Below are 136,543 nucleotides of genomic sequence, written 5' to 3' on the forward strand. Positions count from 1 at the left end.
TCCGAGTGCTATTACTATAATAATGCCGCTAAGAGAGATACGTACGAATACTAGTAAGCCGCTAGTACGATTAGACGACGAGATAAATAACTCTACGCTAAAGAAGAAGGTAATCCGCACTCTCGAGAAGACTATTAGTCTACTACTAATAAAAAGGAATACTAATACGGCTTAGTAGGCAAAGGGTAGCTCGAAGAGTAGGTCTTCTAGCGGTAAGAAGAGCAAAGCGACTGCCGACCTAATTATTAATCTACTAAGTAAGGAGACCGTAGCGGCGCCGGTAGAGGAGACTAGCGGTATAGAACTACTAAAATCGGCTATTTCTTCCTCCGCTTCGACCTCTATATCCTTCTCTTTTAATACTATGTAGGAGGCGGCTACTACTACTAGTAGCTAAGCCGCTCTCGCTATAGGCGCCGCTCCTATTACTTAACCTAGCTCTTTCTCGGACGAGACCTTCTATTATAAAAGCTAGTAGACGCTATTTAATACGATAAAGAAGGGTACGGCGCGGACTATAGGAACGAAGCTAGTAAAGTTCTTATCGGCTAACAAGTAAGAAGCATAGAACGGACACGCGTAGGCGGCGAAGATAGCGAAGTTAAATAGTCTCTCGGCGGCGTTTAATTAAGTCGTTATCTATACTAGAGCCGACGGTTAGAAGATAGCTTTTACTAGCGATTAGTATTAAGCTAGAGATAATATTAATAGCGATAAGGTCTATAGTAATACTTTATAAGCTAGCAAAGAATTAGTGCTTGCCTCGCGGAAGAATGTCTTTATTAATATCGACTTCTTAATAAAGCCTAAACTAGTAGCAGCTAGACCTTTAAGTATTAAGAAGTTAGGTAAACCGGCTTCTAATCTAACCTTAATTTAGCTTACTAACGCCGGCGTTGTAATAGCTAAATTAGAGGTATAGAACCGGTAGGACTATTATATTCTAAGAGACCTTCTTTATAGCTATAAAGATTGTCTAAATTATTATAAGGCTAGTAAGTATACTTGCTAGCGTAATAAAGCACTAAAGGACTATAGTAAGAACTACTTTCCGTTCTTTAACGCTACTATAATTGAGGGCTATAAGGCTATCGCTTCTAGCGAGTAGAAACGAGATCTAGTAACTAATAAGCTCGAGAATAGGATACTAGTACGTCTAGAGATAATAGTAATTAAGAGGAAGATCTAGTTAGAGTTTTAGAAGGGTAAGGCTCGAAGAATGCGAGGCCGCCGAAGTAGTAAGTCCGAGTCGCTACGTAAAGCCGTTCCTACTACTAGAAGTTAGCCTATTATTCTTAACAACTTTAGTAAGGACTTCGGTCGTATTCTAGATAGTAAATTGCGCGGAAGTAGTATTATACCTAGTATACTAAGTAAGACACCTACTCGGGCTCTTATAAAGACTAGTCTACGTAATATTATACTACTACGGAATATCGTTTAGTACGAGAAGCTAACGGTAGAATTCTTCGACTAGGTTGCCTTATAGCGCGAATTCTAGGATTACGACTATCTACGGCCTTATATCGCCTATTTCGTCGGTATAGGCTAGACGCTAGAGACTATCTGCAATTTAACAAAGGACGACTAGCCGGCGGCACTTACTAAAGTAGATAGAATAAGGTTAAGATTGAAGAAAGCTATCGTCGAGTTTATAAGGAAGAAATAGGATAAGATTATAGCGGCGGAAGCAGCCGTAGCGGAGGAAGGAGAGAATTTCTAGGAATCCGGGCTTTCTTTAGGCATCGATCTTTATATAACTATAATATATCTAAACTTGTAATAAGCGGGAGATTCTTGCGGTAATAGCACTTATTTAGCCTATATATAATTAATTAATACAATGCGTTAGTTATAGAACACTAAGAGCGATAGGCAAAGCTAGCGTTCGAATATATTTATTCGAATCTCTAACTCGGAGCTTTCCGCGCGCTAGTAGCGACTAGTTACATTACTCGAAATCTTCGAAGTCTACCTCTTATTCGCTATCTTCCTCGTTATCTTCCTTAAATATACCCTTACCGTTATAATATACTTCTAATACGTCGTTAATTATCGACGGTAAGGTATTCTAAGCCTATTCTATCTATTAGGACTCTTCCGAGTCTAGCGCTATTATATTCTAAGCCGCGCCGGCGGTATGTTCGAATTCGGCTAGATCGTACGGAATATCGATACTATCGACGTTATATCTAGCAAACTTAAACAACTCTCTCGATCTACGACCCCTATACTTATATAGGTACTAAAGCAAGTAGTCCTAGAAGCCGACAAATCTTAGAAGGTCGTCTCGGTATTTTTTAATAACTTTCTTTAGTAGATTAAAGCTACCCTCGATCGGGTTTAAATCCGGCGAATACGGCGGTAGAAATTCGAGGTAATAGCCGGTATCTAGTATCGCCTACTTAACTCTCGCACTATAGTAGATACTAGCATTATCTATAACAAATTCTATCGGCGGACCATCCTCGAGGCAAGGCAGGACTTGCTTAGTTAGCTAGAGATAGAAACGATTAGAATTAATCGATCCTTAGTATACGTAAGTATACGGAAGATAGCCGTATAGCGTAAACGCAGGCAATACTAACTATCTAACTTCTCGCCTTATATAGGCAATATTAACGCAAGTTAGACCTCTTACCGACTATCTATACTTCCGCTAACTAGTCTTCTAATTAGATATAGTCTTATCGATAAATACGAGTCGATCTACCGGCTATTTAGCGCACCTAATCGTCTATAAAGCCCTTAAGAACGGATTACGCTCCTTCGCTTTACGTTTAACCTACTTACGAGTTATACCTATCTCCTGCTTTAGGACCTTCGATAGTATAGGCGCCTTTACCTAAATACCCTCTCCGCTATTACTTATCGGTCGTAGCCGTAGAAACTCGTCCTTAAGAGCTTAGATTATCTCTGTAAGAAAATAGGTATATAGCAACGTATAGAACACCCTCTACTAATCGCTATAGTAGAAAGTAGAACTAAACCGTGCCTTTCTTAGAATAGGGCAGAGCGACTACTATTAACTAGGCCTAGTACGGATAGCATATCTGCCGTGCCGGATACCGAGTATGTCCGTACGAGTAATCGAGCATTACGCGTATACGCTAAGCAAGCTTATCGCTAGCGCGGCTGCATCGTACTACACGTAATAACATTATATAATTGTTATATAGGCTTGCTAAGGCAGGATAGGAGACTTTACTTGCTTAGGTTCTTATAATTATCTCCTTCCCCCGGTATAGCTATCCTAGCTATAGGGCAATATAGTAAATTATACTATTTCTTATACTCTACGCTGTATATGCGTACCTTATACGCATCTATTGCTGCGCTATAGTTGCTAGGTACGTTACGATCTGCCTCGTAGTTGCTTGTTTGTTTATAGATTTAAAGCGCAGCTACTTCTAGCACTAACTAGAAGTTACCTAAATTTCTAAGAACGCGGTAGCTACGCGAGAACGTAAGCTGTCCGAAAGCGAGGCGAGTATTTAAAGCATTCGAAGCCCGCTTAAAAACTTCTTCTTTTTCTAAGCGCTCCGAATACTACCTGCCTACCCTCCGCCTACTCCCCTCCTACGCCCCCCTAGTATTACTTAAAGATTTTTCTTTTTTAAATATCTATCTAAAAAAACATTACTAGTATAGCTACTCCTTCGCGTGCCTTAGGCAAGCGCGCCGTAGGCGCTCCGCCCTCGATACCTACTACGCCTACCTAGCGCCCCCTAAAAGTCCTAGAGAGCTATACTTATTGCTTTAGGTATATAACGGCTAATAGTACGTTTTCTCGCCCCTTGCTACGTATACGCGCTTCGTAACTAACTCGCTTTAGATAACTTATCTAAGCTCTACGTAGGCGGCAATATAGACCCTACTACTAAGTGTAACTACGATCGCTACCGTAGCAGCTACTATACCTATACGCCTATTACGGCACGCGCGCTAGTGTCGCTACTAGCCCGCATCCGCGCCGCGCGCGCTACGCGCGACCTTTACGATCTAGACGGCTACGACTCCCTCGAGGAGTTTAACGAGGCCTTAGAGGCACTCTAGGCTAATCTAGACGCCGTCGTCGCTCGTAGGTTTCTTATACGCTCCGCTTGCGCTTCGCATACTAACCTCGTTATTAGTTATCCTATCTACACTCGATGCCTTTTATATTAATAAGAATAAGGTAACCCTAGGCGGCAAAGCCCTAGCCCGTAAGGGGGCCGCTAGCGGGTCCCTTACGGATGTTAACCTACTTAGTGCCCTCGAGAATATCGGCACTAACCTAGCTAGTTTAGTAGAGATTGGTCGTTAGGTATAGTTTTTCCTATAGCCTCGTTTTACTTACGCTTCGTATGCTAACTATACTAGAACCTCGCTTAGCGCGTCGGCGCTAACGCCGTCGCCGCTGTCGATGCCGCTATAGGCATCGAGTAGGAGGAGTCCGAGGAGGAGTCTAAGTATAGGCCTTTTTTAGTAGCGAAACGAGCACGTGTCTACTATTTCTCTTAAGTTTCATTTTCTTTTGTTTTAATTACTGCCTACGCTTACGCTTCGCTTAAGCTTCGAACTCGTCTAACGCTATAGAATCTTTAATATAAACAGCTAGCTCCTAAGTATTGTATTCTTTAGGCTAACCTCGCTACTTAACAAGGTAGTACGCCTTCCGCTTCTTTATCTTCTTTGCTACGATTGTTTCTACCTGCTATTTATCGCCTTTAGCGACGGGTATGCTTACCTTATGCTCCTCGCTATCGCGCCTATACTAAGGCTCGAGGAGGGAAATATAGAAAACATTGTAGATCTTCGTGCTTAACGGTAGTACTAGGCGGTACGCCTACGCTCTAACTGCGTTAATAATGCGGAAAGGCCCTATATACTTCGGGCTAAGTTTCTTCTTTAGAATATCTAAGCTAATATTCTTTATCGATAGTAAGACTAGGTCGCCTATACTGTATATCTTAGCAGTATAGTATACATTGTATTACTTAGCCTAGTATTCTGCTGCTTTCTGCTAGCGTTCTATAAGCGTTTTATACGCTTTCCGTAGTCGCTCCGTAGCGTCGATAGCTGCTAGTGCCCTTCCCTTAGTTAGCTCGTCCCGAGCTAGTAGCTTATTTGCGCTTAGCATTAAATTAGGATTGAAGCCGTAGAGTATACTAAAAGGGCTTATACGTAACGTAGGATAAACGCTATTGTTATAGGCAAACTCTACCTAGGGCAATAGTTTAGCCTAATTATCCTAGTTCTCGGAGCAATAGTATCGTAGATATTGCTCGAGGGTCTAGTTTGCGCGTTCGGTCTGCCTATTAGTCTAAGGATAGAAGGCTATACTAAGCCTACGCTTTATATACGCTTCGAAGTAGAAGTCGCTCTAAAACTAGCTAGTAAATAGCGATCTACGATCGCTAACAATATCTAATAGTACTCTAAAACGCCTAATTACCTCCCTTTAAAGGATATCCGCGAGTTCTACTACTATATACTTCTTTGTCGTTAGGATAAAGAGGCTTATCTTCGTATAGCGGTCGACTATTACGAGGATCGTAGTATATACGTAGGCACCGAGCTTGCTCGGCGGGAGATCGGTAATAAAGTCTATCGTTAATTCTTGCTAAGGTCGGGTCGGTATAGGTAGAGTAGCGAGCTCGCTATATAGACGATAGCGCTTCGCCTTCGACTGTTAACAAATTCTATAGGTACGGACATAGGCCGTAATATCCTCGGCTATCTTCGGCTAGAAGTACTTTCGGCGTATTAGGTCTATAGTCTTAGCTATACTAAAGTGTCTAGCTAAAGGGTCGTCGTAGTGCATGCGTATTAGTTACGTACGCAATGCGTAGTCCTTAGGGACATATAGCGCATCGCTATAATAAATAAGGTTACTACGGCGTAAATAGCTAGGCGTAAGGTTAGAACTACTTAACGAGGCTAAGCTACCCGACGGTAAGCTTATCTCGTATAAGCCTCCTCCTCTCGCTTACTCTAACTATTATAGAGTGCGTACGAAACTAAGGATTATATTAGGCGTCTCGTAGTAGGGCCCGTTATTCCTAACAATAGTAGCCGCTACTCTTGCGGGACTGCTAATAAAACTCTTGCGTTCCGCTAGCGCTATACTAGCGTCTCGTATCCCTATACATATAATAGAGATGCGTTTTATAATTAGCTCGATATCCTCGGGCAGATTTAACTATAGAGCTAGTTTCGACTATAATATAGGGAGAAGGTTGTTTACCGCCTACGACTCGCTCTCGTAGTCGCTACGTCGTAAAGGCGTATCGGCTAGGTTTCGCTTACTAGCCCGATGTTTAATAGTAAAGTTAAAAGGTATAAGGAAGGTTGCCTATCTTGCCTGCCTTCCGACGAGCTGCTTTATCTTTATAAAGCCCTTAAGATTAGCGTAGTCGACAACTACGCGGGTCGTATACTAGGCGCCGTCGAGGTACGGGCGCTAATGCTTAAAGGATTCGATAACCGCTAGGAGCTCCTAGTTATAGGTCTTATAATTCGTCTCGGCTAGGACTATTTTTCGTAACTAGAAGGCAATAGGGTACTAATTCCTATCTTCGCTCTATTATAATATAATTCCTACTAAGGCAAACGTAGAGGCATCGGTCTCGATACGTAGGGGCTTCGTAGGATTATAGTATCGCAATATCGAGGCTAAGCTAAAAGTAGCCTTTAGCTAGCGGAACGCTTGCTCCTCGCTTTCGCCCTACGGGACCTACCCTAGCTTCTAGCTATTTACGGCACCTTTCGATAGGGCGGTTAGCGGTATAACGATTCGGGAGTAATTTAGAATAAACCTCCGGTAGAAGTTGTAGAATCCAAGGAAGGATTAAACCTCCTTTAGCGTTAATAGGCGAGGCTATTCGGTAATAGCGTTTACCCTACGCTAATCTATCGACACGCCTTCGGTACTAACGATAAACCCGAGAAATTCGACTTCTTTCTTCTAGAAGGAACATTTCTTTCTGTTCGTATATAAGGCGAACTTCCGGAGCCGCGTAAGGATAGCGCGTACGTCTCGTACGTAGTCCTCTCGCGTTTTGCTATAGATAAGAATATCGTTAAGGTAAACGATATAGCAAATATCAACTAGGCTAGCTAACGCCCTATTAATATATCCTTAAAACGTAGTAGGAGCATTAGTAAGCCTAAAAGGCATTACCTTGTACTCGAAGTACCCGTACCGCGTACGGAACGTAGTCTTCTACTCGTCGCCTCGCTTAATACGGATACGGTAATATGCATCCTAAAGGTCTAAGGACGTATACTATTTGGCGTCCTTAAGCCTATTAAGCGTTTCGCTAATAAGAGGCAGGGGGTAACGATTTTTAATAGTAATCTCGTTTAGCCCCCTATAATCGACGTAGAGTCTTAGACTACTATCCTTCTTTAGTACGAATAGGATCGGAGCACCCGCCTCGCTTATACTAAGCTAGATCTAATTATTATCTAAGGCCGAGCTTAGGTAATTACGAAGGTCGCTAAGCTCTCTTCTTAAAGAATAGTAGAGAGGTTTGTATAGCGGCTTCGTTCCGGGGATTAGGTCGATCGTATACTCTACGTCTTCGGGGAGCTTGCGTCTCGCTTTAGGCGTTATTATAAAGACGTCTTCGAAGTCTTTAAATTCTTCTAGCAAGGATAAACTTTTAGCGATGTCGCGGAGCTAGCGAACGCTAATCGTATATACGTATAGGGCGTTACGTATATCCTTCTAGAATTCCTATAGTTCCTATATACGTATCGAACGGCGAACGCGCTACGGCTTCGTTCCTATAGGTCTAGGCATCCGTCGAACTATCGACGATTACCTTTTAATCGCGCCTCTAAGGCCTACTAAGAATAATATTAGGGAGGGGTATCTCGAAAGCGTAGAACACTCCGGTAGTAATGCGTTCTTAGCCTATAGAGTCGGCGATCCGTAAGCGTAGATAATGCGCTCTATAGTAGTATCCTCGGTCGCCTTAGAAACTGTCGGCACTAGGCAGCACGGTATTAATAATCCGCTAAGGCTAGTATCGTAGAACGAATTCTTAAGATACTATATTAATATTAGTAGCATTATCTAATAAGCATTCGACGGACACTTCCCCTTCTTACGTAACGATTGCTCCGCGTACGCGTCCCGTAGGTACTACTACTACTAAGCTACTCGGTTGAGATTCCGCACCTATCCCTAGCTCTTAGGAGGTACCTTATCTTTTCCCTTAGCCTTTAAGTCGTTCTTCTTCTCTTTAGCGTTAGCGGCTACCTTACGTACCGTAGGGTTGTCGTCTTTCTAGAGATAGCGGTTTAGGTACGCGTTCTTATAATAGCCTTTCTAGCGATAGCTATAACATTCGACCTTACTAATATTATACCCGCCTTATAAGTTATCGCCCTTCGTATGCTTTCCGCCTACGCTACGGTCGCGATTTAACTACTGCTTACAGGCCTAACTATTAGATCGACGCTTCTTGCCTTTACTACCTCCGGTTTTATCGTAGTTACGATCCTTGCGTTTACTAGACGGCTTGTTAGGGGTCTCGATACGCGTCGCAAGCTCTACGAGTTCGTAACGCGTCGTTAGTACCGTATAGTATTTAATAATCGCGCTACGAATCGCCGGCTAGAGTTTAACGAGGAGATAGCGGATCCTATACTCCTCGCTATAGTCGCTAAGTTAATCTTCAAGCACTGCGAGCTTAAGGGCAAAGCTTTAGACTAACTGTCCCTTACGCTAACGGGCCGCCTTATACTCGAGGGTTACGTCTAGCATACGGTTTATAGGGTCCCTAACGCAGTCCCGACAGAAGGTTTTAAAGTCCTAGTAAGTGTAATTTTATAGGTCCTTAAGGCTATTTTTATTATACTATCGCTCCTACGCATCGCCTACGAGGTATATAATACTATAAAGCACCTTGCTTTCGTCCGTATAATAGGTAGCCCCGGATAGTATAAAGGTAATAGAAAGTTCTCTAAGGAATCGCCTCGACTCCTTAATCGTATCGCCTTTAAAGGGCTTAAGTTCCTTTAGGCGAGGCTTAATAGCCGCAAGACTAGCGACTACGTAGCTTATACTAGGTATAGTAGCTACGCTTAGCGCATTTCCGGAAAGAGGTAGTCGATACGAGACAGATTTAGCTTTCTAAGATTTAGGCCTCTAAATCGACTCGTTAGCTAATTCTTCCTCGTCCTCGTCCTCGTCTAGAGGTAAGGTCCTCGTAGGACCCTCGCTAGCAGTACCGCTACTCGGAGCTAGCGCATCGCCTACGTCCCTAAGGGTACGAAGACGCGCATTCTCTCGCTTAGCTTCTTAAGCCTAGACTTCTAGCCTAAGTACTTCTTGCTTAGCTAGAAATCGTTCGAGCTATAGGTAGATCGCTTCCCGGCGCACCTAATATTCGGCCTCGTATTATTGTGTCGCCGCGTCGTTTTCTAATACTATCGGCGCTCCTAGGGTATTATTCTACGCGTTTCCCGCGCCCGGCGCGTTCGGATCGCTTACGTTTATCTTTTAGGGTTCTATAGGCCGCTATAAAGGGTAGACGGTTTAGAACTATAAGAAAATAGGTATATAGCAACGTATAGAATACCCTCTACTAATCGCCGTAGTAGAAAGTAGAACTAAACCGTACCTTTCTTAGAATAGGGCAGAGCGACTACTATTAACTAGGCCTAGTACGGATAGTATATCTACTATACCGGATACCGAGTATATCCGTACGAGTAATCGAGCATTACGCGTATACGCTAAGCAAGCTTATCGCTAGCGCGGCTGCATCGTACTGCACGTAATAATATTATATAATTATTATATAGGCTTACTAAGGTAGGACAGGAGACTTTACTTGCTTAGGTTCTTACAATCTCTATAAAATAGGCGTTAGGCCGGTCTTTAAGGAAGCCGCGTAAGAAGTCACGTTCTTACTAAAAAAGGATAGCCTTATTACTACGCTTTAGTCCGCTAGTATACTTAGTATATAACGCTCCGAAGATACGGTATTTCTCTTAATATCTATATACCGATCTAATAGTTATTAGTAACTTTATAAAGGTATAAACCTGCTTAGTAGTCCAACCCTTTGTAAATAGGTTTATTAGCTAGCCTTGCTAGTCGAGGTTTATACGAGCGGACTTAACTATTGCGGCGTAGCGGTAGTAATAATAACAATAATACCTCGGAAGGGTCTATACTACTAAAATACCGACGATACGATATCTACGATATACTAGAGGATTCTACACATCAGAAGGAGGAGAAATAATTGAAAAACCACCAAAATAGCGGTATGGTTCCTCTCTCGGAGGTGCAGGGTTCTCCCCGCACCGGTACTGACAGGTTTTAGGTAAACGATAGTATCGCCAGGCTTCGGCCGATTGAGAGATGTTGAACTTCGCATTGAGCTCCGATTGAGCATTGCACCTTCATAACATGGCTTTTGCGCCGCTGCTACGGCAGGTCAGTATGTCCAGTCAAATCATATCGTACATCACTGACTGGATGTAGCATGTTCTGCCCCTAGCTGGCCTCACAACCGCCCTCGTCGTCCTGCCGAAACGCAATGCCTATGCAGAAGAGCCCATTTCAGACCCTCTCAAGGACATTGTATGCGCGCATGTGCTCTGCGTATTGTAAGACTCTTTACTGATTCTCCTCAGCGACGAAAGCCAATCTACGAATCGCCCTCAGAAGAGCTCGCGCGCAAAGTAGCCATTACTACACCTCCCCCAGCCTCCGGCATAACCGAAAAGCCCCAAGAAGAGAAAGAGCAACGACGAAGAGGCCCGACACCAACGGATAGACTCGCTGAGCAGATCAAAGGCTCGCGATTAGCTCTCCATGGATATGCTGTCAAGGCAGAGGATGCGGTCAACAAGGGCATGAACCGCTTCATGGATGCCGAGCACTCCTTTACCCAGACTATCGCCTCGCTCGCGCCTCCGAAAGAGAGCAACGAAAAACTCCTCCCCGGCGGCATTTACGTTCTCGTCGCAGCCATGGCAGGATCGATAATCAGCAGAAACCGAAATATCCTTCTCAGATTTTCGACGCCCTTAATCACCGGCGTAGTCGCAGCCCATTACGTGATACCCCGAACAACAGAAAATGTCGGAAACCTCATTTGGCACTACGAGAAGAAGTTCCCAGTTGTAGCAGACAACCACACCAGAGTACGGGATGGCATCAAGCATTTCATTGAGACTGGCAAGGCGCATAGCCAGATGGGATTGGCCATGGCACAGGACAAGGTGCAGGAGGCGAGAGAAAGCGTGCAGGACTGGGTGAAGAAGGGCAAATGAATGTATAGATGAGCGAAGATGCATGCGGTGCTAGCCTTCGTGAGTGCAGAAGCTGTCGTAATTCAGCCTCACGCATAGAAAGCTCCCAGCTCCCAGCTCCCAGCTCCCAGCTCCCTAAATTGCTAAGCTGAATGACGTAAGCGCACTGCCATTGCAGAAGGGCGCGAGCTTCTCACGTCGATATAGACAATACATGTACTGCTTGCCGGACATGCATTAAGAGCTTGCAAGCACATACTGACGCCTTCCTCAACCGCAGCTCGCAGGCAAGTGAAGGAAGATCAAAACTTCAAGGCAACGCCGGAGGCCTTTAACGAGCGACGCAATCAAGATGCCGAAGATCAAAGCAGTTCTGTTCGACTTCGTGGGTACTTGCCTTGATTGGTAAGTACGATATGAGCTGATCTGAAAAGTCGTAGTCGCACCGAGTCAGTTCGTGGACTCCGATTCAAATTAGAGAGTGCCATTAACACTGACGGGTGTTTGCTGAGAGTTGCTGAAAGTTGACATTTGAGTAGGCATGCCACGATCGTCGAAGCCATGCCTCAATCAATACCACATGAGACGGGAAGTCAGCTTGCTCTGGACTGGCGTCACACATATTTCAAGTACAACGAAGAACGACGACAGAAAGGCTTACCTCCCGAGGATATCGATACTAGTCATCGAAACACCTTACCTCTTGCAATCAACAACGGCACTTTCGAAGCGGCCCAACTCAACAAGGCTCTGGCTCCTGCTGCCATCGATCGACTGATCCAAGCCTGGCACGAACAGAAAGCATGGCCAGACACAAAGCCTGCGATCGAAGCTCTCAAGCAGAAAGGCTATGAAGTCTTCGTCCATGCAAATGGAACGACAAGACTACAGCTAGGTCATTCTCCCTCCCTTCAGCAAAGTCACGCATCCTACTCACATGTCCTCCAGACCTCTGCCGCGCCTCCTCCCTCCAATTCCACAACCTCTTCTCCTCGCAACTTCTCGGCTACATAAAACCCGATCCCAAGAGCTACTACCGACTTCTCGAACTCCTCAAATTAGAGCCTGAGGAATGTGCTATGGTTGCCGCACATGGGTATGATACTCGCGGTGCTAAGGAAGTTGGGATGAAGACGATTTATATTGATCGTGTTACTGATGATGTTGATCAAGATAAGGAGGGATTTAGGCAGGAGTTTGATTTGTATTTGGAGGGGATGAGCGGGTTGGTCGAGGGGGTTGAGGGGATGGGATAGGTGAGCTTACAAGAATGCTCTGACGACCGTCTCGGCTTTCTACGTGCTTTGCGCAGCACAAGGGCTGGGCCCTGAGCCGCTTAGGCCGGATGTCGAAGTTTGAAGGGATGTTGTCAGCACAAAGGTGAGTTTGTCGGCCTGATGAGCTCTTTGACGCATCACATCTACCAGCTTCAATGGTACTGACGTTTCCCCGTGAAGCAAACTTGCATACCGCGACGACAGCAACTATTAAAGCCGTGGAGCTGCGGTCTCGCCTACTTTTCTTCCCGCTTCACATCATTCTGACCTAACGGAAGCTGAAAAGTATCTCCATCCGGACTGCATACTGGGACTTCATAACTCAGCAACTGGGACCGGTACCATCTTGATGTCGAAGAGAGGCGAGCATTACGTCTCGGGCCCAGGCACTCTCACGGTGTGCGGTACGTGGGTGAACAGCGAGATATCTATACCAGAGGAAGATCAGACCAACGACTCGGAACTCACCGCTGGGACTGCAAAAGCGGATTCAGTTGAGGCATCTCGTGAATACGTGACAGATGCTACCTTCACAATCTACTCAGTTATCACATGCAACCAAAATTCGAAAAGCATGTGCAAAAGATCCATTCGCAGGCCCTGAGTCATGTGAGTGAAGCTGGAAGTGCTTGTGCTATACGGATCCGGACATCATGTGCTATTGCGGCTATTTGAGGTATACATCTACACAATCTTGTTATATTCTTCTTAAACCATCAATTATTGCAATCACCAACTAACATAACCACCTACTAACAACCAAAATGTCTATATACCGCCGCCGCCTCCTAGCTTTAATAGCCGCCCTCGACCTCGATATCGAAGACTATACTAATACTATAGTCACAGAAATTATTAGCTAACCATCCGAAGACTTCTACCGCTGCTTCGTCTCCTTCGGCTCGCCGTATAAAAACTGGCGCGGCTTCATTAATATCCTAGTCAGCAAGTTTCCTACTACCATCCCCTAGCAATGGGCTAAAATACAGGAAGAAGACACTAACGATGAGCCCAAAGCACTCGAACTCGAGCGACCAAGACTAAAGGGTAACGCTACATTTGGAAATCGGATCTCGAGGGAGGTGAGGGAGGATTATATCGTAGCTCTGACTGTGAAGATCAAGGGGGAGGGTTGTCATAGTGACGTTAGGATTCCGAAGGGGGATGGGAAGTAGGAGAAAATTTTGAAGGAGGCGAGGGAGAATGTGGCGCCGGAGTGCGGTTAGTGGGGATAGGGATGGAGGCTTGGGTTGATTTCATAGATAGAAGAGAGTGCGGAGGAGTTGAAGAGCCTTGAGGCTATAGAGGTCTTGCGAACTCATCGAGGCCTTGGTTCTGTATGTGCATTTAGATGGGACAAAGGAATTTTGGGTGATGTTTCCAATAGAAGTGTAGTATCACTTGCCTATCTCTATAGGTTATAAGGTTGCGAGGTGCTAATTATCCGACCGTAATAGCTTATAGGTTGAGTAAGGTTGGAAAGCTAGGAGAACAAAGGCGACGATGTCAAGGAGTTTTGGGTTATGTTTCTTATAGAATTATAGTATCACTTGCCTATCTCTATAGGTTGTAAGGTTGCGAGGTGCTAAGCATCCGACAGTAACAGCCTGTATATGGATCAAGTTTGGAAAAGCTGGGAGAACAAAGGCGACGATGTCAAGGAATTTCGGGTAATGTTTCTTATAGCATTATGGTATCACTTGCCCATCTCTTTAGGTTATGAGGTTGTGAGGTGCTAAGTATCCGTCCGTAACAGTTTGTACGTAGATCAGGTCTGCTGGGAGAACAAAGGCGACTATGTAAGCGTTCCTTTCAGTCTGCTTTGTTCACCTGTTTCTATCAGTCTCCACAGCACTGAGATGTCTCAGGTAGCACATCGAGCTACTCCTACATCCATAAATATTTCAGCATCGGAGTCACGAATCTATCTTCTACTCACGCTAAACTTCAACTCTATACCTTCCTCTAAAACTGTATATACTCAGCTACGCAAGCGAAATTCAGCATAAAGCATTGTCTCGCGATGAAGTTCGTGATGCAAGTGAAGGGCTGCCCTTCACGAGATAATTCACGAGATGGTGACATTCACGAGCTGGGAAAGTGAACGTTGCGAACACGATTCTGTTTATAAGACTTTTTTTTCTTTTCTCATGATGACTTCCATCTCTCACCACTGCTCATTCGCACTCGAGTCGACGAACAGTACCCAAGAAAGCGTTCCGCGATCGAACAGCCTATACCATCAGCGACCCAAGAGCCCACCTACAACAAGGTCAAGATGTTCACAACCAGGAAAGGCTCGGAGAACTGGAAATGGCAATCGAAAGAGGAGCAAAACCAGCGCGAGGCGAATTTTCTGAAGGACAGAGAGCCCAAGCTGACAAAACGCCGCTCTTTGTACCGCCAGGAGTCGGACATCAAACCCATCGCATCTGAGCAGCAAACACCACAAACTGATGATGAGGATGTCGAGGCACGTCCGAAGGCCGTCATCCGTATTCCAAGTCGGAGATCGCGAGAAGCTCCAGCCGCGAAGAGCGAGAGACAGGAGATGCGTCCTCGCTTCGTCGAACACACCCAGAATGAGCCAAATGGAGACGTCGAAATGACGGACAATAATGGCCCTTCGAACCAGGACTTGTACATCCAGTCTCTCCTCCACGAGCTGAGAACCCGTGACGAAGAAGTCAAGCAGCTTCAGCAAGAGCACGAGCAACAAAAGCAGGCAATCCAGGAGCTCACCACATCAAACGCCCAGCGCTCCATGAACGCCAGCGCTGACGTTCAAAATCGCAACATCATCCTCAAGGCGAAAAACGCAGATCTTCAGAAGAGACTCCAGACCTCAGAGAAGCGTAACATGGAGCTCGAAGAAGAGAATCTAGGCCTTCGCGCAGCTTACGATGCGCTTCTCACCTCTGTTCCTAGTCGAGGCGGAGTCCCGAATCATGAAGCGATGCTGGAAGCGGTCCATGCCACGACATCTGCTCAGAATGCGCCTAACCCGCAGCCTCGCAAATGCCAAGGTTTTCAAGGCATTGTTAAACACACCGAGACATACGTCTGCCAAAACCCTAAGCATCCAGCGACCTACGACAGCGTCTCATGCACGGCATGTACCAATATGGCTGTCACGATCGGTAATGCTAAAGGCAGAGAGGTCGCACGGAGCGGCGGTGTCGTTGTGACGATCTGTCAGCGCTGCTGCTGGGAGAATGGAGAGCACTTGAAAGAGGAGTGCGAGTGTCTCTCTAGCAAGCGCTGCATTCTGTGCATGACCGATCTCTTGAATAAGATGGCGGAGGATGCAAATGATATGGAAGGTATGGACTTGGAGAAATGCTCGCACTGCCGTAAGCAGGGTATGGCTCAGGAGGATAGAGTCAAGATTTGTGTGACTTGTCGTGGGCGACGGGAGTAATGGTTGAAGTGGCGACAGGATTGGGATCGCGGCGGACTCAGCAGAAGAGATGCTGAGTGACCGGATATGAGCATTGACTTCGAAAGGCGCAGGTCAACGGGCTTCTCGGGTAGCAGAGCTGAGATTTAGTCTCGCTTCGCTTAATAGATTCGAGTAACCGCTGGATAGAATCAGCCATAAGAAAATGCATACCACGAGTTGCTAACGCTCCGAACCTGACCTGAGTACTTGTCGGGTGATATTTCGTGCATCGATCCTGATCAAGCCGCCATCAAAGACTTCTTCAGCGGTGCTACGACTTGAATCGTCGTCTCTCTCACTCCGCTTCCCAGAAAGCCATCTTCTCTTCCGGTTGTGGCATCTTCGTCTCTTGGCCGGTCACGCGCCTCCCACCCCTTCAAGACTTCACGGCATCTAATGAGTTTAACATGCTCATCTCCGAATAAATCGCTGTTCGCCCATGAGATCGATCGCAGGCCGTTTATGCACCGTTTCCCACAACTTTCGGGCCAGATAGTACATCGCATCCAAAGAGAACGGATGCTCTTCTCCCACCCAAGTCTGCCAACACTCCTTCAAAACTTCTGTGTGAATCTCTTCAGCTCAATCATCACGTTTCATATGCCAGTATATGACGGTGAGTGCATCGAGGGTCTTCAGATTGTCCAGATGATCTTCTGCGAAATGCTGGCAACACCGCTTAAAGCCTTCTGTCTGCAGCTTCTCGGCCTCCTCATACCGACCCATATTCACATACAGCACACCTGTAAGGTGCCCCATCGATATCAAAGCACTCCGATTATTTCCTCCCAGTGTATGTCGAAGTTCTTTGAAAGCCTCCACCCAATCTTTCTGCGTCTTCGTAGCGGCCCGGTCGTAAATAGATGGACCAATCCGGTGTAGCTTTCACTACGTGCTCGGTGCCATAGTTGTTGTGCACAGCATCAGGGTAGACATTGCCGATATGTTGGCGAGCACTTCCCTGCGCTACAGTATGTTCCATTGGAAGCTTCCATTCTTCCTCCTTCCACGAACCCGGACCTCCTGAATGGTTCAGACACTCTTCATCATGCAGTTTTACCCGTCGCAGGTGGTCGCAACGGCCACGTTGAGAGACATGGAAGTACGACATCTTGATACACTAATGCTAGCTGAAATGTCCAATCGCGATGTGGTTGAAGGAGTCCCATCGCGCTGACTCAGCCAAAGACATGGTCGGCTTGGCAGTGGTATGCTTGGCAGGCAGCGATGGGAAGGACCTGACTATCAAGTTCACCACAACATGGATAGGCAACAAATTCCCGTTGTTGGTGTAGTTCCAGGCATATCTTCACACGAGTGTGACACTGACACTCTTCATCTCTCTACACAACACCTTGACCCTTCCGAATACTCTTCGCCAGCTCACTCTGCGCACGATCCTCAGCATACCTCTGATAAATAGGCAAATAATACTCCCTCTCCGACGTCGTATCACGAATACTCGGCCTATTCTCCAGCGCCTAAAACAAACAAGAAAAGCGCCAGCAACCCCCATCTCACATTATATCGTATCCAATCCACACTTACCATCTTCCACCTCCTCAACCTCTCCCAAACAACCTCATCCCTACCCCCCTTTCCCTCCCCAGGAATCCCCAAACCCCCCTTGAACTGATCGGAACCCCACAACCTCACAATCCAAGGCGCAACCGCAAAATCAATCAACGTCGGCTCCTCCCCTCTCTAAAACCACACCCTATCCTACCTCCATTTAGAGGCCCCGCTTTGTAGGCTTATATAGACCTTCTACCTAAATTTAGCACCTTCTACCTTCTACCTTCTACCTTCTACCTTCTACCTTCTACTCTGTCTCTATATCCTTATATTATCTCTCCGCTAAGTATACTAATATATATCTAGCTTAGCGGTCTATACTAAGCCTATAGCGAAGCGCCTAAAAGAAAACCGTACGGCTCCTATATAACCGTCCGGTATATAAACGAGAATTCGAATTTATAGAAGTATAACTATATATTAGATAGATAAACCTAAAAAAGCTGTTCTACGTAATAATACGATCTTTTAAAATAGCTATATAAAGTATATATTAAAGTGTTAAATTAAAGCTATAGATACGATCTTCTAAGATAGGTCTTCCGGTAACTGCGTTTGTTCTACCCTCCTTTATATTACTTATATATAAACGGTATATAAAACGCTAAGTAAATTACGAGCGGACTCTTAGATTAACCGCCGCTCGTACCTCCGACTCTTAGAATACCTATATTCTTAACCCTTTGCCTTTATCTTGCTACCGAGGGCTATACTATATTACTAGCTTATATATACCTTTACTAGTAGTAATTCCTTTATCTAGCACGTTCTTAGACTCGAATAGGCCTAACGAAGGGTCTAGAGAGCCCTTTAGATACCTGTTTGCCTTATCGTACCTCGCTATCGCACCTCGCTATCGTACCTCGCTATCGCCTACTAATAATATCGCGGCCTACTAAAACATACGATAGTAATAGCGCTACCTCCGAGGGGCACTCGCAAGTAGCGTAATAGGGAGAAGAAGGATAGGGCTAAGAAGCGTAAGACTAATAGATAGCAGAATAAATCCGAGTAGCACTTTCTAATAGCACTTCTAGGTCGCGCCGCCGTAACTTGAGAGCGCCCGGATTTTAGTTACTTGCTACCGGTCTAGTAGCCTAAGAATAAGCGAGATTATAAAGCATAGTTCTAGACTCGTTACGATCGTATTAACGCCGCTAATAACCTGTTATCGTAGGACTAAGTTAAGCAACTCGTATATAATGCCGTAGCTTCTCTAGAGGCTAAGAATATCTATCGTAATATCGTTACCGCTAGCCTTATTAAGCTATTAGATCGCCTTTACCTAGGAAAAGGATATTAGCCGAAGGACGTCTAGATCGATCTAGTCTTCGCGCTAATCTTCGGCGGCAGCGATATTCTATAGATCTCGAAGACAGGCGAGGGCAAGAGCTTAGTATTTATAGCCTTTACGTATTTAACTAGCTATATTACCCTCTAGTTTACACCGCTAAATCGCCTTAGCGAGGAGTAGGCTAAGGTCGTCGAGAACTGGTATTAATAGCTATAGTTAGATACTAGTAGCTAGTTAGATAGCTAGTTAGATAGCTAGTTAGATAGCTAGTTAGATAGCTAGCCGATCGAGCGAGATAGTATCGTTAACGCTATTAATATTACCTCCGAAACTATAAGCCTCTATCCTAAGCTATACGACTATATTACTAATAGTAGATATTATTATATTATCCTAAGTCTAGAAACCGGTGCTAGTCTAGCCTTTAGGAAGCTACTATAGGACCCTAAGGTTCGTGCCCGTATCGGTCTCGTAGTAATCGATAAAGTCTATTTTATTAATAAGTAGCGTAACTTTCGGAAGGAATATGTATAGATCTTCGCTCTACGTAAGTTGCTCCGTAATAATACAGTTTAGCTCGGCTGTTCTACGACAATGTCCGAGGATATAGAGGACTTTATACTTAAATATAGTAGATTTCGTCTAGTTAGTAATTAGCTATTCTAGACTAAGATTATTCGTAGTAGTGTCGATCGTCTAAAACTACGTATATCCTACGTACTATTCTAAGGAATTAGCTCCGCTTATACGAGTACCTATATTTCGCTATCGATAGTATATTCGACCTAGAGACTAAGGAAGCTACGCCGATAAATATTAAGAAGGCCCTCTTATTTATTAATAGTCGTAAGTATGTCTAGGATCTAGCTAATATTATTCGGTATTAGCTAGTCGCAACGACTGCTAAGTATAGGGACTAGAAGAAACGATATATATAGGACAATAAAGGTATTAATATATATACTATAGTAATATTCTATACTAGCAGTGTCGCTAAGCGAGACTAGAAGCGCCGGTATAACCGCTTTTATAAGACTATAGAGTATCTAGATAGGCTATCGGAACACCGGATTATAGTTGCTACTACTGCTTTTAGTATTAGCCTAAATGTACTAGACATTAAGCTTATTTACTAGACTAGGTTTACTCTTACGCGCGATATCGAGGATGTTGTCTAACGTCTTAGCTATACCGGTCGTACTATTCTACGTAGTTTAGCCTTTATCTTCCTACTATACTATATCGATAATCGTCTTAAGTAGCCGCGGCTAGAATCTAACTATACGGCAATTAAGCCTCGCCGACGTAGATCGTATAGAGCATTCCGGCTATTAGGGCTCCGCTAGTCTAAGCTTCTAGGGGAAGATACTAATACGCTAGGTACTCGAGAAGCCGCTAATAATAATAATAATAATAATAGCGATAGAAACTACTAGACTAATAAAGGACGGAAACTAACACTACTACTACTACTTATAGCAATAGTATAGGCTACCGAGGGTAATATAACCTATAGCAATATAGGCAGCTATGTTTAGCAAGATAGGATAACGAGACTGTCGCTTAGGCTAATAACTAGAGCCCTACAACATAGGCATTATAGAAGTGTGATATAAACAATGTGCTATACGAGGTTGATGCTCTATCTATAATATAGAAGGAGGCCTCTTATATAGGCTCAAAACTAGCCTATAGGTATAGGGCCGGTTACTAGCTAATATCCCTCCCTTTCTTCGTGTCTGACTAGACACGCTTTATATTGCGCTTAAAACAAACATATATACATCCTTAGCGTTCTTAGCTAAGGCTATTTTCAGAACTCCGCAATAATACCCCCGGGGTAGCATTAATCCTAGATACTATAATTATACAAAAACAACTTCCTAAGCAATACTATACAGACCTACTGTTGCTTTAACGCGCCGTAATCCTTACTAGCAATAACCTTATCTGCTAGTCGGTTCTCGAAATCTCCTCCGTATATATTAAAGCTATTAGTACCGAAGTACTATCCCTCGTAGAAAGCTTAATTAACGAGGAGGTTAGTAGCCTTTTCCTTCGTAGCATTCTCTTAATCGTGCAGATATTCCTTAAGTCCCTCGTTATTAAGCTAGAGGATCTGTTTAACTTCGTTCTAAACAACGTAACTTAACTAAGGAATCCTACTAACTAGGGCGTCGGAGATGCAACTAAGGCCTTCGACTAAGATAGTAGTAGGGAAAGGGAACGGCACGAAGGTATTCGAACCTAGAAGGGCGGTTAGATTGCGGTGCGCCTTAGTAACCTCGGCGACGGTTAAGTTGTCGTAACCCTTAATCTTAGTACCGTCGATAACGCGAGAGTAGCCTAGGTTAATTAATATACGGTTGCTCTTAGTCTTTAGATTACTATATAGTAGGTATAGCATCTAAATAGAGACTTCGTACTCCTTTAGAGGGTTAAGGATCTACTCCGCCTTACGCCCCTTACTATTAGGCTAACTATCGAACATATAGTCGAGGTCGTCGTCGGTAAGGTGCTTATTAGTAAGCTTACTAATCTTGCTTAGCGGGACTAGGCTACGAGCCTAGAGCTTCTTAACCTAGTTCGCAAAGACCTCGGGCTAATATATACCTTCGATAATAGTAGAGCAGCTAGTCTTATCCTTAGATATAAGACAGACCTTAATACGCAGGTAACTAGCACCCTCGCTAGCTGCGAGCTTAACTATATCTTATCCGAGACGAGCAGACTCCTTAGAAGGACAGTTTTTATAAGTACCGCTAACCTTGAAGAATTTAGTAGGCTTAGGGACAGAGATAAGCTCGTATACGTAATTAGGTCGAAGGGCGACAGCTAAGAGCTATAGGGTAGGGTGCTAGCGGACGATTTAGTTGCTTATACTATAAGTTTAAAGGGTATTACGGCCTTCCTACTTAGACTTAGGCATCGCACGCATATACTAAAGGTACATTTTAAACTCCTCCTATATTAGGTCGATAAGGAAAGGAAGATATGCTCTACGAGGCTCTTATAACTAGCTAAAGACTTAAGGGAAGATAGTATTACTAGTCTAGCGAAAGCGGTCGAAGGAAGTGCCTTAGCTAAGAATGCTAGTAACGAACTTGCTCTAGCGATCCGTTAGCGTAAGGGCGCGAGTAATAGTACTAGTAGGGTTAAACGCGTAGAGTCCTAGAGATATCGGGGCGGCAATAGGGCGTCTAGGAAACTAGTTAGTATAGGCCTAATTAGCCTTAAGGGTAGCGAAGGCGTCTTAATTAGGAATCTCGCGACTAATCTTTAATAGGCGGCCGACGAGGACAATCGCCTTAGCACTAGCATAGAGACTATAGACCTTAGCGGCCTTCTTAATATAGTTAGTATATATAGAGAACGGCTCTTCTCCTAGCTTACTAAGGTCGTCGAGCTATTAATAGATAGATAGGGCGGTAGGAGCTTTGCCTATATCGGCTTTAGGAACTATATCAATCTTAGTAATAAGGTACGTAATAGAGTCGCCCTTGTAAGAACTATAGATGTTCTTAGTTAATAGGATCGGCGAGAGCCCTCTATCTCTATGCTTACTAAAGGAGCCTTCGGAGGAGATATCTTCTAGTAGTGCATCTAGCATATTAATATCCGAATCACTATAGTTAGTACTATAGTTAGCCCTAGAAGGGGCGCTATACTTCTTAGTAGCCTTGCGGAGGGCCTAGCGAGTATGTAATACCTTCTTACGCGCTGCTTCGGCCTTAGCGCGCTCGTCCTTAACTTCCTAAGGGACCTTATAGTTACGGGTCGAGCGACGGTCTTAAGCCTATATCTCCGTAGCGAGCGCGAGACTAGTAGCCGTATCGGCCTCTGTTTCTAGGCGAAGAGCCTTACGTTTAAGGACATTAACGATAGGAGCCTCTTAACCTTTAATAATAAAACCTGCACTATTAATGCGATAGCCCTTCTCTTTTAGTAGATCCTTAGTTATCTATATATTAAGATCGATCTAGACAATTGCATCGTAGTACCGCTTCTAGTAGGATATCGTAAAGTCGTTAAGCGTAAAGGACAAGTTAAGTAACTGCTTGCCTACCTTCTTGCTAGCGGTAGATATACGATAGATTATAGTACGAGAAAGGTGCTTAGCGCCTTAACGACGGACCTTATACTTGTTAACGAACGAAGAGACCTGCTTTATACGCTCTTATCTACTGTAGGCGAAGTTAATAAGGCTCTTAGGAAGACTACTTAGTCCTCCCTAATATTCGAAGGCCTAGTCGAGGGTCTTAAAGCGCAAGCGAATCTAGGTACCGGCCGTCTCGAGGCTATAGACGATAGGAAAGGCTTGTTCGATATCTATATCGTTAAGGACCTCGCGCTTAAAGACACGCTTACCGATAGACTAACGCAAGTTGTTTATACCGTACGCAACTAAGATAGTAGCCTTCTTAATATTCCTATTAATAACGCGTAGTAGGGTGCGAGCGTTCTAGATCTTCTCTTAAGGGTCTTTAAGGGCGGTAACGATCTAGAAGCAGTACTCGAGGCTAGTTATAGCAGCTAAGGCGCTATCGGAGGGGGCTTCGATCGGAACTAGTGCGCCTAAGTTTAGGGCTAGTAGGTTACTACTGCTGCTAGCGCCTAGCGGATTTAGGGCGCCGGAAGATATCTTAGTCGACCGGAGCGGAAAGGAGTTAGTAACGAGTTTGCAAAAAACGTTCGTAGCTTGTTAATAATAATTAAAGGGTTTAGATAGAAGAGGGGGGGGGTAGGCGGTAGTAAGTTAGTTAGTACTCGAGTAGAAGAAAGAGCTTAGAAGGCTCGCCTTAAATAGGGTACGAAGGTAGCGTAGTCCGTATGTTCCGGTAAAGCAAACGGATAACGATTACATATAGACCCTGAAAAGTGAAGCTATATACGAGACTCCTTTATTAGTAGAGCGGCTAAAGTTTAATAATCGATCTAGCTAATTGCTAGTAGCGACTACGCGCCTTTGTTAACCTCTAGCTTTCGTAGATTCCCGCGCACTCGAAATGTAACTAGTTAGTTCGAGTACCTAGTAGTAATCTATAGTAGTAAGGCTAGCGGGACTAATAACACCCCCGGGGTAGTATTAGCTTTTCTCTAGAGATGCTCGGCAACTAGGAGCAAATCGCCTAGGCCTAGCGTAGCTTATATTAGCCTACAGCACTATCGTTGTAGATATAGCATTACCTTTTATAGTAGCAGGCATATAAACGTAGCCTGTGCGTTCTTCTTTCTTTTAGATACTAAGCTTAGCGGCCTAAGGTCCCTATTCTTAGAGGCTATAGGCCTAGGTTGCTATATCTATCTAAGAGCTAGGAAGGGAGAGGGATCCTCCCTTTCTTAGTATCCTATATAGCTAGTGCTAATTAGGGTAGGAACATCCTCTAGTAGAGTATCTTATTATCGTTGTTACTTAAGGAAGGTTGCTAGAGTCTAGGAATCTAGAGGGAAGTAGTCCTAGAAGGGTAGAGGGTTAGGTTCGGCTATTTTCCTAATACTACCCCCGGGGTATTATTAGGAAAACACGCCTCGTACAGTTCTATCTAAGGAAACAAGAGCAAAGGAATAAAGTTATAGCAACATTAATCGAAAGCAAAGGCAAAGCAAAGGACAACAATAAGATAAACTAAAAGCAACAAACGAGAGTATAAATATTAGTAGGAACGGATAGTAGGTAAGGACTAAAGGTATAGGGCGGTACTGCATTAATAGCGCGGAGAACGATTAATAGAGGCAAGGAAACAACGTAGTAGGGGCAGGCAGAGGCAAGGAAGAGTAAGCAATTATTTAGTCTCGGGATCTAGCTATAATTCTAGGCGGTCTTCGTCGCTAGACTAGTTAGGTTCCTCGGAGTTAGAGTTAGATAGCTAGAAGTCTAGTTTACTATTAGAATCGGAATCAATATCGGAAACGCTCTATATATAGTTAATCCGTATATAACCCTCCCTTTGTTCTTAAGTTATTCCTAATAGCTTACTAAGACGAATCTAGGGATAGGTATAGTTCTTAGGTAGAATAGGATCTATAATAGCGGTAGGATCCTCCTCCCGATAGGTATCTAAGGACGGTAGAGGGTCTATAGAGGCACTAACTTCCTCCTCGGTCGGCGGAGGGCAGGTAGGCTCGCGTAACTTAACGATCTTCTTTAGATTAGCCCGAGGGTAAGAGTGCTTTAAGGTAGTACTATCTAGCTCCTAAAGAAGGTATACGGAACCCGAGTAAAGGACCTCCTTTACTCTATAAGGACCCTTCTACTTAAAGGCTAGCTTATAGGAGTAACTATACTCTAGTCCGGACCGGTATAGAAGGACTATATCGCTAACCTTTAGAGGCTCCTAATTAACAGCATTATAGTTATTAAAATACTGCTTAGCTTCCTCCCGAAGGCGACGTTGTCGAGTAAGACCCTCTTAAGAAGTCGTAGTTATATCCTTAAGAGCCTTAGCCCGTAGGGTAAGAAGATCTGCCCTAGTACAAATAGACCCCTAATCGTAAACGCCGTACGTGCGATAGGACAATTCAATAGGAAGAACGGCGTCCCTCCTAACTATAAGTTCCGCTAGTATAAGTCCGGTCGTATCGATAATAGTAGTTCGGTCCGCCTAGAGAAGGGCTAGGACGCGGGTAGAAATAGGAACTAATCTGTCGCTACTATTAGTTATCTTAGATAGGGCGTTAATTAACGACCGATAGCCGCGCTTAACGATAGCATTCGACTAGGGATAGTACGGGGAGATACGAACGTTCTTCGCCCCGTACGAAATAAGTAGCGCTTAAACCTCCTTAGCTATATTGTTCGTAGCGTTGTCTAAGATAACCTCGTAAGGTGTTCCCTAGCGGCAAAATAGATCCTTAAATAGGAAAGTAGCTATATTACGGGCATTAATAGCACCGCAACCTTTATAGAAATAGTAGGCCTCCGGCTATCGAGAAAGACCCTCTCGAATAATATATAGGCTATTATTGCGGCTAAGATAGACCCTATCGCTATACTACCGCTCCCTAACTAACTAGGCAGTAGGGATACGTAGCTCCCCTAAACGCCGGTAGCTGTTCCTAAAGTTGCACTTAGGACAGCTCTTATAGTAGCGGGAGACGTTAGCCTATACGCCGTCCTACTAGTAGCGTCGACGAAGGATATCGAAGGTACCCTCGGCCGCCCGGTAGCCGAGCTTATCGTAAACGGAACGAAGGATTTCTTATCGGGCTGCAGGATCGTTAATAATACGCTAGAGCGGTATATTAACTATAGCCTGTCGCTAAAGGATGCGATCCTTAATAAGGAACCTCCGAGAATAGCGAATAATACGACGGTATTAACTCTTTAATAGACTAGGAGCTCTCTTCGTATAGGTAAGGAAGTAGGCGATATTATAGGAGTTATCGGAGTAGACTCTATTAAGGATATTATCCCTACCTAGTTCGCCTACCTTAGTATCGTCCTAGTCCTCGCCGTTAGTAGTAGAGTCTTCGTTAGGCTAGTTACTAGGTTAGTCGTCGGCAGTAGACCTAGTAATTACCGGTATAGCGTTAATATAGAAGGCAGTAAAGAAGGTGCGGTTAATAACCGCGTCGATATCCTTTTCTTCTATTATCTCGGCGATGTCTTCTCCTATAGCAGGCCTTCTAGAAAGGCTATCCGGTCTAGTGTACTTCTTACTAGGAATATAGAAGACGTCGAAATCAAACAAATAGATCTAGGCAACCTACCGAGCTATCGTAGAGTTAGGCAGGTTAGAGGCTGTATAGCTAAGTTAGTAGACTAGCGTCTAAGCGTCGACTTCTAGGCGAAAGAACACTCTAAAGAGCTAAGGTCGGAACTTCTTAAGAGCCTTATAGATACTAAGGCACTCTCGCTTGCTAGTATCGTATCGGGCCTCGATAGGTTTCTATAGACCGGACTCGTACTAGATAGGGTAACGTAAGGAGGGCTCCTTACGATTATACTATATTAGTATCTCGCCGTAGCCTTCCCCGCTCGAGTCGATAGCAATAATTAGTAGACCTACGCCTTCCGAGTAGTTAATAGAGGTAAGCGTAGGCGCGCTAATAAGTGCCTTAGTAACCTTATCCTTAGCGGCTTAGTAAACGGAGGTCTGTTTAGGCTCTGTATCCTTCTTAAGCAAGGCGTGTAGAGGCTTGTGTACTAACGCAAAATTTTCGACCTAGATACGGAAGTAGGAGACTACTCTAAGCTAGATCCGGACATCTTTCTAGTAGGTAGGGTCGGGCTAGGATACAATCTTTAGGACCCGTACATTGTTAGGATAGCGGCCGTTCTTATTAGTTGCAAACCCGACAATGTTTGTTCGTTTATATAGGAGCTGAAGCTTCTCCCTATATACCGTTAGGTTAGCTCGCTCTAGGTCGCAGAGGACACTATCGAGGTTCTGAATGTGTTCGAGAAAGAACCTGCGGATGCTAGGCTCTACTTCTTTATTATCGTACCTAGTTTTAGGGCCCTTAATGCCGATATCGTTAAGGAAAGGCATCGCTATATAGGAGATATAGGCCGCGAGGACTTGGTTTATAATACGAACGAACTAGGCTACGGAGTTGGTTGCCCTTTAGGGAAGGGTAGTTTGTCGGTGTAGTCTAAGAGGCGTTTCGAAACTAGTAAGATCCCGGCTGTTAGGGTAGAGAGGTATCTAGTCGTAGCCCGAGAACACATTAACTAGCGAGGCTACTATACAGTTAGTAAAGGCTTCTAAGAACCTATTAGTCTCCGGAGGAAGATTAGCATCTCTAATCGTAACTACGTTAAACTTCTAGGCAGCGTTAATTAGCCGATACTTCTTTAGCTCCTTAGGAGCTGTCTTCTTCTAAACTAGGAAGTATAGATTGCGATACGAGGTATAGGAAGGCTCTAAGGTACTAGCCTTTATACGCTACCGTATTATGTCCTTAACTATACCTCTTAGGCTTAGGTTTAGCTTAAACCCTAGGTAAGCCTAAGGCTTATACTCGATCGTTCGGATCCTCTATAGAGGGGCAACCTCCGGGTTAATCCTACCTAGATGCGTAAAGTTATATACTAATACGGCTTCGCGGTTATATAGAAGCTCGTATAGCAAATCCAGTTTAAGATCCGAAAGCTCGATGCTAGGTTTAATGTTCGCTAGTCTCTCCGGCGTTAGCCTCAATCCCCTAGGAATAGCGGAGAACTTTTTAGTAATATACCTCTAGTCGTATAGACTATCCCTAGGTATTAATATCGCTTCGCGGTTAAGGCACTTTTGTCGCTAGTTAGGATTTCCGCTAGGATTAGACCTATCGGTTATATATACGCTGCCTTTTACGGGCTTAATCTTATTAGCTACCCTCTTATATAGGGTATATACGCTAACCGCTCGTAATACCCGAGCCCTCTCTCTTTAACGTTAGGCCCGGAGATTAGCGTAGTAGAACAGCGCGTAAACTTTATTAGAAGTCTCCTTAAGTCGGTAGGTGTACAGCTAGTAATCCTGATTTATAATTCCGGCGAAAACGTTAGATTCCTAATAATACCCCTAGGGTAGCATTAGCTCGGCGCTCTAATTAGTTAGTTCGGATTCGGGCTCGGGTAGATCCGCTTCCGGCGGCGATGCCTACGTTAGTATTATTACCGAGATTCGTACACTAGGTGATCGTTATACTATTATGCTCGCTATCGCTTCGAGCATTCGTCTCCTTAGTATAGAGCCTAGAAACTAGCCTTGTCGTACGGAGCGGCGTACCTCTAGATATAACCTATTCAAGCTACATTAACTTATAGCGCAGATTGCCAGTCTTACAACCGCGCTATAGCGTTTCCCGAAGAGCGCCCAGAAGCAGCAAGGATATCCTCGTAGGACCTGTAGCTAGTGTTTCCAATATAACTAGTAAATACGACTCGGTTGCCCTTCTAGTTAGCGATAGTTCCTTCCTAGGAGCTATCGTCGCAGTTGCGCTAGACACCCCGGGTTATGCGAGACTATAGTCGACCTAGAATAATTAGCGTATTCGGGTTAGCGGCAATCTAGAAGGTAAAGGAAAAGCATATGCCGAAAGCGTCTACTATAACATTATAGCAGGTACCTACTAGCGCAACCTCCCTATTTACTCCCTATATACTAAGGGAAATATCTCTATTTATTAGCAGTCGGAGCTGTTTAGCCTAGCGCTTACTTATAATAAGTAACTCTAAACCGTTATTAAGCATTGCTAGCAACTACTAACTATAGCTTCCGATAGTAACTTAAATATAGATAGCGGGAACGACGGTAAAGGAACGGGTAACTGCGGAAAGGTCTACATTATTAGAAATAGAGTAAAGTTCCTTAGGTCGAGGAGGTCCTACTCGACCGATTTGTTAGCTAGTAAATCGGATAGCCTTAATAGAAACTAAAACCGAAGTAGAGTCGGCATTATTATTATCCCCTCGGCCTATCTCCTTAATCCCCTCTTCGTTAGCATTATCGATAGTCTCCTAGCTCTCGTAGGTTACTAATTCGCCTTCTACTAACTCCTAGGCCCCTAAAAATTTAGGAAGGAACTATAGGGAAGAGACGTCGATATAGTCCTCTCGCCCCTATTTACGTCGGAGGGCTGCAAGGTCTTTTATAAAGGTTGCATCGTTAGGAATCCGGCTCTAGAACAGGTTAGTAGGCAAACCGTATACTAGAAGCTCCCCTATAGACACGTTAGACTTAAGGTCTAGGAACTATAAAGCCTAGAAGAGAGCATTTGCCTTTATATCGTAGGAGTTAGTAGGCCCGGTACTATACTTCTTTATGTACCTATCAAAGCGAAAGCTCTTTAGGTCGGCTAACTTTCGTTTGTAGGCCGGCGGGTTAGCTAGGCCTAGGGTACTACTAAGGTCGGTAGTATTATCCTCTATATCGATATCCGGAGTCTCTAGGACCTCCGGAGAGGCTATACTAGTTCGGGTTACACGGTCTTCGGCTGTCTAGAGTGTCTTAGTCTTAGCGACTAAATCTCGCTATTTCTTAGCCTTATTAGCTGCCTGCTTCTTAAGTATCCTAGTAGGGGCTGCCGCACTAGGGCGGGTAGGGTTCTACGGGCTCTTACCCTTGCCCTAGGACTAGGTTTAGGACCTTATAGCAGCGTAGACATCTATACTGTTCTTAGTAACCGCGTAAACATTAGTAACTGCGTCCGGGTCCTAAGACACAAAGTTGACTTTAATAGGTTTAGTAGTACTATTACTACTCCGCTCCTTAACCTGTTTTGCCCTAACCTTCTAAGTTTCTCGTTTAGCAATAGCGGCGAGGGTACTATTCCTAGTGTCCTTAAACTCGATCTTGCTACTATACTTCTTCTCTAGAAGACTCCTAAGTTAAGGCAGCTTCGGAGCTCTACGATCCTACTCGAAGTTAATCTTGTCGCCGGTATCGGTATAGTAGAACCGACTATTTACTTGTATAACGAGCTTCCTCTTAAGAAGCTCCTTCTAGATAGGGTAGTCTAATTAAATATGTTTGAAACCGCCGTATATCTAGCACTTGCTATCTAAGTTAGAATAGATCTTCCGTATAGTATAGACGTTAACTAAAGGGGCCTTAGGGTAGTTAGGATCGGAGACCTAGTAGACTAGTAGTATATCCTTTAGTATACTAGTATTAAGGACCTCCCTAACTCGCTATAGTGCTTTCGCATTAAGGTTGAGCTAGGCTAGGGATTTAGCTAAGTCCGTAACGTCCTAAGAATGCTTAGTAATAGTAGGAGTTACGGTACTAGGACTACTTTGCGATTTAGGAAGAAACTTAGGCCCTCTAGTTCCTAAGGCATCGTTCCTTACCTAGGCTAAGTTATTCCGGTCCTCGCTATAAATAAACTTCTTTGCGTTAGCGGAGCTGTTAATATCGTCCTTAACAGCCTCTAGGACCTCTTTGTACTTCCTAAAGGTCTCGGGATTGGCTTCGCTAAGCTTATAGCGACGGAAGACACGCTTAGCCGTAGACTACGGCAACCCTTTAAGGAGCAGCCTCGTTCTCTAAGAATTCTCGAGGTCCTACTAGTCGATACCGTCCGCTAACTTAACAAACTCGCGGACGTACTCCTTTAGGTCGTTATCTTCGGTGCGCCTCTCTATATAGAGGTTCTTAAGCTACGTACGACTGCCTTTAATACGACGGCTATCGCGATCCCGATACTCCCTTATAAAGGCCTATTTAAAGACCTCCTAGTCGGTATTAGACTTGTCGTCCTTTTCTAGGTAGCTAACTAGGGTTCTAAGGGTTCGGTAAAGCTTAGTAATAGTAGTCCTCGTAAGGGACCGGACCTTGTACTAGTCCGACTCCTCTTCGAGTCTATACTCGGCTAAGTTGTCCCTAAAGCGTTCTACGTGCGCCGTAGCGTTCTACCCTTCGAATAAAGGGTTCCTACTGCTTCCTAGCTCTAGCGGGCGACGCCTGTTCTAACGGAGAAGGTTAGTTTGCCCTTGAATTATCTTTATAACGACATTATAGAGAGCCTCGGGCGTAGAAGGCTCGATAGCCCCTAGGTCGATAGCGCTTATAATAACTAGTCGTCGCCTGATTTCTTCGTTAATAGGGTCCGGTAGGTTATTAGATTCCGAAGATTCCGCTAATTCGTAATGCTCGCTTTCGCTAGAGCTTATTCGATTATTATAAAGTAGTTAAAACGAAATAATTTGAAATATAACGCTATAGGAAAGTGTTTTTAGTATATGTTGTAGGTTTGGTTTGTTTCGATATTGCTATGCGAGAAAATAGTGTGCTAGGCTGTTTTCTTCTAATGTTACCCCTAGGGTAGCATTAGAGTTTGGCCTCCTAGGGGTCGCTTAGACACCCCTAGGAGCTTTAATTTAGTAAATTTAGACAAAAGCCGCTCGGAGGAAGGAACTACAATCTCTATTTATACCTGGATCCTAGAAACCAGCCGCTTTACTAACTATTGTTATCTCTTTTAGCTAGGCGGGGGGCGGGGACTTTCTTTTTCTAGTAGAAGGCTAAGTACTGTCCGAACGAGGCAGCGAATCCCGAAGCAATCTACCCGGTTAATAGGGGAACTGCCTAGGTATCCGACCTATAATCTAGAAATTGCTATCGTATAGATAGTCTTAGCAAACCAAGCAAGGCCGATAGGTAATTAGTCTATCTCCTCCTTAGGCAGGCGGTAGCTTATCTCGAGTAAGCGGTGCTAAATAGGTCTTCGACCCGGAGCCGAGTCCTTAGAAGCTAGCTATAGTTATAGACTAGGCCCTAAGCTGTAACAGTCCTAAGGGTTTGCAGCTTTTCGGGGTTAAAGCGATGCCCTCGTTAAGAGGTTTCTTTGCTTGTCGTAACGGCCCCTCGAGATACTTCGGTATCGTCCGTATCGTAGGCTCTTATCGTACCTTCGCTTCGGTTATAGCTATTCGTGCCTAGAGACTACCTTCAATACACCCGAACCTGTTAGATATAAAGAGATAGCCCTACCTTCGGCTCTAATAAAGGACGGAAACTAACACTACTACTACTACTTATAGTAATAGTATAGGCTACTAAGGGTAATATAACCTATAGCAATATAGGCAGCTATGTTCAGCAAGATAGGATAACGAGACTGTCGCTTAGGCTAATAACTAGAGCCCTATAATATAGGCATTGTAGAAGTATAATATAAACAATGTGCTATACGAGGTTAATGCTCTATCTATAATATAGAAGGAGGCCTCTTATATAGGCTCAAAACTAGCCTATAGGTGTAGGGCCGGTTACTAGCTAATACTAAGAAAGAGATAGAGCTTCGCTGCCTTTACGATAAGATTCCTCGGATTTAGCGGAAGTTCTAGAATAACTATCTACGCGAATAATACGGTATATATCTACGCAAAGTCGTCCTTCGCTATCTCGGTAAGGATAAGGTAGTATATACCTAGCAACTACTAGTAGTAGAAGATTGCTATAATATCTATAACCTAGAACTAGACGCTCTTTATATCGATATACCTCTAGAGGGTATTACTCCCCCGAAATTTAAGGCTCCGAGAGCCGGCACTCGTTTAGCAATTAGATTTAGTATACTAAAGGATTAGATATTAAAGCGGCCTGCCCTTTAGTATCTAGATTAGTTAAGCTATATTCGATTCGACCTTCTATCGACTAAGATTATAGACGATCCGATTCTAGCTAATATCGCTAATATCTTTACTACCGCTAACTTAGTTAATAAATAGAACGAGAGTATTACTATCGATTAGGATCTCCTTAAGTAGAAGGCGCTAGTATTTGTAGACTAGTTCGAGAAGCTTTAGTAGTACGAGCAACTATTCGCTATCTTTTAGCTAATCGATACTCTAAAAAGCCTTAGTCTAGAGGTATTAACTAAGTAGCGTACTATTTATAATGCGAGGAAGAAGGCCGAAGAAGATAGACAAAAGAAGGCCGAGGAAGAGGCTACTCGAGAAGCGGCTCGTAGCGCCCTAAACACACGTCTATCGGACACTATACTACTACCTATAATGCCCTTTACTCTATAGTAGCGCGCTACTGCTCTAAATAAGTTAAGAAGCGGTATTATAGGCTCTACTAGCGTATAGGCTAACCTCCTTTATAGCCGTAATACTTAGGTATTAGGAACTCGAGGCTAGGAGCGCCTAGGCTTATCTAGTAGTCTTAGTCTACGTACTTAGCGATAGCTACCTCTATAGATTGATCCGACTGCTAAATAGGCATATACTCGAGCTAAGCGGATTCTTAGTACCGTTACTCGTACTAACGAGGAGCGAGGTCGCGTATTGCGTACTAAGCGTAGACTCTCGGAAGCGGGTCGACGTATAATAGGCTCTTAAGGTAGCTCTCCTAGCAGGCGTTAATACTGCAATTAGCGGTAAAATAGCGCTAGAATAGCGGTAAAATAGCGCTAGAACAGCGCTAGAAATAGCGCTAGAAATAGCGCTAGAAATAGCGCTAGAAATAGCGCTAGAAATAGCGCTAGAAATAGCGCTAGAAATAGCGCTAGAAATAGCGCTAGAAATGGCGCTAGAAATAGCGCTAGAAATGGCGCTAGAAATAGCGCTAGAAATAGCACTAGAATAGCGCTAGAAATAGCGCTAGAAATAGTAGTAGAATAGTAGTAGAGTTAGCATTAACAAGATCCGTTATAGCTACCCTTCTATTATGTCCTTATAAGCTCGCTAAGTCCTCGTCGCCGACTACAATCTCCTCGTCCGACTCGTTATTATCTATCGGTTCGTTAGGCCTATTTAGTTCTACGAGAGGTAGCTAAGCTGCTTCTACGAGAGCTAGCCTAGTTAAGCTGCTTTTGCGAGAGTAGGCGTATAATACCTAGTTAAGCTGCTTCTACGAGAGCTAGCCTAGTTAAGCTACTTTAGCTGCTTCTGCGAGAGCTAGCGCTAGAATTAGCACTAGAATTAGCGCTAGAATTAGCTAGCCTAGTTAAGCTGCTTCTACGAGAGCTAGCGTATAATACCTAGTTAAGTTGCTTCTATAAGAGCTAGCGTATAATATATAATACCTAGTTTAGCTGCTTCTACGAGAGCTAGCGTATAATACCTAGTTAAGCTACTTCTACGAGAGCTAGCGTATAGTAGTGCCTAGTTTAGCTGCTTCTGCGAGAGCTAGCGTATAATACCTAGTTTAGCTACTTCTGCGAGAGCTAGCGTAGAATACCTAGTTTAGCTACTTCTACGAGAGCTAGCGTATAGTAGTGCCTAGTTTAGCTACTTCTACGAGAGCTAGCCTAGTTGAGTTGCTTCTACGTATAGTAGTGCCTAGTTTAGCTACTTCTGCGAGAGCTAGCGCTAGAATTAGTACTAGAGATAGCGCTAGAGATAGCATTTAATAAGGTCCTTCCTTACTACCCTTCTATTATATCCTTATAAGCTCGCTAAGCCGGCTTTTCTATTATATCCTTATAAGCTCGCTAAGCCGGCTTTTCTATTATGTCCTTATAAGCTCGCTAAGCAGGCTATCTATCGTGTCCTTTACGACGAGGGTTTACAGATAGTCGTAGGTATCGATAGTATATAAGAGCTAGGCGAGAAGCGTAAATTCGAGGAAGCGATAAGGATACCGAGTCCCGCTAAGACCCCGGATTTGGTATAGCAGAGCGCTTAATTAGTAGGATTAAACGTTATAGCTGCTTCCTTCCGCGTATTTATAATACCGACTTTCACGACTTTTATAATAGTATTACTAATATAGCGAGATACGTCGATTTAGCGCGTTTCTAGCAAATAGCGCTAACAAAAGTGTCTAATACGATAACGATAGCCGCCTTAGGCACTAAGAACCGCCTCCGAAACCCGAGAAGTTGCTAATACTAGCGATACTAGCGACACTAGCGATACTAGCGACACTAGCGATACTAGTACTATACTTATTATACCGCAGCTATTAGTACTATAATATATACGGCAAGGATAGATACGTAGGGCGATAATATATATCGAGCGCTCGTAAAAGTACCCTTCGAGAAGCTACGATAGCCCTCTTATGTTAACGCCCTCTATTGCTTAGACTCTCCCTAGAACGATTATTCCGATAACTAGTTACTATATAAGGTAGAGAAAACGAATAGTAGCGTCCGGGGATCTAATTAACTAGCAGTACTAAGCGGCTATAGAAGCATATACTCCGAAGTATACTAGTATTATATATAGCCTATATACTACGCGTAATGCGTAACAATTAACGCATTCTATTACTAACTATAGTACGTATAGCCGAAGACAAGGTATATAGGACGGGACTTATTAAGCGAAACAATAACAGCTTATTCGCTAAAGCGACACTTATTAGTACCTAGACAATAATAGAGTATAACCGCGCCCTTAGTATTAGAGACACTATAAAAAAAAGGTTATCGAGCGCGTTGTAGTCGTATAGCAATATTAATACGCTTACTAGAAGAGAAGGCGTACTATAGTCGGATAATAGTCTTAATACGTAAAGGGCTATAGTCGTATAGCAGTACTATAGTCGTATAGTAGTAAAGACTAAGACTAAGACTAAGACTAAGCGCCTTCGGGCTTAAGTATACTAGAGGCCCTTACGCACTAAGGTTATTATAACTAATAGTCCTAACGAAGGCGTTACGCCGACTTAACTAGATACGCGTATGTTATCCTATAAAGAATCCAAACGTAGGAAGCCTATAGCCGCTACTTAAGGTATACCTTACTAAAGAGTTTTTACCGAGTTAGGCCTAGCCGCTACTTAAGGTGTACCTTACTAAAGAGTTTTTACCGAGTTAGGCCTAGCCGCTACTTAAGGTATACCTTACTAAAGAGTTTTTACCGAGTTAGACCTATAGCAATACTACGAACCTATTAACCTACTTAGTCTATTAACCTACTTAGTAGGAGAGTCGCTATCGAGCCGCTACTTAAGGTATACCTTACTAAAGAGTTTTTACCGAGTTAGACCGTTAGCCGCATTATAGGTGTACCTTACTAAAGAGTTTTTACCTCCGCTAATCTATCTGAGACCTCTATAGTTTATACTAAGACTGCGATATTCTAATAAAACTATGCTCTTTCGGTTAAATGCGCAGTCGACGCCCGCTAAAGCTATAGTATATCTACTCGCTAGGAGCACCTACTCGCTAGGAGCACCTACTCGCTAGAAGAGTCGCCTTTATAACGTCTTACTCGGCAAAGCCTATTAGAGACCTTAAAAGAAGGACTAAACAAACTCTACCGATCGAGGAACCTTAACTATTAGATAAGCGGCTCTATCGGTAGTAAGCCGCAGAACTAGTAAGAAATAGTATTAATCGCTATAGAGCTACCTATATGCGACAAAGAGGTATCGATACTGTTACTATTAGAAGCCGATAGCTAGTATATTGCTAGGGGTATTAGTATGTTAGTATATTAGTATATTAGTATATATAGAAGAAGAAGAAGAAGTTAAACTAGGAAGCGTAGGTCTATATTAGCGCATCGTAGGTAAGGTTTGCCTCTACTAATAGGATTGCGCTATTTACGCTATAATAGTAAGGCAACAATAACGGCTATATATTATTGCACTTTTAACGCAATAGCCGCCGACTACTACTAGTTAAATGCCTAAGGCTAGAATTGCTAGTAGTTCTCGAAATTACTAGAGGCCTCCTTTAGTATTAGGCGCTCTAAATTCATATAGGAACTAAGTCTAAAGCGAAGCTAATAGTAGGGACCTCTACTCTAACTAAGACTCCGACTGCCGCTAGTTAGAGTAACGCTAGTTATTAAGCTATTATCGTACGCCCGCATCCCCGACGAGGTACGTACTCTAGTCTACTAGGCGTATACTCTAGTCTACCGCTACTACTTCGCTACTAGGTACGTACTCTAGTCTACCGCTACTACTTCGCCGCTAACCGCTAGTTAGAGCAACGCTAGTTATTAAGCTATTATCGTACGCCCGTATCCCCGACGAGGTACGTAATCTAGTCTACTACCGACGAGGTATATAATTTAGTCTACTACTACTACTTCGCTACTAGGCGCGCACTCTAGTCTATAGAGCTATTAGCTATTAAGCTATTATCGTACGCCTAGCCTAGCTAGCTATTAAGCTATTATCGTATGCCTAGCCTAGCTAGCTATTAAGTAATTATCGTACGCCTAGCTAAACTCTTCGACTTTATAAGCACCTCCGACGAGGTATATACTCTAGTCTACCGCTACTACTTCGCCGCTAACCGCCTAGTTAACGGGGCTATCGTTGTCGGCGGCAAGCGTACTTAGAAGATAAAGCTAGTACCTAAGAGATAAAGCTAGTAAGGAAGGCCTAGATAGTAGATATAGTAGGTTAGATTACTATAAACGAATATAAAAGCTATATTTATTTATTCCTTAGTCGCTACAACCGCTACCCTTATCTATATCTTAGTTACCGCCTATTGCATCGACTACTTTAACCTCTATATCGATAAGCTAAGTCTATCTATTAGTACGTTAGATAGTATCGACCTACTTAGAGTCGGTCTTATCGATAGTAGCACCCTATATATTGCTACGATTAGTCGTAGCCTTACGACTAGCCTTAGCAGCCTCTATATCCTCTACGACCGTATTCGTAATAGTAGAACGACCTTCGAAGTACTCCTTATTGCTTTAGTTAAATATAGCGACCTTCTCGCGGATCTAATCGCTACTAAGCTACTAGATATCGTCCGATATATACCTACCGTTAGACCCCGCAGTAGTCCGGGTTGGTTTGGTTTGGTTTGCCAAGCCGAAATTCTGGTTTGGTTTGGTTTAGTTTGCTAAGGAACCGGTGCACGGACCGGTTTGCCGGCCACGTGCCGGCTACAGACAAAAACCTAACCCAAAACACGTCTAAACAGCCCGAAATACAGATGCAATCGTATAGATAGGGCCCCCGGACCCGATCCGAGGTCGTCGCATGTCGTCGTATGTCGTCGCATATCGTCGCAGTTTAGTCGGATGTTCTCGGAAACCGGCTTAGACTAGCGGGGTAAAAAACCAAACCGGAACCAAACCGGAGGGGTACCGCTAAGAAACTAAACTATATACGTTCTATAGTTCGCAAACCGAACTACTGCGGGGTCTACCTACCGTTATTGCTATACGGAGCTATAAAGCCATCCGAGAATAGCTTCTCTACGCGGCTAAAGACGTTAATAGCTATATTCTTATAGGTATAGTAACTGCTTATCTTAATACTAGTAAAGGAGGTTATTATATTACGTAGTATACGAGCCGGCTCGCGGTTAAGTACGATCTTCTTAAAGGTTGCTAGCAGGTTATAAGTCGAGTTACTAATACGATTAATGTCTTCTAAGTACTCGTAGTTATAGATCTCGAGCTACTTATCCGCCGCTATTATATAACCTTTCTTCCTATTAGTAATAATGCTAGAAGATAGAATAGCTTCTTAGAGGATATTATTATAGCCTAGACTAAGCAGCTATCGCTTATATATTATTATCCGACTATAATTTCCCTACTTAGTACCGAGGAAACTAGGGATTAGATAGTCGACGGATCGACGGAGATAACTAATATCTACGTTATAGACCCCGAGGCATAGGGTAAGGAATATCTTAATCTCCTATATTATCCGAGCTATAGTAGTATACTAGGCATTAGGTGCCGGCTTACTAACGCGGTGCAGTAAGCTACGCTATACCTCGATAGATAGGAGCTTCTTATAGATATCCTATACTATCTCTAGGTATTGCTAAGCGGTTAGCCTAGATAGGGCCTCCTTAACTATATCTATACGGCTCTCCTTACTAGAGATTATAACGCGGCCCTGCTTAGACAACTACTTAATAGCCGTACCGATACTACGAGCCCGGAATATAGTCTTAAGAAGCCGAAGGATCTCGAAGAATTTTAGCTTCGTACTACTAACCTTATTCTCGCTATACTAGAATACAGTATCGCTCTTTGCTATCTAAGCGCTTAGAAGAGGCTTCCTATCGCTATTCTTATCCTAGTACGTACGTAGGATAGTAAATACACAGTTTATTATAGTATAGAACTAGGCTAGCGATATAAGGAGGCTGTTACGCTTGTCGTATAGGTCCTTATTCTCGATACTCTCGTTACGTACGCTATACCTACGTACGACGGTTATATTGTCGCTATTCTATATATATAGAGGTCCCTCTAGCCCGCTCGTAAAGTCCTTATCGCGGTCTAGGCCCTAGAACTTAAGCAGGATTTCGTCCTATATAGTATATATACCCTTAATAGTCGCCTCGTTGTTAAAGGAAACAGGCTACGAATATACCTCTATACGGGCCGGGTCTAACTTATCGATTACTAGCTATACTAGTCGCTTTAGATTACTACTGCTATTCTCGAAAATTGCCTTTACGGTCTCTAGAAACGTATACGCAATAGCCTTATTAATATAGAAGAGCGTAGTCTTAATACTAATATCGGAAACCTCCTCTCTATCCGGTCGTATTGCCTTATCTTTATAGATATTCTTAAAGATATTATTAGCGTTTAGCGGCTTATCGTAATAGATTATCTTCTTCTTTAGGCTACCCTTCGGAATGCGCTTATTAACGGCTATATACGAGGCATTTATAGCTACTATCTAGTTAGTATCTCTAGTAGCCTAGTCGGTACGGTTCTATATCCGATTAAAATTGTCGATAGTACTACTATACTACTTATCGGGGTAGTTATATAGCTTAGCAATTTGCGTCTCTATATAATTAGTATTCTTATCTATTAAGATCTAGATAGTCTAATATACTAGAGTAATGTTTAGGTTGTTTAAGACCTTAATCGTACGACGACTCGCACTATTGCTAACGAGGAATATTCTAAGGGCCTTTAGAAAGAATAATACCTTAATATAAGATATAGAATATAGGACTTAAGAGGTTAGTATCGTCGTACGCTTCTATATAATATTACGCTTATCCGCGAACTTAGTCTAGTACTAGTAATAATCGCGACGTACGTTAGGTAGCAGATCCTAGCCGAGCAACTAATACTGTATAGGAGCGACCTATTAGATAGTATCGTCTATATCTCTAAGGTCGATTTCGAAGATATAGAACTCCGGTTTATATATACTAAACAAATCCTTGCTAATTAGGCTCTTTAGCTTATTACGAATAATACGAGCACTAAATAGGCGATCTTCTAGAAAGGCATTAATAATAGCCTAGAGGTTCTTCTCGTATTGCTTAGAGCGCTTAGTAGTCTTGCGAGTTTTAGTAGACGTAGATGCTTTATCGCCCGGCTTATCGACTAGATACTTAACGAAGTAGGTTATACTAACCTTATTCTTTACTATAGTATCCTTTAGCTCCTTATAATACTTATCGAGAAGCCGCTTAAGCGCAACGTCTTTACTAGCACGGCGTGCTATTTCTAGGGCCTCTTTATCTTTATCTTTATCTTTATCTTTATCGAATATATTGTCTTTATCGTAAGTATCTAACTCCTCGTTACTACTAAGATCTTCGTCTTCTTTGCTAAGGTCTTTATCTATAGTCTCCGATTCTAACTGCTTATCTTCGAAGTTGCTAACCCTAGCTATATTCGCTAGTCGTACGATAGTCTCTAGTATATCGCTTAGGAAGCCGCTTATAGAGTGCATCGGTAATACTACTATCTATCTAGGAAGAGGTAGACCGACTAGAGCATACTAATAACCTAGCTAGCCTAGAAGTAGCGTATTATCTAAATCCTAGTCTATTAGATCGCCGCTATCGTCTTACTACTAAGGCGGAAGGATTAGATTGCCTTTATTGTCGTAATTACATACCGTTATCTTACTAGAAGGTTCTTTAGATATCTTAAAGAACTCGAGGCCTAGTAGCTATAGTAGTAGCTATAGTGCTAGCGGTCTGCGAGCGGTCTGCTAGCGGTCTGCTAGCGGTAGTAGCAGCGGTAGTGCTAGCAGTCTACTAGCTATAGTAGTAGCGGTAGTAGCAGCTATAGTAGTAGCTATAGTAGCAGCTATAGTGCTAGCGGTCTGCTAGCGGTAGTAGTAGCAGTAGTGCTAGCGGTCTGCTAGCGGTAGTAGTAGCGGTAGTACTAGCGGTCTACTAGCGGTAGTAGTAGCGGTAGTACTAGCGGTCTGCTAGCAGTAGTAGCAGCGGTAGTAGTAGCTATAGTAGCAGCTATAGTAGTAGCTATAGTAGTAGCGGTCTACTAGCGGTAGTAGTAGCGGTAGTACTAGCGGTCTGCTAGCGGTAGTAGTAGCGGTGCTAGCAGTAGTAGTAGCAGCAGTAGCAGTAGCGGTAGTAGCAGCTATAGTAGCAGTGCTAGTAGCGACTTTTAGGTATTTTAACCTTAGCTTTAGAGTCGCGTCTGCTATATAGTAGTAACTTAATAACTATACCTCGAATAGACTTATACTATATATAAAAGGTATTTAGAAATAGTCTACGAAGGACCTCGAAGTATCGAGTCGGCTATAGGAAGGTTATCGATTGCCCTCGAAGGCTATAGAGCGGTTAGTAGATATTAGATAGAATTTTCGCCTACCTAAATAATAATTACTAGCATTAGGAGAAGGATCTCTAAGTATTAGCTAGGCGATATAGTATATTATATGTTAAGGTATTTCTAGCAGTATAGCTAGCCGCCTAGTAGTCTAGATAGCTATAGTCGAGTCGGCTTAGTAGAATAGCGAAAACTTAACGCGCTAATATCGTATAGACTTTTTTAATAGGTAGAATAAAGCGCAATTAGTAGGGCTATAACCTCCGCTATTTAGAATGTCTTATATACGTTATAGTATTATATTAGTATTTAGTAGGCTAGTTTCGTACGGGTTTATATTAGGCTCGTAGGCGAAGAATTAGGTAGAGTGCTCGTAATTGGTTGTCGGTAAGTTCGGAAGCTAGCCCTAATTACTAATCTATTACGTACACTCGGTCGCAATATAATCCCTATTCACCTTCACGTAACTCAATTCTTCATGCCTACGAGCCTGAATGGAGGTAGACCCCATCCTCATCCCTAGCTTTTACCAAAACCTTCAAAATCCCTAAAACTCCTCCCTACCCGCCGCAATCGCTTCCTCTCCTTGCGCCTACAAGAAGAAAAGAAAAGTTTAGTCCGTCAACCCTCTACAAACCATGCATGCAGTTACTTAATAGTAAGCTTACTTACCTGCAAAAATCGATGAAAAGCCGGAACAAGGCTCCTCGAAAAGAACTCAATCCAAAGCCTAGTCTTCGCTCGCAAATACACATCTTCAGGCAAGAATTTCGGCGTGGATTCCGGGTAGGCATCCTCCAAAAATTCGCAAATGACGGTAGATTCGAAGAGGGGTTTGTCAGAGAATTGGAGGGTGGGCACGAGCCCGCGAGGGTTGAGGGAGAGGAGGGATTGCGATTTGTTCTAGGGTTTGACGTGTGTACAACAGAAGGAGGGAGGTTAATCGAACTACATGCGTGGAGGGTGGTGGACAAGGGGGATTGATGTATGTATCTTACTTCGATGTATTGGTATGGGATTTTCTTTTCTTCGAAAATGGACCAGACTCTTTGGACGAAAGGGCAGAACCAGCCTGAGTAGAGTTTCAAGGGTTCTTCTTTCTGGTGGGCGTCGACGATGGATTTTGCCGGGCCTGTGGCGACGGGGTGAAGGTCGGCGTCTGGATGGGAGGCCATTGTATGCTACTGTACTGTGTAATATTGAGAGACTGGCAGATTCTTGTCAATACATCAAGTAGTACTTGCAGTCCATTTATGATTAACTGTTACAGATCATCGTCACACTACGTAACAAGTCCTCCATGTGCCGTCTTCGGCGGGGTATCGAAACTCATCGCAAGCCAAAAACCTCCCGAGAGCTCAAGCTCTCAACCGGGTCTACTCCCGGGTATGCTATGCAAAACGCCGGAAACAATGCAAACACATGCCGCTTCTCTTCGATCTCTTCGGCCGTGATTCTCATTTCATGAGTAGTCTCCCTGTATGCGTGGCTTGCTGCCGTATTCACATCGTCGAACATGCTGGTTTTACAAACTCTTCTCCATAATCGCGAACGAGTTGTGCCTTCTCGTTCTCCTTTTGTCTCTTGCGTACTTCCATAGGGAAGTACTTTTCTAGGAAGTCCATGGTGTCGAAGTCGAGGTTGGTGCCATTGGCTTGCATGACCGTTGGCGCGTTGCACATGGGGCATTTCGGCTTGTTGGTATCTTGTAGTTGTATCACACATCGGATGCAGAAAACTGCTTTGCAGCATCCAAGGTTCACTGGACGCCATGCCATGCCGTAGCACACCGGGCAGACCCAGTCATCGATTTGCGGGACGACGGAAAGAACTTTTGATCCAATCTCGGCATGCAGATCACGAGCAATGGAGTTTGCGAAACCGCCAGCACCGCTCTTGCCAGTCATGAGAGCGGGATACTTGATCTCCAAACTATGGATGAATGGCTTGCCTTCTAAATGCGTCCGCTTGTTGAACTTCTTCAGAATCTTGGTCATTGCTCGTGCGTTCATCTCTTGGAAGTGCATGATGTTGAGAATGTTCACGTTCAGGTCCAAGAATGCCTTTGCTGCAGCCTTGGCTTGAGGAGTCTTCATCTTGCCGAGGAGTCCAGTCTCGCGCAATTGCTTGTCATATTCTTCGAGATTGCTCCTGGCTTCCTTGTAAGTGATTGCTCCCCGTCGTCTTTCAGTTTCGGTGTAGAAGATGGGTTTCTCAAGGTATAATCGGAACATCTCACGCCAGAAGTACAGGTCTCGGTAGCTCATTCCGCGCTTAGCTTCGAAGCCTTCCCGTACGGGCTGGACGACATCCTCGACTGCGCCGCCCAAGTCTAGTATTTCGTCCTCCAGATTGCGAGTCTCCTCAGTTCGCAACTCGTCCAACTCCATCATCTTGGGCTCCAACATCTCGAAGAAATCCTGTGCAGAGGCGAGTGGTACTTGTATCCATCGCGCGTCTGGTGACTGCGAATTGAGCGAGTTTGAACATGTCGTGTCTGGGTCATCGCTCGGTGGGTCCTGAACGGCATGTAGTTGTAGATGTTCACCCAGGTTCTCTCTACGCCCTGCAATTACCATTTCATGTTTGGCGAGCTTCTGCAGCGACTCTCGAGTCTCTGGCGCGAGTTTGGCTTCCAGTGGAGTTCCTGTGTGGCTGTCCACCAATATTCGCAGTTGAGGTGTAAACTCTTCTGGTATGCTTTCCAAGCCTGGGCGTGTGCCAGCATAGTAGTCATGCACCTTCTGCTCCTTATGCTCTTGTGGCCCTCCAATCAATTCGCCCATAGAGTCGAGTGTTGCTGCATCCAAGCCCAGGCTCTCCAATTCCTTGCGCACCTTTTTGATACATTTCTTCAAATGCTTGTACTCGATCGCCTTCTGTACCCATTCTGCTGGGAAGCCTTCATTGGCCAAGGCCGTCTCATACTCGTGGCCGAACTTCATCGTCGGTGGGTGGTTAATATCATGTGATAGGGTGGGAATGGAGCAGTGTTTGTTGGCTGCCCGACCGCAGTAGTGGTTCTAGTGGGTGGCGGTGGCGGTGGGGTAGCGCGGAGGCGGATGAGTGGGTCTACATTACACCACGCGCGACAGGGCCGGCTGCCTCTCTATATACATGTCGAGAGGCGAAGGCGGAGGCGGAGGCAGAGGCAGAGGCAGAGGCGTGAAGTCTCTGTCTAGACCGCATTCGCCGCGCCTTGAGAATAGCGTCACAAGCGCCATTTGGCCTGCGGAGAGGTCCGGCTGGCCGACCAGCTAGTCAAGCACAACCATTTTCACCTCCCGTTCCGGCAGGAGGTCTCGTGGGTTCCAGCTTCACATGATGGTGATGGTGATGGTGATGCAGCATTGGAGGCGTGTGGTTGGTGGTGGTGGAGGTGTCAGCTACAGCTGCAGAACATCTTCTATATCACACATCTAGCGACCACGAGTTCGCCTGACGCTGTGCGCAGGCCTTTTGATTCGACAGCGGCGCAAACAGACTTCTCGGAGGAGCAGGCGGCACCTCGGAAGGCGCCGCTAGGGACCGTCGATCAACGTCATCGCATCATCCACGTGGGTGCATGTGGGCGTCAAGCATTGCTTGGCAGCGCATGGTCCCGGTCTTCTCGCCGGCTTGTTCAAGCTTCCCAACCCGCATGCCATCAAGACAACAACTCCATCAAGGTCGAATCGTGTCATACCAGATGCCACTTCGGCACACCCAAGCCGGCCATCTTTACGCTTGAACGCACACTTTGCACGGGAGGTCCGAGAGGCAGCAGGCCAAGCCTTCGAATCATCTCGCCATGCTCCGTTGGCGACAAGCCGATGAAAGGGAGGTAGGTCGATCAATAATGAACGTTAGCACGAGCGAACATAGCAGAGATTCCGCCATTGGATTGCGCAATTCATGGCATTGATCATCCTACAACGACTACCGGCAAAGTGTGCCGCTCTGATCTGTCGTCAGCGAATCCGCGGTCATATTCTAGGAGCTCTGAGAGCTTTTCTATGGCGTGCTCATTCCCGTGCATGCGGCCCACTTATGTCAGGATAAGGTGGCAGTATACATAAAGCAAGTGCATTGCAACGACGTTCATTTGCTTTGGTCACGCAATAATATTTCACACTGTTCACTATGGCTCCAGGAATCCTGACTGATGACTTGCCTGTCCATTCAACCGAGGCCAATGGCAAGACTTCGTATCCGACACCGATAAAACCCACGGGAGCCCTGGATCAGTTCACATACGAGGATACGACTCCGGCCATTGGTCGCGAGTTTCTTGATGCAAATATCGTCAACGACATACTCAATGCTTCCAACGCCGAAGACCGTCTTCGTGACCTGGCTTATACCAGTACGTTCACAATATGGAAGCATCGGGTAGTTGTGCTGATATGACTCCAGTATCATCACGAGGCGTGGTGTTCTTCCGCAAGCAGGACAATCTCACCAATGACCTCCAGAAAGAATTCGTGCACCGTCTTGGTCTAGCTACAGGGAAACCGAAGGATTCGACACTCCACATTCATCCAGTGCTGAACAACACATCGGAGTTCGGCGTGGGAGATGCAGAGATATCACACATCAGCTCAGTCGCAAGAAAGGAGATGTTCAAGCACGAAGTCCAGTCGCGCAAGAACCAGAGATACGACTCCGCTCAATGGCACTCAGACATCCAATTCGAACCCGTGCCGGCAGACTACACTTCCCTCCGCTTGACCCTGCTCCCAAAAACCGGCGGCGACACTCTCTGGGCCTCGGGCTACGAAATCTACGACCGCTTTTCTCCCGCCTATCGAAAGTTCTTCGAAAGCCTAACAGCAACCTTCATCGGCGACGGCTTCATCAACGCCGCAGCCGCCAACCCAGAAAACGTCAAAATCTACGATCAACCCCGAGGCTCTCCCAAAAACACCGGCAAACACCTTTCCGCCGTGCACCCCATCGTCCGCACGAATCCCGTCACGGGTTGGAAGAGTATTTACGCTCTGGGACCTTTCCCGAAACAGATCAATGAGCTAACGATCGAGGAGTCGGATGACTTGTTGGCGAAATTCAAGAGGGTGATTTTGGATAATCATGATTTGACTGTGCGGTTTAAGTGGAGGAATGAGAATGATATTGCGATTTGGGATAATCGGAGTGCGTTTCATAGTGCGACTTTTGACTATGAGGGTTTGGGGGAGCGCTTTGGTTGTAGGGCTGTGGGGATTGGGGAGGTGCCGTATTTGGATCCGCGGAGTAAGAGTAGGAGTGAGGAGTTGTTTGGGGGTGTCTGAGGAGGGGAGGCGGTATGAGGGCTGTTGAGGTTTGAGGAGCTGTTAGGACAGCTGTTGATATGATGAGCTTATGAGATGACAGAATTTGATTGATGGCAACATGTTTTTTTCCATGATCTGCTGCTCGACTATTGTTATTCATCAACGTTACTTGTCGTGATCATTCTTCTTCAAAATTGCTGTTGTCAAAGCCCATCACCCAAAATCAGCATGTCTCGTTCCATATGCATCCCAACGCATACCAAACACTGCAATCCATCGCTCCCTTAAGTCAAATCGATCATCTTTGCCCACGTACCTCCATCTGTTGGTCATTGGGGCAACATTGCCGGCACTACTACCTAATTGTGAAGCCAAGTCTTGGCATTTCTGTGTGTTTGGCAAAATGGTTCAAAATCTCAACCACATGTCCAAGAGTTTGTAAACAGCTTACAGATGTGTTCCAAGCTGTGTGCACCGTGTTAGGGTGCTAAGAATTGGTCCATATCAGAATAAAAAATCTCTCCGTAAACAAAATTCTCCCGACGCGGGATCGAACCGCGGGCCTCAAGATGCTCTGAGTAAATCCGTTACAGTCTTGCGCTCTTCCAGCTGAGCTATCGAGAGTTTTCGGCGACTGAGTCGACCAGATAGCTGATTGGGTGAATGGCGCAAAGTCAACAACGACTATAGTGTTACAATGACGTGCCCTGTCGATCGTTGAGCATGGGTTAACCCGGGCCCGGACTCTCCGTCTATTCCGTTAGCTTTACCTTCCCTCTGGTTGCTTCTCAAGCACCTGTATATCCATCTTTGACCCATGGAATCGCTTAGAATCATCAGCATGTCTATACCATAACGGTTGAACAATCGACATCCGCTGCCGACTCACCACGATTCTCTACTCTACTGCAGTGCTGCTGTGCATTTCACCAGGCACAGGCTGGGCTCGGCTTTTGCTACCGGAGCTGAAAGGTGCCATAAAATTTATCGAGGTCGATGGTGAAACATTGCTCTGCTGCTGTGGAGTACAGCGTTGGCTTGGATTGCTTCTCAAGATAATCTGCTTCTTCGCTCCTTTTTTGAGAGCATGTTCCGGAATATTTCCATGCATAGATCTCTGATTAAGTGGTCCACGGTTGAGAAGATCTTGTAAAGCTTCATGTGGTCGAGAGGACGTGGCGCAAAACAGCTTTGGGATTCTATTGGGATAGAACCACACATGTACTGACATTGCAGGCAGATAGTGGTCAGTACGTCAATTTTCATCATCTCCCAAAAAGCTGATTATGATCTCCTATCCCCTTCATTCCATGATGCAAATGACACCTCCAGACACCCTTCTCCCTCCGAAACTTAAACTCATTCATCAGAAACGTCTTGATCTCCTCCGGTGCCCCGGTGACTTCAGTCTCCATAAACACCGTCGCAACACCAGAATCCTCATCTACATCGGAAGACACACTAACAATTTCACCATGATAATGCGGGAACTGCTCGATTGTTTGTCGTACAATAGCGCGCTATGCTCAGCCAAGGTGAGAGGATGTGGGAAATTCTCAAAGTGAGCACGAAAGTTGGGAGACACAGACTTGTAGAGTCCACCGTTTTGGAAGTCGAGATCTCGGTCGTTTGTTGCTTTGACTCCGCCAATGCAAATCGATTCGAGATATGAGCTTGTGCTTTGACCTGGGGCGGGACTCCCGCTTGTTGAGACTTCTGTCGCTGGTGTCGAAACGGTCGATTGCTCAGACAAAGCTGAGGATTGTGATGTTGTCGAAGGAGTCTCTGGTTGAGACATTGGGAGCGCTGGGCCAATTTTTGATTTGTTTTCAGAGAGTCTTTTGAGTTTGAAATGCTACCATGTGACATCGATCGATGTCGAATGCGGAGCTCTTGGCGCGCAATTTAGACCTTGTTGCCGATTTGGGAAGGATGTAGTACATAGTATCTCGGTCTGAGTGTTGGTGGATGCTGCTTTCGATACAATCTCATAAGATGTTGTTGATTAGTAGTGAACGGGACAATGTCCGACTCAAGTAGCTGCCTACCGTCCCAAGAAATGCAATGGGCTGATATTACTTCTCCGTTACTGGGGCTATTTTGGGATCCCGTTCTCTTGCTTTCTTGGCCCCTGCCTTCACACTGCCATTCCGCGATCCTTCGTTCTGGCATTATTCGTGGATTTATCAACATACGCGACAAGTTGCTGTAGCCTCGGATTCCAAAGGCTTTCAGTCAGCGCAGTGATTGCTTTCAGCTCTGCTCGCTGCTCGCGCTTCAGCCGCGATATCTCGAGATCACATTTCATTCCGACATCCACGACCACTCCCAAAGACTTCGCCGGACGACCCGGATGCAAACTGTGCATTCGAATAAGAAGAAGAGGTGGAGAGGGTGATGAAAATTCGGGATATCGATGCAGCACCTCGAGGCTGATGAAAACAAGGAGCGCTGGTAATGGCAACCACCGCCATATTTGGGAGCGCGACTTGAGAACCACCCCATCAGATAGGCGCAATAGCAGAAGAGGTGGAGCATTCGACGTGCTGGATATCTGATAAGTTGTACCTCAAATCATGGAGTCTTCAGAGACCACTTGGGCTCAGCACAGCTTCCTGGCGTGCATCGTGCATTGTGCAGGCCTCGCGCTCCTTTCGGCTCTCCTCGAATTCTCCCCCATGGTCAGATATCCGCGCTTTCCAGAATGGAAGGTCAGCTTGGTGCATAGAGCTCTCGCTCAGAAGCCATGTAGATGCAGCTGCAGTAGGCACTGTTGTCTAGGGTTTGTTGACCAAGCCAGGCTCGAGTATAGCTAGTCGTCGTCGGAAGAGGCTCGTGCTGTCCATCATGTGATACTTTCAACCGATGTCGTCCTTTTCAGCATAAGTTAGAGAGCAGTGAGGGTAAGTTCTTGGCCTTTTCATTCATTGTCGCGACTTCCAGAAGGGCGTAACTATGGTTCATCGTGACTGCTCTTCACACAGATCATGCCATTATGCCTTACAGATTGGAATCAACCCAGACTCTGATAAGAGTATATCATCGTATTCGTCAGAGCGATTCGTGGCCCTCAGCTTATTCTAGAATCCTTGCTCCCAGTGACTCTCAGGCACGTCAGGCATGGTTGGAAATCCAAAGTTCTAGAAGCGGGTCCCTCGGTCCTACAAAACGACGTCAATCGTCCGTCAATGCCTTTCGTCAGAGCAACTTCCCTTCAAGCTTTCACCACCACACACATTCTCACAAAGAGTTGTGGACCATACCGAAGCATTCGAAATTACACAAACATGGCCGCACAGGTTCCATCCAAGATGAAGGCCATCACGATCCACGGCAACAAAGCCAAGATCTCAGAAGTTCCTGTCCCAAAGCTCAGACCTACATACATCCTCGCAAAGGTCGACTCGATTGCTCTCAACCCCACAGACTGGAAGCATATCAACGGAAAGCGAGCCGCCGAGGGATGTATCTCAGGATGTGACTTCAGCGGCACAGTTGTAGAGGTCGGATCAGAGGTATCGAAGGCCTTCAAGCCAGGGGACCGAATCGCATGCACAACTCACGGTGCCAATGCCAGCGAGCCCGAAGACGGCTGTTTCTCCGAATACGCAGTCGCCAAGGGTGACCTCTGCGTCCTCCTACCAGACAAATTATCTTTCGAGGCAGCTGCCACTTTCCCGTTAGGCGTTGCTACTGTCGGACAAGGACTCTACCAACAAGGACTCAAGCTCAACTTGCCAACCGACCCAACCAAGAATGGGGAGACTGTTCTCATTTACGGTGGATCGTCTGCAACAGGTAGCTTAGCTATCCAGTTCGCAAAGCTATCAGGTTACAAAGTGCTCACGACTTGCTCGCCTCACAACAATGACTTTGTGAGGTCTCTCGGCGCAGATGGGGTCTACGATTACAAGGACCCGAACTGTGGCAAAAACATCAACAAAGACACCAACGACTCCCTCAAACTCATCTGGGACACAATCTCACTCCAGGCTTCTGCCAAGATTTGTGCAGAGGCACTTTCTTCCGACTCCACAGGCACCAAGTACTGGACCATCCTGCCAGTCAGGCTTCCAGGACGCGAAGGTGTCGATCAGGGCTTCACTTTCATGTACACCATCTTCAACGAAGCATTCTCCAAGGCTGGTAGAGAGACGCCAGCTAAGCAGGAGGACTTCGACTTTGCCAAGAAGTTCTTTGACATCACGCAGAAGCTGCTTGCAGAGGGCAAGCTCAAGACTCATCCGGAGAAGGTTGGTGCGGCGGGTCTGGAAGGTGCTTTGAAGGGGATGGAGGATATGAAGAATGACAAGGTCTCCGCGAACAAGCTGGTCTATCGCGTGCGAGACACGCCATCGAATAGCAAGGCAGAGGTTGACCTGTAAGCTGGTTCGCTGTTGGATAGCTTGATACGAGATCTGATCATCAGAAGACCAACATCGAAGTCGAAGCTATGAGTTTCACATGATCGAAAGTGTATATGCTTTCAAGACAACGGAAAGTGATAGGTCCTTTCGAATGGTCCCAATAACTAAGTCCTCATATTTCGACTCCAAGCTATTTCCAGCCAGCAATCACATCTCCACAACCGCATCCTCAAGCGCCTTATAAACCCCTTCCAACAACCCCTCCGCCTTCTCACACATATCCTCATACTCCTCCATTTGCACGCTCGAAGGAAGCCTAAAGCTCAATGTGATAACTTCTCTCACCTTGGAGACAACCTTCCCCTCACCTCTCATCAAAAACATCACCACACCCCAAATATTTCCCGCAATATTCTCGATACCGCCACCTCCATCACTCGTCTTAATCATAACCTCAATCTCCAAACTCCGCAGCTCCCGAAACCCCACAATCGCTCCAAAAGCCTCTTCAAGATTATACGCCGCGGCTGAAATATACCCGCACCCGCGTCCCCACGAGCGCGAAAGAGCCGAACTCTCTTGAGCGTCGAGCTCGAGCTTCAGGAAGCGGACGTGTGTTGCGAAGGGAAGAATTTGGTCTTTGAAGTTGAGGAAGGTGAGGACAGGCATAGCGAACGCGTTCTCTCCGTATAAGATCGAGGTTGACTCGGTTTGGATTTGCTTGCAGGAAGCTATGAGGTTTGGGGAGAGCTGGTGATTTGTAGGCACGCGCTCTGGGCGGCAGGGATGCTCTACGTATAGCGTGAATTTCTTGGGGCCGGGGATTGGTTGCATGTTCAGGTATTCTTTTGGCATCTGCGATGCGTTAGTGTGTAGTCTTGCCGGAAACCGTGGGTTACTTACAGTGTCGGCGCATAGCGCTAGTCTGTATATTTGATTTCTCAGCTCTGCTGAGAGGGCGAGAAATGATGCCGGTGGCTCTTGTTGCTGCGACATATTTTTGTTGTGGTGAGATGCTGTCGAAAAGGCCATGCTTGATGATAGTTCTTGCCCTGTCGATGTTCTTTTGCTCTGTGTCGGTACGATTTATAGTCGTTCGAAGTCGAAGCTTATATATCAGGCAGCTTTCTGTGAGGACCTCGCTGTCACAAGCTGCCTTAGCCCACAAATTAAGCTCGTGAAGAATGAGGACAACGCAAATAGATCGGGAGAGACGGAGGAAAACGATATTCCATGAGATTTGCATCGCCCAGTGAGCAGAGAGAAGATGTTTGGCATGCCGGATAACTTACATCAGCACCGTGTGTAACGCAGTGAAGAGAGTTTTAGACAACCATAGTTTGCAGCAAAATTCGCGAAAGTTGGAAGACACGTGCTGGAGGTTCCTAAGCTTGGGGCAAAGAGACCAGTTCTCACCTTCTTCCATGTTTAACTACGCACTTACTCCAACTGGATGCTGTCGTCGCGCCGCCAGCCGAAGAAATAATGCCACTTCCATGCCGTGTCCTGATAGACCCCACTGAAGCGCTAATATCGGCAAACTTTTCATCTCAGCAGCTTCTTTAGCTCCTGCTTGACTTGTAGAGTGTATTCTCTTATAGCTCGTGGTCGACCAGGTCTGGTCATGTCCATTGATGATTCGCTGCCGATCCATTCGCTATAGAACTCAATTATGTCGACAAAGTCCTGCACTGCCGGATGCCTCTCTTTCGCACTACGAAACGCCCTGGCCAAATGCCCCAGCTTTTTTGCCATCTCTTTTGGTCCATATTTGGGACATACGTCTTGGTAGAAGATGCCTAAATAGTTTAGACCAGTAGCTTTCCGCAGGCTGGCGAGCAGATATACTAGATCTTTCTTGGTCATGCCTCGATCGACTTTGAGGTAGCGCAGGCGACTTGCCCAGTCCCAGCTGCTGCTGAGCTTGCGCACAAAAGTACCCAGGGCATGAGCGTAGCCGACGAAAGCATGATTCCAGTACACAATTGCAGCAGCGTCTTTCCAGATCGTTCGACAGGTCTGGAGCAGAGCAGGCGTGAGGGCATTACGATATGCAGATGGAGGTCTGGCCCTGCCACGTTCTTCGACGCGTAAAGGTCGCTCTGCAATGAGCGCGAGATGATAGACCTCGTTTCGAAGTTCGGGAGGGAGATCGAGGAAAGAGATCGGGTTAGCGATTGTAGGGCTTGGCTGAGGCATCGTCATGGTCTCGACATGGAGTTCGGTGATCTAGGTTAGCAATCATGAGTGTGGTAAGCAAGCAGTTCACGACTTAAGTAGTCCACAACGACCTCGAGACAGACAGTCTTGCCGTGCACATGTCTTTGCCGCCAGGCTGAGACAGTCTTGTGATTCTGGAGCTCACAGCGAGCACCCGCTCAGATTCATTCACTCACAGACAACGTGAGTGCTGCTGCTAGCGGATCCATCTGGAGATCGACTGGCACATGCTACGCTTCGTCCGAGCCATGGTGCTTCTTTCGAGTAGGTCTACTCATGGAGCGAAGATGCCGTCCCGCACAATGGGGGTCCTGTGCCCTTCGCTGCTGCCTTGTCGTCTTGGATCGATCAGTTGTTGTACGATAGGGTGTATTCATGGGTCATGATAAAGTTCGTCAGTGATGCTCGTGTACGACGGATGGCATGAGAAACGGAGACCGTTCTGCCAAGCATTGTGTTTCAAGCTCATTCGATAAGGTTCAAGAAGGCCCGAGGCGCCGAGCTAAAATGCGATTTCAGCATCAACCAACTTCATCGCCCTGCACCTTATATATCATGTCATTGACATGAAATCCATGTACGCCCTTACAGCCGTGTAAGCTCTCAACATACCTTTCTTCGCCGCATATGCATACCCCAACCAAGAACAATGGGCAGCTCGCGGGCTGAGCTGTTCAGCCTCAACGAGCTGCGTGAAGATGCCACACGCCTCATTGATGAGCTTCCACGCGCCAGCACTAGGGATGAGGCGTTGGACATTGCCATCAAAGCTGCAGAGGTGTCGATGCGGGCGATGAAGCTCGCCACCGATCGCCACGAGAAGTCGGCATGCAAAGCACGAGTGCAACAGCTAATGCAGGATGCCGAACGCATCAAGCATGACTCCGATTGGAAGAAAGCGGTCCGCGCAGCTACAGGTAGACTGCAAGGCAAGACGATCGACGCCAGCACTGTGAAAGTACTGAATGAACCTGTGAATTCCCGCCAGTTGCCCAACAAGGAAGAGCTGATCTTACTGAGAGCCGGCTATCTCAATGGAACCAAGTTCCCGCCCTGGAGGAAGGAGCCGCAACCCATCGAATTCGAGCTCAAAGATGGTGAGGATCTATTCTTGTATGTCTGCTTCGATGTTTTATGTCCTCTCCTACTACTGACAAATCTGCCCAAGAGATGAGTTCTCCGAGCTCCCGCTCTCTGACTTTCAACATGATGTTCTGGACGACTGGAAACGTCCGAGCGAAGCACTACCGCCGCCATCTTGGTTCTCCCGCGACAGAGTCAACCTGGGACCATCCATGCACTTCTTCCGCGATATCGATCTCGTGCAAGATGCTGCTACTGACTGCTCCGTGGTGGCATCGCTTTGTGCTAGCGTGGCGAGAGGACAACGTGGCCATGCCAAGATGCTACAGAAGCTCATTTATCCGTACGACAACGATTGTGGCCGACCTTCGCTCTCGAAGAATGGAAAGTACATCATACGAATGAACTTCAATGGCTGCTATCGCAAAGTGGAGATCGATGACCGAATACCAACCAGCTCCACACACCGCGTCATTCATGTCATCGATCGGAACAATCCTGGTCTACTCTGGCCAGCACTCATGGAGAAGGCGTATCTCAAGGTCAGAGGTGGCTACGACTTTCCGGGTAGCAATAGCGGGACCGACTTATGGATCTTGACCGGCTGGATTCCAGAGCAAGTCAACCTCCAGGCCGACGATCTTGAGCCCGACAAGTTCTGGAGACAGATCAGCAATGGCTTTTCATATGGAGATGTACTGATCACGATGGGCACGGGCAAGATGTCCAAGGCCACAGAGCGAGCGCTCGGCCTAGCAGGAGAGCACGACTACGCTGTACTCGACCTTCGCGAAGTAGATGGGCAGCGACTGTTCCTCATCAAGAATCCTTGGGTGGAAGGTCCCAGCTGGAAAGGCAGATTCAAACATGCGACAAGGAAGTCAGACCGGGCCAAAAGCCAATCTCTGGATGGGCCACTCATCACGTTCGACGATGAAACAGAAGCTGTTGACTCGCCGCGGGATCTTCTTAATGAGGAGGTGCTCACACCTGGGACTTTCTGGATGGACCTGGACACTGTCCTGCAGCACTTCGAGTTCCTCTACCTGAACTGGAACACGGGACTATTCAAATATCGACAGGATGTACACTTCTACTGGGATATGTCTGAACCACTCGATAGTCATGGCATTGGTAAAATGCGAGGCCCGCACGCAAGTCTTCAGCATAATCCACAGTATACGGTCAGCTCGAGTCGAGGGGGCACTATTTGGGTGTTGCTCTGGCGACACTTCCAAAACTCGGTACCCGAAGATGCCACTGCAGATGAAATTGAAAGCGGACGCCACCATATGGACCTCAGTGGCTATATCTCACTGATCGCATTCGCGGCAAAAGGAAAACGAGTCATGCTGGGTGAACGATACCTACAGAAATTGTGGTACCTTGACAGCCCGCAGACCTTGCTGAAACTGGAAGATTGCGAGCCTAACGTGCCATACACCATCGTACCTCTAGAGCAGGATCTACCAGCTGTGAAGCTTGGCTTCACGATCTCAACATTCAGCAACTCACCAATCTCTCTAGCAGAAGCCACACCACGCTATGCTCACTCCAAGAAGGTGACTGGTAGGTGGACCAAGCACTCTGCTGGTGGCAACACACAGCTTCCGACCTATTACGACAATCCCCAGTATACCATCAACGTGCCCCAAAGGACGTCAATCAGCCTCCTTCTTGAAGCGTGCAACCCAGAAGTGAATGTGAACGTCAAACTTCTCCACGGCAGTCGCCAACGCCTCTATCGCCTGATGAACAAAGACATCTTAGTCGACAGCGGAGACTACCGCCCAGGAAGCTGTCTCGCCGAATTGGAAGAACTCCCTCCAGGCCAATACACCATTATCTGCAGCACATTCGAAGCTCACGATATAGCTGACTTCTCCCTCCTCATCCAATCCTCTCGCCCAGTCTCCGCAGAACTCCTACCACGTGAAGGCGCCGGCCGCATTCGAGCCGAACTAAGTACAGTAGCCTTCAAACAAGGCGAGACCAAAGTCGCCGCACCTCTACAACCTCGTCGACTCATGAACTTCTACGCCATAGCTCGACACTACGACACCGCACCTGGCTCTCCCCGCTCAGCACACTCACACATTCGTCTCAGCGTCGAGCTTGGAAGAGGGCCGACCCGTCGCATCATGATTGCTTCGAATAATGGAGAGTACTCGGAATCTGCGGGCGCGGTACGAACGGATCCTATTGACCTCGGCCCAGATTTCTGGAAAATGGGTTATCGCGATTGCTGGATTGTTCTGGACCGGATGCATGTGAGTTCGGAGAACCAGGAGGAGAGGTTCCAGGTCGAGTTGTTTTTGGATCAACCGGATGCTGTCGATGTGGGTGTCTGGAGGGCTTGGGATGATTGATATGCAGGCCGGGAAGTGTGTCGATTTCCAATAGCCATCTCTTGGCGCTGGTGAGATGTCTACCGTAAGCCTCGCCACAAGCAGTGCCTCACTCTATTTTCTCTCGTTTCAGATGGAGGTTGAAAGAGCAGGGTAGTGAAGTGCCGCTTTGCGGTCCATGACCAGGAGCGCGAGTCGATTACTGAAGGAAGATCGATCTTCACGGCAACGTTTTCGAGATCTGGAAGCTGGAGTGTTCAGACAGATCTTAATGGCAATCTGTCTTGGGTGCTGAGGACTTGCGAACCAGCTCCAGCCGCTTGCAATAGCACCCTGTCTTGTGATGTTGACTGGCGTTGCTTTCTGGCTGCAGATTTGTGACAGCTTATGCGGAGATAGCCATGATATCGTATGGCTCCAGTGTCTCTAGCCATGATGATACACCTAGCAGTGTGAGAGCCAGCGAGATCCGAACTTTGCCGAATGATATGCGCTATGGTGTTGCTAAAAACGTGCTTTGTTGGTCGAGCCTCGTGATGACATGAGATCAGATCTGAGCGGGAGTTGGTCCCGTGCCGTCAACACGCGTACCAGCAACGGTGACGGTGAGGTGTACCTGGCGGCGGTGAAGGTGCAAGCAGGTGACCTGTGGCGACGGCGACGGCGAGACTGGCGAACATGTGCCTGTGGCTGATACGGTGGTGTGCGTGAACGGTTGGTCGAGGTTCGTCGTCTCTGCTGCCTCTGCAACCAGGCTATTCTATCACACTACCTCCAGCATGCTGGTATGATTAACAAGTCCAAAAGACGGTGTACTCTCTTCGTCCGCCATCTTCCACTCTGCCACCTGATTCTCCTGATCGATGCGGTACATTGCTCGGCGATTGTCTGGTCCCTGAAAGAGGAAGAGGAACCCCGCCAAAACGCTGAGCCGATCCAACGTCGTCATTGCGGCGGTGACTTTTTGCTACCAACACCAAAACACGCCTTCTCTGACCAAAACCTGCATATTCATTCACCCTGATAGACCGCACTCCTCACTTCTACGCGATCGATTTGGCAGGCAGACTGTGAGGCGAAGCAGGCTTCGAAGCAGCTTTTGGCTGCGAACCCAACAACGGCTTCCCACCACATCAGCACATCGTTTCAGACCGACAAGATGGTCTTCCGGTCGAGCAAGAATTCGTCTGAAGAGTCGTCAGCTACCACAGACACCCCAGGCACTCCTGGATCCGAGACCGCATCCCTCGAAGCGAATACAAATGGCGCACCGCCGACCGCCCCTAAAGTGGAGGCTCCAGTTGTGCCAGATGGACAGACGCCCTCAGACACAAGCAAGCTCAAGACGTTCCTGATGATATTGAAGAGATTCATTGGAGTCACAGACATCGCAGCAGTGCGCTTCAGTCTTCCGGCACAATTGATGGAACCCATCCCCAATCTCGAGTACTGGCACTATCTCGACCGACCTGAAACATTCGCCGCGATTGGCGACAGCGACGACCCACTTGAGCGGATGCTCGCATGTCTGCGGTTTTGGTTCACGAAAGACTTGAAGTATGTCAAGGGAAAGCCTTGCAAACCATACAATAGCTCGCTGGGCGAGTTTTTCCGCTGCACGTGGGATGTGGAGCCAACGGATAAGGAGCAGAAACCGACAAAAGTGAACTACATTACGGAACAAACTTCGCATCATCCGCCAGTCTCTGCGTATGTTTACGACTGTCCTGAGAAGGGAATTGAGGCGGTAGGCTACGATCAGCTTTCCGCCAAATTTACAGGAACCAGCGTGAAAGTAGTGCCAGGACAGTATAACCAGGGCATCTTCGTCAGATTAAAGAATCGCGACAACGAAGAGTACCAGCTCACGCATCCAGCAGCATATCTCGGCGGCTTTCTGCGAGGTAGTCTATACGTGACTGTCGCAGATACATGCTACGTGATCTGCGAGAAGACAGGCATCAAAACGATCCTCCACTACCTCGAAGAGGGCTACTTCGGAAAGACACAAAATAAAGTCGAAGGCGTAATCTACAAGCCTGCGGACATCAAGAACGACACCATCAACAAGCTCAAAGATGTGCCGAAAGACCAGATTCTCGGCCGTCTCGAAGGTGTCTGGACCGAGAAGATCTACTTCTCGCCTGGCGCGACAGAATTCAAGAAGACTCCAGAATCCGATCGCATACTCCTCATGGACGTGACGCCTCTTGTGCCAGTTCAAAAGAAATGTCCGCCGATGGAACAACAATTGCCGAACGAGAGCCGGAAATTCTGGGGCAAGGTTACCGATGCCATCACCAGCAAGCAGTTCGGCCTCGCGACCACGGAAAAGCAGAACTTGGAAGAAAGACAGCGAGAACGGGCGACTGAACGGCAAAATTCTGGAAAGAAATGGCAGCCCAGGTTCTTTACCACCGTGACGGAGGAAGATGGCAGGGCCATTCTGAACGAAGAGGGAAAGAAGGTTATGGAAGGCATGCAGAAGGAAGAATACCAGCTAAAGGAGCCAGAAGAGTACGGTGCTCTCTAGGCGTAAGGAGGAAACGTGGTTGCGGACGACATGAACAACTTCTGATAGATGACCGGTTAGGTTTGGATGGTCTGGTCTTGCATATGGAATGGCGTTGGCTGGGCGCATTTTATGGGAATACGACTACGTTTGGACGTACAGGCATACGTCTTGTAATAGTTTCGGTCCAAATTATGGGTGTAGATATTTGTCTGTGCTGAAGAGAAGAGAAGAGAAAGAACGGGGAGGTCTTTTCTTGACTGTGTTCATGATGAAGAAGAGCTGGATTTTGAGGCTGCCTGGCTGGATTTTCCAGTTGCTGATTCGCTAGCGGCAATTGAAATGGCTCTACGCCAGATTCTCGGGTTGAGATATTTGCATCTTGAATGCTTTCTTTACATTACTTGTCGGTATCGCGACCTAGGAGTTGGTCTCACGGGCTATAGGCATCCGGACCTTTTAGCGCGACCTTAGCATCGGTAGTAGAAGAACTAAGAGTTAATAAAGAAGACAGGAATGTATTTAGAAGTTAATATTTGCCTAAGCTGCACCGTAGAGAAGAATAACTCTTAATATCCCGCTAAGCTAACCGTAATTGCATCTTTAAAGCACCGAAATCGCCGGAGTCGCTGCATTTATCCTTAGCTAGTGCCTTAGAATCGCGTACTAGCCAGTTATTGTGTAACTTATTCTAAGTACCTTAAATCTATAAAACTATCGTCCGTCTATTCTAGCTCGTAGCATCGGTGCCCTATACTACGAGCTTTCTATATTGTAAATCGTGCTAAGGATGCAACTAATTATCGGATTAACAACTATATAACTATACAAAGAAGGATTAGGAGCTAGCTATAGAAACTATAGTTAATATACCTATTGTATGTCCTTCCTCTTAGCATAGGTTAGCTAATAGTATTAGCTAACTAGCATATTACCTAACTGAACTATAATACTCCCCCTTAGGTAGAGATAATATACTGTTCAGATTAGACACTCTAAATCTAGGCTTAGAGCTTTACTTCATCCTCTAACTGCCTTTAGATATTAGACTATATCTGCTTTATATGCAGCTTTATATACTATACTACTTGTACGTGCTTGTATTATATTGTTTACTAATTGGTTTGCTTTAGAGTGATGTCCTTAGTCGTAATTGTAGGGTTAGCAGGCGCCTATAGAAGACGCTTGAACTTAACTAGACAACTTGAACTTTTACAATCCGCTCTTTAGTAATCCCCTAAGTACTAGCAGCCTCTACTAGAATTCAAATTCTTACTAAGACCTTCTAAGTCTAACAGCTAGCCGAGACTTTATTATAGCGATAATTCTTTACCCTAGCCTAGGGAGTATAGCGAGTAGTATAGGCAGCAGTAGTAGCGGCGGCGGTAGTAATAATCTAAACAAGAATCGGCACCCTTCGCGTTATAATAAGCTCTAGCTTATAGAGACTAGTAAGTGTTGCTACTAGAGTTTCCCCTTTCCTAACAATTTGCTAACTAGGCGTAGTCCTTAAGGAAGTATAGTTAACTGTCGCGATTCTCTAGAGAATTATCTAGTGCTTAACTAATATTGGTCCGGAGTAGACTCCGCCTTAGCTACGCAACGTTAATGTTAGGCATTTTATTACGAGCTAGGATAATGCTCGGCTGTTTCTAAGTGTGCCTCCGCGTCTGCGTAAGGCGGCTAAGGCATTCAATTTAGGCTTAAAATCGAATGTTAACTACTTGCCTACCGCGCTTGTATATACGGCTGCTACTAGACGCGTATATACTAGTAATAGCTAGTGCGGTCCTTGCAAGCAGTTAAAGGGTCCGTACTTAGAGTGTATAACTCTAAGTTATTAAATTAACGGTTAGGATATCGCTTTCCTAAAGGGCGCTTATACTAACTGTGCTAGCCTAAATTATTGTAGTTAATGCGAGTTCTCTAGTAAGTTGAATCTAGTCTTATGCATTTTTTTAAAGCAAAAACACTAATTCTTTTGTTAGGTTACGTCTCTCGGCTACGCTCTAATACGAATCGTTAGACGCCTATAGCGCCTCTGCTGCCTCGCAATCTAGGGAGCAGAGTAGGCACTAATTAGCGTCGTCTATACGTGCTAGTCCCGTCTAGTATCGATTAGAGTACTCCTTAGGGCGCCTAGGTAGTAGCAAATTTGCTACTATAGCAAACAAATGCTTATACCTAGGCTACTGCTTAGGGACGTAGTCGTAGTCTAGGTTCTAGGTTGTCTACTAGTCCTAGCTCGACTCGTAATTCTAGTAGTCCTTAGAGGGGTTTCTCTAATTACGAAGACAGTAATGCTAAGATAGGTAGCTAATTAGGGAGATTCGGTTTTTTCTAGTAGACAGAGAGCTATAATGTATATTTTCGATTTTGAAATAGGCTAGGCAGTCTAGATTAGTAAAAGCCTTGCAGCATTAGAGAGTTTCTAACTCTTAAGGGCTAGGGTATTTCTTCCTGCTTAGTCTCAATATTGTTATAAAAGAAATTTTGCAGCTTAGACTACATAGTGCAGCTAGGCTATTTCTAGAAATTAGAATGAAATTCAATGAGTGTATAAAGCTTGTTTTCTAATCCTATAAATAAGATTTTTCTTTCTAAAGGAGTGACTTAGGAGTTTGTCCTAGAGACGCTATATTATTAGAGAATTTTGTTTAGAGATTTAGGCTTAGTAAAACAGTCCGCTAGCTGTTTGTTAGTAGTAACGAATTCGATACTAATCTTTCCCTAGGCATACTATTCTCTATAGTAGTAGTTTCTAAGGGAAACGTACCTTAACCTCTTAGAATTAGTATAGTCCTTAATAAGGGAAATAGCTAACTAGTTGTCTACCTAGATATAAATCCTATTAACTTCTTCCCTAGTAAGTAGTTGAAGCTTAGTTATTAAATTTCGGAGCTAGCAGATTTCTCTATATACTTCTATTAGAGCAATATACTCTACCTTAGTACTAGAGAGCACGACTTCCTTCTAGAGCTATAATCTCTATATAATTAGAGTATTGTTAAGAAGTATAAGGGCGCCTAATGTTGATCTTAATAATAAAGGGTTACTAGCAAAGTCTGCGTTAGAGTATACCTAAAATTCCAAAGTTTTCTTCTTTCTAAAGACAAGTCCTTTATTAACTGTGCTAGCAATATACCTCTAGAGATGTTTAGCAGCTATAATATGCTTAGGTCCGGGATTCTAAAGGAACCTAGCAAGGTAGTTAACGGTATAGCTAATATCTAGTCTAGTCTAGTTAGCTAGAAACTGCATTTCACCAATTATAGTATTAAACAGCTAGTAGTCCTAACGGTTATAGGGGGTTATAAGAGGCTCGTAAAGCTTCTCAAGTGGATGCTTTATTAGCTTATACTAGTCTAAGCTATGCTTCTAAAGCTTCTCTTTAGTATAGTATATCTAGGAGACAGTAAGGTTTCCCTCCTTGTCTTCCTTTAGATAAAGGCCTAGAAACAGGTTAGACGTAATAATCTTAATTGTATACTTCTTGCGAAGACCTTCAATTAGAGCATCGATCTTTGCCTTAGAGGTTCTAAAGATTTAGAAGTTATCTATATAAAGGAGGATAAGAATACTATTACCTTGCTATAGGTAATAGTTACTCTTTGTCCTACTTAGGCTAAGTTGACGAAGAGTGTCTAAAGCATTATAGTACTAGAGATTAGCGGCCTGCTTAAGGCTATATAATCCTTTTCTAATACGGATAATCCACTTTAGAGGGTGCTTCTTAAACAGGTACGCGCCTTCTAGGGGTCTAATAAAAATCTCTTTATCTAGAGGGGGATTTAAGAAAGCAGTCTCGATATTAACCTGTCTTCGCTTCTAGTTTTTGTTTACTAAAAGCCTAAGGACAAGTCTAGTAGTAGCTGCTCTTAGTATAGGAGCATAGGTATTAATATAGTTAAGACCTTGCTTCTACGTAAAGCCTCTAGCTGTCTATCTTGCCTTGTATTTGTTAATGGAGCCGTCTAGCAGGTATTTAATCTTGAAAACCTATTTTCCTATTAGAGGTGTTCTACCTTTTAGTAGGGATTCGGCTAGAATCTACTCGATTATACTAGACTTTTTAAGAGACCTTATCTCTTTTGTAACGGCTTTTCTCTATTTATCCTAGTTAGGCCTTTTTAGGGCTTTAGCTAGGGTTGTTAGGTTAGCTAGCTTCTAAGTATCTCTTATAGTAGCAGCTATAGCAATCTTAGTAATCTTGCTATAGTTATACTTAGCTACGGCTCTACTAGACCTAAGTCGTACTTCGGCTTAAGGAGGGTTTAGCTAAGGTAGGTTAGGAGCCCTCTTTCTCTTGCTAGTAGTCTTAGGGACTTAGAAGGGAGTGATTAGGGTATCTTCTAGTTTAGCAGTATCTGTTTCTTAAGTGTACTAATTTTTCTTAGGAGCAGCTTCCTACTAAGTAGCTAGTAGTTCTAGTTAGTGATTTTAGAGTGTTGGCTTATTAGCTATAGGTATTAGCTAAGGTAGTGTTCCTTACTTAAGTGTACCTTGCTCCCCCTAAGCTGTAAGGGAGTCTTCCTAATTTTCCTAATTATAAGCCTGCTAAGGCTAAGGGATGCTACCTCTAAATAGCTCCCCCTAAGGTTCTAAAGAGTGCTAAGGTGTTTAGTTATTACTAGGGAATAGTGCTAGGATTCCTAACTTAAATGAAAGGTCAGACTAGGTTTTAAGTACCTAAATAGTCTCCTAAGGGACAGCTAGTCTTAAATACTCCCCCTAAGCTTGAAGGGTACTTAGAAGCTTAGTAAAATTGTCTTTATAGACAAAGTCCTCGTTAAAGGTAACGTATAGAGAGAATCTGATATTATGCTGCTATACGCTATCCTTCTAGTACGGGTTCTAAAGCAGATAGTTTGTTAATGAATTTTCTTAGAATCTAATAAACTAGTAAACGAAAGCTCTTAGTGTAAATTTCTAGGAGTTAAGTCGTTCAACTCCGGATTCGAGGTATTTGAATACCTTGTAGCTAAATCGTCTCGTCTTAGACAGGTTAATGTCTATACTACCGATATTTAAGTCTAATTCGAAAGCCTTAAGTAGAACTTCCTTAGTTCTCAAGTTTACTAGTCTATTAGTTAGGTAAATCGAATGTATTACTACAAAGCACTAGTAGTATATTAGTAGGCTAGAGTCAATTATTATTACCCTTGCCTTAAGCAGAATCGTCTTATTAGACGACTCTGCAATGCTGTTCTGCTCCGGTGTATATAGTATAGATATATCCTATCTAATACTAACTTCCTCTGTAAAATATACTAGATCGTTGTTAGTAAACTCTCCCCCGCTATTACTAAAGATAATCTTAGGGATTTTGTTGTATTGCCTCTTGATTCTAGTTATCTAGTTAGTTAGCTTGTTACTACTTATTACCTTATCTTTGCTTCGAAGCAATAGACCCTACCTAAGCCTAGTTTTAGTATTAGTTAGGATTATAATATACCTGTTTCTAAATAGATTAAATAGTTGTACGCTAACAAGGTTAATATAGACTTCGTTAAGGGCTTTTTCTAGTCTAGTTCTGTGTTCTTTTAATACAACTCTTTAAGCTCTCGAGAGCTTGTAGGTCTTATAGTGCTCGAGTTTAGATATATCAACTTCTTCTAGGCCTAGAATAGCTTCCTTAGTAGCTGTTAGGATCTTGTTGCCGACGTAGCTAAGTCTCTAATGCTATCTTAATGTGTCCGCTCGTAGTCTAGCGATAGCTAGGGCTAATAGCTGCCCTTTCTGACTCGATTCTAAGTTTGGTTTTAAAGCTAAGCCTAGCATTTTGACTCTAGTATCTTTAAGGGTAAGTACTCCTTATACTTCCTCAACCTTTCTAATTAGCTTGCCTTTAAGCATTAAAGTGCCTAAAGGTCTATCTAAGTAAATGCTACATTTCTTCTAAAGACGCTCTACTAAGATTAGGTTGCAATCTAAGTTCGGGGAGTAGAGGACATCTATTAGAGTAATTAGGGTTTTCTTTCCTTTATAGGTTAGGAAGATGTTAATAGTTCCTAATCGTAATACACTTGATTTTCCTACTGCTTAGGAGAACTAAATAGGCTTAGTTAGGTGCTTAAGATCGCTAAACTAGCTCTTATTCCCTATAATGTATAGTAATGTACCTATATCCTAAACTTTTGTGTTAGCTATTAGGTTCTTAGAGCTTGCTATAGCTAGTCCCGGCTTTGCAATAGCTCCCCTAATTAGGCCCCTACTAAGGCCGTCTAGCTAATAGTCTCCCTTATCTTCCGAGTTAGAGGAGGAGTCTAATTCATCTTTGTTATTGTTAATAGTACTACTAGATTTGCCCTTTCCTTTACCTTTACCCTTCTTACCTTTGTCTTTATCTTTGTCTTTGCTCTTGTCTTTCTTTCCCTAACTAGGTAGTACTATATTAGGGTATTACTTGTAGCACTTAGCGTTAGTGTGTTTGTGCTTACACTAAGTGTACTAGTCGTTATTATTGCTAATAGCCCCTCTAACAAGCTTTAAGCCGCTAGATAACTATCTAGGAGGCTTTTCTCTCCTTAGGGACGTTATTATTGCTTTAAGGGAGGAGTCCTTGGCTTTAGGCTTATTATTGTACTTCTAGGATCTAAGCTATTCGTAACTAGAAAGGCCCTAAATAAACAGCATCCTAATAAGCATATTAGGCATCTTAATGTCTAATAACTTTATAGGCGCTTCTATTATTGTAACTAAGCTAGCAAATTATTCTGTCGATGTTTAGAATCTATTAAACTACTGCTAAAAAGATTCGCAGTACTGCTAGGTGTTCGGATTAGTAAGGGGCATCCTAATGTGCCTAATGAGTTTGATAGTATCAAATATGTCTACGGTTACAATAGGCTTGTATAGAGCCTTAATATAGTCGTATGTATCCTTAGCTGACTTAGGTGTATTACCGAAGTCTAGTCTAAGGGCAGGGTCGAGTCTAGTAATAAGTATACCTAGGGCTTAGATGTCTTTCTTCTTCTAGTCCCTAAATATGTCTCTATACTGCTAATCGGCTAAGTCCCCTACAAATATGCTTTTTAGAGGTGGTTTTGTTTTATTAGCCTAGTTAAGTCTATAGAATACTATACTAACTAGGTCCTTTTCTAGAAGGGCCGCCTAGAATACAAGCTTCTAGTCTTAGAAGTTGATCCCCTTCCTAAGAACCTAATTCTCCTTTGCTGTCTTTGTCTAATTAGTGTCTGTCGTTCCTAGCTGCCTTTTGGTATAGTGCTAGGTAGGGCTTATAAGGGACACTTGCTAGGTTTTAGTCCGAACTAGAGCTCTTAACTAGGTACCTAATAGGTCTAGATAGCTAGCTCTGTTTAGTAGACTCTAGAAACAGTTCTTTTATAGTTGAACTAGACAGGTAAGCGTATACGCCGGGCTTATAACCTATTGTAAATCGTGCTAAGGATGTAACTAATTATCGGATTAACAACTATATAACTATACAAAGAAGGATTAGGAGCCAGCTATAGAAACTGTAGTTAATATACCTATTGTGTATCCTTCCTCTTAGCATAGGTTAGCTAATAGTATCAGCTGACCAGCATATCACCTGACTGAACCACAACATTCTAAGCGCTTTCTTTAGATCGGCCTCTACTTCGTTCTTATCTACTACGCGATCGAGCTTGTCTAACCGGGCACGAAGATTGGCTGTAGTATCTATCGTGGCATTCAATCTGGCGTTGAGATCGTGGACCCGGTTTTTTCCACGGCCCATAACCTGTCCCAGGACCTTCTCACAGGCAATTTCCTTTCTGAGAGTCTTGATTTCGGCTCGATTCTTTTCTAGTTCTGCAAGAACCTTGGTCTTTCGATGTTGGGTGGTGATAAGGTCAGCTTGAAGGTTGCGTTTTGGTTCTAGCGGCGGTGCATGCGTCTTCTGCGATAGATGGTTAGCTGAAATGGCTACTGGCGAATAGAAGGGATTGCTTACCTTCTTAGAATTGTCTAGCACGTTGCTCTTGAACACTACTTCTTGCTCGTCCTTCCGATGAGTCAGTATGTGTTATCCAAATCGATCGGACCATAGTGTTTACGTACATCGGAATCGTCTTCAGTAAGTGACGAAGCAGCGAACGAAATTGTTGAGCAACTCTTGGGTGCGGTCGAGGTCAAATTGCCAATGTTGGCGCGAGCTTGAACCTTCTGTTGCTGCTTTCGTACAGCAGTCGTTTCACGTGATAACCTAGGCGCATCCCCACCAGCAATGTGCTCCCAGACCGCGACCATCCAGTTGTCCCATGCCTTCTTTTGATCAGAGCCCTGAGACCAGCGGCTCCTGCCCGCTTCGCTCCAGAAGATGTCGTGAAGAGATGGAGTGAAGTATACCAGGTTCGAGTGTCCTGGCTCCGAGCGGACAAGCTTGCCCTCTTTATTGGTAACCACATGAAGCACTTTGATCAGGTTTCGCTGGAGCTGAGCGTTCCAGTAGGGCATAATGAAAATGCCAAGGCTGGCTTCACCTGCCATGGGTGGGCCAACTTGGACCAAATACCGTGGCAAACGCGGTTGAAGCTCTGAGTGCCGCGCCGCATCGAGCACTTTACACTCTGGTGGAACAATGGCGAAATCTCGGCGGGCTATTCTGTCCGAGTCGTCGTTCGGAGTCTCATCTTTCTTGCTCTTCTTGCAGGTGTCTCTATTGAGCGCTTCTGGAGAGTCGTCTCCATCTTGAGAATGGAGGCGCTTCATCTCTTGTGCCCTATCGCTTTGAAATCGACGGATGCTGTGGGAAGAAGCAAAGGGCGGCTATTATGAAGCTAGGAAGAGTTTTCAACACGGTTGTTTTGCAATGAAAGAACAAGGTTCAAATAAGTGTGGGGGCGCGAAGTGATAGCAGAAGTGAAGTGGGCTTCAAGGAATAGTCAGTGCTTCGCCATCTCACTCACTACTTGCATTTCGCGCTGTTCTGTGCTGGCCGTTGCGTGGTTATCTCTTCGACTCTACTCTCAAGAGGTTGAATTGGAGAGGTCATGGGAATCTTAGCACGGTGCTCGCGGGATGAAGAGCCGAAGGTGTGTTGTTACACATGGCGAAGTGATCTCAGCCGCTTGCAGCATCGAGAATGCCAGGCTTTCTTTCCAGCAGGCGTGTGCCGAAAACACAAATAGCACCTTTCGCGCATTGTTAGTAAGAAATAACCCTACCTGATGAAGGACGCTCACAATCACCAGGCTCCTGGCCGTAGCAGTGGAAGGTGGTCGTGGGCCCATCGGCACCTTCGAAAACCATTACTCGACTCGACAGTGTTGGAGGCCCTGCCGTGCAGTCAAAACTTGAGGCACTCCGTCTTTCTAGCCATATCTTGCTCTCAACGACTTACCATCAGCATGTGTGATGCGATGATACGGTCCCCCATTCTGATCCATGTTTCCAGCGAGCTTGCCTACATAGTCCGCAGTGGCAAGACATTGCTTGCCTGAACTCACAATCTCATGAATCGCAAAATTCCAACAAGGTCAGCGCAACCACTTCCACAGGTCCATCCTGGCAGGCGCCTTTGGTTCAACAACACTCCGCCCCTGTTCACGAAGTTCCAGAGTCCAGTCAGCCGGAAGCGGACCATAATTGAAGCCAGAAATCTTGATACGCATGCTTCTGGTTGAGACCTGCAGAGGAGGACCAGATTCCCAAATTGCATTTTCCCTCCGACCGTATGCATTCAGGTCAAATTTGAGTCTTCTGAGCAATTGCGTCCACAGAATTGGCGCACCGACCAATTCCTCCATCGACGACGCGCTTCTCAAAAGAGCCATGAACGGCGTGAATCCCTGCTCGCACTGGTGATGTAGTTTAGCACCGGCAGTAATTGCAGCTTTGAACATCTTGTACCAGTCCTTTCCGACGCGAAGTCGTCTGACGTTCATGAGATGTAGGAAGCTGTCGCCCTTTCCTGTAACGACATTTGCCAAATCCTGGTGGAAACTGGAAAGTGCACAAGCCTCGAGAAATGTTTTGACGAAGAACGGTCCACGCTCTTCTCCCCGACTTATCTGGCAGGCATGGTGGAATCTTACTTGTAGAGGCAATGCAGGGAGTTCTCCTAAAATCATGCGTAAACACTCCAGGTCCTCGCAGCGAGACCAGAAGGAGGGAGATTCATGTTGCGTGTCGGTCAATTCAGAGTAGTCCAGAAAGCCGCTCGCCACAAGAGCTTGCATGATTTTGCGCATCCGTGCTAAGCCATCATCGTCATCGCTTTGGTAGAAATACCACCAGCACAAATCTGGCACTAAGAAGCCCTCAACTCCACCGCCTAGGCCAAGAAAGAAGCGACAAAGTTTTTCGTGACGGTAATGAAGAGCGTACTGCCAAGTGCGTCAGTACTGGCTACGTCAAGGTATGGTGGCTGGATGCTTACGTGGAATGGCATATAGCCCGTGACATTTTGAATATCGTACATCGAAGCTGCACAGGTCGAGAAAAGCTCCCGCACGCGGTCCAAGTCGCCTCTCTTGCAGTGTTTAAAAATTGGGGCGCTCTCATCCACAATTCTGAACGTCCTCAAGCTCATTCTCCAACCTTCAATGTCACGCGTGATTGAAATGTGCCAGGTTAGTGATGCGAACAATGGTCGCAGACTTATCACGTGTCTCGAACTTTTGCTTCGTCTAGTCCGCGAAACGCTGTGTGGGGCCTCCCAGAACTGCCACGCTGTGCTTGTATGCCCATTGGTGTAAGGTGGAGAGTATCTGTGTCTTTCATGGCTTGTGAATGCCTGCATGATCTGCAACACTTGGTCTTGGACAAGTAAACTGCGTTCAGTGGCAAGATCCCATTGCTGGCTCTGAGATAAACCATGGTCCGAGTGGCCGTTCGGCACGTGGAAATCTGAAGCGTCTCTGTCATCGTAATTGCCACGAGCCGGTATCATGGACTCATGTAGAAATTCTCCTGCCTCTTGTTGTGTGGTCCTGAGCTGGACGGTGGGTATGTGGTGAGTGAATGAGCGATGAGAAGTTCCGTGTGTCGACGCGACAAGCGGCCTAAAGGGCAATAAGTATGAGTAGAGCGATGTCACAGGAGTGATATCGTCAGCAGACACGATGCAGTCAAAGAATTGATCGATGTCTGAATCGGCCTCAGATTCGTAAAATGTTGCCCTTCCATGGTGCTGCAAGGTGACTTCTTGTATGTAAGCCAGGTCAGATGTTACTGTGTGCACTGGGCCATGGAAATGAAGATGCACGTTGCCGTTGAGCTGGAATGCGTGTCCACTAGCCAGGTTGTGGGAGTAGATGGTCTCCGTCCTGAGGTCACTCAAGACTGGCGTGAGCTGGCCGCTGAGGTCTTCACGTCGTACTCCCACACATGGTAGGCGACGGCGCACTGTCGTCGGCGACTGGACGCTCTCCATTCATTCGTCGTCCAGGATCTAGTGTCAGCCTCGACAACGGCCTGCTGATCGCATCGGGCTCCACTTGTTGTCTATCGCGCGAGGAATGAGCATGGTAGCTGAACAGGCTTTGATATTGCACCCAAGGCGTAGATGCCTGACAACGAATGCATGCCAATGCTCGCTTATAGAACTAAGTCGGGCAGCGTCAAGGCCATACTCTTTGGCATGAAGCTATTCGTATCAGCCAAGACAGGCAAGACAATAGAACTGGGCAGTGACGACAGGGAGAACAGTATTGTCGCCAGAAAGATTCACTACTGGATGATATTCTGTTTGAAGCAGAAGAGAGCAAAGCAAAGCGTGTTGCTTCACTTCACCTCTCAGCTTCGCTCGGAGGCACGGGCCACCTCGGAACCGGATCATGACGTGAGTTTTCGGACCAGCTGTCCATTGCCGAACATGTGAGAGTGAGGCCAGCGCACCTCAGGCACGAGCACCCTCATACCAACGAACACATCGCCTCACACCCACCCGACCTCTTCACTGACGGCCGCGGATATGGACCCAATAATCCTACGAACGCCACGCGATCCATCATAGACTATCGACGATACCACGACCGAAATGCGCCTCGCATATTATGCTGGCGCCTCCACGGCCGCGGCGGCAGCATGTCTGCTCAAGGCCTTCCATCAACGACCGAACTTCTATAGCGCCACCGTATATCTCTCACAATCCAACGCCTGCCTCCTAGTCCTGACCAACCTACTGCTGATCTTGTCCTGCGCCTTTCTTTATGCTCTGCAGCGCGTGCTGTATGGCCGTCTGAGACCGATCGAGATCGAACAGCTGAGCGAGAAAGCATGGTACGCAGTGCTAGACACCCTTCTGGCGATGCCCAGCTTCCGAGAGGACGTAGGTGGGCACTTGCTGTTCATGTTCGTGCTGTTACTCGCAGGCAAGGTCTGGGGATGGATCGGCGAGGGCAGGGTGGATGTGCTGGAGCAAGGACAGTTGCCCACCGGCGGAAACGCTGCGAGATTGTTCCATGGACGGCTTGCAACAAGTCTGATTATCAGCGTGTTGTTCAGCTTCGGAATGCTGAAATATTGCGTCGATACAGTGGTGGAGGATCCACGACCCGGCATGATGGTTATTTTCACATTTGAGTTTGCCATACAGTGCATCTTCAGCACATTCACGCTTGCGAGATACGGCCTGAGTCTGGTGGAAATGAGTGTCGTGAAGAAGCAGACCGTGGCGGCGATAGAGGCAAGAAAGAGCGAGATCAAGGCCGAGCGAGAAGCAGCGAAAGCACTCGCAAGGCAGGAAGGAAGAGAAGAACCAACATTTGAAGACGGAATTGATGTTGACGAGAATGAGGTCGATGCTCCTGGCTGGGAAGAGAAGCGACGCTGGTTATTCGGCTTGGAACTCTTCACGGACCTGATCAAGCTCGTGATATACGTCCTCTTCTTCACTGTCAGCATCACTTTCAATGGCCTACCGATGCATATCATGAGAGATGTCTACATGACATTTGCATCTTTCAGCAAGAGAATCACCGACTACGTGGCATATCGCAAGGCCACCACAGAAATGAACACCCGCTACCCAGATGCAACAACCGAAGAGATCAGAGGAGACTCTTGTATCGTGTGCAGAGAGGAAATGGTCGCATGGGCAGAAGGTGAACCTCAAGCACCACCTCAGCCTCAAGCCAACCCTCAGCCGGATGCTCAGGCGCCAGCTGCACCACAACCTGCACCGGCATCAGCAGCGGCACCACAACCTGCAGCCGCACCCGTTGCTGTGCCTGTACGGAGACGAGATGAAGGCCTCCGAGCAAAGAAGCTCCCGTGTGGCCACATTCTCCATCTCAGATGTCTCAAGGCTTGGCTGGAAAGACAACAAGTCTGCCCGACGTGCCGGCGACCTGTTGTCACTGCGACACCTCCTGTCAACAATGGTGCCGCTGGAGCAAATCCACAAGCTCCCGGTCAGCCAGGGCAGCCTGGTCAGCATCCACCACAACAGCGACCACGCGGCAGAGTCTTCAACCTTGGCCCACTGCGCATTGGCTTAGTCAATGCTCCTCAAGGCCAGGTACAGAACATTCTCAACCAAATTCAGCACCCAGAAGCTGCTGCCAATCAGGTCAATGCAGCTCAACCGCCCACAGCCGACGCTACTGGCAGTGGAGTTGCTACGACTAGAATTCAGGGCACTGGTGCTACCTCATCAGTACCGATTCACATACAGCTTATGCAGAGGGAGCAAAGGATGATGCGAGACGCCCACAACTTGGCCCTCGACCAACAAGCATACGTAAACTTGCGAGCAATGGAGGCTGAGTTGGCACGGCTTCGAGCTTTGCGAGTACCTGAACAGCAGCCTGTCGGAATCACAGCGCAACAACCTCCACTGCAGCAATTTATGCCGCACTTGCCTTTTCAGCAGATGGGCATGGGTTTCCCACAGCCATTCTTTCAGCCTCCTCCTCCTACGATTACGGATCAGCTAAATGGTAGTAACGCCGAGCAGATAGCATCTGGATCGGAGCAATTGCCAGAGGGACTGGTTCTCCCAGAAGGCTGGACGCTCATGCCGCTTCACAGACTCGGTGAACAGCAGGATGCAGCGCAGCAGGAGCAGCCTAATCCCACATCTACATCAACACAACAGCATGAGGCAAACACCAATGCTACGACATCAATCACCAATGCACCTCTGTCCGCAGATCCTTTAACTGCTGCAACACAAGCTGCCGAAGCTACTGCTCCATCTGTTGAGCAAGCAGGCACTGGAGCTCATGGTCCCACAGACGAACGAGGATCACCGCTCTTTGTGCCTGCGCAGCCATCAGCTACTGTACCAGCAGGCGCACAGACTTCTCGGACAGACACAACACAGCAAGCGGCACGAACGCTGGCGGATCAACCGCCTTCATCCGAACAGCCAACACCATCACATCCTACAGCACCGTCATCCTGGGGAGGCGATAGCTGGTCGTTTGTCGACCAGCCCGAACAGAGCACGGAATCTACTGCTCCATCTAACGGCCATCTTCCACAGCATACCGAGGAACACGCTAGCCAGAATGGCAGCTACAGCGGCAAAGGTAAAGGCCGGGCCGTAGAAGTTGAGGATGTGCCGGATCCGGAGTCTTAGTTGGAAGCAGCGACGGCATGGAAGTTTATAGATTACATTAACTTCATTGGAGCATAGAGAAGAACGGAACTTGGTACCAAATCATAGAGCATGATGGATATGAAGGGAGGATTTTTTTCCGTTCCGTAAGTTGAAAGGCCATCACAGCCGTCCTTCCATTCGTCACTTCACAGATTAAGATTCTTATACGCCCTTTCTCAGGCATGTCAACGTCTTCATAATCTGAAAATCCCTGCTTTGCAGTTGTATAGTAATACATCGCCTGGTAGGTCTTTATTACTTGGCTTATGAGATCTAGAGATGCCAACAGAATACGGCAGTGCCCGTACAAGACAATCAGCTCAATGCTGATGCGTCCATTGTTGAGATAGTGCGGATGGCGGGAGAGCTTATACTCGCCATTTCATTACGTTCTGACATGTTCCCAGGGAAGACAACAACCAAGAATTTACCGTCCTCAACTCAGGTCCTGATACTGTACCACACGAACCCGCACGAATTCAAATCGGACACCAAGTGGATCTTCAGCTGGATCTGCCGCAGCGTCATTCGATCCCGGTACCTCATCAAGTACGGTAAGGCACTCGACCACGCGTTCGTCTCCAAGCAAAGACTGGTGTTGCCATCAAGAAATCACTCTCTACAACGCCATCACCCTATGGAAATCAGCAGAAAGCAATCTCTCGGTAATTCGCACTTGTCTCCGCGTCATGCATGGCCGGTTCCTTCCAACGAGCTTGGAAGCAAGGTATGAGTATGAGTAACTTGAGCACCAGTAGGAGTGGGAGCATTCCGAGGGCGAGACTCAATGAGTCAGTCTGATGACTTGCATGGATCAATTCGATTGGATTCCTTAGATGTCGAAGGAATCCATCGAGAGATCTTGAGGAATTAGGGTGTTCATGGAAGCAGAAAGTGAGAGAGTTTGAAGTGTTTCGATGTGTTCTGTTCAATGACTTCACGCAGGAAGATCGGGTAATTGGATTGTGCCAAAAAAAAGGGAATGAGATGTATGAAAACATAAATACCACTGACGTTTTGCAATTTTGTCGCAGTATGTCAACAACACTATGCATATGCACGATGGTTGTGACTACTGCAAGAAACTCGGGCAATGGAAACTTCTAATTAAATGATGATTTAAAGTTTCATTCGATGGTGACTCTATCTCTATCTCCCATGCCACGCAATGCATGCAACGAAACAAATGGGTATTGTGGGTATCCATCCATCGCTAAGACTCCATCCCTCCCTATCTCCAACTCAAAGAGAACGCCCCCGAAAACTCCATTTCTTCCATCATCTAGCAAGGGTAGTAACCACCTTGATAGAGCTTCCTGCTCACATGCGAAGAGACAGATGCTGATCGAGAAGCTTGTGTGGAGGCAGCTGGTGTGCTAGCCTTTGATGTAGCACGAGACTGGCGCTCCTCCTTGCTGGCTTTGTCGGAGGCGCTGGTCTTGTTGTGGGAGAAGATGGCCTTGAGTGTGTCGGCGAACTTGGCGCCTGGGAGGTCCTCGACCGTGTTGTACTGGCTTCCGTAAAGCATTTTGTTGGTTGGTGGTGGTTGGTTTGAAGTGGTGGAGTTGAAGAGTGGCGAAAGCTGATTGATGTGTTTGGCTTTGAAGCTGATGCTTTTGCTTTGAAGAAGTTGTGTTATGCTGTGATGAGGATTGTATCAGCGCAAGAGAAGAAGTCTTATATCCTACCTCACGGCTATGAGAACATGAGTGCTACCGAGGCAGAGTATGCTCATACCGGCATTCCTAATGTCAACTTGTTGGTGAACACAGTCGGAGTCGGTTTTTTCTCTGCCACCGTCCGCAGGCATCGAATTTTCGTGAATGCTCACGGGCTGAAATTGTGTTGCCTGCCACTAAGGCCAATAAAGGTGTTCACCTGCATAAGATCGTCAGAATGCCACTGCCGAGGCCGACGGCACATTGACGGGACGGCGCCATGGACTCAGACAGCAGCATTTCATTGGAGCACAGTATCTTTGGGAAGCCTCTGACATTATTTCCGTGCGCTTATTCCTGAGGCTCAAGTCAATGCCGGCTGAATTCGGGTTGCGGCTTTCTTTCGGGCATGTGAGAAATTTTAGGCACTCGAATTCGCCCAACAACTTTGAGCCGAGGTCAAGTTCGACAGCTTGTTCCTGAATGCTCTGCCACATGGAGAATCGCCTCTGACCGTGTCCGAGCAGCTGTTCGGAAATAGAACAGGGACTGTCCATGTGTCATGTCGTGTGGCGCCATTTGGAATGCGCATGCCAGATGCGGTAGGCCGGAAGACTATGCTCGCTGCAGGGGCACGACTATTCGTAAATCAGCTCCGGCTATTCATAAATCAACGGACCTAGGGCCGCTCCGGTCTCGGTGAGACCACATTGTTAGTAATCCACATAGAACAACATCGCATAAAGACCTGTAATGCCTATGCTAGCTGCTCAGTAGAATAATGACGTAGGAAAGAAGAATTGAGTAAATAGACGTAGAATTCGACCCTACAGCTGATCCTAACTGTTCTAGGCATACTGCCTGCCTAGCAAATGAGGTTCTACGACCCTCGCATCAACGTATAGTTCCTGCTATACAATCTCAGTGTAATCTGGTATACCTGCTAGCGCCGTAGATACTAGTAGAGCCCTCGGAGCGGGCGGAGGTCCTTCCTAAGTAGGTGAATAAGTGGATACAGGGTTTCTATCGCACTGCCTATGCTTGTAATAGCCAGAGTGGCAGTCTACGTTATCTTTAACGCACTTGCACCTCCTGCAGGCCGTTTTGCATGTGCAGCCCTAGAATGGCGACAGTAAGGTGTGTATAATAGCGACGGTGAGGTGGAAAACAGCTATCTAGCGGTGGAGGACATAACTAACAAATTTGCCTTAGGCCTCCTCCGCGATCGGACGACTGATTTATGAATAGCCGGAGCTGATTTACGAATAGTCGCGCCCTCGCTGCAGTTGCCCTCGCTCGTCGAGTGCGCAGTCTGTTCCGATTGCGGTCAATCATCCCATGGCCACAGGTGCTCCCATACAGCGCGTTCTGCATCTGTGTTTGCCAGCTCTTTAATGATATCCTCCTTGTAGTGACGAAGTGCCTCCTTCGTCGCGTGGTAATTCTCTGCCTTCACGCACCCACGCACTGGGAAGAGGTGACCTGCAAGCGCCTTGACCTCCTTCATGAGATGCATACCGTATCTCGCTCCCTCGGCATCAGCTTCGACTTCAGCCACGAGCTCTTGCGACAGCGTGAGCCCGGTTTGCTGCATGATTTCGGAATGTTCGCGGAGGTAGTCGAAGACATAGGCTATGTACGTGGCTTCACCATCCACGAGCAGGTTTTTCGCCAACAAGAGAAGCTCGAAAGCCGGTGTCTTCTGGAATTCGAAAGACTTCCACACCTCTTTGTTCGTTTCATGGATCCAGAGTCTATAGGCGACACAAAGAGACTGTTGCATGAACAATTCGCTCGCGGCATTCTGCTCAGCTTTCGAAAGTTCTGCGAAGTCGGCAGGCAGCGTTGGGCGTTCGAGTCCTTCAGCCTCTGGGCCATCATGATCGAGAATGAATGGCTGCCGCGCTTGGAGGAAGAGGGGAGCCACTTCGGTCGATTGCCAGTCAATGATGTCCGTCACTGCTGTAGGGTCGGCGGGGTCAACATAGATGTTCTCAAGATGAAGGTCGCAGTGCCAAGCTGATGCTTTCTGCAGATCAGAATCTGAGGGCATCAGATGCTGCAAGAGCTGGAGGTAATAATCTATAGCTCGGAGCTTCTTCTCTCTTGTCGGTACATACGATCCTGGACCACAAATGGTGACCTGTGTTGGTGGCAGCTTGGGAACTTGCTGCACACAGATCATCTCGCGGCGGCCGACAGCAGTGAGGTATTCTCGAAGGGTTCTCCCTGCGGACTAGTCAGTTTCGGTTTTATTCTTACTGACGGCAATGAACTGCACAGGTCGCCCTTACATGGTCCTCTATCAAATTCGACATGCTGCCGGCCTTCATCGTTCCAATCTCGGCCAGCCGTGGGCCCTATAGCAAGATGTAAATTGTTGACGGAGCCGCCTTGAGGGTTGTCAAGCGGCAGGCGATGCTGCTCGTCGAGATCGCGAGCATAGTATATGCTGCCATAGCCATTGATAGTTGTTGACGACCATTTTGCCTGGAATTCTGCGATGGATCTTGCGACTGCACCACGATGTTGAAGCTGCAGATTCTTCCAGACCGACTTCAATGGCACTCCGCGAGCGACAGCCATGATGATGTACTCGGCACCTACAGGCGTCGATTCGGCACGGCTACACCATGCATATACTTTCGGAATTGGAATTTCCAGGGTGGTGCGCATAAAGTCCATCGTTGCAACCTCGCTGGCCGTTGTGAAGTGTGGCTGACCTGCCACAGGGTATGGTAGCTTGGCGACGACCTGCTTGCCATCGTTCATTGTGAGCAAGACTGCTTTGTTGTGCATGCCTTCCGTAAGTGTCTCCGTCCGAATGCACGACTCTGAGTGGACCGCGGCCGCAGCTACCTTGCCCAGCTCGGCCAGAGCATATTGAATACTTCGAGCTGCCATTTCTTCGGCTTCATTTTGAACGAATCTTCCTCGCGTCCAGCCATAATAGGCGCGTTCCTCGACTGTGGCGGAAGGTGACTCTGGCTGAGGTCGTGATGAACACGTTACATCTTCAACCCTGCAATCTTGATGGCTTGCGCTCATCGACAGCGGCTGTCTGACCCCGGTTGCGATAGTTCTGGTGGCAGTGCGCGGCAGCACTTTCAGACTATGTTTCAGACAGGCATGAAGGTGCCGTGTAGCTCCCAACATTGCCTTTCATTTATTTCATACTCGGATGCTTTGGACCTTTTCTGCGCGCGGTGTTGATGGATCGTGATGATTTGGAGTCAAGTTCGATGGACTACGCCCCAGTTGAAGCGCGCTAAAACGCGGGATCTCGTTTGGCCTGAATCGCAGCCTTAATGGGCTGTCGTGGAGGGCTTTTATGTTTCGCAGAACTCTGCACTGCTTTCATAAGGTTAGTAAATACATATCGCCCCATATTTGAAAAAGGAGTATTGAATGTATTTTGTTTGCTTAGACAAGTCGGTCGCTGGAAACTTTACGATGACCACATGTGTCGTGCACAGAGCCTCAGAGATGGATGTGGCTCTCGTGCATAGAGTCTTGGAGATGGATCTGCTTCGGTGCACAGTGCGAGGCTCTGTCACATGCAGTTGACAGGATTGCACGTGGGCGATGAAGTACATGCTCGCTATTCAAGAGCATTAGCATGGGTGGATTCGAAGACATTGATGTCTACTTCAGCTAGGTTGAAATGAGTAGACGGCTTGGAGATTATCGTTGGAGTGATGGGCGAGTAAAGTCCACTTCATGAAGGAAGTGAGGTGAACCGTGAAAGTCGTAGCGGATGGGATCAGGGATCTCAAGATAAGGTTTGCACTAATCCCAAAACGCGTACACCCTGGTCGATGACGATGCGAGGATGTCGCGTCTACAATTCGAGCTGCCGTCTCACAAAGTCGAAGTAATTGTGTACCATCGCACACAGCAACATCAGATCTCAAGATGTCTCTCAAGCGTAAAGCTGCCGACTTGGCAACACATGCTGTCAAAAAGCCAAAAGCAAATGCCTCAATTACTGCCTTCTTCGGTCAACCAAAACCGAACCCAGAAACATCATCCGCGAATCCATCGAAGCCAGCATCGTCACCAACCGCTCCAGCAACAATTCAGCCCAAGTTCGACAAAGACGCGTGGATCGCCAAACTGAACGATGAACAGAAACAACTCCTCAAGCTCGAAATCGAAACACTCCACGAAAGCTGGCTGGCCGTCCTCAAAGACGAGGTCGTGAGCAAAGAGTTCCTCGACCTCAAGCGATTCCTGAAAAAAGAAGTCGAAACCGGCAAAAAAGTCTTCCCACCAAGCGAAGATGTTTACAGCTGGTATGTATGCTCCCAATCCACATCCCGATATCGTAATCGATTATAATTCCCTAACACATGCTCATCACAGGTCCCGACACACCCCCCTCCCCAACGTCAAAGCCGTAATCCTCGGTCAAGATCCCTACCACAACATCAACCAAGCCCATGGTCTCTGCTTCTCCGTCCGACCACCGACCCCCGCCCCACCCTCTCTGAAAAACATGTACATAGCCCTAAAAAAGGACTATCCAGATTTCTCCCCGCCTGCAAAAAACGGTGGTCTCCTGACACCTTGGGCAGATCGAGGCGTGCTCATGCTCAACACTTGTCTCACGGTCCGCGCACACGAAGCGAATAGTCATGCGAAGAAGGGGTGGGAGAGGTTTACGCAGAAGGTGATTGACTCGGTGGCTAGTAAGAGGACGAAGGGAGTTGTGTTTCTGGCTTGGGGGAAGCCGGCACAGGAGAGGTGTTCGAAGCATGGGAGTTCTGGGAAGCATTTGGTTTTGAAGAGTGTGCATCCTAGTCCTTTGAGTGCGCATAAGGGGTTCTTGGATTGTGGGCATTTTAAGAAGGCGAATGAGTGGTTGGAGGAGAGGTATGGTGACGAGGGGGTCATTGATTGGAATTTGGATGTTAAGCCTGAGGATGCTGGGGTTTGAGTTGCATTGCTCATCACAGGAAGAGAAAGGCATGAGAGCGAAGGTGTTCAGGCGTTGGTCGTTTCTGTTGCTGGAAGAAAAATGTAAAGATCCATGTCCTCAAGGCTGCCGATAAGTTGGAAACTGTAAAAGCGCTATGCAGTTGATAGTCCAATGGTTGTTGTACAATACGTACTGTCATCCCGTCATGATCTCATACTATCTACAACTCCTCGTGTACCAGATCCTCCTCATCATCCGAAAACAACTCCTCAACCGTCTCCTTAGCTTTCTCCTTCGCTTGTTCCGCCTTCTTCTTCGCCGCTTCCAACTTGTCCTTAACAGCCGTAGGCATACCACCCGCAGCAGCACCTCCCTTCCCACCAGGAGCCGGCTGACCACCCATCATAGGTCCCAGACCAGCCATAATACTCTCCAACTTCCCACCCTTCATCGGTCTCTTCTTCATAGCAGCCTCACAAGGCTTAGGCGGAGCCGGTCTGGTTTCATCCCTAACAACATTCCCAACCTCCTGATACTTAGCATTACCGCGAAAAAACTTCACCCAATGCGCAAGCGTCTCCTCAACCTTCTCCAGCGCCTCCTTCTCATCCTGCACCCGTCTCTTCAGCTTCTCCTCCTCCGTAACCTCCCCAAACCTCTCAATCGCCTTAGCCGCCATATTCGCAATCATTTCCTTCGGCATAGCCTCAAGAGCCGCGAGATCGCCCTCATAATCCCCGGAAGCGGCACCTTGCAACATCTCATCCATCCATTTCGGCATAAACATGACTTCCACATCCTCCATCCTCCACGTAAACTGTTCCGCCTCGTCCCAACATTCCGTAACCCAGGCTCGAGTCGCATCTTTGCCGACGAAATGGTTGTAGTGCCCTCTTGGTCCATAGAAAGCCGGGGAAGCCGAGACGTCGAAAATCGTGCCGTTGATGCCGAGATAGATGGGTTTTTCGGGGTCGGTGCCGTCGTAGGCTTTGAGGTCTTCTTCGGTGAGGGAGATTTGGCCGGTGACTTCTTGGGCTTGGGCTCCGAAGGCGGGAGCGGAGGCACGGGGGCGGTTGAGGGCGTTGTCGATCCATGGGTATTTCTCGTTGACCCAGCTTGCGAATGGACCGGGTGGGGAGCGATTGTCGACTTTGTAGTAGAAGATCGAGCCGAGTACGAGAGTGAAGGCGAGGAACATGCCTGCCACGACGAAGATGTTGGGTTCGAGATCGACATCGCTGGATTGTTTTGGTCGCTTTGTTTTAGACTTGTCTTCCTCTTCTGGTTGTCGTGTGGGCTCACAGGCCTTGGGGACTGGTTTGCGAGCGCGGACTTCCGCCATCGTGAATGTGGATTGGAGCTACTAGGTAATGGATTCCGATTTGATGTGGTTACAATGCTCTGGAGAAGGTGATTGTAGGAAACCAGACAGAAACAGAACACCTACATCTATCCACTCAGCGGTTGAGCATTACTGTAGTATTGAAAGGCGTCAGTATTTGAGTTTGGACTTGGAGCTTGTGTTGCCGAGGCTGCCTTGTGCGATCTTCGCGGCCCAGAATCGTGGTGTGAGACACTGACTCCACTTGCAATGGACAGCCTCTCCGTGCCAGGCTTCATTCTCGATACCATGACCATAAAGACAAGTTGAAGAGATGTCTCAAGCATGAGGAGGCGAGCATGGAAACAGCAAGAGCTTGTGTGGAGATGGAGGATGGGCAAGCTGACTTCTGCCACAATCGGTACCTCTGGAGCAAGGACTTCATGCGTCGTGCCTGATTCTCAGTCGACGTAGAATACGGCACTGGAGGCGATCTCAAGAGCATGAGATGTGGAGTCCTCGAAGGATTCAAAAAGAAGATGAGACATACGAGACGACACTATGGGGTATCAATTATGCATTGATGTGCTATACAATCCGTAAATAAACTCGCTCCGCCGCACAACGCGGATGTCAATACCTCGAAATCCTGCAGCTTAGCCCGCTGTTGTCCTTAACCTGGAGTGACACGGTGCGTTTCACGCAATTAGATGAGGCCTGGGTTGGGTCGCTAGCGTGGGCCTGGCTTTGCTTAGACAAGCATGCAGAGCGCCACGCCGATGGCAAGAATCGAGACAGAGACGCCGACGTTGGTAGCCCCGCCTTGGTATGGGACAACGGACTCAGTTGGTACAGGTGTCGTTGGAACAGTCGTGTTTTGCGAAGGGCTGCCGCTGCCGCCGCCAGTGCCAGTGCCAGTGCCAGATGCAATGGTGCTCTGAGTCCAGCCAGGATATGTGGCGTTTGACATCGTGTATGGCGTGGGAAGAGATGTCGTCTGCTGAGAGAAGCTGAAGCTGAAGGTTGGATGTGGCATGGTGAGAGTCGAAGTGACGTGCGAGGTCGATGTCACAGTGACCTGGGACTGAGAGCCTGTCTCAGGCGAGCCGAGTGTGGACGAAACACCGCCAGCATGAGATTCAGAGCCCGTCTGAGGCGAGTCGAGAGTGGACGAAGCACTGGCAGCTGATGATGGATGCGGTGGCAGGTCATACCCATCAGAGCTGGACGGGTACACAGAGCTGACGGTGGGCAGCGACGTGGTGACTGGTCCGCCGACAGTGGAGGTCTCAGTCTGCGTGACCGGGCAAACAGTGGTCGAAGCGTGGACGATGGAGGTGACAAGCGTGACGCTGTTTTCTGGGCAATCGCTGACGGATGGAGCGCAAGCCTCGACTGTAGTCCATTCGGTGGAATAGATGGTGCTCTCAACCAAGGCTTCCTTGATGACGAGGAACGTGTCCCCAGCGGCGCGCTCTGTCATTCAAGTCAGCGGTGCAGTTGGGCCACGGAAGAAGATCTTGGACGAACCTGTAATGGCTGGGGCGGCGGCGGCGGCGGCGGCGGCGGTGGCGGCCAGGGCGCCGAAGGCAGTCATCATGGTTGCGATGCGCTGCATTTTGGGGGTGGTGGTTGAGTCTGTGATATGGCGTCTGCTGGGTTGTATGATGATGAAGCGATGTGGCTTTCGAGAAGAGCAAAGGGGAAGCTTTTCAATTGTTTAGACGAAGGAGCACTGGCCATGTTTACTTGGTGACGACGCGGCGGCCGTTGCGACTGCATGTGAAGCGCGACTTCTGCCGGCGTGAAGGCAGCGGCTGCGGCAACCGCATTGCACATGGCAGGCAGGTTCGTCTCGGCAGTCTCTCAAGGTGCGATCTCGAACCGAAACATCTCTCACTGATCAATGCGACCGAATCGCAGGCTGACGAGGACATTCAAGCAGCGTCTCGAAGCAACCCTTGTGTAGCGCATCAGCCGTGGCATGGCATCTTGGTCTCCCTCCTGGCGCCGCACCTCCTCACTCCTCTGAGATGGATTCATTACGCTCAGGCTGCTCAGACCGTCGAGTCAACCGGTGCGCCAAGTTGTTTGCGTATGGAACTGACAAGACCGGGAGCGTGGTGTGTCAACGAGGATGGCACACTGCAGCTCTCAAATCACAAATCGATCGAACATTTACGAGAAGGCCATGCTGGCAAGGCGAGTCTTGAGAGGGCGAGCCTCACAATGATGCCAGACTGTTCACACTCGGTGGGATTCTTTTGAGATCATGAATCCTCAGCCAAAGATTGAAGGCGTCTCGCAGCGGGGACTGATACACCATTCGCCCAAGTTCTCGCCGCCTGAATTATCGCAACGCTCATGGTCTTGGCCAGGCATAAACGATCATTTCCAATATCGCAGATTACTCTGCCGGAGCTAGCACTTCGCACACGATGTCTATATGGAGATTACACCTTCAGGCATGCAGCGATTCAGCATCGTGGTCTACGTGTTGTGAGTGCTGTCAGCATCTGCAGGCTTGTGATTGCCTCTTGGCACCGCAAATTGCGTCCAGTACGAAGCTATGCCCGTTTCCATCGGCCCAGTCATTGCAAATGTGTATACTCGCATATAACCTGACGGCTGAAAGCTGACTTGCACGCTGAGCATTTTATTGACACTACCTGAACATGGGCTTAATTTTTCCGATCAGAAATACTGCAGGTTATCTTGTCGTCTCGCGAGTACTTCGGGCGTAGCCTTGCCGGCCTGCAGACAATGGTGAAGTCTCACACTCCGGCAAGACATCTCCCATAGGACTTGACCAAAGTACTTTCCGGACGAAGGTGAGGTTATGTTCTGCTTGGCGCTGTCAATGAGCAAGAGCAAGGCTGAGCAGCGAAGGAGGAATGTAAAAGTAGGTAAGCCATATGCCAACGGCCCAACGCCAACGCCAACGCCAACGCCAATGCTCTTGACCAGCCTCAGGGGTACTCGGAGCACGAGACCTTCAAGATCTATCGATAAGCTTGCCCGCAACGTTGACATGATGAATTCATAGACATAGATGTGAGATGTATGCAAATCCTGAGTTGTCAAAACGTGTAAGATTCTGCCCAATTTTTCAAGAACAGATATGCCGTCCGGCGAAGCGAGTGGTGATTTTTGAAGTATATCAGGTCCGTGCCTCTACCTGGGGTAACTATACCCTCTCTACTTCCTCTGCAACTTGTGGTATAGCTCCTCCAGGCTAGTCGGCGCACGAGTAAGGATACGCTTTACTCGATAGCCAAGTCCTTAGGCCTAACGATATACAACAAGTAGCCTGTTGTTGGATATCCTACATGTTTCAAGCCCCGCACGGACTTGACCCGCTTCAAAAATCACCGCGACTCAGGCGTTACGTTCCCTGTGGCGCGGCTGCGTCGCTTGCTCAAGGCGCAAGCCGGACAGATGGCGCTTGTTTGCAAGGAAATATTCCGAAATGCAGATCTGACACTGTGAGGCCAGTTGTCGTCCCGACCATGAAGAGAAAATACGAAGGATGAGCTTCCTGAGCACGATGAATGGGAGTGCTAGTTGTTATCGGACCTGAGACAGGGGTCAGGGAAAGCATATTCAATTACCATGATGCCCGCAGAGCGCAGGAAGTGAGGACTCGATCACTCGAAGCTGCCGCCAAGATTTCGACATAGGAGGAACGCATTGATGAGGGCGGAGGGTGTGCACAAGACATGGCAGCGTTTCCGTGTGGATTCATATGGTAGATCTAGCATTGTCGAGTGAGGCACCCAACAACCAACGGATCGAATTGCACATGCTGGACAAGGTTCTATTTGTGAAGCGTGAAGCCGCGCTAAAGTGGACCCTGGAACCCTTCGAGTGAACACGTTGCTCCTCCTTCTTTCCAAGAGCTCGATTTCCAATTCTGGCGGTGCAAGGTTGCTATAACGCACACTTGGCCGGATCCTGCGTGTGGATGCACTAATATATTCTCCATCCACCACCAATCCGCGACTTTCCTGCAACCAACATCGACGCTACAACAACCACCACAGCTCGACCCCTCCACACCCTCCACACATACCTCGAGTCGCCATAGTCCAACACTCCTTGATACTGACCACAGAATGAAATACTCGCTGGGTCTAGCGGGTCTAGCTGCCCTGGCGGCGGCCTCATCGGATGTTCACGACCTCACCAAGGATACCTTCAAGACATTCGTCACCGAAAATGAACTCGTCCTGGCAGAATGTAAGTGTTCCATCATTTGCAGGAGATTGAAATGTCGAGGGGCAAATCGCTGACTTCTGCGCATAGTCTTTGCACCGTGGTGCGGACACTGCAAGGCCCTGGCACCAGAATACGAAGAAGCTGCCACTGCGCTCAAAGAGAAGGGCATCGTGCTCGCGAAGGTCGACTGCACGGAACAGCAGGATCTCTGCCAGGAATACGGTGTCGAAGGATACCCAACTCTCAAGGTCTTCCGTGGACCAGAGAACCCACATCCATACTCTGGCGCCCGCAAGGCTGATGCCATCACCTCATTCATGACCAAGCAGTCTCTTCCTGCTGTGTCGCTTCTGCAAACCGCGGAGGCTCTCGAGGAGTTCAAGACCGCCGACAAGGTCGTCCTCGTGGCCTACCACGCCGCCGACGACAAGTCATCCAACGCCACATTCACAGAAGTCGCGGAGTCTCTTCGCGATACCTATCTCTTCGGCGCTACATCAGATGCCGCTCTTGCGGAGGCTGAGGGCGTCAAGCAACCCGCAATTGTTCTCTACAAGACATACGACGAGGGCAAGGTTGTCTTCCAGGATAGTCGCGCTAAGGAGAAGATTTCGGAATGGATCAAGACCGCTGCTACTCCTTTGATCGGCGAGGTCGGCCCAGACACATACGCTGATTACATGGCTGTAAGTGACTACATTTATCTATCCAAGATTTGGCCAACTGACTTGTTTTTAGGCCGGAATCCCACTCGCATACATCTTCGCTGAGACCGCTGAGGAGCGCGAAGGGCTCTCCAAGACTCTCAAGCCAATCGCCGAGAAGTTCAAGGGCAAGGTTAACCTCGCTGTCATCGACGCCTCCCAATTCGGCCAGCACGCTGGCAACCTCAACCTCGAAGTTGGCAAGTGGCCAGCTTTCGCCATCCAGGACACCACCAAGAACCTCAAGTTCCCGTTCTCTGAGGCCGGTGACATCAAGGACATTAGTGAGAAGAAGATCGGCAAGTTCATCGCAGACTTTGTCGCTGGCAAGCTTGAGCCAAGCATCAAGAGCGAGCCGATTCCAGAGAAGCAGGACGGACCAGTCACAATCGTCGTCGCCAAGAACTACCAGGAGGTTGTCATTGATAACGACAAGGACGTTCTCCTCGAATTCTACGCACCATGGTGTGGTCACTGCAAGGCTCTTGCTCCCAAGTACGACGAGCTTGCCGGTCTCTACAAGGATTACGCCGACAAGGTCATTATCGCGAAGGTTGACGCTACCGCCAACGATGTTCCAGACGAGGTCCAAGGCTTTCCAACCATCAAGCTCTTCAAGGCCGGTGCCAAGGATGCGCCAATCGACTACGACGGCGCCCGCACTATTGAGGACCTTGCTAACTTCATCCGCGACAATGGAGCTCACAAGATTGATGCCTACGTCGAGCCAGAGCCAGTCGCTGAGACCGAGACTGCCGAGACCGAGGGCATGCCAGAGCAGGCTCCTGCCGCCACTGAGAAGGCCAAGGAAGACACCAAGGAGAAGGCCAAGGAAGACACCAAGGAGAAGGCCAAGGAAGGCGTCAAGGAGAAGGTCAAGCAGGCTGCAGAGGCAGTCAAGCAGGCCGTCATCGAGGATGATGAGGTCGCTGATCACGACGAGTTGTAATAATCTTTTTGGCTATGATGGTGGGAGGACCTCGTCATCTAGGGGTGATCTAGACCAGTAGGACCTGTATGAGTTACGTGTGTTTCCTCTATTCAGCCCTTGTTGAGCGCTTTTCTTTCACCTGAATTTCCTCACGTGTTCCATCAATCATTGAGCGATAGCATGTCTGCAGCATTCACCTTGCACCCGGCCCCGCTCCTCTCAGATCTGGCCGTCTGCTCTCGTCTGCTCACAAATGACCTGCTGAGGCACAGTGCTTGCGAAGTGCTGGTCCCGTCAGTCTTCACATCTAAGGATGTATGCACCTCCACGCCATGCCCTAACTCTCCATCCTCGAAAATCTCAACACAATCACAAGACTTCATTCAGCCTTCTCACCAACCATGCCACCCACCATCCTCCTCTCCTCAACACTAAAACAAGCAGTGCCTTGCTTCAAAGCAGAAATCAGTAAAGGGACACTCTTCTCCTGATGAAAATCTCCGGCACTTCTCAATTTGTCCAGGTCATTGGCGAATTCTCGGGTTGCTTGGCGAAGGTAGAAGGCTTGGAAGGAGTCTTCTGGATCTTGGGCAACGACAACTTTCTTTTGGGTTGAGTCGGGGTCACAGCTTTGGGGGGTGGTTCCTTTTTGGTCTTGGATTTTTGGATGCTCTTGAGTCGCTTTGATAGGCTTTTGTTGTTCTGGTTCTGAAGTGATGCTTTCGCTGTCTGATGAGGAGGAGGAGGGGGAAGAAACTGTGATAGATTCAGAATGGCGAGGCTTTGTGCTGATTTCTCTCCGTCTTACCTTCTGTCCTTGCTTTTCTCTTGTTCCTCCGTTTCTTTTCTGCCTGTTTGGGAGGCATCGTGGGATATTGATTATAGGGAAGAAAGTCGACGAGACTTTTGATAGAGCATAGAACTATATTTCTCGGTGTTGTTCTCGGCGAAATTGCTGCCGAAGAAGGTTTGCCGCCTTCCTTTCGTCCTCCACACACCCACTCTTCGCTCGAACATCAACTTCGATCAGACGAAATGCTGGAAATGCATCATCAAAAGACATCAAGATGTACGGTGGATTCAAAGACTACGATCAGTGTCACCTGTTCGAACTTTTCTGCACCGGCCACAACAATGGTCATCGAGGCCGACCAAATGAGACGACGTCGTGCTCGAACGAGGACCAATTCAGGCAAAGCATAAAGCATCATCTTCAGACATTAATCGTAAGGTAGATCTATTCCGTGATGCACTCCAGATCCATCCAACGCCGCTCCAAGTGAACGGCAGCAACAAATGGGTATCGTGTCGCTATGCAAGACCGCGACAAAGGCCTGCCCACACAATGCAAAAGGCCGTATACTATCCCAACTCTTGACTTTACTCATCTCTTCTCGTCGGGGTATTATTTTTAGGTTCTATTCAAAGCCGGCCCATCTCCAACATTACTTTCGTCGAAGAGAAACCAGCTCTTGCTCATCTACTTCCATGGCAGCGGCTCGCCGCCAGCAGCGCGCTCCTTTCGCACCGCCCATCCCTTTATGGCAAAGAGGATAACTTCCCATGCAAGGGTGATACCGGTAATGCCCATGGTGCAGGTGAAGATAGTCATGGCGTCCAGGCCGTTCGACTCGATCGCCCAGACATTGTCAGCGGAGCTGTTCATGAACATGATGCCGCCACTCGTCAGACAGAATGCAGCAACGATCTCGCTAGGCGGTCTCGATGGGAAATGCGACGTCGGCGGCTTCAACCACATCGAAATGTACGTCACTCCTCTGGCTAGAGCGAACGCAGTGAAAAGACCGCCCCACTGCGCATGCATCATGGTGCTGACCATACTCTCCTGCTGGTGAGCTCCCATCATCATGCCAAGAAGCATGATCGTCAATGCCGGCATGGGATTCAGTGGAACGCGGCATGTCTTTGGCTCTTCCCAACGTTCCGACTCTTCTAGATGCGGCTCGCCCGCCAGCCCTACGTCCTTGGTCTTTTGGGCTACGACCGGAGTGTTCCACAGCTCGCGAAGCCACTTCGATTCCAGCATCATTCCTAGCAGGCCACCTCCGAAGAACAACACCGTAATGCTGAGGTGCTCGAGATCTGACGGCGTCCAGCCTTTGCCCCAGTTGTTCATGTGCTCCATGAAGACATTCGTCGCGCCGTACAGCCAGATCACAAAGGACTCCGTGAACTCCGCAGAAGGAATGGCAGCCTTCCACTTCGAGACTACTGGCCGTTGTGGGCGAATATTCCAAGCCCAGCCGAACTCTGCGAATGCGCCCATCCATCGGCCGAGAGTCAGCAAGCCATACCAAAAGAATATACCGCCTTTGATGTAGTGCGCTAGACCGGAGAAGATCTGCCTATTGCGGAATAGACCACCAGAAACAATGAAGCCAGAGGTTATTGCAAGGAAGCCCAGGAGGAGCAAGAGCTTCTCAAGGACAATCTGCGAGCCCCGAACCGCCGTCGTCGCTCTCTTCGTTGAAAGCTTGCGCACATTCTTGGCGACGAAACGATCCAATTTGTTGTTGCCAAGGAAGCCTTCTTTCTCTGGATCTTCGTCCTCCTTGTCCTCTTCGTGCTCTTCATCAAATCCACTGTCGCCACCAAAGTCTTCGGGTTGCTGGTATACGTGCTCTGAAGAGTTCTGACGCGAGCCGAAAAGCGACGCTGAGTTGCGCTCGGTACCTTGGCCGGAATCTCTCGAATCTCTTGGACAAAATTCGTCATTGTACTGCTGGGCTCCATCATAACGAGACACACTGAGCGCACTCAGTGTCCCTCCATGTTCCGAAGAAGCTCGTCTGGAGGTCTTGTGCTCGCTATAGGCGACATAGGTGGACATGAAGGTCCAGACGATGGTGAAGGTGGTGACAACCCAACCAATAGGATGATGCGAGTTGCTCTGGTATAGGTCTGGCGTGGAATGGTTATAGACGAAGCCGGTAAAGAGTCCAAGCCCGTTGATAAGGTGAAACGGGATCTGCGCAGGAAGATGATACCGAGATCGCGCTATGCTGAGGAAGATTGCTAATGGCATGAATATAAACCACGCCAGGACCATCAAACTGGTATGCGCCAGATTCCAGCCAAAGTATTCTGGATGACGGAAATAACTGGCCATCTTGTGCTCGGGCGCTTCGTCCGCAGGCGCTGGCATTGCGCCATGGCTCATAGCCATATCTTCGCCGCCATGAGCCAGCGCGGTCCGTAGGACGAATGCCACAGCTGTTAAGAGGATTGCGCTTCGCGAGTGCATGGTGTTGATCGGGATGTTCAGCAAGCCTCTCGACTGGCAACGCCCTCCTCTCCCCTTCAAACTGGGTTACGCTTCTGGTTTGCCCAGTACGCAGCGACTTCCTCTTAGCTTCTCGTCTGCTTCGGTTGCACTTGACTGGCAGCTATTCACAGCGAAGGCGTTGATGATGCTCTGCTCTGCCAAAGCTAGACTGTTCTGAATCCTGGCAACAGCTACTTAACGATGCAAGGGCAATGGAAGTTTATTAGATGCGACACCAGGCCGCCGAGAGCACCAAGAGGATGGAGAGAAGCAGTACAGTCAGACTTGCATCCGCAGGTGGGCGCGTTACTTATCGACGAACAGCAGGCAGGAAGGGAGGCACGCCCTTCCTTCCGCTCCATCTGCGCTGGTGATGACTTCACGGCGATTACTACAACCTCTTGCCGGTGCACTCCCGGCGCCAACGCCAACGCATGGTCCCGTCGTCGGCGACAATCCAACAAGCTGTGTCGGCCGGCAAACAACCAACTAAATCCGAAATTCTGAAGCTTCTGACGTTATGCGAGCTGCAAGCTCTAGCTTGCTGCATCATCACGAGCAAGGCGCGCCTGGCGATCTAGCGCACGGCTAGCTGCATGCGAAGCGGCAATTGTGGCGTGACTGACGGACGCTTATTATGCTGGTCTTTTCCGGCACATCCGCAAGCATCCACGACGTCCGCGAACGAATCAACGGGCGCGAGGCCGAGAGCGTGGAAGAAGGAAGGCATCAAAATGTTCGATCGGTATCGGCGGCCTATGAAAGCCCGCGGTCTATGCCCGGAGAGCCTCTGCTGTACCCGACTTCGCAGCATGCGTAATATGATCATGATTCTTAAGAAGAATGTGTCCAAGGAAAATAACACATGCAAAAGTGCTACTGCGACTTCGCATCATGAATCCCCGAGAACATCGCCGTCGATATGCACCATGCACATACGGAGGTACCGCGGTGAGACTCCGCGGCGAGAAGTGCCAATGTCTGGAGTGGCATATGATCAGGTCGCACTCGCGAGATGCGATCATAAACGAACGACCAAGCAAGCCGTGTCGTTGTTCCAGCTTCTGTCTGTATCGAGGATTTGACAAGCCTGACCACGCTATTCGCACGGCTACGTGTATAGGGCTGCTGCAGGCCCCGCATTTGGCTCGTACAGCTCTCCATATGTATGTGGCATGAGGCATGTGGCATGTGCTTCTGCTACTGCGCCGCTGCAACCTCTCGCATTGTTTCGCATTGACCTTCGCGGATACAGAAGACGCCAGTGCTGAGAAGTGAGAACGCCTCTGCCGCTTGCCGAATCCATATGAGATGATCGACCGCTCTTCTTCAGCATTTGTCAGCCAAACCACTTCTGTTCTGCACAACACCGAAGTCACGCTGTCAGCTCCATCATTATCACGCGAGTAGCATGCCACTTTTGACACCACAGAACACAGCTCTGCTACAGCCTGTGCGATGCATAACCCTCCTACTTTTGACGCAGCACTGTCATCCCTTCGCAGCTGTCATAAGCAAGCAGACCCGATTGATGTCGATGGCTGCTTACTGAACTACCGCAATCGGCGAGACTGCCGAATCCTACGATTCCTCCATACCACGCTCAACACGCTGCAACTTTCCCTCACCTCAATCACCTAGGTTCTGCCCAAGCATGACTGATTTTATGCAAATCCGACAACCCGAAGTGACCGCTCTTGTGACATGTGACGGAATTCTTGTCAATTGCCATACTGCACATACTCTCTCTAGGTATAACCGAATATGCAGAGTTGATGCAAAAAGCACCGGACAACTGTTCTCCCTCTCGCTTTGTCTTGCACATCGGAATTCTCGGCTTCCAAGCTACCCGACCCCGGAACCCATCCTATCCTATCAATCTCGATCTGTGACCTCGACCTGGCAAATGTTCGCTTTTTTTCTTCGACGCGACCATGCATGTGCCACATGGATAATACCAGGGCCCTTGATACGGTTCTAGCGGCTTCACATAGCCGGTCGTTCGGCACTCCTTACGGACGAATTTTTGATGGCCACGGACTAGTTTTGTTCTTTAATGTTCATCAGCCAACTGCTGCCCGGACGCCGACGGATAAGCATACTCACTCCAAGTGCATGGATGGACATTGAAATGAACGCACGTCCACGAGAATGGCCAAGATAGCCCAAGGCTGTGGCGCCTCAAGTGCAAAGTCATAATCTCCCGGGAACAGCCTTTCAATCGACCCATTCGTTTGGACATAAACGTCCGATACCACAATGCGGCTGCCTCAGAAGGATTTGTATTTTAATGCCACCATTGCGAATACGAATGCGTTTGGACAAGACATCATCAGGACTGCTATTGCGTGGCAATGTCGCACAGCCAATGATCCCAAGACCTTAGGCTCGTCAGCACTCCTGGCTTGGTGTTGCTCACATCTCATTTTTCGACTGCTCTTCCACGTCATCCAGAAGACGTTAACGAGTCGTCAAAGGACATCACTAAAGCTGGTCATCCACAACCAGTAGCTGCCAACGTTCAATACCAAAGAAAGCAGCCATAACCCATCTCCCAGCTTCAAGGCCCACATAGGCTAGTAATGGCACAGATTCTCAGAGCATAGTCCCTACCTATAACGAACTTGCAGGAATCCAAGGCCGTAGAAACAAAGCAAGAACTACGCTGACTTCGATGGCAGTGCTGTTGAGGAGGTCGCTCCGACCGTCAATGGACACGCCCTTATCCTGCGTGTCGCCAGTCTCGGAGAGTATCAAAACAGGTCATATCTGCCCGCATCCTAAGGTATCACATCCATACTTCCGCGCCCCACGAGAACGCTAAATGCAAAGTCATCAAAGAGACTGGATTCGAATAAACAAGACTTCACGTCACGTCAAGAGAGTCCCGTCCTAAGTCGTCACTCTCTACGATTTTCTCAATGCCCGGAAATCTCAAGGCTGCAGTCTATCCGAAGACCACTAGATTTTCTACTTGGCTGGCACACCCTTTCTGGCCTGTCGGTGAACGGCCTGTTATGACCGATATGATTCTGTCCGATACGGCAATGGTATGCCTTCTGAATCGACGACTAACGATGGCTGTGTTATGTCTGTGTCGAAATTTGGAGAGCGGGATCACGGGAATCACGATCGGGCAAAAATATTGACGCTTCGTGTTCATGCTGGGATCTCTTCATCCAGACGTGAGTTCTGAGAATTCTCCATTTTGTCCTGGACGGGAAGCTCGTCTTACTTATCTCGAAAGAAAGTTCCAATGGATCTCCAGTCCGGCAGGACTAGGAATTCGAACGTCGACGGTCAAGCTTGGTCGCGAGCAATCTCCATGCTTCATACATACACACACATACCACATACCACAGCCCATCCCATCCCATCCCATCTCATCTCTCCTCTACGCACCCGCAAACCTCAACGGTTCCAAATCCCCACCCATCCTCCTCCTCATCCCCAAAACCCTCCCCTTAGCCTCCCTCCTCCGAACCGCCAACCCCAAAATCACCGCCCCAAGAACCCCCATCCCAACATTCGCCAAACCACTATACCACCCGGAACTCTGCACATTACAATACCTCTGGAAGTTGACACTCGTCAACACATCCTGGAGTTCCTTCGCCGTGCTAGAACACGTCCAACCCCATAAATCCCGGAATTTGCCATTTACAGGTTCTTTTCCGTACCGGTAGATTGCGACCGAGGCGATCCAGATGCTGATGTGGGAGATGGTGATGGCCCAGGTCCAGATTGTTGAGGCTGTTGAGACGCGGTTGGCGGCGCGGATGGAGCGGATGTACGCAAGGAGGATGAGGGTGTTGAGGAGGAGGGAGATGGCTGAGATGCTGAAGTACATGTATGTGTACCAGGTTATTGTGTTGTGGGCCCAGGCTGTGCGTTTGACGCTGTTTGAAAGAAGGTTAGGAGGAGATGGGAAAAGAGGGGAGTGGACGTAGGTACCGTACCCATCGACTTCGAAATATATGTCTTTCGTGAGCAGGAATTTTATGATTGTTGCTAGGAGGAAACCGAAGGTGATGGCGCTGAGAATTGTTGCGGAGATTCGACTGATGAGTTTGAGGATTCTGATGCGCTGTTTGAGGTTGTTGTCGTAGGTTTCTAGGTGGTGGAGTTCTGAGGTGTCTAAATGACTTTGGTTTGGGTTGTTGTCGTGAGGGACGGGATTATAGTAGCTTGCATTGCTCCCTGTTCTGGAGTGGATTGATGCTGTGTCGACAAGGTGCATTGGCTTGAGGTACAGGTCGTTCGGACGTTCGTAGAAGCGGCCTGCCATGGTTTTGGCTATTATCACTGCTTCTGCTGTCTCCGTTTCAGCTCGGGCCAAGGCGCCTACAGTTAAGGTATAGGTGCAATCACACCTCTTCAGTGGTACCCAATTCCCCGAAGAATGGTCAAGTCGTGGTGATGAAGTCGCGATGCTGTGATGTGAGGCAGCAGCAGCAGCCTTCATTAGTATGTGTCGAGGTCGCTCCAATTCAAGATCGGACCAGGCGCAGATCCACAGTACTCAGCTGAGTGGAAGAATGTGCAAGCTGCATTTCGCAACGCCACAACCGCACCTGGCATCAATTTAGTAATTTACAGCGTCTGATCACATCGGAGTGAAAGTGGGTATTCCCCAAACCCTTGCTCCTCATGGATTATAGCGAACAGAAACTTGTTATTCAGCGGTCCGACCCTAGTCACTTTCACTCCGATGTGGTAAGACGCTGTATACATGTTCATAGCTCTACTGTAACGAGTAGATTCCCAAAATGGCAGCGTAGTCCGGTATTTGGTGCTTCTTCGTCTTGCTGATTTGATGTCTCCCGCCATCTACTTACGAAGGCATTTGGCACTCATGTCGGATGGCTATTCCAGATACCGAATTTGGACAGCTGAACTCCCCAAACAGTGCTGAGGACTAGCGCAAGCACTTCAGATGGGTCTGAAACACTAGTGACACCTGCAAACCATTCGTGAACCTGCTATTCTGGCACGGTCGTTGACGACTCTTGAATTATGAGTAGGGCCTGCGTTGGACGGGTAAGGTTCCTGCCCCAAAGATCTCGAACAGGCACGCGACTCTATCATTCTTTCCTAGCAGCACTTGTATGCTAGTGCTCAAGGCCAGTGTAGCAGACATGTTTTGACGCAGCCTGCTTTGGACGATTTTGCATTGCCTCAACAACCTCATCTCGCTCCACGGCCTCTAGCAACACCTCTTGCAATACCACTACCCCGTGTTCCAGCGGCGCCTCTCGAGCTCGAACCTCTGGCAATACCACTGCCTCTCCCTCTGCTCGCGGTTCCTCTTCCTGCGGTGCCTGAAGCACCTCCTCTGGCGGGGGCTCCGGCCGTTCTCGTGCTCTTTGCAGTGCTTGGTGGCACTGAATTGAACTTGCTGCTTGCCTTGGAGCTCATAGGCGGGTTCTCCACAAAGCCACTGGTATCTGATGTCAAGAAAGTAGCTTCGATATTGCCGTCCTGGTTGGCTCGCGGTGTTCGTTGGTCGTGGAAATGCGAGTGGTCCAATGGGCTATTGCCGTCTTTATGCCGTTGATAGGATTGCGATATGGGTGCCTCTGGGAAGTCGACACAAAATGCCGTCATGTTCATGCCATACAGGAAGGCACCAAAATTCTCGTTGAATCGTGAAATGCTTTCGTTCAGCAGTTGCAGATGCATCATGTTGGCCTCCAGATCGGCCATTGCATCGCTCAGCTCGCCGAATGCAGGCTCCAACGTGGCCAGCGGGAAGTCATTGCCGGTGAGGGTAGTAGCAGCGGTAGGAGTGGTTTGCGATGCTCTCAGGCTCGTTCGAGACGGTGGTCGGAGAGGAGTGGTTGGGCGCGAGGGAAGTGCGCGGTCTGCGCCGGATCGTGTACGCGAGTGAGAGTCACTTCGTGGGCGAGGCTCGAAGTGGACGGGAGTGGTCATCGATGCCATTGTGGATTGTAGCGGCATCCGAATGCGTGGAGACGCGTTTCGTGTCGCTGGCATGGGAGGGAGGGGGCGGAAAGACTAATGTGCGCCTCGGCCTTGGATCTCATGACGCTGCCATGTGCACCACGCAGCCACGCAGCAGCCATTCTCCATTCGCAGGTAAACAGGAAGTCGGCTGGATGACTTGGCGATGAATGGTAAGAAGCACATCCTTCCCTTACGTCGTGCCGTCAGCGCTACGCCCTTCGCTTCCACCGCTTCCTATGTCCGTCTCCTTCTTCCGCCGCCTTCCTCGCTGCAGCACCCGTATCACTACCTCCACACCTCCACCACCCCTGCGGCGTCAATTTGCACCTTCGAACTTCACCCACACCAGCCTGCGCATACCAGAGCTCCACACCAAGAACTATTCGTCACGGTACCTGCCCACACATCCTCCCTCGGCTCCCTCTGCTTTCCATCCCACTCGCCCGGCCCTCCAACCTAATATCAGAGAAGCTGGTGTCAATTGGACTGCCCTGTTCCTTGTTGGCGCACTGTCCGCGGGTCTTGCACTATTCGGCCGCTCGTACCTGAATCAACCAGGAAGTGAAAATCGTTTAGATAAGGGAGAACGACACGAAACATACACCGCGCCGAGTGCGCCTCACAACGACGCTGACCTCGCGCGGGTCGAATACATCCTATACGAAAATCTTGCCTCCTTCGACTTAGAAGCTATGGCGCCCTATGGAGATGCGCCGGGGAGACCTGGGAATTTGACGCCAGCAGAGGAGCAAAAACTGAAGGAAATGTGGATCGCAATGTCGAAGATCAGTGGCATGATGCCGGAGGCTTCATTTATGAATGGGAACAATGACGCCGCTTCTACGACCTCGGAGACGCCCAAGAAGAAGAGCCGATTTGGATTCGGGCGGAGCAAGCAGAACGAGGAAGTAACCAATGGAGGCGACAATGACAAGCACGGGCAGACGAATCAGTATGAAAAGGCTCTTCAGTCGTTGACTCCGGAACAACTCAGAGAAGCCCTGTGGTCAATGTCAAAACACGATGATCCTGATGCACTACTCCTCCGCTTCCTTCGCGCACGCAAGTGGGACGTTCAAGCTGCGCTCGTCATGCTTGTCGCGACCATGCATTGGCGAAGTCAGGAAGTCCACCTCGACGACGACATTATGCCCAGAGGCGAGCGTGGAGCATTGGAGTGGAGTAAGAGCTCAGATGCCGCGGAGCGAAGAGAAGGCGAAGACTTTCTCGCACAACTGAGAATGGGGAAGTCGTTCATTCATGGATGCGATAACGACGGAAGACCTTGCTGTTTCGTGCGGGTGAGATTACACCATGGTGGCGACCAGACCGAGAAAAGCTTGGAAAGATTCACGGTCTGGACCATTGAGACTGCTCGCATGATGTTGCACCCGCCCGTCGACACAGCTGTAAGTGAGCCTAACTTCTTCCTGTCCTTCTCCTTCTAATCCGTGCTAGACTATTGTCTTCGATATGACCGACTTTGCTCTCTCGAACATGGATTACGCCCCTGTAAAGTTCATCATCAAATGCTTCGAAGCCAACTATCCCGAATCTTTGGGAGCAATCTTGATCTACAAAGCGCCATGGATCTTCAACCAAATCTGGAGAATCATCCGAGGCTGGCTGGATCCCGTCGTAGCATCAAAAGTGCATTTCGTCGCAAATATCGACGAACTTGACAGCTATATCCCGAGAGACCGGGCACCGAAAGAGTTAGGAGGGGACGAAGACTGGGAATGGAAATGGCCAGAACCTGTACCCGGCGAAGACGATCAGATGAAAGATACGGCTGGGAAAGAGAAAGTCATGGCGGAACGAAACGAGCTGATCAAAAGTTATGAGGAGGAGACGATGGCGTGGTGCGAGGGTAAGGATAAGGGGGAAGGACGACCGAGCATTGCGCAAAAACTGGCCGAGAACTATTGGAAGCTGGACCCATATGTGCGAGCGAAGACGCCGTATGATCGGACAGGTGTCATGCTGCCTGGCGGGAAGGTAGACTTCTATCCCAAGAGCAGTAGTCCCGCTGCGCCTGCGCCTGCGCCTGCCACAGATGGGACCACGGAAGATGACGTGGATTAATGTACTTGACCTTGACAGACTAGATGCTAGATGAGGCACCCGACGTCAATGGTATTTCCACGCTTTTTCATTCTGCCAGAACAACTACCTCTTCAATTCCTGAATTTTTGAAGCTTGAGACTTTGGTCTGGTAAGAAGTAAGAACATTCTCACGATGCCTTTTCCCCGCTTCGGCTGAATCGAATCGAATGCAGGTCTTCAAGCACTTTCACACCATGATGGAGGGGAAAAAAATATGCTATGCTTCCGCCGCGCTGGTAATAGGTCAGCATCTGTCTGTATCCGTTCTTATGTGAATTGACCCCCCTAGATGAGCAAAGGAATTTCGCTTCCACCACGCTAGTAATAGGTCAGCATCTGTCTGTATCCTTGATATATAGATTGACCCCCTTTGATCACGAGGGCACAACAGAGATTTCGATCCTGAATCTTCAGTCTCACCATTCTGTAGCCCACTCCTACATGTCTCGATAGGCTGTTATTCGAACTCCGCCTGGTGCTACCATGCCACGGACCCGACCAGAATTCCCTTCTATAGGTATATTCTATTCTATCATAGTCTGGGTATACTCTAACCCGGATCCACATCGAGAGGACAGCGAGGTGTTTCTCGACGAGGACCTTTTGCATCCTTCTTATTAGTCTAACGACAATAGAAAAGGCGTCTGATTACGAACGTTTGAATCCCAATCTCAACCCGGTTCGGTTTGTTCTAAGGTTCGCAGGCGTCTTGTGTTTCTCGAGCTGCATGGCGCGACCTATGGAATAGCACAATAGTTGTTAGTGATGACGCTGCCAAGATGTTGTCTACTACTATCTTTTGCTGTATTGCGCTCGTAGATCGTTGTTGTAGATTGCTGGTTCTTTCTTTGTCTTCGCGTACAGAGCATATAGCCTGCTACTGATAGAAAGCAGAGGAGACCAACCGATCCCACAACAGGGCCGATGATGAGGCCGGGGGTAGTTCCTGACTCGGGATGTCCGCCTGCCTTTGCCGTTGTGGCCGATGTAGGGGTTGAGACGCTTTGCGATGTCGATTTGTCCGTAAAGGAGGTGATGGCCGCTGATGCTTGCTCGAAGGTGACGCTGCTTGATGTGATGGAGTTTGAAGCAGGGAAAGCAGCACTGGTCTTTACCGAGGTATTCTGGGTGGTAGCAGGTGCGCCAGTGATTGTGGTCGTACTCTCTGGCAAGACAGATGAGCTGACGAGACCTGCTTTCGCATCCTGTGGGAGGTTGCAAGTCTCGCCATCGATACTCAATGACCAGTGTAGACTGTGACTGTATCGTCTATTCGGAAGTCAATGTCAGCTACTGTGCTGCCAAGGTAAGCGTGCCCACCTCGCGCTAGTTACGCGAGGTTCGTAGACCCTGCTAGTTTGTTAGCAACCGCGAATCTATAGTAGTTTCTCGTACCTAACTCGCTCGTAGTTACGCTTAGGGTTAAGAAGGAGGCATTTCTCGAGCCTACCGTCGATTAAGCGACTAAACTATATCTCTCTACTATAAACCCGACGCGTCTTATAAAGCTAAAGAGGCCGCCGAGAGCGCTACTATTATAGTAGAAGCTTAGTCTACTACTACTTAGAAGAAGCGTAAACGTACTACTAAAGTAGATGCCTCGAAGAAGCGATAGAATAGTACTAATTAGTAATCGTAACTAGACGATTAATTACTAGAAGCTAGCGGTTATTCGGAGGGTTAAGACGCGCCTATAGACGACGGAGTAGAAGTAATAGACGAAGCCGCGCCTACTAGAGCGGACGATAAAAAGAGGGTTAATAAAGAGAATAAGGACGTAGAAGTATAGTAAGAAGCCGAGATTAAGTATAACTTCTATACGCTAGTATATATATCCTATAGTAAAGAACGCCTACGTAGAGATTATTAACTACGCGTATAGCGAGTAACTAGCTTCGAGACCTAGCGCAACTTCTTCGAGGTATATAATAAGTAGTATAAAGAATAGGAAGACAAATACGACTATCGAGAGATTATTGTTAAGTACTCGTACTATAGTCTTCGATAGCGAGATATCTTCTTAACAAGTGTCGGCGGTAATAAGCGAGAACAAGACTCGGTATAGCTTACTATCCTTAATTAACTCGACGACTAGTATAACGCTAATAAGCAAGGCCTTATTATAACTATAGATATACTAGTAGTTAATCTAACGCCGCTATAGATGCCTATATAACTACGAGCAAGGCAATAGTAGCGACTAATACCCGGTAGCTCTTAAAGGGTAACTGCGACTTAGCGGTAGTTAGATAAAGTACGTCGGTAGCGGCGTCTCGAGTTAGAAGAAGAGGCTAGCAATCTACGGTAAACGCCTTTAGCCGAAGAGCTTCGTAAGGAAGATAATAGCAACTATCGAGAGATAATAAAGCGTATATAGGTATATAAGAAGACAACCTATAACTAGCATAGTTAGTACTACTATTATAACGGCTCTAACCTAGATACTACTTACAGTAACTTACTACTTAATCTTTAAAGAGGTTGCTATAGCGTAGGCGGCTAGAATAGCGAGAGGCGAGCTTACTATTATAGATCTAGGCTCTATACTTATTAATAAGATATAGCGCTATAAGTAGCGCTATATAAGTAACTCGGCTCGTAATCTATTTACTTAGAGTGCGAAGAGCGTAAAGGTCAATAATAGATATAGTAGCGGCGTAACAGTTAATAATTATATGCCTAGCTCTATAGTAGTAAAGGAATAGCTGCCCTCGAGTCTACTACGTAGCTTATAACCGGATACAGAATAGGTAGACCTAAGGGATTAAATCTACGATTTCTTTGCCTAGCTTCGTTAAAGGACATATTAGAGCTATAGATTAGAAGACCTAGAGTATATAGAGCGAGTATTTAAAGATAGGGAGCTTAGGTTATAGAGATATATCGGTATAACTATGAAAAGGGTATGCCAGCAGGTAGATAGGGTAGTAGTAGGTACGAGTAGTATTCGATAGAGAACTAGGAGGAGAAGGAGGAAGGCAGGCTAGTTAGCCTACTACTAAGCGCTAAGCCCTGCCTAAGGCATCGAGACCCTAACTTTACTCGAGCCCGGTTATATACTAATTACGTGTAACCTCTTTAGTCCTAATACACGCTTCCCTTCTAAAGGCCGCGCCCTCGTAGCCGGTCTTTGTTCTAGTCTTAACCTCTATTGCTACTAACTTAGCAGGTCTAATAAGCCGCTTAGTCCGCGCTAAATTAAACACTTAACTACCTAATTATATAACTATATCAAACCTTACCTCTAGTGCAATGTGGTGTCTAACTCTAACTGCGCTATCCTTGTATATAATAAAGTAATATATAACTACGAGAATTGAGGACCTTCGACTAATTACAATACGAGCGTGTCTTCCCTACTATAATAGGTAGACGTACGAGGTATTATAGCCCTACCTCTGTTCTAAGTGATATTGTACCGAGTTCTTTGCGTCTACTCTTAAAAGACCTAGCAATGTCCGCTTCCGAGGGTTTGTCCGCTTCCGAGGGTTATTATTCTTGTTATTACGAGGACTATTCTTTACTTTTAAAAAACACAGCTTGTCTAGTTTCTATAGGTAAGGGCTATTATAAGTACAGTAGTAGAGGTTCGCCTCGCTTAAAGGGTTAGACAGATCGAGGAGTAACCTATTGTCCGCAAGATCGACCCTAGCTAGTAGCTTAGCTCTATAGTTTTTGCCTTTAGTTAGTCTATTAGTTGCTTAATCTTTTTAGGCGGCTTAAAGTTTTAATTAAAGTTTTGATCAAACCTTTAATATAGCTATTCTTTTAACTTAGCCGGTAGGGTGCGCTCTAGCTCGTAGCGTAGGTAAGGTTATATCTATAGGCGTAGCGACAATAGTAAGTAATGTTAATAATAGCGGCGCTAGTCGTCTTAGCGCTAACTTTACCTTCTTCCAATTTCCTTCTTTAACTAATAGTAACTTAGTAACACTGTTACTAATATAGCTATATCCTTCCTTTCTTAAATAGTAACACACTCCGTAATACTATTACTAATATAGCCGCGCCGGCCGCGCCGCCCTTTAGTATAAGCGTAACGCCGTCGTTACTATTATTATTACTAACACTATTCGCCTACGCGCGCGCGCCGCCTCTATCGACCGCCTAGGCCTTAGGCCTCGATAGAATAAAGGAATAAAAGGGGGACCTATAGGGTGCGTTAGTAAAGAGGTAGAGTCCTTAAAAGAGTAGGCGATTAGTTAACGCATTATAGCGCGTTTGTTAATACTCGGTACGCGTTTACTATAGTAGTATAGTCTTATTATCCTAGTTTGCCGGCCTCTAATTAGTTAGCTAATAGCACCCTAGGGGTAGTATTAGTTCTAGGCCTTAGTAATATTACGAGCTTTTAGCCTTCTTCTTGTTCTTTACGCTAGTCTAATACTTATCTAATAACTTAGTTATATCTTTAAAAGAGGCTTTAGCTTCCTATAAGTCCTATTTAGGTAAATAGCCTTGCTATCTTAATAGGTACTCCTTCTTGCCCTGCTTAGTCCGATGCTTTAGGATACGTTCTACGGACTATAGCTCTTTACTATTAGCTAAGACTTCTTCTAACTTAGTAGGCGCTTCATCGCCTTCGCGCTAGTAGTATAGTTTAAGGAGGGAGATATAGAAGGTATTATAGATAGTATAATAGGGTAGAAGCTATAACTAGTAGGCCTAGCTATTGCCCTTCGGTTCTCGGATTCGGAAGGGGCTAATAAACCGTAGTGCTAGTTTGGGGCGTGTTTTGCTATTAGGTAATAGGTGTTTGCGGATACGGAGGTTCTTAGTGCTTAGTATAACTATATCGCCTTATTTAAAGGTTATTAGCGTATAGTACTTGTCGTAGTAGGTCTTTTAGTACTCTTAAGCCTTTGTTAACTTCTCGGCTATCTTAGTATAGATTTCTCGTATCTTCTAAACCCTCTTAATAGCCGCTAGTGTTTCGGGTACTTAACGCGCTTCCCTTTCCTTACGCTCGGCCTCGAGCGATAGGGGGTCTTATAGCATAGCAGCGTTCTAACCTATTATAGCTATATATAGTAAAACCTTGGTTAATAAGTAGATACTATTATTGTATACGAATTTAGCTAGTTGTAAGAGGTTAACCTATCTGTTAGGGTCCTTATTAATATAGCTACGTAGGTACTACTATAGCGTAGTATTCTGCCTCTCTGTTTAACCGTTAGTCTATAGATAGAAGGCTATTAACAGCCGATGCTTTAGTCTTAGCTATAGGCATAATTCGCTCTAATAGTACGATATAAATATCGAGCCCCTATCGGAGACTATCCCCTTAGGGGTCCCCTAATAGCTATAGAAGATGTTGTTCTATAGTGCTTTAGCTATATTAATAGCCGTCTAATCCTTCCGAGCAGGAATATAGCGAGTACCCTTAGTGAATCGGTCTATAATAACTAGTATAGCGTTAAAGACGTCTTTGCTTCCTCTTCGCTTAGTAGGGGGAAGACCTGTAATAAAGTCTATTATAAGCTCTGTAAAAGGCTTCTTTAGAACAGGGAGTAAAGACAACTCGCTAAATAGTAAGTGCTTTAGTACTTTAACTCGCTAGTATACTATACAGGTCTATATATACTCCTTTATATGCCGCTTACTATTTAGCTAGTAGTATATACGCGATAGTAACTCGTACGACCTCTCTATACTATAGTAACTAGCGAGCTTACTATTATAGTGCCTCTTTAAAAGCTCTTATCTAATCGATTGTTTAGCGGGAATATAGTATCTACCCTTAAACTTTAAGTAACCTTTGTCGTCGATCGGCTAACTATTACTCTTACTAGATCGAGTCGCCCGTCTACTTACAAGCCTATTAATACGCTCGACAGCAAAGGCGTCCCTCTACTAAGCACGTAACAGCTTATCTATAAACGATTAACTATCCCTATTTATAAGGTTATTTAATAGCACCCTCGCTATTAAACGAGGTACGTATTATATATATCTAATAGCACTAGTAGCTAGAACTACTATAACCTCTTCTATAGTACTATCGCTATAGATAGCAATATCTTTAATCGAGTTATCGTAGCTCGAGCGATCTACGTCCTTCTTAACGTATACTAGAAGAATAATAACTCCGCTATAGTATTTGTTGCCGCCGCGGGGTCCGGAAGTCCGCTTATCCTACGCTTACTTATTAATAATACGGGCTATAGCAATCTTATACTATAGGGTTAGAAACAATAAATTAATAGATTGCTAAGTCTCGCTATCGTAATTAGGCCGCCTCGATAGGCTATTAGTAGGGTTGCTTACGCCTAGCCGATATAATATATTAAAATCGAACCCGGCGAGGTAGACGGCCTATCTAGCCTATTAACCTATAACCCTTATAACCTTAGTAATACTACGCAGGTTGTTATAGTCTATATAGACCTAAATTGTATACTAAGCACTATCGAGATAGTAGCGCTAATACTTAAAGGCTTCTACGATTGCTAAGAGCTCTTACTCGTAGGTCTCGTATCGACGCTCTATATCGATTATCTTCTGTAAAAAGAAGGCAATTAGGTGCTAGTAATAGTTATTATCTAATTGCTATAATATAATAGCCGATACAGCGAACTGTAAAGCGTTAGTCTTAATTCGGATCTGTTTGCTTGGTACGAAATAGTATAACAAGGGGACTTTAGTAAATCGTTTCTTTAGACCGTTAAAAGCGGCTTGTATCTTGTCGGTTTATTTGAATTCTCTAGACGGGTTAGCCTTAGTTTTAGTAAGCTTAGTTAGTAGCATTACATGCCTCGAATAGCCCTTAATAAATCGGCGATAGAAGTTAGTAAAACCGAGGAACGACTATAGTTCCTTAATTAACGTAGGAACAGGCTATTTAGTAATAGTCTTAATCTAATTAGGATCAGCCTTAACACCCTTAGTTAATACGAGGAAGCCGAGGAATAATACCTCTTTAGTAGTAAAGGTGCATTTAGAAGGCTTGCAATATAAGCTATAGGCTTATAGGCGGTCGAGCACCTTACGTACGGCGGCCTAATATTCCGCAATATTAGGTAAGTATATATAGACTAGGATGTTATCTAGGTAAACTACATAGAGGTAATCTAATAGGCCTAATAGGGCCCGATTGATATAGAACTAGAATGTAGTAGGGGCATTAGCTAGCCTAAATAGCATAACTAAGTACTTAAAATAGCTATAACGAGTACAAAAGGCTGTTTTCTATTTATCGCCCTTACGGATATAGATACGATAGTATGCATCCTTAATATCTAATATAGTATAGTAGTAAGCGCTAGAAAGGCGATCGAGGGTCTCGTTAATAAGCAGAAGTAGATAGCGGTCTTTAATAGTAATAGTATTAAGCCTACGATAGTCGATATATAGGCGTAGGCTACTATCCTTCTTTAGTACGAATAGGATAGGTGCACTAGTAGGGCTATTACTATACCGAATACGACTATTAGCTAGGTTTTCTTCTAGGTACTTACGCAATATAGCAAGCTCGCGCTTACTAAGGTTGTAGAGTAGTCTAAAAGGAACCTCCTTGCCCTTTATAATATTAATCTTATAATCCGTCTCTTTAAACATAGGCAATGTCGACGCTAGGTAATGTTTAAATATATTAATATAGGTCTCTCGGATAGGCTCTAGTATACGAGCAAGCTAATTAGGGTCTATGCTATCCGGGGGCATAGGTTTATTATTATTACCTAATAGGTCGACTATTAGGTTAGCTACGGTAGGTATTAGGTTGCCGATAAATAGGACCCTAATATCGTTAGGGCACTCGCTAATATCGATATGTTTAATGTCCTCTTTCCTAGCGATTCTAAATCGCTACTATTAAAGGCCTAGGTCTATAACTATAGCGTAGTACTTAAGAATAGGGTTACTAATAACAATATCGGAGGGGAGGCTGTCTATGTCTGTAAGAAGGGTTATGTTAGCAGGTAGATAGGGTAGTAGTAGGTATAGGTAGTATTCGATAAGGAGCTAGGAGGAGAGGGAGGAAGGTAGGCAAGTTAGCCTACTGCTAAGCGCCAAGCCCTGCCTAAGGCATTAAGACCCTAGCTTTACTCGAGCCCGGTTATATACCAATTACGTATAACCTCTTTAGTCCTAACATACGCTTCCCTTTTAAAGGCCGCGCCCTCGTAGCCGGTCTTTGTTCTAGTTCTAACCCCTACTGCTACTAACTTAGCAGGCCTAATAAGTCGCTTAGTCCGCGCTAAATTAAACGTACAACTACCGATTATATAACTATATTAAACCTTACTTCCAACCTAATACAACGTATAACTCTAACTGCGCTATTCTTATATACAATAAAGTAATATATATCTACGAGAATAGAGGGCCTTCGACCAATTATAATACGAGCGCGTCTTCCCTACTATAATAGGTAGACGTACGAGGTATTGCAGCCCTACCTCCGCTCTAAGTAATGTCGTACCGAGTTCTCTACGTCTACTCTAAAAGACCTAGAAATGTCCGCTCCGAGGGTTTGTCCGTTCCGAGGGTTGTTCTTATTGTTCGTAGTTTCGCTAGCCCTAATTAGCTAGGTTTGGTAGCCTTTAAGTGTTAATCTTATCTTATCTTTTTAAAAAACACAGCTCGTCTAGTTTCTATAGGTAAAGGCTATTATAAGTGTAGTAGTAGAGGTTCGCCTCGCTTGAAGGGTTAGATAGATCGAGGAGTAACCTATTGTCCGCAAGATCGACCCCGGCTAGCTTAGCTCTATAGTTTTGCCCTTAGTTAGTCTATTAGTCGCTTAATCTTTTTAGGCGGCTTAAAGTTTTAACTTAGCCTTAAAGTTTTAATTAAACCTTTAACTAAAGGTGCCTTAGGCTCGTAGTATAGGTAAGGTTGCCTTCGCAAGTGCAGTAATAATAGCAAGTAATGTTAACAATAGCGGTGCTAGCCGTCTTAGCGCTAACTTTACCTTGCTTCTAGTTTCCTCCTTTAACTAATAACAACTCGGCAATACCGTTACTAACATAGCGGTGTCCTTCCTTTCTTAAACAGTAACACACCCTATAATACTGTTACTAATATAGCCGCGCCGGCCGCGCCGTCTTCGCCGATTACCTAGGCCTCGAGGCCTCGATAGAATAAGGGAACAAGAGGGGGACCTATAGGGCGCGTTAGTAAAGAGGTAGAGCCCTTAAAAGAGCAGGCAATTAGTTAACGCGTCGTAGCGCGCTTGTTGCTACTCGGTGCGCGTTTACTATAGTAATATAGTCTTATTGTCCTTTGTTGCTAACAATTGCTTGCTTCTAATTAGTTAGCTAATAGCACCCCGGAGGTAGCATTGATCCTAGGCCTTAATAGTAACATTATGAGCTTTTGGCCTTCTTCTTGTTCTTTACGCTAGTCTAATACTTATCTAACAACTCGGTTATGTCCTTAAAGGAGTCTTTAGCTTCCTATAAGTCCTATTCTAGTGAATAGCCTTACTATCTTAATAGGTACTCCTTCTTGCCTTGCCTAGTCCGATAGTTTAGGATACGTTCTATAGACTATAGTTCTTCGCTATTAGCTAAGACTTCTTCCAACTTAGCAGGCGCTTTGTCGCCTTCGTGTTAGTAGTACGGTTTAAGGAGGGAGATATAGAAGGTATTATAGATAGTATAATGAGGTAGAAGCTATAACTAGTAGGCCTAGCTATTGCCCTTCGGTTCTCGGATACGGAATAGCCTAATGTATCTTAGTGCGAGCTTGGGCCTTGTTTTGCCGTTAGGTAATAGGTGTTTGCGGATACGGAGGTTCTTAGTGCTTAGCATAACTATATCGCCTTGCTTGAAAGTTATTAGCGTATAGTATTTGTTATAGTAGGCCTTCTAATATGCCTAAGCCTTCGCTAGTTTGTTAGCTATCTTAGCGTAAATCTCTCGCATCTTTTGAACCCTCCTAATAGCCGCTAGTGTCTTAGGTTAACCCGCTTCCCTTTCCTTACGCTCGGCCTCGAGCGATAGGTCTTATAGTATAGCAGCGTTCTAGCCTATTATAGCTATATATAGTAACACCTTAGTTGATGAGTGGACACTATTGTTATACACGAATTCTATAGGCTGTAGGAGGTTGACCTAGTCGTTAGGGTTCTCGTTAATGTAACTACGCAGGTACTGCTATAGGGTAGCATTCTGCCTTTTAGTCTGACTATCTGTTTGTAGATGGAATGCTATAGATAGGCGATGCTTAAGTCTTAGCTATAGGCAAATCTTACTCTAATAGTAAGATATGAATGTCGGGCCTCGATCGGAGACTATCCCCTTAGGGGTCCCCTAATAGCTATAGAAGATGTTGTTCTATAGCGACTTAGCTAGGTTAATAGCCGTCTAGTCCTTTCGGGCAGGAATGTAACGAGCACCCTTAGTGAATCGGTCTATAACGACTAATATAGCGTTAAAGACGTCCTTGCCTCCTCTTCGCTTAGTAGGGGGAAGACCTATAATAAAGTCTATTATAAGCTCTGCAAAAGGCTTTTTTAGAATAGGGAGTGAAGACAACTCGCTAAATAGTAAGTGCTTTAGTGCTTTAACTCGTTAATATACGGTACACGTGTTTACGTAGTCCTTTATATCCCGCTTACTATTCAGCTAGTAGTATGTGCGCGATAGCAACTCGTGCGACCTCTCTATACTATAGTAACCGGCAAGCTCACTATTATAGTGTCGCTTAAGAAGTTCTTGTCTGATCGATTGTTTAGCGGGGACATAGTATCTACCCTTGAACCTTAAGTAACCTTTGTCGTCGATCGACTAATTACTCTTACTAGATCGAGTCTTTCGCCTACTTACAAGCTTGTCTATACGTTTAGTAGCAAAGGCGTCCCTCTACTAAGCCCGTAATAGCTCATCTATAAACGATTAACTATCCCTATTTGTAAGGTTATTTAATAGCACCCTCGCTATTAAACGAGGTACGCATTATATGCATCTAATAGCACTAGTAGCCGGATTAACTATATTAGTGCTCTAATCGCTATTACTATATATAGCGATATCGACTAGGGAGTTATTATAACTTCTCCTATCTGTGTCCTTAGCTCTTGCCTTAACACGCACTGTTAATATAGCAAGAGCATTAATATACTTTAAGCCGTCGCGGAGTCCGGTAAGCCGCTTATCCTACGCGTACTTATTAACAATACGGGCTATAGCAATCTTATGCTATAGGGTTGGAAACAATAAATTAATAGATTGCTAAGTCCCGCTGTCGTAATTAGGTCGCCTCGATAGGCTATTAGCAGGGTTACTTACGCCTAGCCGATATAATACATTAAAATCAAACCTAGCGAGGTAGACGGCCTATCTAGCCTATCGACCTATAACCCTAGTAACCTTCGTAATTCTACGGAGGTTGTTATAGTCTATATAGACCTGTATTATATATTAAGCCCTATCGAGGTAGTGCCTCTAGTGCTTAAAGGCCTCGACAATAGCTAGGAGCTCTTACTCGTAGGTCTTGTAGCGACGCTTAGCATTAATTATCTTCCTCGAGAAGAAGGCAATCGGGTACTAGTAATTGTTATTAGCCTATTGTAACATAATAGCTAATATAGCAAACTGTAAAGCGTTAGTCTTAATGCGGATCTGCTTGCTTAGTACAAAATGGTGTAACAAGGGGACTTTAGTGAAGCGCTTCTTTAAACCGTTAAAAGCGGCTTATGCTCTGTTAGTCCATTTAAACTCTCTAGTTAGGTTGGCCTTAGTTTTAGTAAGCTTAGTTAGTAGCATTATATGCCTCGAATAGCCCTTAATAAATCGGCGATAGAAGTTAGCAAAACCGAGGAACGACTATAGCTCCTTAATTGACGTAGGAACAGGCTATTTAGTAATAGTTTTAATCCGATTAGGATTAGCCTTAATACCCTTAGTTAATACGAGGAAGCCGAGGAATGATACCTCCTTAGCAGCAAAGGTGTATTTAGAAGGCTTGCAATACAAGCTATAGGCTCGCAAGCGGTCGAGGACCTTACGCACTATAGCCTAGTGTTCCGCAATGTTAGGAGAGTATATATAAACTAGGATGTTATCTAGGTAAACTATACAGAGGTGATCTAATAGGCCTAATAGGGCCCGATTAATATAGGACTAGAATGTAGTAGGGGCATTAGCTAGCCCGAATAGCATAACTAAGTACTTAAAATAGCTATAGCGAGTACGAAAGGCTGTCTTCTATTTATTACCCTTACGGATGCGGATGCGATAGTATGCATCCTTAATATCTAATATAGTGCAGTAGTAAGCGCTAGAAAGGCGATCGAGGGTCTTATTAATAAGCGGAAGTAGACAGCGGTCTTTAATAGTAACAGCGTTAAGCTTATAATAGTCGACATATAGGCGTAGGCTACTATCCTTCTTTAGTACGAATAGGATAGGTACACCGGTAGGGCTGTTACTATACCGAATACGCCTATTAGCTAGGTTTTCCTCTAGATACTTACGTAACATAGCAAGCTCGCGCTTACTAAGGTTATAGAGTAGTCTAAAAGGAACCTCCTTGCCCTCTATAATATCAATCTTATAATCCGTCTCTTTGAATATAGGCAATGTCGATGCTAGGTAATGTTTAAACACATTAATATAGGTCTCTCGGATAGGCTCTAGTATGCGAGCAAGCTAATTAGGATCTATGCTATTAGGGGGCATAGGCTTATTATTATTACTAAGCAGGTCGGCCGTCGGATTAGCTAGGATTAGGTTGCTAATAAATAGGACCCTAATATTATTAGGGTACTCGCTAACATCGATATATTCAATGTCCTCTTTCCTAGCGATCCTAAATCGCTACTATTAACTGCCTAAGTCTATAACTATAGTATAGTACTTAAGAATAGGGTTGCTAATAACAATCTCAGATAGGAGGCTGTCTATGTCTACTACGTAGGCAGTAAAGTTTAGTAGGCGCTTATTGCCGAGGTCGTCTCTTAGGGCTATATAGACATAGTAGGCTCCGTAGGTTAAGTGCCGAGCGTTATTAAACTAAGTAAGGGTTGGTAGGTCAGTCCTAGGCAGTTGTCGAAGGTCTAATTGCTTGGCTAGGCGATAGCTGATAAGGGCACTAACTAAATTTCCTAGATCTAGTATAACCTTAGTCTTATAGTTAGTCCTATGCGTATCCGATACGAGACCGGTACGCGTAATAGCTAGCACAATGTCGATAGTCTTACGCCGCACAAGGCTAACAGTTAGTGCGGCGCTTATTCTTTTTTCGAAGGACCGATAGGGGTAGTATTAGCGGCTGAAAGGTGCTTACGGTGCTCGGTAGTAGTACGGTCGATTCGGGCCTAATCCTTAGGTTTGTCGCATTAGCCTAGTAGATGGCTAGTGCTGTTATAATTAAAGCACTTCAATCTAGTTAGGGGGTTGCTATAGCCGCTGTTGCTACTATTGTTAGTTAAGCGATTAGTACTATAGGGATACGAGCCCCTTCTACGGCCCCTATCGCGGCCTCCTCTATATAGCCGCCGGCTACGGCCTCTCCTACGGTCGCTATTACTGTTTCTATTATTAGCATTATTGTTTTAGGTAGAGCCTTAGTTTCCTCCGCGGCTACTACGGTTGCTACGGTTAGTACTAGTTAGTCGGATCCTCGATTCTAGCCGTTACTAAAGCTAAACAGCTCGTTCGGCTGTTTCCACTTCGACTATAAACTAAATGCGTGTTAGGTTGGTCTGTTCGAACACGCGACGGCGGTCTAATTTAAGGACTAATTCCTATCGCAATTTAGGGCGTATTTCGGAAATCTAGATAGAGTCGGTCTTAGCTAGCAAATCGTCCTCGAGGGTCTTTAAATAGGCCTTAAATAAGCGAGCCGATTAATTAGTCTTTTGTTTAGCCCGAAGGTATTGGTTCTAAGCGTGTTGTTGCCTTAGTATAGGGTTTCTAAGGGTGTCTAGTATAATAGTCTTGTAGTCTTGCTACTGAACAGCGGTCTGATTAGTAAGGGAGTCGAAATAGTTATCCTAGGTGCGCTTTGGGTCGCTATTAATGTATTGTATAGCGTAGACGACCAATGAATAGTTATCTAGCAGGGCCCTTAGTGTATTCCGCTAGTTCAATTCACAATCACGGATATAATTATTGTACTGCTTGCGGCTAGAGCTATCAAACACGGTACAATCCTTAAGTTTAGCATCCTTCTTTTAAATAGCTAGTAAGGAAGGTCCTACTATTGGCTTAGCATTAGTTGCCAAGGCTTCCTATAGGCGATGAATTTCGAGGAGGTTATCCCTTAGCTATTGTTCTTAACGTAAGGCAGTAAGCCTGTTCTAAGTAGCTTCTTAAAGTCTCGTTATCGGCTAGGGGCTAAAGGCTAGTTAGCTATATCGACGATTGATAATGTTGTTGAGAATGTCGTTAATAGGCAGTTCTAGATTATTACCTAGAATTATAGGTTCTTCTTTAGCAGGTCCTATAGTAGGCTCTTCGGTAGGAGGCACTTTAGCAGGGGCTTTAGTAGGTACTTTAGGCACTGTGCTACTAGCGTTGTTATTGCTAGCGCTGCTAGCGGCGCCGCGGTTGTTGTTTCGTAATAAACCGGCTATTGTAAGGGGTAGCACTAATAATATATTGTTAGCCCCTAAGATGCGGATGTAGTAGAATTAGTAGGTATCGGTCTAATGTGCTTGACTTAGTGTAATAGGCCGTGTAGAAGGCCTTGCTTAATGATTAGTACGGTTGTTTTAGTGGAATAGTACGTATAGGTCCCGTTCTTCGAGCGCAATATAGTTAGATTAGTCTTGTTCGTAGCTACACCGCTAAAAACTTAAAATAAGGACTATCTAGCTACTGCCCTTAAAGGGCAGATCGAATACTATATAAGAAGGGTTATGTTAGCAGGTAGATAGGGTAGTAGTAGGTACGAGTAGTATTCGATAAGGAGCTAGAAGGAGAGGGAGGAAGGTAGGCAAGTTAGTCTACTGCTAAGCGCCAAGCCCTGCCTAAGGCATTAAGACCCTAGCTTCACTCGAGCCCGGTTACATGCCAATCACGTATAACCTCTTTGGTCCTAACAATGTCTACCGCGTAGGCAGTAAAGTTTAGTAGGCGCTTATTACCGAGGTCGTCCTTTAGGGCTATATAAACATAGTAGGCTCTATAGGTTAAGTACCGAGCGTTATTAAACTAAGTAAGGGTTAGTAGGTTAGTCCTAGGCAATTGTCGGAGGTCTAATTACTTAGCTAGGCGATAGTTAATAAGGGCACTAACTGAATTTTCTAGGTCTAGCGTAACCTTAGTTTTATAATTGTTCCTATATATATCCCCTATAAGATAGGTACGTATAATAGCTAGTACAATGTCGATAGTCTTACGCCGCACAAGGCTAACAGTTAGTGCGGCGCTTATTCTTTTTTCGAAGGTTAGCCTATAGGGGTAGCGTTAGCTACTAAGAGGTGCTTTCGGTGCTTAGCGGTAGTACGGTCGACTCGGGCCTAGTCTCGAGGTCTATTATATTAGCCTAGTAAATAAGTAGTGCTGTTACAATTAAAGCACTTATATCTAGTTAGGGTACCGCTAGGTCCGCTCGAATTAGTACTAGAATTAGATAAACGATTAGGGATATATAGAAATAAGCCCCTTCCTTGTCCTCTTCCTCGCTAGGGATTTCTACCGTAGTATCGGCCCCTGCCCCTTCTACGTTAGTCGTTACTGTTTCTATTGTTAGTAGTGTTAGTTTAGGGAGTACCTCCTTAGTTTCTACCGCGGCTACTACGGTTGCCGCGGTTAGTACTAGCTAGTCGGATTCTCGATTCTAGTCGCTATTAGAGCTAAATAGCCCGTTCGGCTGTTTCTACTTCGACTATAAATTAAATACGCGTTAGATTAGCCTGTTCGAATACACGGCGGCGGTCTAATTTAAGGACTAATTCCTATCGCAATTTAGGGCGTATTTCAGAAATCTAGATAGAGTCGGTCTTAGCTAGCAAATCGTCCTTAAGGGTCTTTAAATAGGCCTCAAATAAGCGAGCCGATTAGTTAGTCTTTTGTTTAGCCCGAAGGTACTAATCTTAAGCATATTGTTGCCTTAGTATAGGGTTCCTAAGGGTATCTAGCATAATAGTTTTGTAGGTCTACTACTAAACAGCAGTCTAGTTATCTAGGGAGTCGAAATAGTTATCCTAGGTACGCTTTAGGTCTCTATTAATATACTATATAGCATAGACGACTAACGAATAGTCGTCTAGAAGGGCCCTTAGTACGTTTCGCTAGTTAAGCTTACAATCGCGTATATAATTATTGTATTGCTTACGACTAGAGCCGTTAAATATAGTACAGTCCTTAAGCTTAGCATCCTTCTTTTAGATAGGGACGGGTAGTAAGGAAGGCCCTGCTACTAGTTCCGGTTTAGCAGTAGTTATTAGGGCTTCCTATAGGCGGCGAATCTCGAGGAGATTATCCTTTAGCTATTGTTCTTAACGTAGGGCAGTAAGCCTATTTTAAGTAGCTTCCTAAAGTCTCCCTACTAGTTAAGGGCTAAAGGCTAGCTAGCTATATTGTCGATTAACAATGTTGTTAAGTATATCGTTAATAGGCAATTCTAGATTATTACCTAGAACTATAGGTTCTTCGGTAGGTCTAGTAGTAGGCTCTTTAGTAGGAGGCACTTTAGTAGGTGCTTCGGTAGGCACTTTAGTAGGTACTATGCTACTAGCGTTGTCGTTGCTAGCGCTGCTAGCGGTAGCACGATTGTTGTTGCTTCGTAACGAGCCGGCTATTGTAATAAGGGGTAGCACTAGTAATGTATTATAGGCCCCTATAGTACGGATGTAGCGGAATTAGTAGATATCGGCTTAGTACGATTGACTTAGTATAATAGGCCGTATAGAAGGCCTTACTTGATAATTGGTACGGTTGTTTAGTGGAATAGTACGTATAGGTCCCGTTCTTCGGGCGTAATATAGTTAAATCGATAGTTTTCGTAGCTATACCGCTAAAAGCTTGAAATAAGGACTATCTAGCTACTACCCTTAAAGGGTAGATCGAATACTATATAAAAAGGGTATATTAGCAGGTAGATAGGGTAGTAGTAGGTACGAGTAGTATTCGATAGAGAACTAGGAGGAGAAGGAGGAAGGCAGGCTAGTTAGCCTACTACTAAGCGCTAAGCCCTACCTAAGGCATCGAGACCCTAACTTTACTCGAGCCCGGTTATATACTAATTACGTATAACCTCTTTAGTCCTAATAATAACTAAAGGAAAGTAGTATAAACTAGGCTTTAAAGAAGGGTAATAGGAGTATTTCCGCTAAGCAGGGCGGAGGTATATAAAGGATAGACGGCTTTAAGATTTATAGAGTTTCTATATAATAGTACACTATAGAAAAACACTAAAAAAAAGAGACGGCCTTATTATATACGTATACTGTCGAGAAATGATTATTATACGATAAGTATTATATATTGTTATTATATTCTAATAGTTATATAGAAGCTAAAAGTAATAAGAGATATACGGCTTTACTAGCTCCGAGCAAAGCCGAGCGAATCCGAGTAGAAGCCGAGCGACTTAATAACGACGAGATCTCCTTAATACTACGCCTATAGTAGTCGAAATCCGTATACGATAATAGAGGATTTGTCTTAGCATAACTTTGTCTAACAAATTAGTAACCGTTTACTTGTCTAGCGAACCGCCGAGTATATAAGGTAGACCTACGAATACCGGATATATTTTAGTCGGAGATCCGATTAGTATCGGTACCTAGAGGCCTAAAATTACGCTTTTAAGTGTAATGCTATATTAACCTGTTCTATAGCGTATTAAAGGAACAGACCGAATGTCTCGTATACCTTTACGAGGTCTATATTGCGTCTAATCTATACTTTAAGCGAGTTAAAGGATGTTAAGACCAAAGAGGTTACACGTAATTGGCATATAACCGGGCTCGAGTAAAGCTAGGGTCTTAATGCCTTAGGCAGAGCTTAGCGCTTAGCAGTAGGCTAACTAGCCTGCCTTCCTCCTTCTCCTCCGAGTTCTCTATCGAATACTACACTAATTTACTACTACCCTATCTACCTACTAATATAACCCTTCTTATATAGTATTCGATCTACCCTTTAAGGGTAGCAGCTAGATAGTCCCTATTTTAAGCTTTTAGCGGTATAGTTACGAAAACCATCGATTTAACTATATTACGCCTAAAGAACGGGACCTATACGTACTATTCTACTAAAGCAACCGTACTAATTATTAAGCAAGGCCTTCTATACGGCCTATTACACTAAGTTAAGCATACTAGACCGATACCTACTAATTCCGCTATATCCGCATCTTAGGGGCTAATAATACATTATTAGTGCTACCTCTTACAATAGCCGGTTTATTACGAAACAACAACCGTGCTGCCGCTAGCAGCGCTAGCAACGACAACGCTAGTAGCATAGTGCCTACTAAAGTGCCTACTAAAGCACCTACTAAAGTACTTGCTAAAGAGCCTGCTACTAGACCTACTAAAGAACCTATAGTTCTAGGTAATAATCTAGAATTGCCTATTAACGACATTCTTAACAACATTGTTAATCGACGATATAGCTAACTAGCCTTCGGGCCCTAGCCGATAACGAGACTTCAAGAAGCTACTTAGAACAGGCTTACTGCCTTACGTTAAGAACAATAGCTAAGGGATAACCTCCTCGAAATTTATCGCCTATAGGAAGCCTTAGCAACTAATGCTAAGCTAATAGTAGGACCTTCCTTACTAGCTATTTAAAAGAAGGATGCTAAACTCAAGGATTGCACCGTGTTTAATAGCTCTAGCCGCAAGTAGTACAATAATTATATACGTAATTGTAAATTGAACTAGCGGAATGTACTAAGGGCCCTACTAGATAACTATTTATTAGTCGTCTACGCTATACAATACATTAATAGCGACCCGAAACGTACCTAGGATAACTATTTTAACTCTCTTAATAATTAGACCGCTGTTTAATAGCAAGACTACAAGACTATTATGTTAAATACCCTTAGTAACCCTATATTGCGCTAGTAGTACGCCTAAGACTAATACCTACGTACTAAACAAAAGGCCGACTAAACCTCTCGATCCTTCGAGGCCTATCTAAAGACCCTTAAGGACGATTTGCTACCTAAAACCGACTCTATCTAGATATCTGAGATACGACCTAAACTAAGATAGGAACTAGTCCTTAAACTAGACCGCCGCCGTGTGTTTAAACAGGCTAACCTAATACGCATTTAATTTATAGTCGAAGTAGAAACAGCCGAGCGGGCTATTTAGCTCTAGTAGCGACTAGAATCGAGGATCCGACTAGCTAGTACTAACCGCGGCAATCGTAGTGCCCGCGGAGGCAATAGCTAAGGGTCCTACTAAAACAATAGTACTAACAATAGGAATAGTAACGACCGCGGAAGAGGTCGTAGCCGACGGCTATATAGAGGAGGCCCTAATAGGGGCCGTAGAAGGGGCTCGTATCCCTACAATACTAACCGCTCGACTAATAATAGTAGCAATAATAGCTACAGCAACAATCTCCCGACCGGATTAAAGTGCTTTAACTGTAATAGTACTAGCTATCTACTAGGCTAATGCGACAAACCTAAGGACTAGGCCCGAATCGACCGTGCTACCGCCGAACACCGAAAGCACCTTTTAGTAGCTAACGCTACCCCTATAGGCTAACCTTCTTATTAGTCGAAAAAAGAGTAAGCGCCGTACTAACTATTAGCCTTGTGCGGCGTAAGACTATCGACATTGTGCTAGCTATTATACGTACCTGTCTCGTATCGGATACGTATAGGACTAACTATAAGACTAAGGTTATACTAGATCTAGGGAATTTAGTTAGTGCCCTTATTAGCTATCGCCTAGCTAAGCAATTAGACCTTCGACAACTGCCTAGGACTAACCTGCTAACCCTTGCTTAGTTTAATAACTCTCGGCACTTAACCTATAGGGCCTACTATATCTATATAGCCCTAAAGGACGACCTCGGCAATAAGCGCCTACTAAACTTTACTACCTACGCGGTAGACATAGACAGCCTCCTATCTAATATTGTTATTAGCAACCCTGTTCTTAAGTACTATACTATAGTTATAGACTTAGGCAGTTAACAATAGCGATTTAGGATCGCTAGGAAAGAGGACATTAAACACATTAATGTTAGCGAGTGCCCTAATAATATTAGGGTCCTATTTATTAGTAACCTAACCCTAGCTAATCCGACGGCCGACCTAATCGGTAGTAATAACGATAAACCTGTACCCCCTAATAATCCTAATTAGCTTGCTCGTATACTAGAGCCTATCCGAGAGACCTATATTAATGTGTTTAAATACTACCTAGTATCGATATTGCCTATATTCAAAGAGACGGATTATAAGATTAACATTATAGAGGGCAAAGAGGTCCCCTTTAGACTACTCTACAACCTTAGTAAAAGGGAGCTTGCTGTGTTGCGTAAGTATCTAGAGGAAAACCTAGCTAATAGCCGGATACGGTATAGCAATAGCCCTACTAGCGCCCCTATCCTATTCGTACTAAAGAAGGATAGTAGCCTACGCCTATATGTTAATTACCGCGGACTTAATGCTGTTACTATTAAAGACCGCTGTCTACTTCCGCTTATTAATAAGACTCTCGACCGCCTTTCTAGTGCCTACTACTATACTATATTAGATATTAAGGACGCCTATTACCGCATCCGTATTCGCAAGGGCGATGAATAGAAGACAGCCTTTCGTACTCGCTATAGCTATTTTAAGTACTTAGTTATGCTATTTGGGCTAGCTAATGCCCCTACTATATTCTAGTCCTATATTAATCGGGCCCTATTAGGCCTATTAGATCACCTCTGTATAGTTTACCTAGATAATATCCTAGTTTATATATACTCTCCTAATATTGCGGAACACTAGGCTATAGTCCGTAAGGTACTCGATCGCCTAAGGGCCTACAGCTTGTATTGCAAGCCTTCTAAATGTACCTTTGCTACTAAAGAGGTGTTATTCCTCGGCTTCCTCGTATTAACTAAGGGTGTTAAGGCTAATCCTAATCGGATTAAAACTATTACTAAATGGCCTGTTCCTAAGTTAATTAAGGAGCTATAGTCGTTCCTCGGTTTTACTAACTTCTATCGCCGATTTATTAAGGGCTATTCGAGGTATATAATGCTACTAACTAAGCTTACTAAAACTAAGGCTAACCCGACTAAAGAGTTCAAATAGACTAATAGAGTATAAGCCGCTTTTAACGGTTTAAAGCAGCGCTTTACTAAAGTCCCCTTATTATACTATTTCGCACTAAGTAAGCAGATCCGAATTGAGACTAACGCTTTATAGTTCGCTATATCGGCTATTATATCCTAGCAATCAGATAAGGACTATTACTAGTACCCGATTGCCTTCTTTTCGAGGAAGATAATCGATGCTAAGCGTCGCTACGAGACCTACGAGTAAGAGCTCTTAGCTATTGTCGAGGCCTTTAAGTATTAAAGGCATTACCTCGATAGGGCCTAATATACGATATAGGTCTATATAGACTATAACAACCTCCGTAGCATTACTAAGGTTACTAGAGTTATAGGTCGATAGGCTAGATAGGCCGTCTACCTCGCTAGGTTTGATTTTAATATATTATATCGGCTAGGCGTAAGCAACCCTGCTAATAGCCTATCGAGACGACCTAATTACGATAGCGGGACTTAGCAATCTATTAATTTATTGTTTCTAACCCTGTAGTATAAGATTGCTATAGCCCGTATCGTTAATAAGTAAGCGTAGGATAAGCGGCTTACCGGACTCCGCGACGGCTTAAAGTATATTAATGCTCTCGCTATATTAATAGTGCGTATTAAGGCAAGGGCTAAGGATATAGACAGGAGAAGTTATAATAACTCCCTAGTCGATATCGTTATATATAGTAATAGCGATTAAAGCACTAATACAGTTAATCCGGCTGCTAGTGCTACTAGATGCATATAGTGCGTACTACGCAAGACAGCGAGGGTACTATTAAGCGAACTTGTAGACGGTAATAGCCGAGCGTTTATAGATAAGCTGTTACGTGCTTAGCAGAGGGACGCCTTTGCTACGGCTCGTATAGATTAGCTTAGAAGTAGCCGTAAGACTAGATCTAGCAAGAATTGGTCGATTGATGCTAATAGCTATTTGCGCTATAAGGGCAGGCTCTATGTCCCTACCGAGCATTCGATCCGATAAGAGCTTCTTAAGCGATACTATAATAGTAAGCTTGCCGGTTACTATAGTATAGAGAGGTCGCACGAGTTACTATCGCGTATATACTACTAGCTAAATAGTAAGCGGGATATAAAGGACTACGTAAATACGTATACTATGTATTAACGAGTTAAAGCACTAAAGCACTTACTATTTGGCGAGTTGTCTTTACTCCCTATTCTAAAGAAGCTGTTTGCTAAGCTTATAATGGATTTTATTACAGGCCTCCCGCCTGCTAAGCGTAGGGGCAGCACGGATGTATATAATGCTATCCTAGTTATCGTAGACCGGTTTACTAAGGGCGCTCGATACATTCCTACCCGAAAGGATTAGACGGCTATTAACCTAGCTAAGTCGCTATAGAACAATATCTTCTATAGCTATTAGGGAACCCCTAAGGGGATAGTCTCCGATCGAGGCTCGACATTTATATCTTACTATTAGAGTAAGATTTGCCTATAGCTAAGACTTAAGCATCGCCTGTCTATAGCATTCTATCTATAAACAGATAGTTAGACTAAAAGGTAGAATGCTACCCTATAGCAGTACCTACGCAGTTATATTAACGAGAACCCTAACGACTAGGTCAACCTCCTATAGCCTACAGAATTCGTATATAACAATAGTGTACACTTATCTACTAAGGTTTTACTATATATAGCTATAATAGGCTAGAACGCCGCCTTACTATAAGACCTATTTACCTCGCTCGAGGCCGAGCGTAAGGAAAGGGAAGCGCGTTAAGTACTAACACCTAAGACGCTAGCGGCTATTAAGAGGGTTCAAAAGATGCGAGAGATTTACGCTAAGTTAGCTAACAAACTAGCAAAGGCCTAGGTATATTAGAAGGCCTACTATAACAAACACTATACGCTAATAACTTTCAAGTAAGGCGATATAGTTATACTAAGTACTAAGAACCTCCGTATCCGTAAACACCTATTACCTAATAGCAAAACAAGGCCTAAGCTTGCACTAAGATACATTAGCCTATTCCGAATCCGAGAACCGAAGGGCAATAGCTAGGCCTATTAATTATAGCTCCTACTATACTATACTATCTATAACACCTTCTATATCTCCCTCCTTAAGCTATACTACTACCGCGGAGATTCTAATAAAGAAGCCCCTACTAAACACGAAGAAATACTAGCCGACGGTAAAGAGCTATAGTCTATAGAACGCATCCTAAAGTACCGAACTAGGCAGAGCAAGAAGGAATACCTATTAAGATAGCAAGGCTATTTACCTAAATAGGACTCGTAGGAGGCTAAAGATTCCTTTAAGGATATAGCTAAGTTGTTAAACGAGTATTAGACTAGCGTAAAGAATAAGAAGAAGGCTAAAAGCTTAGGCAAGTAATTGTTAGTAATAAAGGACAATAAGACTATACTATTATAGAATCTACCTCTTCTCTAGCGCACCCTACAAGACCCTTCTCTTAGCGCCCCTCTTGCTCTTTTATTCTATCGAGGCCCTAAGGCCTAAGCGATCGATAAGGGCGCGCGCGCATATGCGAATAATAGTAATAAAGACGATAGCGTCGCGCTACGAGCTAGCGAAGAACGGCGCGGCCGGCGCGGCTATATTAGTAATAGTATTACGGGGTGTATTACTGTTTAAGAAAGGAAGGACACCGCTATATTAGTAACGGTATTGCCGAGTTGTTATCGGTTAAAGAAGGAAATTAGAAGCAAGATAAAGTTAGCGCTAAGACGGCTAGTACTACTATTATTAATATTACTTGCTATTGTTACTGCGCCTATAGGCACAACCTTACCTATACTACGAGCCTAAGGCACCTTTAATTAAAACTTTAATTAAAACTTTAAGCCGCCTAAAAGATTAAGCGACTAATAGACTAACTAAGGGTAAAACTATAGAGCTAAGCTAGCCGGGGTCGATCTTGCGGACAATAGGTTACTCCTCGATCTGTCTAACCCTTTAAGCGAGGCGAACCTTAACTACTGCACTTATAATAGCCTTTACCTATAGAAACTAGACGAGCTGTGTTTTTTCCGAAAAGATAAGATAAGATTGACAATTAAAGGCTGCTAAACCTAACTAATTTAGGCTAGTGAAACTACGATAGTAAATAATAACCCTCGGAAGCGGACAAACCCTCGGGAGCGGACATTGCTAGGTCTTTTAAGAGTAGACGCAAAGAACTCGGTACGACATTACTTAGAGCGGAGGCAGGGCTGCAATACCTCGTACGTCTACCTATTATAGTAGGGAAGACGCGCTCGTATTATAATTAGTCGAAGGCCCTTAATTCCTACAGATACATATCACTTTATAGTTTATTATATATAGGGATAGCGTAGTTAGAGTTAGACATTGTGCTATATTAGAGGTAAGGTTTGATATAGTTATATAATCGGTAGTTGTATGTTTAATTTAGCGCGGACTAAGCGGCTTATTAGACCTGCTAAGTTAGCGGCAATAGAGGTTGAGACTAGAACAAAGACCGGCTACGAGGGCGCGGCCTTTGGGAGGGAAGCGTATATTAGGACTAAAGAGGTTACACGTAATTAGTATGTAACCGGGCTCGAGTAAAGCTAGGGTCTTAATGCCTTAGGCAGAGCTTAGCGCTTAGCAGTAGGCTAACTAGCCTGCCTTCCTCCTTCTCCTCCGAGTTCTCTATCGAATACTACACTAATTTACTACTACCCTATCTACCTGCTAACATAACCCTTCTTATAAAGGATATCTTAATAGGATTAAAGTCTAGTAAGTATAGCGGCAAGTAACGCAGGTAAATGCTAAACCTATTATATAGGTCTTAAACGCGTAGACTATAGTAGATTAAGGTATTGTTTATAGTAAGAAACATGCCTCTATCTAGTCGAGGTAGTATAAACAACTCTAGCTAGTCTTCGAAGTCTACGGCTTTAATAGAGCCTTAGTAGATTAGGTAATCGTCTAGATAACCCTTACTTGTTATAGTAGATAGTATAGACTATCTCTTTAACCTCTTCGAGCCCCCGATATCTTTATATAGTATATTAACCTTAGAATAGCTATATTTCCTCTATCTAGTGCGCTCGTTTAAACTAGACTCGTCGATATAATAAATATAATCTATTAGTATCCCCTTCTATAGTATCCGCTAGTTCTCGCGTAACTCGTAGCTCTATTCTAGTACCTTACGCTACGCCTTCTTCTTTAAGAAGTTATACCTCTTAATAATATTACTAACCGTAGACTTAGATACTATAACGTTAAACTCGTCGAATATAAACTATACGGTCTCGGAATAGTACGAAGTTAGTAGATCGCGAAGATAGTCGATTATACGTACCTCCTACGCTAAAGTAAGGGCTCGAGACGGTCCTTTCTTCGCCTATTATAGATATAGCTCGCTAAATAATATAATATTAATCCTTAGGGCATCGACGGCGCGCCTACTAATACGAGTCTTCTATGCGATACTACGATTAGAATAGCCTTCTGCCTATAGATCTTTAATAAAGGTAATCTAATCCTCCGGTATACGCGTACGGTACGAGAGCGCGTATTTCTAAGCTATATACGCTATTCTAGGCGACTAACAACACCTAAGAACGGCTATACTATTAAAAAAGCGACGACAAGTATGCTAGTAATAATACGATTGATTGCAGCTACTCGGTATTCGGGTTTACTAACTAATTGGTAGGCTTCGCGAACGACGCGTATAGACCCTAGGTAGGCACGCTTACCTTGGCACGGTAATAACCAGGAGCCACACAGTCAAGATTTCGAACATTCAGGTACGAATCGCCTCGATGAAGTGAAAGGGTAGGAAGGGCTCAAAAGGGGCTTCCATACGCACAAGACACCCTGTACAAGTCACGTACATTTCTGCCGGGCGAGTCTGGAGGTGCTTTCTCGCCAAGACGAAGCCGAAGTCACAGGCGTCACTGCCAGTTCGTCGGTTCGTCCTCGGATGAGCTCTCCTGGGTCACAAGAACAATCACGGACATGCAAGACGAAGTATACATGTATCCATGATGGGCTCCAGCGGGACACCGAATTGCCCACGATGCAGACGTTAAGCATTCAATACTCCATTCATCAGCCAAGATGAAGTGTAGTCAATAATGACGTTCGCAGAACAACAGGGAAATCCCCGAAGGCTCTTCTTATTAGAAGCTTCCTCACAGCTACACCCTGCATATATAGCGGCTCGCGATGGCTCGGATCGTCTGCACACCATCCAAAACAACCCGAGCCAGTCGCGAGACGTCTTTGACCTCCGCACCAGCTGGACGTCTGGAGACCTCGCAGATCTTCATAGACGAAAACACATCATGACCAGCGTGACCACGGCTCCACAGTAACATCGTCTGCCAGCGCAGCAAGACCAAGACCGAAGTCGTGTAGTCGTCCAGACTCAGAGCCAATAATGGGCCTCTGCAGACCCGTTGCTCAGTAAATGAGCGAGGAGCAGAGGAATGTTTATCTGCATGCAGGAGGGTCAGGCAGCCCGACAACCTCTGAACGAGGGTGCATTGCGCAGTGCCGCCGAGGATGAAATACTATAAATTGTCTTCATCCCCCGAGGTGGGTGTCTGTTGTTGTGAGTGTTCTGCGATATATTCGTATCATACTGCACGGAGTCAACAGCACCGGCACTCATTACTTACCTGCATGCCTATCATCTTGCAACAATGCCTCTCATAGAACTCGTGCTTCTCATTTCTTCGCTCGTGGACGCTTCGCCAACACATCGGCTGCTGAGACGAGCACCTCGCACTGATGTTCTGGGAGGAGCAAACTTCCCGGATCCAACGCTGTTAGACGATGCAGGCAAGACGTATGCCTTTGCAACAGTCGATGGTGCAGGTCACCAGGTTCCGGTAACCAGCAGCGACGACTTCCATAGCTGGTCTGCCATCTCAGAATCTTTCCCTTCAGAAGGAGTTCCTGCATTCAGCTCCTGGGCAGCTCCAAACACGATCTGGGCACCGGATGTCAATAAGTTGGACGACTATGATGGAAGTTATGCCATGTACTACTCTCCGGCTTTGTCATCGGACGGTTCAATACACTGCATTGGTCTTGCGAGGAGTGCCAATATTGCTGGACCTTACAATGATTCTTCGACTGAGCCCTGGATTTGTCCTCAGGAGCAAGGAGGTGCCATCGACGCCGCAGGGTTCCTGGATGATGATGGCAAAAGATATGTACTGTACAAAGTCGATGGTCCAGCTGCTGCGAATGGAGGATACTGTGCGAGCACTGCCAACACACCCAGTACTCCCATCATGATCCAGCCAACGCAATCCGACGGCTATACCAAGATTGGTGATCCCGTAGAAATCTACAACAACAATGGTGTCGAGGATCGCTACCAGACCGAGGCCCCGTCGCTCATTAAGGGCAGTGATGGCACTTATTTCCTCTTCTTCAGCACTGGCTGCTATGACGATAACAGCTATACCACCAGCTATGCCACCAGCACAGACGGCATCTTCGGACCGTACGAGAACAGACAGGTCCTCTTGAAGAATGGCGACTACGGTCAATTCGGTCCAGGCGGAATGGATCTTGCTCTGGATGGAAGTGGGAGAGCGGTATATCATTCTTTGAAAGGCGACAATGATATTTCGCAAGGTCGCGTCATGAACACGGCCATGATCTCGCTTTCTGGTCGAAGCGCGTCGATCAATTGAGTAGTAGCGTGGACAATGGGTTGGATTAGGTTTCTTGGGTGTTCTTGGTGTTGCCCAGATTTTGCAGCTGATGATGAGGCGATGTACATATGATCATTATGAACGCTTCTGCACGTAGCCACTCGTAACAGGGATCAATCAAGTTCTGATGTGGCATACAGCACGGCAAGCCACTGCAGGGTCGAGGACGGGAAGTGCTGTAGAGTGACGACATTCAGTAGCGTTAACGTGAGATTACATGTATCCCGGCTCATTTTACTATGCACGCCCATGTCGTCGACGATTTGCTCACCGCATTGGCTGACGAGGAGGCTGTACGGCACTGTACATACTGGTGTCTGATGCCGCGGAGGTTGATGACAGCAGGCCACACGGCACGGTACTTCTGTATATACACTGTAGCCTTTTTGGCCCTGCTGCTGCTCTATTATTCTAGCCACGCAGTCGACTGGCCAACTCGAGGAATTGCATTTGCGCGGCATCCCCAAGCTTCGAACTATTACGCACAGCGCAGTGGATTACTTACGTAATACTGCATTGCCGGCGGTTGAATTAGCTTCGTTGATTGCCTATATTCTATCTCTTCTATAGTCTAAAATACAGTGTAGAAAATTCTTTAAGCTAAGAAGTTACGTGCCTGTTATGTGACTAAGCTAACGCGTTATACACCCCCTTAGCTTGTGCAAAAGGGTTTTAGGCAAGGTAGTTAATGCTTCTTTACATATAAACAAAAGAAAATTAATCCTTTCAACTCCTTATATAGTACTTTATTAAAACACTAAAAAAATGGTTTAAATCTACACTATATATAAGAGAGTCTTATTTTATACCCCGATTACCCTAGAAGGATATCGTTACATAATCCGGACTGTATATGCACCTTTATATATAGTCCCTATTACTAGGAACTATTGTCTTCCTACGTAGTCTAGGCACAGACCGACACTATTAAGCCTTATCTAAGTACTCGTATCGTATAGTAAAGTTAGTTTAGCTAAACTAAGCCCGTTATATTATTACTATCGGTTATTATATCAATCGCATAGGTGGCGTCTATTTAATTAGATAAAGGATTAGGTAAGATGTGTATTAGTTAAACAGATTTAATAAATCAGAATAGGTAACTTAACTAAGGACGCTACCCTTAGCTAAGACTACTACACTATTATTACTAGTACTAATACAATCGCCGTAGACTTGTTATTAGTTAGTAGAAGTAACGTTCGAAGTAATAATATAGGCGACAGTAACGTACCCCGCAAAGTAAGGTTTTCCTATACTATTTGTTTAGTCTATATTAGAAGGTAAGGTTGAATCTTTTGTTCTAATTGGTCGTCGTTATCGTGTTAGACACTTTTGCTAGCGCTAATCGATGAAGGTATGCTCAATCGACTTAGTTACAATTAATAGTAAATAGGGGGGGGGGCTACTACTACCTATTATATAGAGTTGTCTTCGTGTTGCTAAAGAGGAAGAGATTGTTAGAGGAAGAGTTGCCTCCTTATATACCTCATTTCGGCTCTGCTTTACTTTGTAGTCTGTTAGTTAGTAGCCTTAATAGCCTAAGTTGCTATATAAACCTCTGTTAATTCTATAGTCTATAGAGTTTAGTAAGTCTATCGGCTAGTATGTCCTAGGTAGCTAGGTATTTACAGTGAATCCTTCTAGCCTTATATTCTTGCCTTAGCTAGCACTAGTGAATATCTATATAGCGTAGCTTCGTGTCCAATTTGCTAGTATTAGCCTTAATAATGCGGATAGTCTGTATATTGTTACAATACAGTATAGGGGTCTTATTTAGTATAAGCCCTATGTTAGTAAAGAAACGTCTCTACTATATTATCTCTAATCCTATATGTAACGCTGCAAGTAGCTCTACTTCTATTATAGACTTAGTAACAGTTGACTATCGTACTGCCTTCTAATTAACTAGTCTATTAAATAGGCTAAATAGCCAGCCTTCTAATAACTGCCTTATTCCTTTGTAGTTACTATATAAGGCATTAGATGCACTATAAAACTTATTGAGCTTATAGGTTAAGTGTGCCGTAATTGTTAGTCTAGCATTATTGTATTCTAGATACAGGTCCTTTGTCTAATAAAGGTACTTGATGCACTAGTTAGTAGCAGCTATATCTACCTGCCTAGGATTTTAAAGTGCCTTTAACAACAATGACACTGCTTTGGCTATGTCTAGCCTCGTTTATACAGCTGCGAAGTTGAGTGATCTAATACGGCTCTAATAAGCTAGTATCGCTATAGGATCGAGGTGTGTTGTATCCTCGCTAGGTTCTAGTTTCTTATATAGCTTATATCTAGTTAGCAACGGTAACTCGGCTCTTCTCCTAACGTTGGTAATGTTATATCGCTAAGCTATCTTCTTAATATAGGTCTTCTAGGATAGCTAGAGCTGTCGTATAGAGCGATCTCGCTTCACTTTAATACTAAGGAACTATAAGAGCTTCCCTAGGTTATTAAGCTCGTATTCCTTTATTAGCTTCTGCTTTAGGTCTATTGCCTTCTGTTTGTATTAACGGTAATACAATAGCACTATGTTATCTATATAGAAGAAGATGAATATATGCTTGTCTAGGTCGGTGTACAGGCAGTCTACGTTGTTAACTAGTTGCATACTAAGGTTTTCGAGGGTAGTTATAAAGTAATTGTACTAGAGCCGAGGAGACTCCTATAGCCTATACAATGCCTAAAGCAGGCGCAGTACCTTACCCTTCTATGCAAATCCTTCTAGTAGTCTTAGATATAGTATATAGGGCAGTATAGCGTTGAGAAATGCATTTACTATATCTATCTGCTCGGCCTCTAGATCAAACTTTGCAATAATAGCTATTAGGGCTCTAAACACCCTTGCTACGAGGGTTAACGTATAGGTATCCAGGTATGTGCTCTTTTGTAGGTCTCCTCTTACACAGACTCTTGCCTTAAACTTTACTAGCCGTCTATTCGCATTACCCTTATATTTGAATACCTAGGTGAGGGGTAGAAGGTTAGGTTTGTCTAGTATATTAATGTCGACCTATTTAAATGTTCCTATTTTGAGCGCCTTGTTAAACTCAACTATTGCAGCGTATATCCAATGCTCTTTAAACTTGCTCTTAAGTACCTGTCGCCAGTTACGTAGCTCTGCTAGTAGGTCCGAGACCTTTAGTACAAGATTTGGATTATATTCGTCGCATGGAAGTAGTAGTAGTTCTAGTAAAGGTGTATTAGGTAGATTAGACTTATTAGATCGAGTAGGCTGTACGAGGCGTGCTTTATGCTCGGCGGCTATATAAAGGTTACTAAATAATAGGAGGTGCTTTGCTTGTTCTCGATCGTAGTGGATCGCGGCTGCTCGTTGTCGCTTGTTTAGGTTATTAACACAGTAGTGCGGACCTCCTGTATTTAGTAAGTAACGATAAGATATATTAGCGGCTTCAATTGGCATTAGCAATTTAGCTAGCTTAGCACGCAACAAGTTAAAGTCTATATTATCTATATAACCTAGTGCGTCTACATTATTAGTAGGGGCTTTATTGCTAGCATCGTTCTTAGGGGCTCCTTGTTAGACTAATTTATTCAAGACATTATTACGAGGTAGCTAAGTATTGTTTAGTTTAACTAGAAAGTCTTGTTGCTATATAGGCTGTTACTAACTCATTTTAAATAGTCGCGATTGCTTCGGTACTAGGCTAAGTTATTTAACTAGTAGCGGCGTTGTTAGTATTCCTTAGACTAGATCTGCTAGCCTTATAGAGTCGACAATTATTAGTCTTCTAGGTCCTAGTAGTGTATCTACCCCCTTAGTTCTAAACCGTACGAGGTCTAAGGGTGTGTTATATGCTTCTCGAAGGTTATCAAATTGATGCTCCGAGGCGGTTGTTTATAGCTCTTCGAGATCACTAAACTAAGTTAGTTCTTAGTTAGTAAGGTTGACTCCGAGATTATTATCGTATCTATTGTAGAACAGGGTTTCATCAAAGACAACATCTCTTGTCCGTAGAACTGTTATTCGTAATAGTACCTAGATCCTATAGATAGAGTAGCCTTTATAACTATACAGGTACCTAATATAAGTGCGTAAAGCTACCTTTATTGTCCTAGGCAGGATGTCCTTTCGTTTGTATAATGCTAGGTCTGTCTCCGTGCTATAGATCAATAGATAGGCTCGTAAGCCAAACTGATACACATAGGCTATATTAGGCTTGTGTCTAGTTCCAATCTCAAATAGTGTCCTTATTACATAGTCGGTAGAACGTAACCTTAGCGAACGATTAATCAAGAAGGTTACTGCATAAACTCCTTCTAGCTATAGCTTGTGTAGAAAGCGTACGTGTATTATAAGGGCCCTAGCTACTTTAATAATAGTGCGGCCTGCTCGCTTAGCTAGGTCTTGTTTAGGAGTGTATAGTGCTATTAGCCTCTAGGTGGTATAGTTATTGCGTAAATAGGACCGAAAGCGCATCCTACTAATAGCTCCTTTATTATCGGATAATAGGTAGATAATATCTCTGCCAACACTGCGTGCAAATAATGCCAGTTAGCTCTAGCATTGTAGCAAGGTAGATTCAGTTCGATTGCTAATAGTCCAACTAAAGTAAAGCCCTGTATTTAAGTCGTAGGCATAGAACAGGTACCTATCACCGTTATAGGCCGTGTCTAGTTCTAGTAGGTCAGCGGCAATATAACTATATAGAGTAAGAATAGAAACGTCGTGTTTCCGTAGCCTTCTAGAAATAAGCTTCTTGCCCTTAGCCTAAGCATATACTAGACATAGCGGCGTTCTTAGAACTTTAGTATTATGTAAGAGATCTCGTGTTATTCTATTAACCCTATTAGCTAGCTCTTTAGCACGTTCTGCGCTTAGGTGTCTAAACACTTTATGTATCTTCTTAAGTGTCAATTGCCTCGGTAGTAGTAGACGTACAGAGCGTCGTGCAGTAAAGTTGGCCCGTATTAGTTAGAAGAACGGATAACTTCGTGGTCGACCTTTATCGTCGCTTAGCTATATCTTAGGTAGTAGGTTGTTATTAACTTTGCTCTCTATATCGAAGTAGGGCATATTGTTGTCTAGTCTAACGAACTTAACTAGTGGTTTTCCTTAAGGGTTGTACAGTGTATCATCCATCTCCTAATGCCTAAACCCCTTATAATAGAATAGTGTCCTACTAATAATATTGGTATAAAAGTTAGGGATATAGAGGCATTCCTTTAGTTCGATCTCTAGGGGACTTCCGCTAGTACTCTTTACTGTAAATGATGCTATTCTAATAGCGACGACTCGATTGTACGTAGTGCTAGTAGCTACAGTTGCCTATAGCGGAAGGAAGAGCGCTTTAAAGTTAAATCGACTAGGGTAATTAATAATGTTACAGTTTAAGCTACTATTATATATTAGTGCGTTGAATGGGTTCTATTTGCCCTTGTATACGATTATTGACATGTAGGTAGTTAGATTAGCCGCTAGTAAAGCTAATAGAGGTGCTAGTAAAGGATTATAGAAGCAGGCTACTAAGAGCTTGCCTAATCCATTACCTATACTAGTATTATCCTTATTACGGCCCTCGTAGTATTATTGCTTAGCAATCTTAATAGCTAGTGGATCTTTATAGAACTTAGCTTGTCTTAGACAGAAGTCCTTGTTACGGCGAAGATAGCCTTTATAGAACTTTAGCTTGCTACGCTACTAGGCGTCTTTGTCCTTCTCTTCTACTTTGTTACGTAGCCGGTAGTTAACTACTAAGCACTTGCTACGATTCTTATATGCCTTCCTCTTACTAAGGCTAGTAAGTTCAGTATAGGATTTAGGAGTGCGGCGCTTGTTCTTGTCTTTGTCTTTAATAGCACCGCTAGTAGCCCCCTATAGTGCGGCATTAGAAGCATTATCTTCCTGCTTATAGACTACACTAAAGGATGAGCCCTTACGAGTCGTCGAGGCACTAGCTATGTTCCGAGAGTAGTCTCGTATTATACTAATTAATTAGTAGAAGTTGTTTACTATTAGCCCTGCCTAGTGCATTATATAAAGTCCCTTGCTATAGGTCTTATCTATATTCGTAACTGCAGTATACAGGTAGGTTACTAGGTTGTTAAATTCTAGGTGTTATATACGCTTTATAGTTTTGTGTAGATTAAGCTATTCCTTACACTAGTACTCGGGGTCCTTTACCTGTTTAGAGTTTACTAGGCGTTGTAGCTCTTTGCTAAGAGAGGTTCTTTACTATTGCGTATTAGGTACGAGCTTGTTCTTCAATCGAGTTAGAATAAGCCGCATAGTTAGTACTACGTTGTCTATATTAGGATTAGTAATCTCTAAGTGATAGCGAATGTCTATAGTCGTAGCTAGATACTTAATTGTCCTATTGCGAGCTATCCTAAAGCGTTTAAACTCCGCCTTCCTTATATCGAAGTGTTCCTTAGTAAGCTTTGCCCTAGCCTAATATAGGGGGTTGCTTATAAGTTGCTCTATATCGAATTCCGGGAGAAGGGGTTGTAGTAGTTTAGTAGGCTCGTTCGAATATAGATTAGTAAGGACCTAGGTCTTATATCTAGTTAGGTACGTCTTAGTTTGCTTAAACTATCGATCCTAGTCGTTAGGTCTACGAAGGATAATAAGCTTGCTACTACTAGGGCGGCTAGCTAATAAGAGGGCTATTAAGGACATGCTAACGTTGCTTTAAAGCGACTATAGAGGCCTAAATAGTTATTGTTTATAGTACCGTTAAGACTATCGATCGATTGTTAAAGGTCTCGTAGGATAGAAAATTCTTTCCTACTATAGAAGTCTCTAACACCGCGGATTAAATCCGGGCTTATAACTATCACGCACAGCGCAGTAGATTACTTACGTAATACTGTATTACCGGCGGTTGAATTGGCTTCGTTGATTGCCTATGTTCTATCTCTTCTATAGTCTAAAATACAGTGTAGAAAATTCTTCAAGCTAAGAAGTCACGTGCCTGTCATGTGACTGAGCTAACGCGTCACACGAACCTTCTCCTACGTCACTCATCACCGACGCACCGTTTAACGGCGCAGTGCTTGGCCTTTGTTGAGATTGCACAGTGGTCCGGCCGCTTGCATCTACCATCCATCCATGATCACTACCACACAGCCACCGACGGCACTCCTTGCGCGCATTTGTAGCGGCATTCTGTTTGCGTGATATATCGTCGCGCCCCATCTGCTTTGCGCGTAACGACGAGGCAATCTCGTTTGGTTGTCTGCGTGCGTGCGAGCGGAGAGAGCGAGGGAACATGGCGACGCCGTACGGATCCGTGCCGCAACCCAGCGGAGACCAAGTCCACCGAGGATATGGCACGCAGCCTACAGACTTCGCGATAGGGAGTAACCCGACGATGAGCTCACCGCTGTCGAATTCCGTCGCGCACCAGGGTCATTCTACCGAAGAGTTCGACGCCAGCCATAGAGGCTCGTCGCTGGTCGATGGTGGCCTGCAGCGCACGTCTAGCCGTGCTAGCACCGTGGGTGGAACGGGCGGCGGCGGCGGCGGCGTGAGTCGGAGCAATACTCTGAGAAAGAAGAACAGCGTCAAGAGGGCGAGCAGCTTGAAGCGCAGTGGCAGCAAGAAGAGCCTCAGAGCCGGAAGTCTGAAGGGTTTTGGTGGCATCGATGCCGACGACGCCAACTTCAACAGCTGGTCATTCACCCCAGTACCAACCAGTGGCACGCCCACCGATATCCTCGCAAACCGCTTCCAGGCCTGGAGACAATTGCTCAAGTCACTGATCACCTACTTCCGCGAAATCCAACAGTCTTACGACGCGCGTCACAAAGCGCTCCACAAAGTGCAGAACACCATTGCGAACATCACGAATCCATCCATCTTTATGACCAATGGCGGTCTTGGCGACGCAACCCGTATTCTTGAGAACTTCCACGCAAAGTCTGTTCGAGAGGCGCAGAAGGCTAGGGATATTGAGACGGATGTCATTCAAGCACTGACAGGTCTGCGAAGTGACCTCGCCCAGAAGATCAAGGAGATCAAGAGCTTGAGCGGCGACTTTAAGAACTCCGTCGATAAAGAGAGGGACGTCACCAGGAAGGAGATTGAGAAATTGCAAGAAGCTCTGCAACACACCGATCATGAGGATGGCGCTGCCACTGGCAAGAATGATCCCTACGTCGTGAGATTGGGTGTCGATCGAGCCATTGAGAGGCAGATTGATGAGGAGAACTACTTACATAGAGTATGCCATGTGCTCCGACAATCTCAGAAATCCGCTGACATTCTTTTAAGGCGTACCTCAATCTCGAGGCTTCGGGACGTGAGCTCGAATCCATCGTCGTCGGAGAGATTCAGAAAGCCTACAATGCCCTGGCTGGAATCCTGAAACGCGAAGCCGATGATGCGTACAACACCGTCGAGAGCCTCCGTTCTGGTCCGATTTCGATGCCCAAGGACCAGGAGTGGTACCAGTTTGTCACTTCCGACGAGCACTTTGTCGATCCCGGTTTGCCATTGCGAAGAGTGGAGGAGATCGAATACCCAGGCAAGCATGCCCCAGCAGCAACAGAGATTCGCGCAGGCATGCTTGAGCGCAAGAGCAAGTATCTGAAGTCTTACACTCCCGGATGGTATGTCTTGTCACCGACTCATCTGCATGAATTCAAGTCTGCGGACAAGATCTACTCACAGCCACCTGTGATGTCTCTATATCTCCCTGACCAGAAGCTTGGTTCGCACTCCGAGCGAGGCTCCTCGAGCCACAAGTTCATGCTCAAGGGCAAACAATCTGGTGGCATGCATAAAGGTCATAACTGGGTGTTCCGCGCAGAGAGCTATGATACCATGATGGCGTGGCTTGAAGACATCCGCAATCTCACCGAAAAGACTGGTGCTGAGCGCAACGCCTTTATTCGGAAACACGCTAGAAGCGTGAGCGGTACGAGCGATCGAGGAACAGTTAGCAGCGATGGCATGGAAGAAGACGAAGCAGACGAGGTGCCGTATTCGGCAGACGTTAACAGCCTAGCGGGACCATCTCCAACGGAAGAGAAGCCTAAGCGGCCGCAACCAGGTAAGTGAGATCAGATCCCACCCTTACTTGCTTGCTTGCTTCGTTGCGTTGTTCTTACCCTTTGGGAGGACGCAGTTACTGATGGCCATAGGCGGACGATTCCCGTCTGACATGGTTCTTCGTAAGACTGGGACTATGAGCTCCACTGCCGACGGCGCCGATGACTCGGACGATGACAGTCCGAATGTGGTTGCAGCTGCCTCAGCATTACCCGTATCATCGCCAGACCGATACGGAGGGCAGGATCCTTACCGACTTGATGATGTTCGAACTGAGATTGGCTCCATCAACGATGAGCCGGGCGCCATTGAACACCAAGCCGCGCCAATTCCCGTCCAGCAGCAGACGATTGCCAGCACTGAGCCAGTTCAGACACAGACATATTCTCTACCAGCCGCGCCAGTACAACCTGTCAACCAAGCGCAACCTGTTGTGCCAGTACAGCAGCAGCAGCCTTTTTTAGGCAATGAGCCAGCGACATCCTTCTCTCAAGTTCAGGAGCCG

General features: G+C 45.9%; 30 protein-coding genes across 30 annotated transcripts in view; 15 read left to right on the top strand and 15 right to left on the bottom strand.

The window, feature by feature from the left end:
• Positions 1-10,368: 10,368 nt before the first annotated feature.
• Positions 10,369-11,361, top strand: MYCFIDRAFT_87187 (uncharacterized protein). Its single transcript, XM_007933356.1, has 3 exons — positions 10,369-10,441; positions 10,490-10,588; positions 10,642-11,361. Exons 1-3 carry the CDS (start codon positions 10,415-10,417, stop codon positions 11,281-11,283), a joined length of 768 nt encoding a protein of 255 aa, XP_007931547.1. The 5' UTR covers positions 10,369-10,414; the 3' UTR covers positions 11,284-11,361.
• Positions 11,362-11,614: 253 nt separating this feature from the next.
• Positions 11,615-13,249, top strand: MYCFIDRAFT_87189 (uncharacterized protein; the record flags this gene model as incomplete). Its single annotated transcript, XM_007933357.1, has 4 exons — positions 11,615-11,667; positions 11,802-12,157; positions 12,211-12,642; positions 12,720-13,249. The coding sequence occupies 3 exons, from the start codon at positions 11,615-11,617 to the stop codon at positions 12,516-12,518; spliced, it is 717 nt and encodes a 238-aa protein (XP_007931548.1). The 3' UTR covers positions 12,519-12,642; positions 12,720-13,249.
• A 1,568-nt stretch (positions 13,250-14,817) lies between these two features.
• Positions 14,818-16,263, top strand: MYCFIDRAFT_79040 (uncharacterized protein; the record flags this gene model as incomplete). Its single annotated transcript, XM_007933358.1, has 2 exons — positions 14,818-15,862; positions 16,226-16,263. The coding sequence occupies 2 exons, from the start codon at positions 14,818-14,820 to the stop codon at positions 16,261-16,263; spliced, it is 1,083 nt and encodes a 360-aa protein (XP_007931549.1).
• Positions 16,264-17,324: 1,061 nt separating this feature from the next.
• On the bottom strand, positions 17,325-42,907 carry MYCFIDRAFT_145126 (uncharacterized protein; the record flags this gene model as incomplete). Its single annotated transcript, XM_007933359.1, has 5 exons — positions 17,325-17,462; positions 17,530-17,683; positions 40,724-40,817; positions 42,401-42,635; positions 42,731-42,907. The coding sequence occupies 5 exons, from the start codon at positions 42,905-42,907 to the stop codon at positions 17,325-17,327; spliced, it is 798 nt and encodes a 265-aa protein (XP_007931550.1).
• A 55-nt stretch (positions 42,908-42,962) lies between these two features.
• On the bottom strand, positions 42,963-44,677 carry MYCFIDRAFT_157796 (uncharacterized protein; the record flags this gene model as incomplete). Its single annotated transcript, XM_007933360.1, has 1 exon — positions 42,963-44,677. The coding sequence occupies one exon, from the start codon at positions 44,675-44,677 to the stop codon at positions 43,235-43,237; it is 1,443 nt and encodes a 480-aa protein (XP_007931551.1). The 3' UTR covers positions 42,963-43,234.
• A 786-nt stretch (positions 44,678-45,463) lies between these two features.
• Positions 45,464-47,100, top strand: MYCFIDRAFT_216876 (uncharacterized protein). The gene is made up of 2 exons (XM_007933361.1): positions 45,464-46,077; positions 46,128-47,100. The coding sequence occupies exons 1-2, from the start codon at positions 45,855-45,857 to the stop codon at positions 47,000-47,002; spliced, it is 1,098 nt and encodes a 365-aa protein (XP_007931552.1). The 5' UTR covers positions 45,464-45,854; the 3' UTR covers positions 47,003-47,100.
• MYCFIDRAFT_209182 (uncharacterized protein) lies at positions 46,368-48,215 on the bottom strand (the record flags this gene model as incomplete). The annotated part of the gene is made up of 12 exons (XM_007933362.1): positions 46,368-47,130; positions 47,154-47,170; positions 47,202-47,267; positions 47,297-47,306; positions 47,338-47,371; positions 47,409-47,430; positions 47,460-47,471; positions 47,515-47,691; positions 47,755-47,771; positions 47,800-47,810; positions 47,850-47,885; positions 47,915-48,215. The coding sequence occupies 12 exons, from the start codon at positions 48,213-48,215 to the stop codon at positions 47,045-47,047; spliced, it is 789 nt and encodes a 262-aa protein (XP_007931553.1). The 3' UTR covers positions 46,368-47,044.
• Positions 48,216-48,249: 34 nt separating this feature from the next.
• On the bottom strand, positions 48,250-49,868 carry MYCFIDRAFT_179268 (uncharacterized protein; the record flags this gene model as incomplete). Its single annotated transcript, XM_007933363.1, has 7 exons — positions 48,250-48,423; positions 48,459-48,839; positions 48,896-49,099; positions 49,128-49,552; positions 49,581-49,742; positions 49,777-49,816; positions 49,848-49,868. 7 exons carry the CDS (start codon positions 49,866-49,868, stop codon positions 48,250-48,252), a joined length of 1,407 nt encoding a protein of 468 aa, XP_007931554.1.
• A 318-nt stretch (positions 49,869-50,186) lies between these two features.
• MYCFIDRAFT_212554 (uncharacterized protein) lies at positions 50,187-51,540 on the top strand. The gene has a single exon (XM_007933364.1). The coding sequence runs from the start codon at positions 50,272-50,274 to the stop codon at positions 51,367-51,369; it is 1,098 nt and encodes a 365-aa protein (XP_007931555.1). The 5' UTR covers positions 50,187-50,271; the 3' UTR covers positions 51,370-51,540.
• MYCFIDRAFT_179270 (uncharacterized protein) lies at positions 51,524-54,024 on the bottom strand (the record flags this gene model as incomplete). The annotated part of the gene is made up of 11 exons (XM_007933365.1): positions 51,524-51,541; positions 51,571-52,403; positions 52,435-52,638; positions 52,686-52,762; positions 52,792-52,892; positions 52,930-53,580; positions 53,637-53,728; positions 53,755-53,767; positions 53,806-53,841; positions 53,873-53,909; positions 53,933-54,024. 11 exons carry the CDS (start codon positions 54,022-54,024, stop codon positions 51,524-51,526), a joined length of 2,154 nt encoding a protein of 717 aa, XP_007931556.1.
• Positions 54,025-54,220: 196 nt separating this feature from the next.
• Positions 54,221-57,469, top strand: MYCFIDRAFT_157804 (uncharacterized protein; the record flags this gene model as incomplete). Its single annotated transcript, XM_007933366.1, has 3 exons — positions 54,221-54,668; positions 54,742-55,494; positions 55,597-57,469. 3 exons carry the CDS (start codon positions 54,221-54,223, stop codon positions 57,021-57,023), a joined length of 2,628 nt encoding a protein of 875 aa, XP_007931557.1. The 3' UTR covers positions 57,024-57,469.
• Positions 57,470-58,317: 848 nt separating this feature from the next.
• MYCFIDRAFT_168398 (uncharacterized protein) lies at positions 58,318-59,887 on the top strand. Its single transcript, XM_007933367.1, has one exon. The coding sequence runs from the start codon at positions 58,357-58,359 to the stop codon at positions 59,533-59,535; it is 1,179 nt and encodes a 392-aa protein (XP_007931558.1). The 5' UTR covers positions 58,318-58,356; the 3' UTR covers positions 59,536-59,887.
• A 7,162-nt stretch (positions 59,888-67,049) lies between these two features.
• On the bottom strand, positions 67,050-71,453 carry MYCFIDRAFT_179272 (uncharacterized protein; the record flags this gene model as incomplete). Its single annotated transcript, XM_007933368.1, has 17 exons — positions 67,050-67,069; positions 67,162-67,428; positions 67,475-67,504; positions 67,545-68,245; positions 68,300-68,371; positions 68,409-68,512; positions 68,547-68,633; positions 68,662-68,813; positions 68,843-68,943; positions 68,975-69,017; positions 69,050-69,761; positions 69,797-70,821; positions 70,850-71,012; positions 71,050-71,089; positions 71,127-71,237; positions 71,266-71,356; positions 71,384-71,453. 17 exons carry the CDS (start codon positions 71,451-71,453, stop codon positions 67,050-67,052), a joined length of 3,789 nt encoding a protein of 1,262 aa, XP_007931559.1.
• A 29-nt stretch (positions 71,454-71,482) lies between these two features.
• Positions 71,483-74,128, top strand: MYCFIDRAFT_209184 (uncharacterized protein; the record flags this gene model as incomplete). The annotated part of the gene is made up of 1 exon (XM_007933369.1): positions 71,483-74,128. The coding sequence occupies one exon, from the start codon at positions 71,483-71,485 to the stop codon at positions 74,027-74,029; it is 2,547 nt and encodes an 848-aa protein (XP_007931560.1). The 3' UTR covers positions 74,030-74,128.
• A 1,031-nt stretch (positions 74,129-75,159) lies between these two features.
• MYCFIDRAFT_212557 (uncharacterized protein) lies at positions 75,160-75,641 on the bottom strand. Its single transcript, XM_007933370.1, has one exon. The coding sequence runs from the start codon at positions 75,576-75,578 to the stop codon at positions 75,333-75,335; it is 246 nt and encodes an 81-aa protein (XP_007931561.1). The 5' UTR covers positions 75,579-75,641; the 3' UTR covers positions 75,160-75,332.
• A 1,394-nt stretch (positions 75,642-77,035) lies between these two features.
• Positions 77,036-78,612, bottom strand: MYCFIDRAFT_33962 (uncharacterized protein; the record flags this gene model as incomplete). Its single annotated transcript, XM_007933070.1, has 2 exons — positions 77,036-77,937; positions 78,003-78,612. The coding sequence occupies 2 exons, from the start codon at positions 78,610-78,612 to the stop codon at positions 77,036-77,038; spliced, it is 1,512 nt and encodes a 503-aa protein (XP_007931261.1).
• Positions 78,613-79,392: 780 nt separating this feature from the next.
• On the bottom strand, positions 79,393-79,597 carry MYCFIDRAFT_179277 (uncharacterized protein; the record flags this gene model as incomplete). The annotated part of the gene is made up of 3 exons (XM_007933371.1): positions 79,393-79,479; positions 79,511-79,549; positions 79,574-79,597. The coding sequence occupies 3 exons, from the start codon at positions 79,595-79,597 to the stop codon at positions 79,393-79,395; spliced, it is 150 nt and encodes a 49-aa protein (XP_007931562.1).
• Positions 79,598-79,623: 26 nt separating this feature from the next.
• Positions 79,624-80,647, top strand: MYCFIDRAFT_33163 (uncharacterized protein; the record flags this gene model as incomplete). The annotated part of the gene is made up of 2 exons (XM_007933017.1): positions 79,624-80,003; positions 80,074-80,647. The coding sequence occupies 2 exons, from the start codon at positions 79,624-79,626 to the stop codon at positions 80,645-80,647; spliced, it is 954 nt and encodes a 317-aa protein (XP_007931208.1).
• Positions 80,648-80,808: 161 nt separating this feature from the next.
• Positions 80,809-82,021, bottom strand: MYCFIDRAFT_212558 (uncharacterized protein). Its single transcript, XM_007933372.1, has one exon. It carries the CDS (start codon positions 81,969-81,971, stop codon positions 80,850-80,852), a length of 1,122 nt encoding a protein of 373 aa, XP_007931563.1. The 5' UTR covers positions 81,972-82,021; the 3' UTR covers positions 80,809-80,849.
• On the top strand, positions 82,015-82,553 carry MYCFIDRAFT_179280 (uncharacterized protein; the record flags this gene model as incomplete). Its single annotated transcript, XM_007933373.1, has 4 exons — positions 82,015-82,168; positions 82,203-82,397; positions 82,425-82,460; positions 82,495-82,553. The coding sequence occupies 4 exons, from the start codon at positions 82,015-82,017 to the stop codon at positions 82,551-82,553; spliced, it is 444 nt and encodes a 147-aa protein (XP_007931564.1).
• A 148-nt stretch (positions 82,554-82,701) lies between these two features.
• On the bottom strand, positions 82,702-83,550 carry MYCFIDRAFT_79056 (uncharacterized protein; the record flags this gene model as incomplete). The annotated part of the gene is made up of 2 exons (XM_007933374.1): positions 82,702-83,426; positions 83,481-83,550. 2 exons carry the CDS (start codon positions 83,548-83,550, stop codon positions 82,702-82,704), a joined length of 795 nt encoding a protein of 264 aa, XP_007931565.1.
• Positions 83,551-85,900: 2,350 nt separating this feature from the next.
• MYCFIDRAFT_57358 (uncharacterized protein) lies at positions 85,901-87,930 on the top strand. The gene is made up of 3 exons (XM_007933120.1): positions 85,901-86,189; positions 86,256-86,854; positions 86,907-87,930. The coding sequence occupies exons 1-3, from the start codon at positions 86,066-86,068 to the stop codon at positions 87,819-87,821; spliced, it is 1,638 nt and encodes a 545-aa protein (XP_007931311.1). The 5' UTR covers positions 85,901-86,065; the 3' UTR covers positions 87,822-87,930.
• A 252-nt stretch (positions 87,931-88,182) lies between these two features.
• Positions 88,183-88,374, bottom strand: MYCFIDRAFT_33384 (uncharacterized protein; the record flags this gene model as incomplete). The annotated part of the gene is made up of 1 exon (XM_007933030.1): positions 88,183-88,374. A coding segment is annotated over one exon (192 nt), but the record flags the coding sequence as incomplete, so codon positions are not given.
• Positions 88,375-88,992: 618 nt separating this feature from the next.
• Positions 88,993-91,353, bottom strand: MYCFIDRAFT_212559 (uncharacterized protein). Its single transcript, XM_007933375.1, has one exon. The coding sequence runs from the start codon at positions 91,066-91,068 to the stop codon at positions 89,284-89,286; it is 1,785 nt and encodes a 594-aa protein (XP_007931566.1). The 5' UTR covers positions 91,069-91,353; the 3' UTR covers positions 88,993-89,283.
• Positions 91,354-93,264: 1,911 nt separating this feature from the next.
• On the top strand, positions 93,265-94,385 carry MYCFIDRAFT_212560 (uncharacterized protein). Its single transcript, XM_007933376.1, has one exon. The coding sequence runs from the start codon at positions 93,349-93,351 to the stop codon at positions 93,598-93,600; it is 252 nt and encodes an 83-aa protein (XP_007931567.1). The 5' UTR covers positions 93,265-93,348; the 3' UTR covers positions 93,601-94,385.
• A 98-nt stretch (positions 94,386-94,483) lies between these two features.
• MYCFIDRAFT_79060 (uncharacterized protein) lies at positions 94,484-95,946 on the bottom strand (the record flags this gene model as incomplete). The annotated part of the gene is made up of 3 exons (XM_007933377.1): positions 94,484-94,988; positions 95,049-95,433; positions 95,928-95,946. The coding sequence occupies 3 exons, from the start codon at positions 95,944-95,946 to the stop codon at positions 94,484-94,486; spliced, it is 909 nt and encodes a 302-aa protein (XP_007931568.1).
• A 330-nt stretch (positions 95,947-96,276) lies between these two features.
• Positions 96,277-97,023, bottom strand: MYCFIDRAFT_33671 (uncharacterized protein; the record flags this gene model as incomplete). Its single annotated transcript, XM_007933049.1, has 2 exons — positions 96,277-96,374; positions 96,420-97,023. The coding sequence occupies 2 exons, from the start codon at positions 97,021-97,023 to the stop codon at positions 96,277-96,279; spliced, it is 702 nt and encodes a 233-aa protein (XP_007931240.1).
• A 725-nt stretch (positions 97,024-97,748) lies between these two features.
• On the top strand, positions 97,749-99,218 carry MYCFIDRAFT_157818 (uncharacterized protein; the record flags this gene model as incomplete). The annotated part of the gene is made up of 2 exons (XM_007933378.1): positions 97,749-98,465; positions 98,515-99,218. 2 exons carry the CDS (start codon positions 97,749-97,751, stop codon positions 99,139-99,141), a joined length of 1,344 nt encoding a protein of 447 aa, XP_007931569.1. The 3' UTR covers positions 99,142-99,218.
• A 26,778-nt stretch (positions 99,219-125,996) lies between these two features.
• MYCFIDRAFT_216883 (glycoside hydrolase family 43 protein) lies at positions 125,997-127,040 on the top strand (the record flags this gene model as incomplete). Its single annotated transcript, XM_007933379.1, has 1 exon — positions 125,997-127,040. One exon carries the CDS (start codon positions 125,997-125,999, stop codon positions 126,999-127,001), a length of 1,005 nt encoding a protein of 334 aa, XP_007931570.1. The 3' UTR covers positions 127,002-127,040.
• A 7,238-nt stretch (positions 127,041-134,278) lies between these two features.
• The window catches only part of MYCFIDRAFT_205303 (uncharacterized protein), a 2,969-nt gene continuing 704 nt past the window's right edge, over positions 134,279-136,543 (top strand). The window contains exons 1-3 of the mRNA XM_007933380.1: positions 134,279-135,208; positions 135,259-136,039; positions 136,131-136,543. The exon at positions 136,131-136,543 is cut by the window's right edge and continues 704 nt beyond it. Of these exons, the coding sequence (XP_007931571.1) occupies positions 134,357-135,208; positions 135,259-136,039; positions 136,131-136,543 (2,046 nt within the window). The 5' untranslated portion in view covers positions 134,279-134,356. The remainder of the gene's footprint in view (positions 135,209-135,258; positions 136,040-136,130) is intronic.

The sequence above is a fragment of the Pseudocercospora fijiensis genome (assembly GCF_000340215.1).
Source record: "Pseudocercospora fijiensis CIRAD86 unplaced genomic scaffold MYCFIscaffold_10, whole genome shotgun sequence".
Classification (NCBI taxonomy): Eukaryota; Fungi; Ascomycota; class Dothideomycetes; order Mycosphaerellales; family Mycosphaerellaceae; genus Pseudocercospora; species Pseudocercospora fijiensis.

Bases quoted from the DNA above. Each gene is read 5' to 3' on its own strand.
- MYCFIDRAFT_87187 (XM_007933356.1), top strand. From the start codon at position 10,415: ATGGCTTTTGCGCCGCTGCTACGGCAG. The intron at 10,442-10,489 runs GTCAGTATGTCC...GACTGGATGTAG, and splicing joins TTGCGCCGCTGCTACGGCAG to CATGTTCTGCCCCTAGCTGG. The intron at 10,589-10,641 runs GTATGCGCGCAT...GATTCTCCTCAG, and splicing joins CAGACCCTCTCAAGGACATT to CGACGAAAGCCAATCTACGA.
- MYCFIDRAFT_216876 (XM_007933361.1), top strand. From the start codon at position 45,855: ATGGCTCCAGGAATCCTGACTGATGACTTGCCTGTCCATTCAACCGAG. The intron at 46,078-46,127 runs GTACGTTCACAA...ATATGACTCCAG, and splicing joins TCGTGACCTGGCTTATACCA to TATCATCACGAGGCGTGGTG.
- MYCFIDRAFT_212554 (XM_007933364.1), top strand. From the start codon at position 50,272: ATGGCCGCACAGGTTCCATCCAAGATGAAGGCCATCACGATCCACGGC.
- MYCFIDRAFT_168398 (XM_007933367.1), top strand. From the start codon at position 58,357: ATGATATTGAAGAGATTCATTGGAGTCACAGACATCGCAGCAGTGCGC.
- MYCFIDRAFT_212557 (XM_007933370.1), bottom strand. From the start codon at position 75,578: ATGCTTTACGGAAGCCAGTACAACACGGTCGAGGACCTCCCAGGCGCC.
- MYCFIDRAFT_212558 (XM_007933372.1), bottom strand. From the start codon at position 81,971: ATGGCGGAAGTCCGCGCTCGCAAACCAGTCCCCAAGGCCTGTGAGCCC.
- MYCFIDRAFT_57358 (XM_007933120.1), top strand. From the start codon at position 86,066: ATGAAATACTCGCTGGGTCTAGCGGGTCTAGCTGCCCTGGCGGCGGCC. The intron at 86,190-86,255 runs GTAAGTGTTCCA...TTCTGCGCATAG, and splicing joins TGAACTCGTCCTGGCAGAAT to TCTTTGCACCGTGGTGCGGA. The intron at 86,855-86,906 runs GTAAGTGACTAC...ACTTGTTTTTAG, and splicing joins CATACGCTGATTACATGGCT to GCCGGAATCCCACTCGCATA.
- MYCFIDRAFT_212559 (XM_007933375.1), bottom strand. From the start codon at position 91,068: ATGCACTCGCGAAGCGCAATCCTCTTAACAGCTGTGGCATTCGTCCTA.
- MYCFIDRAFT_212560 (XM_007933376.1), top strand. From the start codon at position 93,349: ATGCGGCTGCCTCAGAAGGATTTGTATTTTAATGCCACCATTGCGAAT.